This window comes from Marmota monax, unplaced genomic scaffold, assembly GCF_021218885.2.
Source record: "Marmota monax isolate L192 unplaced genomic scaffold, Marmota_monax_Labrador192_F-V1.1 WCK01_AAM20220418_F8-fsc00217, whole genome shotgun sequence".
Classification (NCBI taxonomy): domain Eukaryota; kingdom Metazoa; phylum Chordata; class Mammalia; order Rodentia; family Sciuridae; genus Marmota; species Marmota monax.
In genome coordinates, this window is record NW_026692031.1 from 1 (window position 1) to 136,011 (window position 136,011).

The 136,011-nt window shown below is 39.0% G+C and overlaps 1 protein-coding gene, 2 long non-coding RNA genes and 1 pseudogene across 4 annotated transcripts; 2 read left to right on the plus strand and 2 right to left on the minus strand.

The window, feature by feature from the left end:
* Nucleotides 1–14,354: 14,354 nt before the first annotated feature.
* LOC124099133 (small nucleolar RNA U13) lies at nt 14,355–14,465 on the minus strand (annotated as a pseudogene).
* A 714-nt stretch (nt 14,466–15,179) lies between these two features.
* Sptlc1 (serine palmitoyltransferase long chain base subunit 1) lies at nt 15,180–75,958 on the plus strand. 2 transcript variants are annotated; one of them, XM_046453896.2, is made up of 15 exons: nt 15,180–15,297; nt 18,380–18,487; nt 19,382–19,476; nt 34,822–34,915; nt 35,870–35,942; nt 42,618–42,750; nt 49,209–49,338; nt 52,630–52,719; nt 57,677–57,784; nt 59,215–59,310; nt 59,599–59,695; nt 60,962–61,016; nt 69,161–69,278; nt 72,515–72,588; nt 74,590–75,958. In XM_046453896.2, exons 1-15 carry the CDS (start codon nt 15,241–15,243, stop codon nt 74,681–74,683), a joined length of 1,422 nt encoding a protein of 473 aa, XP_046309852.1. In that variant the 5' UTR covers nt 15,180–15,240; the 3' UTR covers nt 74,684–75,958. The 2 variants fall into 2 exon arrangements, with proteins under 2 accessions (XP_046309852.1, XP_046309858.1); XM_046453902.2 differs by having other exon boundaries at nt 74,622–75,958.
* Nucleotides 61,360–86,894, minus strand: LOC131424557 (uncharacterized). Its single transcript, XR_009227816.1, has 2 exons — nt 86,286–86,894; nt 61,360–61,640 (listed from the first exon to the last, which is right to left on the minus strand). It is a non-coding gene; the product is annotated as an uncharacterized LOC131424557 (long non-coding RNA).
* Nucleotides 86,323–90,114, plus strand: LOC124098956 (uncharacterized). Its single transcript, XR_006853756.2, has 2 exons — nt 86,323–87,189; nt 87,799–90,114. It is a non-coding gene; the product is annotated as an uncharacterized LOC124098956 (long non-coding RNA).
* Nucleotides 90,115–136,011: the final 45,897 nt, after the last annotated feature.

Sequence of the window (136,011 nt, forward strand, 5' to 3'; positions counted from 1 at the left end):
CCTCTGGGCTGGGGATGTGGCTCAAGCGGTAGCGCGCTCGCCTGGCATGCATGCGGCCCGGGTTCGATCCTCAGCACCACATACAAACAAAGATGTTGTGTCTGCCAAAAACTGAAAAATAAATATCAAAAACTCTCTCTCTCTCTCTCTCTCTCTCTCTCTCTTAAAAAAATACTAAGAAATAAAAGCACCACCTCTGAGCCTTGTTGTGTTGGGGGAAGCCTTCAACACATGATCCCTCAGGGTCATTCCAGATCTAAACCGTAACAGTCCCTCTCTTTAATGTCTTTGAATTTATAAGGCCTTTTTAAAACTTTATCTCATAAGGCTTCTAGGAAATTCTTTCTTTTATTTCTGATAACATATTTAATTAAATAACACATTTAATTTTCATATTTCTGATACATTTTTAATTCCCAAGAGCTCTAGATGGTCCTTTATACAGCCCATGTCTCCACCCAGGGTACAATTATCTTCTTTTCCCCCCTGAAACTATAAGTTGTATGCATATATATATATATATATTCTTCTGCTCTCAGGATAAAACTGGTTTGCCAAGTTCCCTTTTTAATGAGCTTTATATTTCAATATAAATTTGTCAATGTATATTAAATTTTATATTTACCAAAAACCATGAGAAAATATCGAGGAGAGTGCCCATATGCCTTACCCCAGTTTCTCCTAGAATTAACATCTTACATTACTACACCATATTTCTTACAGTTGAGGAGCCAATACTTCCACATTTTTTTATTTTTTATTTTGATGTTGGTCTTTCATTCTAGATGCTTTCCTCAACTCTATGGTGACTCTTAGATGACTATTTGTACTTAAGAGCTAAGAAAATACGGATATATAAAGGAGTTGAATTGTAATACAATCTTTGTAGAGACTAAAGTAAATTGTCACACTAATTCGTAGATGACTCAATCTACATATTCAGTCTTTCTTAGCAGTCAAGAGTACAAGATGAGAAAAAAAATTAAAATTTAGAATTTTAGAACTTCTTTTTTCCCAAATATCTAACCAGAAAGTTATATCTAATGTGATCAACTAGAAATGATACCTGAGAAGTGTAATTAATAGACAAAGCAGAAGACAAGTTTAAAGCAAACGTAAAGAACATACCTAGAAAATAGTACTCTGAGGGAGAACTTCATAGCTCTTCTCTCCTGCACTTAGAGTCAGTCCTCTGTACACTACCAACCTTGTATCTCTGTTCCTAATCTCTTCTCTGAACTTCAGATGCAAACATCCAGCTGCCTTTGGGGTTTCTCCACTGGGGTGTCTGACACTCACTCCTAAACTTGCTCCTCATTTGGACTTCCCGTGATACTAGATTTTCATGCCAGCCACTCAGGGGTGCAACCCAAAGAAGTTCTTGATCTATTTGTTGTCTGACTACCCACTAGAATGTAAGTTTCCGGGAGGACAAGCACTTTGGGGGTAATTTTTGTATCTCCAGTGCCTGTATGAAGTAGGAGCTCTATAAATAATCATTGAATGAATGAATGTAGTGACGTTAAATACTAACTCAATGGTCGGAGAGGGTGAATAGGCACCACTAGAAATAAATTAGTGAGCCAGAATATTGACATTAGGAATTCTGCCAAGATGAAATGCAGAAGGTTAAAAAAGGAAAAATTTGAAAAGAATTTATATAAAAGATAAATATAACATATATATATATATATATATATATTCAGAAAATGGACTTTTTATTGTAATAAAAGATATACATATACATATTATAAAATTCACCATTTCAGCCTCTTTAAGTGTATAACCTGGTGGAATCAAGTATATTTTCATTTGCCTTTTTGACCATTTTTAGTACTTCAGGAAATGTCTGCTCAAGTCCTTGCTCACTTTTCAGCTGAATGGCTTGTTGTGGTGATGATTGTTACTTTATAGAATTTCTGTATACACAGTGGATGTCTATCTCCATGCACTCTCCATACACTCTGGATATTTATCTTCATTTACTCCTCTATCTGATTTAAGGCTTTGCAAATGATTTCTCTCAGAAATAGTTTTTAAAAGAGACAACAAAAATAATGAGGAAATATTCAGAGAAGCACTTGACAACACTGTTCTAGAGCTGAAGAAAGATACAGCCCTTCAGTTGGAAAGACCCTAACTAGTACTCAAGAAGAATAAACTTAAAATGTTTAACTTTGTTACACATAATGCCTATGTACATAAGGTATATTCATAGGTACATGTCATAATGCTTTATACGGTTATATGCACTTAACATTTTTCCATAAATACACTTCATAAACATATCATGAATATATTTATATAATATGTTTTTTCCATAAACACAGTGTCTCTGAAATTTATCCATGTTGATACATGTAAATAGTGGCTAAAATAAATTTGACGTATACTTTTTCATATTATTGTAAAGTTTCAAAGGAACACATCATTCCAACAAAAGGAAGTATAGAGCTATGAACATCAAATAAACTCGAATCCAAGATCAGCACGTGAAATAGTATGAGAGTGTTACTTAATTCTAACAGAAAAAGGAATCATCTGGGGGGATGTCTGAGATAAAATATACAGCATTTGAAGAAAAATAAATAGGGAAACTCAAACCTGATTAAGAACACCGTTCCTCCAAAGGCAGCCTGAAGTGATCCATGAAAATGGTTGGCTATCTACTTGATTCAGAAAAACTCCACTAAAGTATGCCCATCAGGAGTCCAGTGGGGCTGTCCACAAAGGGTTCTGAGCTTTTACTGTACATGTTGATCTTAAGGGGTTTTTAAAAAGTTAGAATGATTTTAATTGTACTTACTTAGATACAGTGAGGTGATGTGATAGATGTACACGATGTGTAATGCCCTGATACAAGGGGCTAGGTGTAGATTCTCTGGTCATTGAGAACACCCAGGTGGACAAAGCACCTGAGACATCCTGGTGATTACAGAATTCATGGTCAGATTAACCCATGCATAAGTTCCCCCACTACCTACAGATGGTCCTCACTGAAGAGGGTAAATCGCCCCTAAACCAGAACAGGAGGCTGCACAGAAGAAAAAGTTATCCACAAAAAACAAACAACAACAAAAAAAAAACACTGAAGGAACAAGATTCATGGCATGGAATGAATTCAGCACGAAACAAATGCACATGAAAGTTTTTAAAAGAAGAGCACATAACCCAAAATCATCAAGCATGTGAAGAAAACCAACACCAACAAGGAATCTATTGCTTCTGTGAACAGTTAATAAGTCAAATACTTATAAACACTGACCTTAGTATAGTTGGTCCTCTGTATCTGTGCATTCAGCCAATCTCAGATCACAAATAACTGGAAAAAAAATTTGCAAAAAAGTGTTTCCTGTTGCTGTTCTCTAAGCAATACAGTATAACAACTATTTATATAGTGTGTTAATCAGTTTTCTGTCACTGTGACAAATATGACAACTAACAAAGAGGAAAGACTTGTTTCAGCCCATGGTCAGTTGGTCCCATTGCCATGGACCTGTGGTGAGGCAGAACATCGTGGTGGGCAGAATCTGGTAGAGAAGAGTTGTTCAGCTCATGGTGGCCAGGAAGCAAAAGAGCGGGGGCGGTCAAGGACCAGGTATCCCCTTCGAGGACACACCCCCAGGAACCTACTTTCTCCAACTAGGTTCCCCTCCTGAAGTTTCCATCAGTTCATTAGCACCAGCAGCCGGGAGCCAAGCCTTCAACATGGGAAGTTTGGGGTATTCTAGATCCAAACTATAACACATAGCAGTTCCATCATGTTAGACATAAATATAACTAGAGCTAATTTAATGCATGGGGAGGATTGCATAGTTTAAATGCAAAGACCACACCATTTTATATAACAGATTTGAGCCTCTATGGGGGACCTGGAACTAATGTCCCTGTGACACCAAGGGACAATGCATGATTGTATCCTCAAAGGAACAGTGAAGTTGTTCAGATTTCCTACGTCCCACTTTTCTGCAATCAACTCTCATCAACTTGTGGCCCACCCCGACTGCACTGGTCAAGGTCACCAGCGATAGCTATGTTGGACAAGCCTTAGTCACCTTGGGCCTCTCGGCAGCATCCCCTCAGACAGACACTCTGACATTGGAAGCACTCTGGTTTTCCTCTGACCTTCCTGAGGTTCCAATTTTGTCCCTTTTGCCAGCCTTGCCCTGGGTCTTGGGCCTCTAGCTTCTTCCTTCCTTCCTTCCTTCCTTCCTTCCTTCCCTAGATGATGTCAGGAACCTGTTTACCCAGCTGGGTCCTCAACATCTCTCCCTGCAGTCTATGTGTGGCAAGTTAACATTCAACACTCAGCACCTGATGTGTCCCCCCAAACCTCCTCCTCCTGCTACCTTCCTCATTGGGTCACTGGCAAAACTGTTCTTCGAGTTCTCAGGACACAACCTTGACACCTCTGTCTTCTTCTTCATAAGGTTCAGAGAACTCATCAGAAAATCAGTGTAAGTGCTTCAGGACGCCACCAGTTCTCTATCGTCCCCTCTGCCTGTGCCCTGATTCAGAACTCTCAGATTACTCAGATGGCATGAGTGCGGTGCTTCAGGGTCTGCTGGCCATGAAGACAGCCCTCACACTCTGGACACACAGGGCTGGTCCTTGCAAGTCTCATTTCTCCTCCTCCCTCCTCTCTTGGCTGGTTCTCAGGCACCCACCCACAGGAGACTGAAAGAGACAGAGGGTGACTGGGAGGCTCATACTCACCACTGCCTTAAGCAAGATCACCAGCAGCAGTTTACTTAATTCAGGGCTGCTCTCCCTCCAGACTGTCCACCATCTGCAAGGCAGTTCAGGAAAATCCCTCCTCTCTGTGTCCTTCAGGTGGAAGACCAGCAAAGGCCTCCTGCTGATGTCAGGTTGCCACATTATTCCTGTATCCCCTGTTGCTCCTGCCATGGCCTTTACAAAAATCTCTCTGCCACCAGTTCTCTGTAGTGCCCACCAATGGATGAATGGATTAAAGAAAATGTAGTACATATGCAAATGGGAATATGATTCAGCCCTAAAGAAGAATAAAATCCTACCATTTGCCGCAACATGAGCGAACCTGGAAAACATAGGCTAAGTGAAATAAGCCAGATACATTAAGACAAGTACTGCATGATCTCTTTGGTATGTGCAATTTATAATAACTGATCTCATGGATGTTGAAAGTAAATAATGGTTACCATAGGCTGGAATTGAGGGGAGAAGGGATTTGGGAGGGGTTGGATAATGGGTACAAAGTTAGAGTTAGGAGGAATAAGTTCTCTATACCATAGAGGTGTGATTACTTAACACCAACATATTGTATATTTCATAATAACTAGAAGAGAGGATTTTGAAACTTCTCACCACAAAGAAATGACAAATGATGGATGTGTTAATTTCCCTGATTTGTTCATTATATAACACTTATGGGAAGGAAAATGTCACATTGCACCATCCCCCAAAAAAGATCACTCTGAAATACCATTAGTAAAAATGCTGCAATTGCTACAGTGTAGAGTCCAGAACTGGCTCTCAGGATAAAAGAGACTGCATCATATATTTCAGAAAATCAATGAAAAGGTTATAGTCAATTCATTCATCAATATCTTTGGTGGATAAAATAGTTTATTCATATGATGATTATATCTGTGATGCTCATTAACTTAGACATAAAGCTGGTTTCCTGGGGAGCACCCAGGAGGGGCCCAGTGACAACCTGAGGTGTAGCAGGGATAGGCTCAGAGAAAAGAGCCAGTTTTGCTTTCTCAACACTCAGATGGTCGATATTTTCCTGGTTGGACCCTGGCTCATCCACGTTTAGAATTGTTCTCATCAGGGAATTTTCAACACAGCAGGCAGAGCAATCCTACCTAGCGAAGTGCACGTCAGATGGCTTCATGAAAGAACAATGTCACTCGTCTGTTCAGAAACCCCAAGAGCCCTCACACCATTTGGAGAAAAGCAGGATCCTCAGGGTGACCCACAAGCCTGACAAAATGTGGTTTCCTACTCATTCCCACCCTGTCTCCTATTCCCTCCCTCTGGCCCACTCCCATCCAGCACTGCTGAGCCTTCTCAGTCTGATTTCCCCATTCGGGGAATGCACCAACTTCAGGATCTTTGCATCACTCTTTCTTCTACCCTATAAAGCCCACAGCAGATGAGAAATTCTTGTAGAAAGCAATATAAAAAGGACAAAGATACTCACTAGATTTCTGCAGAGCTAACTCAACCATTTCTGTCCAGTCTTCAAGTAAAGATTCAGCTTCTCAGAAAGACTCCCCTGGTTGTTCCATCCAAAATTCCACACCCCTGCAATTCCACCTCACTGCTTTATATTCTCTGTTATCTAGCATTTGTCATGATCTAGGATACCCTATATTTTACTTCTTTGTTTTGTTTCTATCCAGTTCCTCTAGTAGATCCATGAAGAAATATGTTTTGGATGGTTTTGTTCATTTCTTTGTCCTGTAGACAAACTCATTCAGGAAATATTGGTTGGATGATTGAAAAGAGAAGTGGTCTATGAAAGAAGTGACTCTTATAAATAAGCAACACCAAGACATTTGAATAACAAAAATACTGTACTCCATTTAAAAAAAACAACACTAAATGGTTGAATAATAGATTAAACATGACTAAAAAGTAAACTATGGACATTCTTAGAGAATTATGAATAATGTTGTTATGAACATTCTTGCAAGGTGTGGTGCAGAACAAAAAAAGGGAAATGAGAACTATGTAAGAGAGACTTGGAAGATCTTAAATCCACTGAGTAACAGCTTCAAAACAGTAACAGAAAGAAGCTAGGAGAGGAAATATTCAAAGATAGCACTCAGAGTAATTCAATGGAGCTGAAGAAAATTACATAACAACTCACACTGAAAGTACAAATCAGACCTATTACAATAAAAAAATAAATAACATAATTTAAAACTGAGGAAAGGATCTGAATACATGTTTCTTCAGAGAAAATATCCAAATGGCCCACAAACACATGAAAAGATGCTCAATATCATTAGTCATCAGGGAAATGCAAATCAAAACCACAAGATGCCACCTCACACTCACCAGGATGGCTATAACTAATAAGACAGATGATAAAAGATGTTGAGATGTACTTGTGAACACATGTGGGTGTGTGTTGCACACATATACTGCAAAGATTATTCTAGGAATTTACTTAAGAGTTTGTTAACTGTGATAACTGGATAAAGTTAAATGTTCAACAAACTTTCAACTATTTATTAAAGCATTCAACTTATTGTTCATCTAAGATGTTTCATACCATGGAGGTTGAAGGCTTTTTTGTGAACAGCATTATTTCAGTGAACGGCCCTAATGTATTCACTGAGGTGAACACATAACATGTCCAACATGTGTCCACCTCATACATGCTGGTGGGAATGTAAAATGGTCCAGCAGCTTTGAAAAATAGTTTGGCATTCCTCAAAATGCTAAATATAGAGTTACCATATAACCCAGAAATTCCACACTTAGGTATATATATCCAAGAGAAATAAAAACAGATGTCCACACAAAAACTTGTACATGAATGTTCATAACAACATTATTCATAATACTCTGAAAGTGGAAAAAAAGCCAAATGCTTCAATAAATCATGGCTATAATTACTTCTGGAAGATGGCCAACAGATCTAAATATTTAGCTTTCCTTCTTTTGTCATAAAGGAAGACAAAGGGAATGGTGATTGAGAATGTGTTGGGTGAGCCAAATGAATTGTTGAACTGCTCTATCCACAAAGCTAAAATGTATTAAAACAATATGGTCCATCATAGCCAAGGGGAGGAAGTAACCTCCATGTCCATCAACAGATAAACGAATAAAGAAAACGCAGTATATGCATCTTATGGAATTCAGCCTTAAAAAAGAAGGAAATCCTGTCATATGCTATGACATATTTGAGACTTGAGGACATTATGGTAAATGAAATAAGCCAATTGCAAAAGATATATAAACATGATTCCACTTATATGAGGTGAGAAATAACCAAACTTCTAAAGTCATAAGGTAGAAAGGTAGATGCCAGAGACTGGAAGAAGGCAGAAAAGGGGATGTGCTCAATAATTTGAGAGTTTAGTTCTCCAAGATCAAAATATTCTAGAGATCTGTTGCATGATAAATGAGTATATAGTTAATATTGCTGAACTTTTCACTCAAAAAATGATTAAGATGTTGAATATTATCTCATGCATTTTTTAACCATTGTGGTAAAAAAAATATAACCATAAGCCAGTATGTTGAAAACTACTTGTCTTAGTTTGCTCAAAAAAAAAAATACCATATACTGGGCTGGGGTTGTGGCTCAGTGGCAGAGCGCTTGCCTCGCACATGTGAGGCACTGGGTTCAATCCTCAGCACCACATAGAAATAAATAAGCAAGGGGCTGGGGTTGTGGCTCAGTGGTTGAGCACTGGCCTTGCATGCGTGAGGCACTGGGTTCTATCCTCAGCACCACATAACCAACCAATCAAACAAGCAAACAACTAAAATAAAGATATTGTGTCCATCTACAACTAAAAAATATTTTTTTTAAAAAATTAAATAAATAAATAAGCAAAATAAAGATTTTTTAAAATACCATATACTGGTAGCTTATAAACAATAAAAATTTATTTCTCATAGTTCTGGAGACCGGGCAGTCCAACATCAAAGCACTGGCAGATTTGGTGCCTGGGGAGAGTCCACTTCCAGGTTCACAGCACCTTCTCACTGGTCATTGCGTGGTGGAAGAGGTGTGGGAGAGCACTGGGACTTCTTTTGACCCGTTCCTAAGGGCTCCACTCTCATGATCTCATGATCTGCCAAGGAGTCTGCCTCCTAATAACACCTGCCAGTCCATTTTATGCTGATACAGCAGAATGCCACGAACTGGGTAATTTATGAAAGAAAGAAAGGAAGAAAGAAATGAATGAATGAATTTATTTCTTATAGTTCTGAAGGATGGGAAGTCCAGTAACAAGGTGCTAGGAAATGGTGACGGCTCTCTTAGTGCATCTTAACATGGTGAGAGAGTGCACAGGAGAGAGCTGGCCCCTCCATGATAACTAACCCACTCCCATGATAATCCATCCATGAGGTGAAGCCCTCATGCCTAATTGTTTCTTAAATGTCCCACCTCTTAATGTTATTACAACAGCAATTAAACTTCAGCTTGAGCTTTGGAGGGGATACTCAAACCATAGTGCCATCACATTCAAACCAAAGCAGATCATGTTTTTAACACATGAATTTTGGAGGACACAAACATTTAATCCATGGCACCTTTTATCCCACAAAGAAAGCATATCTAGAATGTGGAAGGAAATTCCAAAAGTGAAAAGTAAAACACAAATAATCCAATTGGAAAGTGGGCAAAAAGCCACAAATAGACAACTTACCAAAGGGGATACACAGACATGTATCATGTTTATTTGGTGACAAGTAAGCATATGGAAAGGCGTTAGCATTCCTAACCAAAAAAAAAATAAGATAAAAATTCCAATGAGATAAAATTACACACCTATCAGAATAGCCAAAGTAAAAAAAAAAAAAAAAAAACAACTTTGATAAATCCTGGTGAGGATGCAGAGAAACTCGATCACTTCTGTTGCTGGTGTGGATGAAAAATGGTACAGCCACTCCGGAAAACAGTTTGGTCATTTTGTAGTAAAACTGCCACAAGACCATGGACAAGAATCTCAAATAAATGAAAACTCATGGCCACACAAAAATCTGTACACAAATGTTCATAGCAGCTTTATTCATAATACCTTAAAAGTGTCCCTCAGTCTGTGAATAGCTAAATAAACTGTGGTATATCCATGCTACAGAACACCACTCATCAATAAAAAGGCACAAACTACTGACACATGCAACCTCCTGATGAATCTCCAGGGAGTTCATCTGAATTGAAAAGTCAATCCCCAAATGTACCCTACTGTATGATTCCATTTTATAATATTCTAGAAACACAACATTATGGAAATGAGTAACACATTAATAGGTGTCAAGGAAAAGACTAGGGAGTGGGACAGGAAGATAAGTGAGTATAACTATTTTAAAAAGCAATATGAGAGATCACTGAGGGAATAGATCTGTATCTTGACTGTATCTCTATCCTCATTTTGATATTGTCTGTAGTTTTCCAAGATGTTAACATTGGGGGAAACTGGATACTGACGATATTGATGGCAAAGGGTATATGTGGTATTTCTTTATTCTTTTATTGGTATAGGTAGAAACAAACGGATTAATGGAATCACACAGCAACTCCAGATATAAACCCTAAGGTTTGTTTTCCCAGAAGCAGACCATGAAATGAGAATTTCTATGAAAGGGATTTATTAGTGAACACTGTCAGAAAACTAATAGAAGAGTGAGGAAGTGGAATCAGGAAAGGAAGTAGATTATAGGGGGCTGAGTGATAGACTCCATGTGTACATCCTAATTCCTGTGTGGTGATTAATTTTATATGTAAACTTGATTGGGAAAAGTGATGTCCAGACAGCTGGTAAGACATTAGATGTAAGTGTGTCTGTGAGGATGTTTCCAGAAGAAATTAGTATTTGAATTGAAAGACTGAATAAAGCAGATAATCCTCAACAATGTAGGTGGGTATCGTCTAATCTGTTGAAGGATTTTCAAGTTCTCCATCTTCCAGATGGTAATCATGGAATTTCTTGGCCTATATAAGCATGTGAGACAAATCTGGCAATGATTTTTCTATGTCTCAACTATGTACCATCTGTCTATCTATCGATTCCTCCATCCTGTTAAGTCTGTTTCTCTGAAGAACCCTGACCAACACACCCCAGAAATTGTGAATGTAACCTTATTTAGAAAAAAGGTTATGACCCATGTCATTAATGATGTCAAGATGAAATAATTCTGGATTATCAAGGCGAGCCCTAAATCCAATGAGAAATGTCCTTATAAGAGACAAAGAAGACACAAAGAAAGAAAAGACCATGTAAAGATTAAGGTGGATGTTGGCATAATGTAGCCAAAATCTCAGGAAAGCGTGGAGCCACCAATACCTGAAAGAGCCCAGGAAAGATTCTCCCCTAGAGCCTTCATAGGGAGTATGACCTTGCCAACACTGTGAAGGTAGACTTCTGATCACCAGAGCTATGAGAAAATACATTTTGCTTATTTTAAGCTACCCAATTTGTGATCATTTGGTATAGCATCTCTAGAAAGCGATCTAAGGAAGTAGCTTTGGAATTGGGTAATGGGTAGAGATTTGGAAGAATCCTGAAGGGCTGGGGAGAAAATTGGTAGACTTTTGTGAAGAGATTATGGGTACAAATATGGACTTTAAAGATGATTCTGGGAGCTGAGCATGTGGTTCAGTGGTACAGCTCTTGCCTAGCATGTGCAAGGCCCTGGGTTCAACCCTGGGTTCATCCCCCTAAACCATAGGCACCAAGTAAAAGCAGTGATTCTGGTGAGGGCACAGAAGGAAGTGTAGGTGACGGTAGAGAAAGTGTCTTCCATCTTAGAGAATGTGTATCGCATTGTAGGTAAAACGTTAGAAGACATATGGAGCCTATAGTGTTTATGTTGAACATTCAGAAGTAAATGTGGAGCAGTTATGGGAAGAAGATTCTTGAGATACAGTGGCAAAGAATATGTGACTGTAGCTAAGTGGGAAGCAGAACTTTGAAGCAGTGAACTTGATATTTAGCTGAGGAGATTTCTAAGCAAAGTATTGAAGGTGTGGCCTGGTTTCTTCTTACTGCAAGGAGATGTTAAACACAAGAGAGCAGCACTTGATGATTGGGGAATCACGTGGCCTCGCCAGATTATAAAGAGCGCTAAAATCGGTAAAACTGCTGCTGGAAAAGTGTGGTGAGGAGAAAGAGCCAAGGTGTCCTTAGTCAGTTTTTATTGCTGGTATGTGACAGATGGATCCACTGAACCTTCTTAGAAGAGTCAGAAAAATATACATGATTATCAGGAAAATATGTGTCGGGAACTCTTTTACCTAATAACACGAGTTTTCTGACATACATGGAAGACCTACAAGGTTTTGGGGATGGTTGAATCGGTAGAAACTGTTAGCTTGACCTGAAGGGACAGAGAAGGACAAAGAGAAAGGGGGGGCCGTCAGATGCCTAAAATTCTATAAGCAGGAAGTGAACTAATAGAACTACTCAGTTATAAATACTTGATGCCCTTCAAAGGAAAGGAAGAATGACTATCGGTGAAGTCATGAGCACAAAGGTAAATGCTGGAGGTGGAAGAGTAGAGATCTACTGAACTGCCATGGGTACATTGGCCAACTGAACCATTGGCCCATGTGCTGCTTTAAGACACAGAGGATTGTTCTCAGGCTTTCAACACAAAAGAAATTTGCCTTGCTGTATTTATAACTTGCATGGCACCAATAATCTATTCTTTCCATCTTCTCCCTTTTGGAACTGGAATGTCTATCATATACCTATTCCATCATTGTATTTGGGAAACAGATAAATTGTTCTCTAGTTTCACAGGTTAAAAGATGGAGAAAAATTTTGCCCTGTAGGGATCACACCCAGAAATTCAGCTATATCTGATTTAGATTATGGGATCTGGGACTTTTTAACTGGTTATATAGATGAGAGTTGAGATTTGGGGGGATTTTAGGATATCCTATATATAAGATAGACATGAATTTGGAAGGCCATGGGTTGAATGGTGGCCTCCCAAAAGACAGGTCTATGTCCTGATCCTAGGAACCTGCAATAGTGGCTCTATTGAGAAAAAGGTTCTTTGCAGAGGTAATTAAAGTAACATTCTGACTAGAAGAGTCTAATAAAATTCTTCCCCAGAACTTTGGCAGAACAGCAGCCTTGTTCATACCTTGGTTTTGGATATCTGGCCTCCAGAAATGTGATCGAATAAATAGAATAAAGGCTCCCAGTTTATGATCATTTGTTATGGAAACGCTAAGAAAACTAATACAGAGGCCAAGAAAGAGCAAAAAATCAAGCAAAGTCCTGGGGTATCTGTTCCAGTTATCTACCGTAGCAAAACAACCCCGAAACAATGGCTGAAGACCATAGCAATGATCTATTTGGCTCACAGATTTGGGTGACTTAGCCAGACAGACTTCACTCCGGCTCTCTCTTGTAGTTGTAATCAAGTACCTGCCTGGCGCCAGGACTGGTAAGACCCCACAGCTAAGGACTAGAACAGCTGGACCCCTTGGTCATATTTCTCCCTCTATGTGTACCCACATAATCTCCTTACATGGCAGGTGAATTCTGTTTTAGAAATCTTACCAAAGAGAGGCCCAGCCACAAGGGATGGGCAGCACAGAGATTCCACCTCTTAATGGCAAGTATGAATGAACTTGAAGACAGTACCATTGTCTCAGAACTTTGGGAGATGATAATGTTTGCCCTAGATCATGACATTTATATCACAGAAACCCTCTGTCCTCCTTATTGTCAAGTACTGCCCAAGGAAGATAAGATCTCAGATACTTTCAATTCTTCGAGGAAACTTGGGTATGGCGGCCTGAATGTAGCCTTTTGGGAAATGCAAGCGAGGCCTGTTCGAATAAAAAAAAACTTGGGGGGGGGGGCAGGAATGGATATCAGGGGATGTGGGCAGAGCACTCACATTATGGGCTGCATAGTGTCAAGTCTGTGTGGAAGTGTAATTCACTGTACTGGTGCTACGTCAAAGTATTGGGGAAAGTCGGGATTACACAAATAAGAGGCACTGGGAAAATCTATTATTACTTGGGGGGGGGTAACTAAGATCCATACCTCTCATCACACAGAAATATATTTTATTTTCAGAATAAAGAGCTAACTTTAAAAAACATCAAACTGGGACAAGCACAGCTGTGATAATTAAGTCCTTTCCAAGCAAAATACAAACCCAGAGGCAATAAGGGAACAAACTGACACATTACATAAGGATTTAAATGTAGCTATAACAAAAGACAATAAGAACAACTAGATAGAAATAAGGCAGGGCTGGGGTTGTAGCTCAAGAGCACTTGCCTAGCACAGTTTGAGACTGGGTTCAATTCTCCTACCAAGTAAACAATAAATAAATAGAATAAATGTATTGTGTCCATCTACAACAACAACAACAAAAACCCCCCCAAAATAGAGCAAAACTAATTTTTATAGGAAACTGAAAAATACGATATTCAGAACTTTTCTTCCTTCAAACCCACAAGAAAATGAAAAATAACCAAATAGAAAAATGCACAAAGAATATGAAATATTGGTTTACAGAAGGTCTACCAATTCCAATAAACATAGAGTTGCTCAACCTCAAGAGTAATGATTAATGGAAAATAAAGCTCATGGAAGTATTATTTAAGCTCCATTAAATTGGCCAAAAAATATTTTTCTTTTCAAAGTTCACGTCAGACGGGTACTGTGCCAATGTCGTAACAAGGTTTAGAAGGTGGCACATCTCACACAATAGTGTGAACACCCAATCATCACGCTTATGAACGAAGGCGCCAAAAATATATTTTTATAGATAGATAATATCCATCATGAACTCGAGCAAGGATACATTTTCAAACATTATAAACTGAGAAATTTTGGAGAGAATATGGCAGCACTTACCAAAATCAGTAGCATTTTCTGGCTAAATATTCACCTAAAGGAAGGTAGTCAGAAATACTCTGCAATGCACAGAAAGGTAAATGCACCTGGAACATTGATATTCACGGCAGCATTGTTTGCAATAAGGGAAAACTAGAAAAGTTCCGCATCAAACTTCTCTACGAATTAATACCGCAAAGCCTTAGACCACGCCTGAAACATAATGAGCGCTATTATGCAAGAGTTGAATGTTTTTGTATAGATTTCTGGGGTTTCTCAAAAATGAGGATGTATTCCCGAAAGACTTATGTAGTTTAAGAGTAAAGAATTATGCTGCGATCTCTCTCTCTCTCTGTGCTCAAGGGTGATTCATTATTGCACTCTCTGCAGCAAATGCACAGCTGCACCCATTCCAGGCTCCAACTACGGCAGAAACCGGTCGGCCGCTCCGTCCGCCCTGGCTCAGCCAAACTCCTCCCCCAGGCAAACTCCTCCCCCCTCCAGGCCCCTCCCCTCCAGCCGGAGGCCCTTCTCCCTCCGCCCCCGCCCCCACCCCTCCCTTTCGCTCCCGCCGGCCTCCTTCGGCTCAGTGCGCAAGCGCCAAGAGGTGCTGGGCGCGAAGACGTCACTAGGCCACGCCGCGCACTATTTGACGTACTGGTGACCCGCCTTCCGGAAGGAAGCTCAGCGGCCGACCATGGCGACCGCCGCCGAGCAGTGGGTCCTGGTGGAGATGGTACAGGCTCTCTACGAGGTGGGCTCCGAGGACCGGGAGGCCCACGCACCCCCGGCCCTGGGGAGGGTGACACGGCGCGTGTGGACTTGCGGTCGGCGGCCTCAGCTGGGCTGACCCGGTGCCGGCCGACTCGGCGTTCCTGTGAGAGGACTCCTGGAGTCGCTGTCCCGGCGGCCGAGCGTGGGCTGTGGGCAGGGACCCGCCGGCCCGGACCGGAGCTTTTGACTTGAGCCGCAGTGGGCCGAGGGAAACGGGGGCCTGGGAAAGCAGAGTGGGACTAAGGGGAGAACGGAGTTGGCGCAGGCTCCGGGGAAGCGCGGTCGGAGGGGCCTGCGAGAGGAGGCTCCAGAGAAGGGGCAGCGCCCGCTCGGAAAAGCCTGGAGGACCGTGTAGCCCGTTTTCGTCGGGACGGGGAGGCTGGGTTGGAAAAGCAGCTGACGATTCAGGACTAGGCATGTTAGGTCGTTGTCATCCCATTGTCTGTCTCGAAAGCTTATGTCTCTTTTAATAGACTTCAGGTAGAGAATAAGTTCTTTTTTTATTTTTTAATTTTTATTATTTTTTTATTTTTTATTAATTTTTTTATTGTTGGTTGTTCACAGCATTACATAGTTCTTGACATATCATATTTCACACTTTGATTCCAGTGGGTTATGAACTCCCATTTTACCCCGTATACAGATTGCAGAATAAGTTCTTAAAGGGCTGGCGTTTGAGATGCGTGAGAGCGTATGAAATACCAGAAGAGCAGCTTTTAGAGAATGTTCGTCTAACAACTGAACTTTCTGCTGCGTCTCTCTCGGGTCTGTTCAGGGCAGTAGTCACTAAGCACATGTAGCTGTAAACATTTCTTGAGGAGGAAAAGAAGTGGCATTTGTGAATTTTATTAATTCACTAGACTAACAGTTTCTCATTTAGAGTGATTTCTTTATGGGATGGAGTCTCTACCTGCTAAATTCTAGTCATTGAGAAAACTAAAGGGATATTTAGATTTGTTACTGAATAAATTACGTTTAAGGGAGAATCAGCAACTTTTTAAAATTGTCTTGAAGAGACCAGTTCTTGTTGCCAGTTGCTTTGTCCTTTGTAATATTGGGGGAGGCTTGTATGGTATATCTAAAAAAGAGAAAGAACTGTGAGTGTGTATATAGAGTGTATGTAGTTTTAAAATTATTTGTGCATTGACTTCAAAGTTTATATGTGAATTTGCCAGCAGTTTCCCAGTCTCCAATTTCTGGTGTCTTCATTTTTAAATTTGTAAATTTTAGATCATTGTCACTCAGTCTAATGCTTGAAAGTAATTTAGCTTACGTTTCTAAATGTCTTTTTTGAAATGATTTTTCCAATAACAACCTGTTGGAGTACAGAACCCCATAACAAACTGACTGAGGATGTAATTAATATCTGGAATCTTCCACAGGAAAGTCAGCCTGGACTGAAAACATACAGTTAAGTAGAAGAACAGAGAGAGATTGTGGCAACTGGTTTCCACATCACTCTGTTAGCTTCTCTTGGAGTAGATAGATGGAGGTGATAGAAGGGTTATTAAACTGAAATATTTTGTTAGTCATTTCCTACCAGTAAAAATTTAAATTAACCTGAAGGATCTGATAGTTTATACTGCTGTAAATAGTGGGATTCTGTGTCAGATTTTTAAAATTTCATTTTCATCCCTAAAGAGATTTGAAAAGCTGAAGCATTAGAGGTTTTTCATGGGAAGGAGAAATTGTCTACTGTTAGAAATTGGAAAAGGAAATTGATAAGACATTAAGAGAGCTTTGAAAGTAAGTTGTTGTTGATGATGATGTTTTTACCAGAATATCACATAAGTTTTTTTCAGATGTAACAGCAATGTTAAAATTGACAAGTTTAATTCTTAACGGCACCAAGTAAACTTAATCATTTAAGTAATTTTAAATTTTTTCCCTCCAAAAACTGAGGGAGCTTTTCTTTTCCACCAACACACACACGTTTCCCAATAGATCTCTTTTTGAAAGATTTTCAGTTGATGAGTAAACTTTGAAGATATTTCAGAACTCCTTTCTCCAACTGAAAACTAATCTGGACTATTATATTCTGCATAGATTTCTCTGCAGATTCTTTTCTTTAGAACCTAAATGCAAATTTCATGCAGTATAATTTTAACCTACTTACCCCACTGTAAAAACTATCTGTCCTGAAAAATAGGAAGGATGTATCCCGTGATCTTCCAGTTAAAAGAATTACTATTTTACCTCAAAGATTATTTTTATCATTTATCAAAGTAATCAACTCATTGTGGGGTATTACTTTTGTCTTTCTGACTCGGAGGCATATGAACTCTAGTGTTCAACTTCTACTTCCAAATTTATAAGTGGATGGAATTATTTGACACAAGTTTGATGTAGGACGATTAACCCTTTACAAACACTTAGAATTTAGGTTAAATCTTTAATGTAGAAAAAGAAACTAAATGATAGGAAGCCTATATACTCAATCCAAACTTTAATATTTTTCCCTCTTTAAATAACAAGTACGTAATTGTTGTGAGGCAGCTATTTGGTTTTTGATAACCACATTTACGGATACATTCATAGGACTGTTAAAAAGTCCAGGTAAAATGGTTATAGAACTTGAGGTGGTGTCATCTCAGAAAACTCAGTTATATATCAAAATCTATTTTGATATCTGGATGTTTATAAAAAGGCTGAATTTTTAACACTAGTTATACTTTCTGTAACTCAAGCACTCTTCTCTTGCCAAGAACAAGCTGAAGCTTATCCACAAAGGTAATAGTGCTTAATGCTAAACTTTGCTTCTAAGCCCACATTTGGATTGTTTAAGGAACTGATAATGAAGAAACCAGTGTGGTCTTTCTACATTTTTACTAGCTTTAGATTAGAACGCTATAAACTCATTCATCAGCCATCTTCCTTTTATATATTTTTCTTGGCACTCAGTTAAGACTGTAGAAGTCTATTTTATGAAAGTAAATTTTAAGAAGAAGTAGATTTAAAGTTCAGGAGAGGCAGTACATTCAGGAATGCTAAATGTTATGTGCAGGCTGTGGAAGTGTATATTTTATTTATTTATTTATTTCACTTTTATGTTTTTCTTCTAGGCCCCTGCTTATCATCTTATTTTGGAAGGAATTCTGATACTCTGGATAATCAGACTTCTTTTCTCTAAAACTTACAAATTACAAGAACGATCTGATCTTACAGTCAAGGTAAGAAATTAAACATGTTTTGTTTTGTGTATGATTGTAATTGCTACATCTCTCTCAAAAGGAATTGTGGTGCCTCAGCTCTACAGGATATGTTAAAATATCTTCTGAAATGTAAGGAAATTAAGACGAATGAAATGTCACCATAGGCAAAATATTGGGAAAGTTTGGGATAAAGTCAGTATTCAAAGTTATATTCCTGTATTTGCTGGGAGAAAGCAGTAGTCTGAAAAACTATATAATAGTTTATATAAAGATTATGAGTTCCTTGAGAAAAGCTAAACTATTTCTGAACCCTGGAAAAAGTTCTCCCTGAGGACTTTACAAAGGACATTTGGAGTTAGAATCCTACCTACCCCCATCTAAAATGGAATCTTGACGTGTTGTGTATGGTAAGGGAGAAAAAAAAAATCCTCATCATAGAAATGAAATTTTCTTAAATATCAGTCATCCATAGAACCTTTAGCTTGTGATAAGGAAGGAGTTAAGGACAAAGTACATAAAACTCAGAAATGATTCTGTTTTCATTCTAGCCACAATAGCTATGTAGGTTATCTCTAATAATGAATTCATTATGAATTTCCATTACAACCTGTAGTTTGGTAGGGGAGGGTTTGTTTGTTTTTTGATATTGGTGATTGTACCCAGGGGTATTTAACCATTGAGCCACATCTCTAGCCCTTTTCACTGTTTTATTTGAGGCAGAATCTCACTAAGTTACTAAGGGCCTCACTAAGTTGCTAAGGCTGGTCTTGGACTTACAGTTCTTCTGCCTCAGCCTCCAGAGTCACTAGAATTACAGGTGTGCACCACTGTGCCTGGCTACACCCGTAGTTTAGAGATTGCTGAAGACTGTGTGAAATGACAGTGCTGAGTTGTAACCCTTTTCTCCTGTAGGAAAAGGAAGAATTGATCGAAGAATGGCAACCGGAACCTCTTGTTTCTCCTGTTTCAAAAGACCATCCTGCTCTCAACTATAACATTGTTTCAGGGTAAATTGGTTTTGCTATTTGAAGAACTTGAATTTGGTTTTCTCTGGTTATGTTTGCCAAAGTGCGTACTTTTTCAATAGATTCATCTCTAGGTTCCCATAGTTTTCCTTTGTATCATGAGTAGCATCTTTTTCCTATTCCTTTTCTTTTTTTTTAATTATTTTTTGTTCTGATTTGTTATATATGACAGCAGAATCCATTACAATTTATATTATACATATAGAGCACAAATTTTCATATCTCTGGTTGTATACAAACTATATTCACACCATTCATGTCTTCATACGTGTACTTAGGGTAATGATATCCATCTCATTCCACCATCTTTTCTACTCCCATGCCCCCCCCCCCTTTGCTCTATCTAGAATTTGTCTGCTCCTCCCATGCTCCCTTGCCTCCAACCCCATTATGAATCAGCATCTTTATATCAGAGAAAACATTCAGCATTTGGTTTTTGGGGATTGGCTAACCTCACTTAGCATTATATTCTGCAGTTCTATCCATTTACCTGCAAATGCTGTGATTTTATTTTCTATTAATGCTTAGTAGTATTCCATTGTATATATATACCACATTTTCTTTATCCATTCATCTACTGAAGGGCATCTAGGTTTCACAGTTTAGCTATTGTAAATTGTGCTGCTATAAACATTGATATGGCTATGTCCCTATAATATGCTGTTTTTAATATTCAGTGCCATTCTGACTGGAGTGAGATGAAATCTTAAGATAGTTTTGATTTTCTTAATGCATTAGCTAACACTTAATATTCAGAGCTGAAAGAGTGGTGACAATAGCCTTTGTGTCCTGTACCTCTATTCAAATGTGAGCATGACTTCTCATAACTAGTCATTCATGTCCATAATTAAAATTTTTTTTAATGAGGAAAACTGCAATCTACCATCCTACCTCACTCCAGATTTCTACTTTCTAGAAGGAATCACTTTCTATTTAGCTTTTTTCCCTTGTATTTACCTCTTTTTCCAAGGAACTTGCTTATGCTGTTATTTCATGTTTTGTTTTTTTCTTTTATTCCCATGTTGTTATAGCCACTAATTGTGAGAGAGAGAGAATGGCTTTATAAAAACAGATTGCTCCCCAAGCCTGTAGGAGCTCTTTTCCAGCCTTTGTGTGGATGAGAAAAAGGCAGCCTTCCTCTAGCAGGTGCGATAGTCGGCTGTGGGCTTTGGCTGTGGTGCGGTTCTCTGGGCGCCCTTAGCAGGACATCTGCTGCTCAGCTAACAGCAGCCACACTCCCCACCTCTCCCTGGCAGAGTTCAGTTATAAGGTGTCCTTCAATTTTTTAATGTTTACAATCTTATGACTACAGTAATATCATTCATTAATTAGGCCAGTGTTATGTGACTGCGTTTTCTTTTTGTACACTCTGTTTTCCCTGGTGTCAGTCATTTTTCTTGCTCATTTGTTTGGTTCTTTGTATTGTCTCTTCAGTTTCCTGTAGGTGTATAGATCTCTGTTCGGAATTTTCACACACATTAGTTATCTCTTGGGTTCATTTCTTTTTTTCTTCCCAGAGTACTCTTACTCTGCTCCAGTCCTGCTTGGTTGTTAAATGCAGCTGCTGCACACAGTGGCCCTGGAATCTCAGGTCACCATTCTCTCAGGACTTACTTTCTTTCTCCTGCATTGTCTATTTGCTCTGTCTTGGTTTTCTCTCTTATATTACTAGAATATAAATAGATTCCTGGGAAAGATCTATGTAGTATGAACTTTATATATTTTTAAATTGCTTTTTATTTTGACTTTTCACATTGTACTGATTATTTTATCATTTTTTAGTGATTTGTTAAAACACCTCAATTTTTGTGATCCTTAGTATCCATTCTTTTTTAGTATGCAGAATATTATGTAAATTGTTTGCAAAAACTACAAGAAAAAAATGGAAGGATTTTTTTTGTTGTTGTTTATTGGTAAATTGTGTATTGCTTTTCAATTTTTTCAGTAACTATATTCAGTACTGACTTGACACAAAAATAAATAAATATTTTATCTTGATTTTATTCCTTTAAATAACAGCTTTATTTTGAAATAACTATGTAACATAAAATTCTTTATATTGAAGTACATAATTAAGTGGTTTGGGAGGATAGTTGGTCTCTTTTGTTTGTTGGTTGTTTTGGTACTGGGAATTGAACCCAGGGGTGCTCTACCATTGAGCTGTATCCTCAGCCCTTCTTCTTTTTTTTTTTTTTTTTTTTTTTTGCTTTGAGACAGAATCTTTCTAAGTTGCCCATGCTGACCTCAAACTTGTGATCCACCTACCTCAGCCTCCTGGGAGTAGCAGGGATTACCTGGCTCAATTAGGTGGTTTTTGTTTGTTTTTTTAACTTCATTCTTATTTATCTATGTGTGGTGATGAGGATGGGATCCAGGGCCTTGCACATGCAAGGCGAGCGCTCTACTGCTGAGCCATAACTCCAGCCTCTGAATTAGGTGTTTTTAATATATTAAAAGTTGTATAACTTTTAATTATATAATTAATATATTAAGAGTTTTATAACTCACCACTTTCTAATTCCAGAACATTTTCATCACTTCCAAAAAAATATCCCAAACCTATTAGCAGTCATGCTCCATTCCTTCCTATTCCTCCCCGTATACCCAATCCTGGCAATCATTAATCCACTTGTATTATTTACCTATTCTGGATATTTCATATAAAATAAATCATACAATATGTAACATTTGGTGTCTTGCTCATTTTACTTGTGTTTTCAAGGATCATCCTATTGTAGCATATATTAGTACTTCATTCATTTTTATGACTAATTACTGTTCTTCATATGAATATATCACTTTATATATTCACCAGTATCGTGCTTTTAGTAGTGTGGCATTTTGACAATGTTAATTCCGCCTATCCAAGAACATGAGATATATCTTTCCATCTTTTAAGGTCTTCAGTTTCTTTAGTGATCTGTAGCTTTCGTTGTAGAGGTCTTTCACCTCTTTTGTTAGAATGATTCCCAAGTATTTTTTTTTTAATGAGGCTATTGTGAATAAGATTGTTTATTCCTAATTTCCCTTTCAGTTGATTCATCTCTGGTGTATAGGAACGCAACTGATTTATGGGTGTTAATTTTGTATCATGTTGTTTGCTGAATTTGTTTAGGAGTTGTCAAAGTTTTCGGGTGGAGTTTTTTGGGTCTTCTAAATATAGGATCTTCTTGTCTGCAAGTAAGGATAGTTTGAGCTCTTGTTTTCGTACTCATATCCCTTTTATTTCATTCTTTTACCTAATTGCTCTGACTAGAGATTTGAAGACTGTTGAATAGAAGTGGTGAAAGAGAACATCCTTGTCTTGTTTCTGTTTTAGAGGGAATGCTTTCCGTTTTCTCTATTTAGAATGATGTTGGCCTTGAGTTTGTCATATATAGTTCTTGCAGTGTTGAGGTATGATCCTTTCATTCCTTTTTTTTCTAGTGTTTTAATCATGAATAGATGCTGTGTTTTCTTAAATACTTTTTCTGCATCTATTGAGATAATTGTGTGACTCTTGTCTTTTGAGTCTGTTGATGTGATGAATTTTATTTATTGATTTCTGTATGTTGAACCAACCTTGCATCCAGGGGATGAACCCCACCTGGTCATGGTGCATTATTGTTTTAGTATATTTTTGTATGTGAGTTGCAGCTTTTTATTAAGAATTTTTATTTCTGCATTTATCAGGAATATTGGTCTGAAGTTTTCTTTCCATGATGTGTCTTTGTCTGATTTTGGTATCAAGGGTGATACACCTTCATAGAATGAGTTTGGAAGGATTCCCTCTTTTTCAATTTCATGGAGTAATTTGTAGGATTGGTGTTAGTTCTTCTTTTAAAGGTCTGGTAGAACTTGGCTGAGAATCTGTTTGGTCCTGGTCCTTTCTTTGTTGGTAGGCTTTTGATGGTGTCTTCAGTTTCATTACTTGAAATTGATCTGTTTATATGTTCTATGTCCTCCTGATTTAATTTGGGTAGGACATATATCTCTAGGAGTTTATTGATGACTTCAAGATTTTCTATTTTATTGGAATGTAAATTTTCGAAGTAGTGTTGAATTGTTTGTATTTCAGTAGTGTCTGTCGTGATATTTCTTTTTCATCGCGAATTTTAGTAATTTGAGTTTTTTCTCTCTTTCTCTTCATTAGCTTGGCTAAGGGTTTATCAATTTTATTTATTTTTTTCAAAGAACGAACTTTTTGTTTCATTGATTATTTAAATTGTTTTTTGTTTATTTCTATTTCATTGATTTCTGCTCTGATTTTAATTATTTCCTGTCTTTGACTGCTTTTGGTGTTGATTTGTTGTTCTTCTAGGGCTTCGGGGTGTAATATTAGATTATTTATTTGATGACTTTCTGTTCTTTTAATAAATAAGCTCAATGCAATGAACTTTCCTCTTAGAACTAATTTTATAGTATCTTAGAGATTTCGATGTTATGTTGCTATTCTTATTTACCTCTAAGAATTTTTTTATTTAATCCTTGATTTTAGTCTCCAGGTGTTGAAGTAGCTTCTATTTTTTATTGTATTATTGATTTCTAATTTCTTTCTATTATGATCTGATAGAATGCAAGGTATTAAGAGTTTCTTTGTGGCCTAAGATATGGTCTGTTTTAGAGAAGGATATTTGTTGCTGTTGAGAAGAAAGTATATTCAGGCATTGATGGATGAAATATTCAGTGTCTTTTAAGTCTAAATGATTAATTGTATTTTTTTAGTTCCTATCCTTCTTTAGTTTTTGTATGGAGATTCTATCTGGTGATGAGAGAAGCATGTTAAAATCACCCAGTATTATTCTGTTGTGGTCTGTTTGATTCTTGAAATTGAGAAGGGTTTGTTTGATGTATGTAGGTGCTCCACTGTTTGGGGCAAAAATATGTACAGTTGTTATGTCTTGATATATAATTCCTTAAACAGTATGAAATGATGTTCTTGGTCCATTCTGATTAACTTCTGTTTAAAGATCACTTTCCTGATAATTAGGATAAAAAGCCTTGCTTATTTACATGATGCATGTGTATGATGTTTATCTTAAATTTGTGGATGTCTTTGCCTATGAGCTGAGTCTCTTTGAGACAGCATGTGGTTAGGTCTTGTTTTTAATTCAGTCTGCAAGTCTATCTTTTGATTGATGCGTTTAGACCATTTACAGTCAACATTATTATTAAGAAATGATTTTTACGCCTGTCATTTTTGTTTATTATCTGTTTTTTTTTTTTTTATTTTGTAGTTCCTCCCTTTGCTGGTTTTCACTTTTATTTTTCATTTCTTCTGCATGAACTGTTATATTGAATATATTTTGTGCAGGCTTCTAGTTGTGAATTCTTTTGTTTATCATGGAAGGTTTTTATTTCATCATCAATTTTGAAACAGTTTTGCTGGGTGTAGTTTTCTTGGTTGACATTCATTTTCTTTTAGAGCTTGGTGTATATTATTCCAAAACTCCTAACTTTGAAGGTCCTGGTGGAGAAATCAGCTAAAATCTGGATTGCTTTTCCTCCAAATTTGTCCTGTCATTTTTCTCAGGCACCCTTTACAATTCTATCCTTGTTCTATATGCTAGGTATTTTCATAATATGTGCATCGGTGAGGGTCTATTGTAATTTTGTGTATTTGTAGTTCTGTTAGTCCTGTAAGTATTTGATTTTCCATTTCATTCTTAAGGTTTGGGAAATTTTCTGATATTATTTCAGTGAAAAGATTGTGCATTCCTTTAGTTTGTATCTCTGAGCCTTCATCTATCCTGATAAATCTGAAATTTGGTCTTTTCATGCTTTTCCATATTTTTTGGAAGTTCTGTTCATAGTTTCTTAACATAATTTTCCAGTCAACTTTATTTTCAAGATTTTTTATTTTGTCTTAATTGCCTGAAATTCTTGTCTTCCAAGTGGTCTAGTTTGCTTGTGATGCTTTCCACTGAATTTTTAATTTGGTTTATTGATTCCTGTATTTCAAGAATTTCTGGTTGATTTTTTTCTTTAGAATTTCTATTTCCTTATTGAAATGATCTTTCACTTCTTATATCTTGCTAATTTCACTCCTTTCATTGTCCTTTACCTGGAGGACCAGTTTGATTGTGTACATTCTAAACTCCTCTCTGACTTTTTTTTTTTTTTTTTTTAACTCTGGTGTTGATAGATTCTATTATTGAAGTATCTTGGTTTGTTTGGAGTGATTTGTTCCCTTGCTTTTTCATTTAGTTTATGTGTCTACCCATCTAACAGTATGAGTCTGAGGCTGTAGAGTTTCTACCCTTTGGACTTATAGTGTACTTGAAGGTTTCCAGTATTTCACCATTTAGAGGGAGACAAATAATAACAACAACCAATGCAAACAATATACAGTATTAAACCAAATAATTCCTGCTAGACATCTACAATGCTAATTGTCACAATTAACAAAAGTGATGTGATCAGTTATTGCAGACAATAGTGATAATAAGTTTGCAAAAGGGTTTACAATTTTGAATGGTAGACAAGGAGAGAACAGAAGTTATGTAGGATGTGATGATTATGAGGGAAAAAGAAAAAAATATAAGTAAAAAACTAAAGAAGGAGTGAAAGAGAACAATAGAGATTTGCTGTTAGACAAAGAGAAGAAAGAGAATCGAGGGAAACAGGTGAAAAAAATATAAAGTAAAAATTTTTTAAAATTAAAAATAAAACTGAAATATACTAATGAAACATCTAAATACTGATCAATGAAAAATAACTGGCTTCCAAAATGCTAGAAGTGAGGGGAAAAAAATGAATATGTATAGGTCTCCATGAGCCATTCAGGTCACAATTAAACAGAAAAGAAAAAATTTTAAAAATCTTGATCAAAAGTTAAAGAATTGCTTCCTTTGGAGTTCATATATTTCTCACCTTCCCTTCTCAGCAGTGTTAGAGTCTGGAGTGTGATGCCTGCTTCACCCTCAGGGTGGGGTTGCTAGTATGTAAGAGGAAATCCCGTAGATAGAATCCTGGAGGGGGAGTTTAGGCTTAGGAAGTCTCTAGGTTCTTGTTGAGTGGTGATTGATATGAAGATTTTAAATCTGTGTACCACTAGGGCGCTGCAGTTGCTGGTCCACACTGGAAGACTAGACCCGGGGGAATCTCCCCTGGGTTCTCCTGGTGCAGTGGAGAAACTAATTCTTAAGTGCACTCCATCACCTGCAGACTCCACATTTCCTGGTGTCTTCTGTCCCCAAACTCAGTCTCTCACATCCCACCCATACCCTTTCGGATTCCTGGCCAGGTGCTAGTTTCCACTATCAGTATTCTCCACTGTAAACCCCTCTCCACATTTGATTTTCTTCTGGTCAATTAGGCACACTCTGTGTTGTGCAGTGGGTTTACCAGGCTTGTATTTCGGGCTAAACTCAGGTTTGCCAGGAATCAGCTTTCCCAGCTGCTAAGCTCCGCAACTTCAAAATGGTTCCTTTCCTATCTTCCACAGGCTGCTGGGAGAGAGGTGGTTTCTTTACTGCACAATGATGTTGTTCAGCAGCCTTTTGGTTTAGTCAGACAGTGTATTTGATCTCTGATCTCTCCATACTCAGACACACCTCAGGCATCCTAGAAACGTGGCTTCCTTTATTCCCTTTTCTTTCCATGTTGCTTATGGAGGGACCATTCTGTCTGGTGCCTCCAGCTGTTGCAGCTGTGGTGGCACTGGGGCTTTGTTCCTTATTTTATTATATCCAACCTCCTGGGTCCCCAGTCTACTTTGAGTGTCCAGAATTAAAGCCCAGTATAGTCTCCCTTTTTAAAATTCTTTGTCGCCCATCTTTCTGAGAAGTTGCCTATCTGTTTTCCTGGTTTCACACCATGGAGCAGCCAGGAAAGTGTCCTAGCAACTCTCTCTTCTGCCATCTTTTTTTTTTTTTTTAAAGAGAGAGAGAGAGAGAGAGAATTTCAATATTTATTTTTGTTTAGTTTTCGGCGGACACAACATCTTTGTATGTGGTGCTGAGGATCGAACCCGGGCCGCACGCATGCCAGGCGAGCGTGCTACTGCTTGAGCCACATCCCCAGCCCCTCTTCTGCCATCTTGAAAAGTGGATTAGCCTCATCATATCTTTTACCTATTTTTTTCTGCTAGATTCCCAGTCTTCTTTTAGGTAGCAGAAGTTATACATGCATTTTAGATTTTAATCATTAGTTTTTTGATGTAGTACTCTATTGCATTGATTCTAAGACGTTTTGGGTTTTTTCCCCTATTTTGAGATCTCTGAAGTAGGAATGAATCATCAGTTGCTGAGAGTCATTGATGAGTCATTGTTGGCTAGAGACATTGTGGTTGTCATTGCGTATGTACTGATGAACTTGGTCTTGGCTCTCCCTACTGTCAGTGCTACTATAAAGTCACATGCACTGCTGGTCAGTAAGGCAACATATGACTGGAGAAATAGCCTGACCACACTGAGCAGATGAAGAGAGGATGCTGTGACTAAAACATGGCTTGAATATCAGTTTGTCAGAGTACCTGTTGTCTTTGGACAGTGACAACTTACTTTATAGAAACATGTGATTTGATTGGGGGAAAGATAAAACTGTGAGATTGTTCCAGTAGGAAAATTTTAGCATCAAAACTTGAGAATGAAAGACAATAACAATAATAGGTAGTCCAGGGGTGCTTTAAAAATGCTAAAATACACCTGACAGCACAAGGAGAATATTGCGTGAATACCCAGCATACTGATGATTCAGCAGAAGAGAAAGACAACTGGATAAAGAGGTTTAGGTATATTTTGATGTATCTATTATATTTTCCTTTCCATAAGTATAAAAGCAGTATGACAAAGATCTGTGTCTAAGAATGACTAGTAAACCTTTTTGTTAAATATAAACTAAATAGGTCTACATGACAAAAATATATTCTTTCATTTTAATCGACACTGTTTTTCTTCCATAGTGATAGATAAATTATAATTGATGACCTCTTAGATTCAGTGTAATATAATAAATCACCTGTTACTTTGACTTTGGTATCATGAAAACAAATTCCTAAATTTTGACTTGGTCAAATGCATCCAGTGTGGCATTGTTTTGTTATTTGGAGGCTTATGTACTTAAGAAGTCAATTCGAAAGTCACAAGATATTTTTAAAAAGCTGACAGGATCTTTTTAAAAATATTTTTCACGTTCTTGTACTGGTAGTTTAACTTTGCCCGTATAGAGAAATTTATGTGTAACCTAGTAATTTGTGGGGCACCTGCTCTCATTTTCAAGTATTTTTATGTGTGCAATTTCCTGCACTCCATGTTCTTATGTCTCTTTGCCTATCTGCACCAGTGCCAAATCTAGCACTACCAGGGTCTGAAATATTTACTGCTTCTTTGTGTAAAGTACTTTCTTCCCCTTTTCTTTTTGGGCATTACTGGTATTCTATCCAGGGCATTGTACATGCTAGACAAGTACTCTACCACTGAGCTGCAGTCTCAGCCGTTTTTAAATTTTATTTTGAGACAGAATTTCACTAAGGATCTTATGTTTTATTATAAGACAGCATCCTGCCTGGCCTCAAACTTGAAATCCTCCTGCCTCTGGTGGGATTACTGATATGTGCCACCTTCTTCCTTCTGAGTTTAGTTCACTTATCCTTCCATGTAATTTTGAAGTTTGTAGAGATAATAGTTTTTGCCTCATAGTGCAGTATGGCCTTTATTAATATGATGAACAATAAAAAAAATCAAGCATTCTTGTTTTGTTCCTGTTGTTGCAGAATATTTCTCCATTAATTTCCACTTAATATTTATAGATTTGGGGTATATATTATCTTCTCAGTTTGAGAACATACTTTTCTGATCTTAGTTTTCCAAGAATTTTAATTTATAAATAAATGTTGGATTTTATCAAATATCATTTCTGTCTCTATTAAGAGCATTCATAATTTTCTTTATTTCATTATATATCATGTATTTTTTTCAAATTGAATAATGCTTCCTGATATTTAACTTTCTTCTACATCTTTTAGATTCACACTGTTCTTTTTCTGATACAGTTGAACTCACAAAATACACATTTTTAACTTTTTCTAGTACTAATTCACAGTTTTCCAAAACCTTTAGAGTGGAGAATTCAGAATTATTTAGGTTTTGAAATATAATGAAGTACTTATTCCTTATTAGAGAACCACTTTTTTGTGAAGCCTGGGGCAGCATCCCATGTGAATATTCGCACTCAGTGGAATAAGTAAAAGCAATAAATAGTTCATCATCAGTTTAGGACAGGTTTTAGTGCCTAATGAATTTGTGGCAAACTTTAAAAACTCCTGTATCTGTGTTGAGGGCTATAAATTCCCTTCCAAATACTATTAACCTATACTTTTAATATGTGTTATTCAGATCTAAGTATTTTCTAATTTTCATTCTGATATTTTCCTTTAACCAAAGCATAAATGTTTTCCCTGAACTTTGTTCTTCTCAGTGATTTATAATTTATTGACTCTGATCGTAACATGTTGTGGATGGTATCCTTTCTGAATGAGACTAGTGCTCTTGTTGAGATTCACTTTTGTCTTTATTGAGAGTTTTTGCAAATGTTAAAGTTATATTGTGTGTTACATATACAGATCTTTATCTTGCAGGTTTGAAAGTATGTTGCTAGGTGTCTTAGGGCTCAGTATTTTTTAGTGGTTTTGAATGTTCCTTTTGTCATCTTGTAGCAGCTTTCCTCATTTTTCTAATAATACTTTTTATCTTAAAGTCTGTCTGATAGCACTGTAGCTATACCAGCTTAGTTTTAACAAGTAATTAATAATTTAGTTAATAAATAATTAATAATTATTATTCTCTCTTCTGTTTTCAACTTTACTCTTGTTTATTTTGTACATAATTGGGTTTTAAAAGCCCAATCAGTATCTTCGTCTTTTTTTCAACAATTTAGTTATAGATGGACACAATAACTTTATTTTGTTTATTTTTATGTGGTGCCAAGAATCAAACCCACTGCCTTACTTGTGCTAGGCAAGTGCTCTACCACTGAGATACAACCCCAGTCCAGTATCTTCATCTTTTAACTGAGGGGTTTGTACACATTTATTGTGATTACTAACTTATTTGTATAATAAATATTAATACTGCTGAAATATGAGATAATTCATAATTTTCCTAGTAAAATTTAAGGTATTTTTTGGCCACTTTGATATGTAAAATTAAATGGATATATAAGAAATAGCCAATCATACATATATTAAATTTCTTCGTACAAATAGTATTATTTGAAAATATTGTAATTCCCCTTACTTCATGCAGTAATCTTATTCTGATTCTTTACAGACACCTTGGATACCATATTTATCATTTTAATCACTTCAAAAATTAATTTTCAAGATGTCATTTTCACATCTTCATTAATACTTGAGATCCATAATTTCTTAAATCTGTGTATTTTGCAGTGTTTTACCCAAGTCTCAAATATTTATTCACTGTCACTTCTATACTTGACCCCTGTGGTAAAGTTTTTTGTTGTCTTTTTGTTTTAAAGGTTTATTTACTTGGTTGTGTAGTACTTTCATTATGAAGTCTTATTCCAAGGAATATATAATTTGGGTGGGAATTTATGCTATATTTATGTCAAATTATTTTACCTCTGTCTAAGAGAGAGGCAGAGAGAAGGAAAGAGGGAGGTAGAAAGAAGAAATTTGTTTCTTTTGACTACCTAAAAGTAGAATTGATAGAGATCATTTCTGGCAGTAGTTAGAATTCAGTTCTGCTCCTTATAATAGGAAATTCAAACTTTCCTGGTTTGAATAAAATAGTTGTTAATTTCCCTTTGCCTACAAATGAAGGGAGGGGACAGCTCCACACATACTCAGGGACCCAGGTTCCCATTCCGCTATTGTACTCTTGAGGTGTTATGTGACTTCTATTGATAAGTCACCTAAGACAGGATGGTAAGCAAATACAATGCATTGACTCCCTCTGGCATATATAATTATAAGTCACCAATGAAATTTTTTAAAAAATAAAAGTAGTTTTGGACTAGAAACAAGTTAGAGAACAGCTAATCTTGTTATTCTAGTTTAATTTAAAATCCTAAAAAAAAAAAAAAAAAAAATCAAAAAACGGAAAAGAAAAGAGGTCCTTTCTGCTTTGTCAGGTTGGTTAAGGCAGCACTGGCCACACCTAGTTGCAGGAACAACTGGAAAATGCCTCTGCTGTTCCAGGTGGCAGGGTAGACACAAGAGAATACTTGTTAGATTGGCAGCTCTTGATCTCTGCTGCTCGTGTTGCCCAAATAGCTGATGTAATTGCAGGAGTGCCAGGTAATGTTGAGAGACTGAGGGCTCACCTGTGTGGCTCTCTGTTACTGCAGGGATAAAAACTGGAGCAGATGACTTGTAGATTCTGCTTTGAGCATCATCTTTCTTAAATACCATGCTTTTACTGGTTTCATTTCTTTTTCCCCCTTGCATTCTGTCTTCCTGATCTCATTTTCTCAACTTAGTTTTCTTCATTTCTTTCTTAACCCTCATGTTTAACATAATCATTTTCTGTCTAACTTTTAATCAGAATTTCTCATCTTACTGAGCAGGACTGGTTCTTTCTCCACTCTCTACCTCAGTTATTCCCCACTCTCACCTGCTTCAGTTCCCCCAGTTTACACCCTCCTGGATTATTATTTTTGTGAATTACCACTTCTTACCTTTACCTGTTACAGTTTCTTTGCTAATCTATGAGTATTTATTGCTTTATCTATCCAACTTCTTTGGACTTAAAATGTTTTTTTCCTAAAATATATTCTCTGTTAGATCCTCAGTAGGGGTTTGTAGAAGATAATCTCATCTCTTACTGAAAAATGTTTTCATTTTACCTTTTTGAGTGACAGAGAGAAATAAGTTCTAGATGGGTATTTTCCCTACAGCCCTTGGAAAATTTCACCATCACATTCTTGTCACTATTTTGGTGAGGCTAATGTCAGTCTAATTGGTGCCCATCTTTTGTTTTTCCTAGTGGCTTTTACAATTGTTCTCTTTATTGGTAGAATCCTGCAGTTTGACTATATGTGTCTTTCTGTAATTTATTCTTACCCTGTTAAGGTTTTTCCTTTTCAGTCTGATTCCAGTCCTAAATGAATTCTGAAAACTTTTTAGCTGTTATCTATTTGAATGTCATCTCTTCCCTTTTCCTTTTCTTCTCCATTGTTTTATTTGGAACATCTGCTAATGTTCTTCTTCTTTCTTTTTTTTTTTTTTAGTTGCAGGTGGACTTTGTTGATTTATTTATATGTAAAACAAACCCAGTTCCTCACGCATGTGAGGCAAATGCTGTACCACTGAGCCACAACCCAGCCTCGTGCCTAATGTTCTTTTAACCTTTTCTTGGTATCCTTCATGTCCAGTATGTGCAGATTCCTGTTTTTTCATTTCTTTATATTTCTCAGCTCTTTCATTTTCCACAGTGTCTGGGTATTTAATCTGTATCTTAGATTTCTAATTTTATGGACACTTAATTTTTATTTCTGGAAGGTACATATGGTTGTTTTACACATCTATCTGCCTGTCCTTTTGTTCACAGTGCCTCAATCTTTCCTTGTGTTTATGCTTTTGATCCTTAACGCCTCCTTGTTCTGGCACCTCAAGTTCTCAGGTGCTCGTCCCTCTGTACTCTTTTGTCTGCTGACTCTTGCTCATGGGAGGGTTGTGATTGTGATTGGGAAGAGTTTTCTCTTCCTTCCTTTTAAGTCCTCTGAAACCTTGATTGTGAAGGTATCTTTGGTCTGACTTGCTTCTGCAAGGTACCGTGTAGGGTTTTAGCTCCAAGATTCCTGTATCTAGTACCTTGTATGACTTATTCCAGCTAGCCTGCATGGAGGACGGGTAGGAGACTTTAGTTTGCACTGGATGCTGATTTCCTTTCCTTTCGTTCTCCAAGCGCTAGACCAAAATACCAGCCCTACATCATGTCATGCTGCCCCCTGGCAGCTTAGGGGGCTATATAGTCTGGAGCTGTGGATGTACTTACTCTTGATATTTTATATTCTTTTTGTGTTACAGTTTTTATGGAATGGATTAAATTCACAGAGCCAACAACCTCTAGTAAGGGTTTGTCTACTCAGGTGTTTTTGTTTGTCTTTTTGTGATGGCCAGCACCTCCACAATCAGGAAAGAGTTGGGGACACTCAGAGAAGGCCCTGATAAGTAGGAAAGTAAATAACACTGGATTTGAAAGAAGCCCTCAAAGGCCCATGGAACAAGGGAGATGTTTAGAGAGTATCTTTTATGGAGCATGCACTTCTATAATCACAGTTACCCTAAGAGAGAGATTCTCCCCCTACTTTAAAGGTGATGACCCTGATCATAGAGTCCAGGTGACATCCTAAGCATCCAGTGCTGTCAGCAGTCATAATGCAGATGGTGTCTATCTACAGTCCATTTTATTTTCACTGAGTCTTCTTGCCTTTGTATGGGTCAGTTTGCTTTTGTGAATTTACTTCAGACTGACTTTTCCTTCTCTGGTTTTCCAGTATTTTGTGTTATTTTTCTCATGAAATTACCAATTCTATTTGAGACTATCCACAGGAGCCACATTTCTCAGTCTTTTCTAGCTTCAGTGCATTTTATAGAGTGACCCAGTTCACGGGCTAATACAGAAACAAAACTGAAATTAGAGTTTGCCGGCACGGTCCTTTCCCTCACCCTGTGCAATGGCTGTGTCTCCTTTGTTCCATTATATTCTTATTGTTTCCTTTAGTCAAAGTAGGCTGGTTGTAATGAACATGTCTCACAGTCCTTGAATAAATGGTTCATGACCTGTAGTTTGACCCCATATTTTTTGAAGCATGGCTTATACTTCAGTGTATTCAGGAGAGGGCTTACCAGGGGGTCCTCAAGTACCCATTCTCCCATCTTAGCCATGCTCGGATCAGTTTCCTAATCTGGGGGGAGATGGTAGGGTAAGGATGGGGAATCCCTATTATTTTTTTCATGATTTCTTATAGATAATGTTTATTTTTAAACATTAATCATAGCTTACTCTGCCTATTCTTGCTTTTGATCTTGATCATTTTATGTTTCCTGCCTATTTGTATAATTCCAGATATTTCTGAGATACTTTATTTAGCTACTTCTTTCTTAAGCAAAGTTTAAAACAAAGCAAAGATTTGCCATTTGTCCATCTTGGAATTCTAGCTCATTTTTCTTTTTTATTTAAGTAGTACATGGTAAGTTACTCAGAATAGAATTTATGGAAAGGTGTCTAGTTTTTACTTTCCTTTCACTCCTTTAAAAATAAAAGAGAAGATTGGTATGCAAGTAGGGCCGAATGGCTGTGCTACTCTGTTGTGCCTACCACTAGGGTAATATGTGACATGAATGTGTATTGAAGCATATCACTTTTTGTCTCTTTTTCCTAGCCCTCCAAGCCACAACATTGTGGTGAATGGGAAAGAATGTGTGAACTTTGCATCCTTTAATTTTCTTGGATTGCTGGATAATCCTAGAGTTAAGGTGAGTAGCACATAATGCTGAAGTGTGCAGAGCTGTGGGTGCCTTAGAACATGCCATATCAGGCTCCTGTTCCCAGATGCCCCAAGACACATATAACATTACTGACTTAAGAAACAGAACATAAAGTAAAAGGTAAGTGTGGATTATCAGAAGGGATGTGTAAGCATTTTCCATTACGCTTTGTCTGACAGACCCATAACCTGGACTTAGACAAAGGGAAGCAAGAATGTCTAATAGTGCCAGGTGCAGGGCACATGCCTGTATTCCCAGTGGCTTGGAGGCTGAGGCAGGAGGATCACAAGTTCAAAGTCAGCCTCAACAATAGTGAGGCTCTGAGCAACTCAAGTGAGACCCTGTCTCTAAATAAAATATAAAATAAGGTTTGGTATGTGGCTCAGTGGTTGAGTGCCCCTTTGTTCAATCAGCAGTACCAAAAAAAACAAAAAAAAAGAATGTCTCATAGAGCTTAGTGTGGGTGACAGCGAAGTACCAAGTAAACCAGACTTGAGTTAGTCAGAAAGGTGCTAGGGATTTATTCCCGATATTGGGATTGTGAAGTAGCAAATATTTTTCAGGAAAGACTTAGGTCCACAATGTAAAAAATATAAAGGCATTTGGTTAACCAGGTTTTGAGAGTCAAGCTAATATAACTGTTCCATGTTTTAAGTCATACACCTGTCGTTTTCTTACATCCTATTAGAATTGTCTTAGTCCTGGGCTGGGGTTGTGGCTCAGTGGTAGAGCACTTGCCTAGCATGTATGAGGCACTGGTTTCAATTCTCAGTGTTGCATATAAATAAAAAAAAAATAAAAAGAATTATCTTAGTTCTAAGAAAGGAAGAGAAGTAGAGGAAGGATAAGGAACTACGTGGGTTAAAGAATAAAAAACATGAAAATGTTGATTTTTATACTTTTAGATAAATTATTAAAATATAAATTTTTCCTAAAATATAGGCAGCAGCTTTAGCATCTCTTAAGAAGTATGGAGTGGGAACCTGTGGCCCTAGAGGATTTTATGGCACTTTTGGTAAGTTGTTGTGATACTCTTGTTTTTAACACTTCTACTTTTAAGATTGATTTCAGAGCTCATTGAAATATATGATCAGTTTGCGTGTTAAGCTGACATGCTCAAATCTTACCTAACTTTCATTTTGTGGTTTGGAAGCATTGTTGGGAAGTGCACTGATCTGGGATTGAAAGTAACCTGTGGAAAAGAGCTGTGGGTGCCTTAGAACATGCCATATCCGGCTGCTGTTCCCAGATGCCCCAAGACACAGCAGTGTAGAGAATACTGTTTGCATTGTGCGTGCCAGCTGTTAGGAGAAGACCCATTTGCAGGTGGTGCTGTTCTCATAGTTGTGCAAGAACCCAGGTCTTCCCCATCTCATTGCTCTAGTGTCTGAGGATATTGGCCTGGTCTTTGTGGTGGACAAAAGTCACAGCATGGGGGAATAGAAGTGCAGGGTAGCTCTGAAGGAGAGGTGGCCTTGCACATCATTTCTACCCACTGTCCTCTGGTGACCACTAACTCCAGGCCATACCCAGCCACAAAGGGGGCTGGGAAAGAGCCCGAACTGGAAAAGAGCCCTAGCTGGGCACCATGTTCCAGGAAGAAAGGCAACAACAGATTTGCTGGTGGAGTTAAAAGCTTTTTTCTTTCTGGAATGAAGGTTCTTTGACTTCTTTGTGGGATTATGATCCAGGGCAGGCTAACTAAATATTTGGGTAAGTGTATAACAAATGTCATGAGCTCCCTAACTCAGTCTTTAAGAAAGATCTTGGCATTTTGTGGCTGTTTTTATTAAGTGTATGTTGGTCTTTTCTTCTGAAAATGTCGTTAAATAACTGTTCAAATGACTGTATTACTGAAAATAGCATTCTGGTTTACCCAGTATCCAAGTGTGGGGTAAGTAGATCAAGGGAGACATCGTCTGTCTCCTACCCTTATTTGCATTTCTGGATCTTTCTGTTTATTTTGTTTTTAGTTTTAACAGTTAACTTGATTTTATGTAAGGGAACATCTTTCTTTATTCCTTGTTTGGTGGTTACATTATTTATTTCGGAAACAGAGTAATGTCCAAGAATATTGCATCTTAATGGATCTTGAAAATCTTGCTTTTATCATCCCTCCCAACTACTCAGAAGAAGAAGAGAAATCCCAGAGAAGTTAAGCATCTTCCTCTCAGTCACACAGCTCATTAATTCAATCCTAAATATAGACCCAGTGTCCTGACTCCCAGTCTTAATGGCAACATCAAAGGACTGAGTTTAGATCAGAGCCTCCCACTTTCTTCTAGTCTTAAGACAAACACGGGTTGTTTGCTTGGTTTTTATTGGTAGGGAATTATTTCCTTAACAAAGTACTAGAAAACTAGAAAAAGCAATTTTTTATGAGGTTGTTGGTTGTCGTCTGATTAATGAGGCTTTCTTTCTGTGACTATTTGCTGGGATAAAGAAATTGCTTTCTTAAAAGCCTCTCTTTATAGTGGATTTTATTTGCATGTGTAGCCTTGACCTCTGCTTAGAAGATAATCTGGGTAGACAAATTTATTGCCAAATCAAATTGTGAAGGGAAAAAAAGTTTAAAATCTTCAGAACGAGTTTCTCAAAGCTATCAAATACATTGTTAAAATAGCCTAGTTAACTTTCCATTTGGATCACTTGCATAAGAGTATGCTGGGGGCTTTTAAACATTGAGTCCTTAGATTAATAGCTGTTAAATTAATTTTCTTGACCGGGTAATTCAGTACAGGATGTAAACATCAAAACAGAAGACAGATAGACAAGAGAAGCCTTTTAACCTCTGCCCTGTCCTCCCTATCACCATTCCATCCCCTGGAAAAAACAAGCTTCCATTACTAGTTTTTTAATTTTGCCAGAGATTTTGTTTTTCAGAATGTTTTGCAGAATATGAAAACTTCTTTTATACATATGTGTTTCCCCCATTTTTGGAAAAATTGTTGTACACAGTATTTATTGTTCTCTTCCTTGGTATTGAAATTAATATATTTTTTCTCATTTTGTTTTTTGTGGTGCTAGAAATGGAACTAAGGACCTTGCACAGGCTATACAAACACTCTACCACTGGAATCCAGTCCCCAAATTAATGGGTTTTAAATTTAAATTGGATTTGATCTTTCAGGTATCTGAATGAGCCACCCCAGGCAACTGTGAATACAGTTGCTTATTGAGTCCTCTGTAAGCTATTTTATTGGTCACTGATTCATCCTAATTCTAAAATTATAGTTGAAGGTTCGAACAGACTTTGGGATCTGGACCAAAGTTGCAAGTTAATTTGCAGTGGGACAGTTTTATAATGAGACAGGTGGTAGTAATCTGTCGTGTTTTCTGAGTGTGTTGTCCTTCAGACAACTTATTTCATTTCTTCTTAATAGTTGCACAGTTCTCTTGTTATCTTTTTTTCCTTTCTATATATAAAATGCCCATATTTGTACTTTTTTGTTTCCAGCATGACTTTTTCTGTTTTTCCTTATTCTGGAAGTAATCATTTAAATGTTTCTAGTTTTATTAAAGCACCTTAAATTTTTAACATTTAGCAATATCACAAACTATTTCTGGTCATCTCAATCTAAGTTTTAAATCTCTGAAATGCACTGTATAATTTAGTTATTCTAAATATTTAGGGCACATTTGCTCTTTGCACTGAGCACAGAAGCAGTTATGAGGACCCCTTTCCCTCTTGTAGTCTTATGTGTATCCCTAAAGAGATTAGTTCAAGGCTTAGGATCTCTTTTTCCCAGGGCCCCCAAAAGATAGCTTTTAACTTTGTCGTCTTTGTGTTCTTCTCTAGAGTTATCATATTCAGGCATCTGTTCTCCAAATCCATTCCCTCTTTTAGTTCTCTTTCTCTCTCTCTCTCTTTTTTTTATCCAATTTTTCAGATCGTGAACATAAGTCATTTGTGGTACAATTAAATTTCCTTAATATTCCCTTTTTACTATTTTACATTAGCATATAAGCCAGCTGGTTAATACCAAAAAAAAAAAAAAAAGGAAATATAGCAATGATTGAGTTAAAATTTCATGTCATTTTTTTAGGTTAAATCTTCTCCTGCCTCCCAGGTGCATGGCAGGTAGAGCTAAACAAGTTCTCACAATGGTGACCAGAATGTCTCCTCACCGACTTCTGAGGAAGTTAAGGAGTCTTCTCTTCCTCCAAGACTATCTAGTCTCTGTGCACCCACGAGGGAGTCTTCTGATGAACACTTTTTTTCTTTGTTTTGCTTTTAATATACTTAAACCTATATTTATCTGTGATTTTTCTCCCTGGTACCCTGGGATCTGTTTTACATATGTAATTCCTGCATGGCTCTTTGGCTTCACCAAATGGAAAGACAGTTGTGTGGTAAGGGTTTCTTGGTGAGAGATGATGGCATTTAATTCTGTTTGGAGCCATTAGTAAACAGTTGTTCATTTGGGTGTTTTTTAAAAACATCTTCTTTCTTTGTGTTAGTCTACTGAACTTTCATTTCATATTTTAGTGGGAAGAACATTAGACATAAAATTCCTAGATGTGCCACTTTTCTCCTGCCAGTCCTGGGGTGTGGTTGGCTCAGGTGGGAATATCTCTTCTTGCATAGCTTTTAAAAGTTTGGTAGGATTCTCATGTGAAAACATTTTGAAAAACATTCTGCGCTAGAGTTATGTTCTAATGAATATATAAGTCTTATTATTTTTTCCTTTTAGAAAAACTTGTGTATCTATGACTTTTTCAAAAGAGTAGTATAAATGCAAAAATATGAAGCTCTTAGAGAAAAACATAGTAGGTGAAATGTTTCTAAAATGTGACAAAGTTGACTATTTTTTGGTCTTTCCTCCAGAAAACAGTGCAGAAGGCTATCACATGATCTCATTTTAAGTAAGAAGCTAAACAAGTAGTTCTTAGAAGAAGAGTCTGTAATTATTAGAAATTCAGATAATTAAGATAGCAAACTGTAACCGGGTTTTCCCTTTTAAAAGAAAACCTTTTCTTCTCCAGGTACCGGTTTAATTGAGCAAAGTCTTACATAGCATCCTGCTTGTTCCATTCCAGGCACTGTTCTTTATTGGCATTAACCCATGTGAATCTAACATCCCTTTGAGGAAGGGCTAGCTATTATCCCATATGGCTGAGGCACTGAGAGGCAAAGTGCAGTTTTGGTTTTCCCAGATGCACACCAGGTGACGGGGGACCCCAAGGCCTGTCTGTAATCTGAACTTCATGGTGGCCTTGGTTGCCAGGGCCTCTGATCTGGGAGCTAGACATGAAGATAAGCAAGTGTGAGAAAGTGGGCCCAGTGCTCTGAGTCTTGTAGAGACTCTCTGGAGCACCTTCTGCAGTGGCATCTGCTGCTGTGACTTTGAGAATGAAGTGCTTGAGTTTTGTTCCATCCAGAGCTGCAGTATCAATTGCTGAAATGCATTTGTTCACAGAAGACATGAACATCAGAAGTCAAAGAACAGCTCCCTGACGGTTTTCCTCCTTGCTGTCTCCCCTCCCTTGGGTTGAGAGTTTCTTCATTGCACAAAGTAGCATCAAGAGAAACTAGTTCTGCAGTCACCCTGTCACAGAACCTGCTCTGCAAGGCCAATATCTGCCAAACCCAGGATCTTTAGATAAAAGGAAAGCCCAGTCTTTCTGAAACTTGTGTACTTAGGTGTTGATTTATAGTTTGAAGGTTTTTCTTGCTACCTTACAGCACCTGTATATAAACAGTTATGAGTGCAGGTAATGATGGGGTAGTCCTAAAATGCCAGTTTTCATCCACTCACTCACTCACTCTGAAGCCCTGAAACAAAATGATGTTCAGCTTTACAGTCTCATCACTCATCAGTCAGGATCATTTAGAGCTAAGAAGTCTATAGAATGATGTAAAATCCCTTTTATAGTTAGCAAAAACAAGGTGTCTGTGTCCATAGCATGATTTTCTTTTTTGAAATTGGGATGTCAAATGAAAGCAGTTCACCATGTCCTGGGCAGTCCATCTGCTGACTACTTGGGGAGGTTTGTGGTAGATTCTCCCCATCAGAGGCAATATAATTGAAGGAGGCCTCTTCCTTGGGGCCTGCTTGGTGGCAAAGTGAGAAGTGGCTGGGAGATAACACTGGGATGTGAGGGATGACCTCCCTGAAACTAACCCTTACTCAGCTGCTTGAACTCTTCAGTCCTCAACTACTCTTCGCTCTGCAGCCAGGTTTTGCCTGAAACCTTTCGCTAATAACATCTCTCTTAGAAGGTGCTTGATCGGGTGCCTTGGACTTGGTGTAATGTTACAATATCCCCTACTTGGCTCAACTGGGATCTAGTCCACTAAACTTAATGTTATTGTAAAATCCCACGTTTGTTTAATGTTGACATAAGAAAAAGTATCCAGTCTGAAGATAACTCTATTGGTAATGGAAATTGAATATTTCATGTGTTTCTTTCATGACTCTAGATTCCATTTGTATAAGTTGAAATGAAATGAAGAGAAGCATGCTTTATGTTTAATCATGACTTGACTGGAATGTGACTTCATTTTTACAATTCTGTAACATCCTTTTAAGAAGTCTATTACTAGAATGGGCCCTGCCAGCTATCTGCACTCTCTACCACTTGGAAACGTCCCTCACGTGGAAATGTCTTGGCCCCTGCTGTTGCCCCTAGTTCAGACTTCCCCTCAGTGAACATACCACAGCTTCCTCTTCCACCATCTCAAAAATCTGTCTCTGCGATCTCTTATCACCCCCTCCTTTCTCCCTCAGAGCTGGCAGGACCCAGCTTCTTCCTTCCTGTGTCAGAAGTGCTTCTTGCACAGAGCAAATGGGAAAACTGTGATCTAGTCCTCCAGATGTGGGTCCTGCTGCAGTTAAAAGAGCAAAAGGAATGTTTAAAAATTCATTTCTCTCCTTGATAATGTCTCATTGTAAAACTACTTTGAAGTTCTAAGGATCAAAGGCAGTTGGTAGACTGTTCACTCTAAGCATTGCTGTCCTTCATCCCAGGACATGAAGCCTCATGGCACAGCTGTAAGGAACCCTGATTTAAGAGGGAAATAAAAACAGGTCAGTTTAATAATTATAAATTATCTCATCATTACATCAACATTCTTCATAAGCTACTTCTGTGGAGGTATCCTGTTTCTTTTGTTATTATAAACTTGTATTTCCCGGTATACTCTTAAGAAATTCAGACAGAAGCCCAATCCTACAAAGAGGTGGCAGATGCCACAAAGAATACTAACACAGATTGTGAAAGACATCGTCACTGAATTGCTAATACATGTTACCATCTCCTGCAGAGTTTACAGGTCCTTTCTCTAAAATGCAAAAAGACGGAATATTAACATCTCTCTTAGAAGGTGCTTGATCGGGTGCCTTGGACTTGGTGTAATGTTACAGTGTTTTTGCTCCAGGAAGTTAAAGTAGATAGTCAGTGGATCTGGAATCCCTACAGTAGAGTGAAATAAAAGCAAAATTGCCTCTGTCACACATTTATAGATAGGAAGGTAGTTGATGTTAATTTCGTGTTTTTCAGAAGTGCTTCTGGCCTAGAATTATTTTAATATATCTTTTATGGTTTATTATTTAAAAAATAGATTTTATCCATAAGGTGAAAGTGTTAATAATTAAGCTATTATGTTCCTTTCTTTATTTTTTAGTGTAAAGGAAGGATCAATCATTATAAGACAGTTTTAACTTATCCAACTTTTTTGTTGAAATAGATGTTCATTTGGATTTGGAAGAGCGCCTGGCAAAATTTATGAAGACTGAAGAAGCCATTATATATTCATATGGATTTTCTACCATAGCCAGTGCGATTCCTGCTTACTCTAAGAGAGGAGACATTGTATTTGTGTAAGTCAGCTTTACTTGTACTTCTAGTCAGAATTTGAAATGTTGACCGTCTCAGAGAATTCTTCCATTGGAAGTTTTCTACATACTGTAATAGGAAGTTTCTTTTTATTTGTAAAGAAATATACAAAGGGTATGAGACATTTACTCAAGGATGCTTGAAGGTTTTAGTTGTCATCTGCTATTGAGATTTTATTTATTTACATTTAGATGAAGCATACCACCTGCCCTCCCTGTTCAGTTCTGTGGCCTTGTGGTACCCTCCTGAGTCCATGTCACGGTCTCACACTGCTCATTCTGCCTGGCAGTCACTTCTCATCACCCATCCATCCCAAACTCAGATCTCTGCTAATCTTGCTTTAGAGTTTATTTAAGGACATAGGAGCCATAAATTGAAAATGTCCTTACTGCCCACAGCAGATCCTGGGTGCATGATACTGCTGTCACTAGAAATGCAAAGGCTGGCAAGGAGAAGATGTGAACTACCTTTTCAGGCTTTTTTTTTTTTTTTTTTTTTTTCCTTTTAACCATTTCCCCCCAGATATTTGAGCTGTAGCCTCCTCATTAGTCTTACACACTGGTTTCCTCTCCCCTCAAGTTCTTTGTACCTGCAGTCCCCATGCCTGGAATACTGTTCCCTCCTCTTGTCATCTATTTATTTCCTGCTCATTATATTCATAATATCTGCTCTGCTGGGAAGCTTTGCTCAACTTCTCAGAGCAGGTCAAAACCCCTGCCAGAAAGAATTTGATATCCTTATGAATTGATGCACTGACATTCCCACTGCCTGTCCTTCATTCCCCTCAAGCATGAAGAGACATTCTCTCTCCACTCTTCTTTTCTCGTTCTTATAACAGTTAATAATTTTATATCTTTGCTTATTTTCTTCTGTTTCTTGCTGAAAGCCCATTGCTTAGGATCACATTTATCATTTAATAGTATTCATTAAATATAAGTTCAATAAATAAATGAACAAAAAAAAGAGGGGTCTGAGTACTTGAATGCTGGAGCCTGGCCTGCCTGGACCCTGCACTGTCCTGTTACCTGCCACTCACCACTGGAGGTGCTGCTTGTGCAGTGGCAGAACCTTCCACTGCACCCGCTACAGAGATGAGGCTCCCTAGGGATTTTGAAGGCATATGTGACCCAATCCTCACCAGAACCCTTCAGTAACCTGGAGCACCGAGGAAGGCTTAGTTGGGCATTTTAATTAAAATTAAATACTATGAAGGACTCACCACTAACTAGAAAGCCATTGATTTAAACAGTGTTTCTTTGTTTTCCATAAAAGCAGAGTTAGAGATAACTGCAATGTCATCTATTTACCACTTAATCAAGGACCCACTATTAATTCGTTTTTGAGTTTAAGTCCAGAAGAAGTGAACTTGTAGCTTCCTTTATCAGATTCAATAAATTCTATGTTTTGAGTTTTAACTGGTGGGAAACCTAAGCTACATATCCTTCCATGCACTATACCTAGTGTCTTTTTTGCTTCCAGGGAATCATTAGACAGTTTATTTTCTTCTACATGATCTATTTTTGACTGATTCATAAAAATATAAATTGTCCATATTGATTGGGGGTAGTGTGGTGTCTCAGTATGTGTAAACTTCATGTACTGTGTGAAGCAATTTAAACTTCTATCCCCTCAAGCACTTATGGTTTCTTTATGGTAAAGACTTAACGTGCTTTCTTCTAGCTACTGTTTTGAAATATACTGTGCATAATTACTGTCTATAATCACACCAGAACTTCTTGCTCCTCTCTACCTGTAACTTAGCATCCATTGACCAAACTTTCCCCTTCTCTCCCTCCTTGCTGCTCTTTCTGTCATCTTGCAGTTGCCATTCTACTCTGAGTTTCCCATTCCCAGTGTTTTTAGATTCCACAGAAGAGTGAAATCATACAGTATTTGTCTTTCTCTGCCTGGTTCATTTGGCGTAGTTATCTTCATTTCCATCCAGATTGCCACAAATGACAGAATTTCATATTTTTATGGCTGAATAGTACTTCATTTTCTATGTGGCACATTTCTTTTCTTTCTTTTTCTTTCCTTTTATAGTACTAAGGATCAAACCCATACTAGGCAAGTACTTTGCTGCTGAACTGCACACAAGCCCTTTTTAATTTTTATTTTCAGATAGTTGCCCAGACTTATCTATACTTTCAATCTTCCTGCCTCAGCCTACCAAGAAGGTAGATTCACAAGCATGTGCCACCATACCCAACTGTACCACATTTTAAAAATCCATTTATCAGCTGATGGATATTTAGGTTGTTTCTATCTCTTAGCTATTGTAAATTATGCTGCAGTAGACATGGGAGTGCATGGTGTCTCTTCAACAGACTGATTTCATTTCCCTTGGTTAAATAACCAGGAGTGGGATTTGCTGGATCAGGTCTGTTTTTAGTTATTGGTGGGGGGTGGCGGTGGGGGGGTGGGGATTGAACTCAGGGGCACTTGACCACAGCCACATCCCCAGCCCTATTTTGTATTTTAGTGAGAGACAGGGTCTTGCTGAGTTGCTTAGCACCTTGCGGTTGCTGAAGCTGGATTTGAACTCAAGAACCTTCAGCCTCCTGAGCTGCTGGGATTACAGGCATGTACCGCCATGCCCAGCTGTTTTTAGGTTTTTGAGGAAACACATGTGTTTTCTCCCATTCTGTAGGTTGTCTCTTTCCTTTTCTTGTTTTCCTTTGCTGTACAGAAGCTTCTAGTTTGATGTGATCCTGTTTGTCTATTGCGTATGTTTTCTGTGCTTTTGAGGCCTCATCTAAAAAATTGTTTAACCATTCAGATATCCTAAAGCATATTCCCTGTTTTGTTCTAATAGTTTCACAGTCTCTGGTCTTTAAATCCTTAATCCATTATAAGTTGGTTTTTGTAACTGGTGAGAGATGGAGTTTCACTTTATTCTTCTGCATGAGGATATCCACTTTTTCCTAGCACCATTCATTGAAAAGACTATCCTTTCTCTAATGTGTGTTTGTCCAAAATCATTTGACCCTAGAAACATGGGTTTACTTTTAGCCTCTCCGTTGTGTTCCACTGGTCTAGTATATCTGCTTATACACCAGATACAATGCTATTTTAGTTACTGTAGGTTTGTAGTACATTTTGAAGTTAAATAGTATGGTTCTTCCTGCTTTGTTCTTTTGCTCAAGATGGCTTTGTCCATTTGGGGATTTTTGTGGTTCCATATAAATATTTTTTTTTCTTGTCTTTGAAGAATGTCTTTGTATTTTTTAGGGATTGCAATGAATCTATAGATGATTTTAGATTGCATATACATCTTAATAATATTGATTTTTTTTTTTCAGTCCTTGAAAATAGGATGTCTTTCTACTTTGTGGTATCCTCTTTAATTTCATTCACCACTGTTTTATAGTTTTCCTTGTAAAGATCTTTTACCTCTTTGGTTGTTTTGTCTGTGATTTTTGAGTCTTATCCTTTTTTTAGCTAAGGGTTTGTCTTATCTTTTCAAAGAGCCACCTATGTGTTTAATTGATTTTGTGTGTGTGTGTGTGTGTGTGTGTGTTTTCTTCACATGTGTGTTTTTCTAGTTTCTTGAGCCATAAGGACCTGCACAGTCTAAAGGACATACCAAGACTTCACTGTGTCTTTTCATTTGCACAAGTCTATATCACCAATCAGCATGTCCTTCTCTACCTGGTCCTTAGGCAAATCTGGAGTGCCATCTGTGAGCACTGGCCCAGCAGTAGCTGTACTACCCAAGATTGAGGAAGGGGTGGTAAAGACAGTTCTTCAGACACCAAGGCTGACACTTGAACTGGATCACACCAAAGTCTCAAAGCTTCAGGGACATATACAATCTGGGAGCATGGGGAATGTGCCTCAGGCCTACTTCAATACTGGCAGTGATGCAGGCTAAAACTTTAGCCTATCCCACTGGCACATGGGTCTGCACCTGAGGCAGAGGTGTGTCTCAGTCACTCATCTTCGAGCTCTGGCCTGTGAATGAGGTCTTTGGTTTCTACCCAGCATTGAGTCTTAACATAGCAGGCCTGGCACTCCCACTTCAGAACATTTCTATGCCAGCTTTCATGCCCTACTCCTCAAGGGGCAGAGTCTTGCTCTAAGCCTGCCACCCCAGCTTGGAGGAGGGGTGGCAGAGGCAGTCTCTTTGCAGCCTGGCTAATGCAGGTCCATAGGTTCAGTTCAGAGGTTTTCCCTGGTGGTAAGGGTAATGGGACTCTTTCTGGTACCGGGTTTCATCATGGTGGGCCTGGTAACTGTGTTTCAAGTCTAAGGCCTAAACTTAATTCCCTGTCTCTCCCCCACGCAGGAAGTTTCTCTCTGCTTGGAGTTAGGGAAGGGGTGATTCTCTAGTGACTCCTTCCTTCCTGCTTTCTTCAGTGTCTTCTCATTTTGTTGCACTAAAAGTAAGCCCTGTAGTCTCTCGCCTTACCTTGCTTCCGTAGTTCTTGGTGATAATAGTTTAGTTTATGAATAACTGGTAAATTCAGAATCTGGGGAGACAACTGCTGGAAGATCTTACTCAGAGGATCTTGCCATGTTGCTCAGCCTCCAATTCTGCATAATTTTAAATATAATACTTTTGCCTGAAATTCAGTTGAATGTAGGGATGCTAAAGGTAAAAATGGTGTTTGATAAATTGGTCTTGACAAATCCATCAGGCACAGTGCTTCATTTCCTTTCATTCAGTGAATGGTGATGATGTTTCTCACACAGAAAATTTCAGCACAAAGGTTATTCACCAACTTAAGTCTATTCCTTCAGTCTGTTGTCTGTGTTCACTTATTTATTTCATATTCCGGTTTTTAGATTAACTAAAATATTGAGGTCATTGCAGGTTTATAAGCACTGAAAAGAAATCAGACTGAGATTTGTGCACTCTACCAAGTCTGTTTTCTCTGGCTGCTTTCAGATATTTTTCTTGATCATTTGTTTTCAGGAATTGGACTATGGTGTGTTTGGGCATCTATTTATTTGGGTTTACTGTTCCGGGCTTTGCTCAGCTTCTTTAGTCTATAGGTTTAAGCCATTTGTCCAGTTTGGGAAGTTTTGAGACATTATTTCTTTGAGAACCTTTTTATTAGTCCCACCTTTTTTCCCTTTTCCCTCTACAACTCCAGTGACACAAATATTCCATCATTTATTATACTCCCACCGATCCCTGAATCTCTGCTCATTTCTTCCTAGCCTATTTTCTTTCTGTTGTGCACCGTGATTCATTTCTATTGGTACATCTTTCCATTCGCTGATTCTTTCCTATCCGTTCAATAAAGTCTTGTTTTGTTTTTCAGTACTAATATCTTCTCAGGATTCTTCTTTATGACTTCTCTTTCTCTACTGAGGCTTCCAATTTTTTCACTTTTTGCAGGCATGTTAATAATTGCTCATTGAAACATTTTTGTGTTGGATATTCTGAGATAATTGTCAGATGATCTTGTTTTCTCTTTCACCTCAGTATTAACATTTGTTTTCCTTCATTCTATATAAGTTCTTCTGATTCTTGGTATAAGTAATATTTAATTGGAATCTGAGCATGTCATATTATGCCTCTATAGTGTATACCTTCTTTAAATCAACTCTTTCAGTTGGCTTTCTCTGACACTATTCTAACAAGGGAAGGAGTGGGGGACTGCCTCCTTATTACTGCTGGTAGGGTGTCCCATCCCAGGTTCCTACTTGGCCTCCATTAACATCTGAGGTGGAAGTTTCTTCATTACTGCTGGGTGATGAAGACAGTACTGATTTTTCCCTAAATGACGTCTGGCACCACCCAAGCAAAAACCAGGAGGGTGCCCCAATACCGAGATGGAATTTTATGCACCCCATGTGGTCTCTGCCAACACCACAGTGGGGAGGACAGGGTCCTCTTGTTACCAGCTAACAATGAAAGTCCCAGCTCAATTCTTAGCCTTTTCTGATGGCCCCCTGGGAGGGTTTGGGATACTTTGTTATAGCCCCTCAAGGGTCAAGTCGAGGTTCCCTTCTCAGTCTCTGCTGGTTTGAGTGAGGTTGGAGCTATAGTTTTTTTCTATAATGTTTGGTCATAGTTAAGTGGTTATTGTTCAGAATCCTTCTGTCCAGCTGGGCTACCACTGTTGCTTCTCATGAGAAAATACAGCAGAATAACAGTCACATCAGAGATGACACTGATGGTGAGTTGCACCAATATGTTGTGTATTTCTTAGAAAGAGCAAGCTTGTGAGTCATTTGATATGTGCATCCTGATCTCAGGTTAGAATTTGGCAAGTATGCGCTTCTTAGAATAGATTAAATGTGATAATTGTGTGACAAGGACTTGCAGAGTGAAGAGCAAACAGTGACATATGAATGCTCAAACATGTTTTATTTGCTGTGTTCCAGTTAACAATTGGAGATTGGTTAACTCACAAAAGCAAGCATTCCTTTCCTGAGAATGTTGACAAGGCCCTTTAACCCCAATTTGGTGAACCTCTCTCCCTTGCAGAGATAGAGCTGCTTGCTTTGCTATTCAGAAAGGATTACAAGCATCACGTAGTGACATTAAGTTATTTAAGCATAATGATGTAGCTGACCTGGAGCGACTACTAAAAGAACAAGAGATCGAAGATCAAAAGGTATGATTCTTTTGAAGAAAATTATACAGTTCTTTTGTACTTTCTAACCAGCTAAATTATATATGAAATGGTAATTTGTCATTGAAAACTTGCCTGCGGATCACATTTGGATATTAAGTTAAATGTGTTCCTGCTTATTAAATATATTTCGTGTTGGAGAGCCAAGACTGATTGTAATTGCTTTGTCAATGCCATAATAATATACAGCAAATTAAGGGGGTTGAGGGACAGTTTGCACTTAGTGAATGGGGGAGATACACACTCTCAACTCTGTATAGTACCACCAAAACTCATTAGGGCATGTATCTAGTGGATTCAAAATAGGCTTATTATATCAGAATAAATCAGGTACCAATTACATGGAGGAAAGAATGCCAGCAGATGTAAATTTATTTATGAACCAAGTAAGACCCTTTCTCCCCACCCCATCCTTACCCTGGAGCGGTAAGCAGCTGCTGCCTGTGGGAAAGGACTGCCCTGTAGTTGGACTGCCTACAACCTGCAGCCCTGTTTTCAGTCCTTTGTCCCAGGAACTTGAATAGCCCCTGGTGGTGGTGGTTTGTATTTGCCTCATTGGTTTCTAATTAGAGAATGGCACAGAGGAAGTATGTTCAAAGCATCACTATTAGGATTATAATTTATTTTTCCCATGATGACAAGAATGGAAAGAGTAGTTCTGGTCTGTGGCTCTGTAGCAGGACATAGTGATAGGTGGACTGTTCTGGGAGCCTGAATGTTGTGTCCTTTATCTCAACTATTTCAAGAGGACTTTGCAGATGTGACTTGACTCATTCATAACTAGAATAACAGATGAAAATGCACATCACATTCTTCAATTTTGTGTTAATTTCCATTTTCCCAAATATTTGCTTTGTTTATTTAGGATTCTGTCATCTTTGTTTAGGATCAGTTTAGAAAAATCTGCAGGGAAGCTGGGCCCAATGTCGCACACCTATAATCCCAGACACTCAGGAGGCAGAGGCAGAAGAATCATAAGTTCAAGGCCAGCCTCAGTAGTTTAGTGAGATTCTGTCTCAAAAAATAGACTTTTTTTTTTTTAAAGGGCAGTGGGTGTAACTCAGTGGTAAAGTCTCTCTTGGTTCAGTCTCTAGTACTGTAAAACAAACAAAAACGCTACAGAGAAATTTCTAAAATTTCTAAACTTGAAGCCATTTCATTGAATTTCTTTCTATAGATTGTAAAAAGATCTCTATTATTCTTATTTAGTAATAACATGCTGGCCACCAGATTGAAAAATACTGCCTTGGAAAGTATGACCAAGAATTCAGTGTATTGTAGATTATTTTGTTTAGCTAATATTGTACAGATTTGGAAGATGTCAGATTTTATAAGATTTCTAATCCATGGAAGTTTTTATGAATAATAAAAAATAAAATTTCATAGAAGGATTACTTACACATACTGTGCAAGTGAAAAATACCCTTACTGCAGTATGATTAAGGAAATAGCCTAAAGGATTTAGTTTTTCAAATTATGGCACATTTTTTTAAGCAGTGCCCACATAGGTGTACTGAAACAAAGGATGCTCCTATAACAGTGGGAAGAGTTTAAATTGGCACCTACCTCCTAGAAGGTAAGTGGGCAAATATATTCCACTTAGATATCCTCTTAGATTCCCCTTTGACCCATATGTGGGGTATCACATTTAGAAAATAATCAGAAATGGTGTTAAAGATAGGTGGGGTTTGTTTTGTTTTGTTTTGTTTTTTCCAATCAAAAAGCAAAATGAGGGAAACTACTTAAATCCAACATTAGAATAGTTAGATTATTTGTGTTATTCCCACAAAGTAGAATATCTCCATTAAAATCATATTTTAAGTAATACTAAATAATCTAGAAATGGTCATAACATATTTTTAAAATCAGTTTCTGAAATTATTGCAATATAATTCTAACTTTGAACAAAGTAGTAGACATAATACAAAGAAATAAAAATTATCATTAAGTGATGTAAATAGCTAATTTTTAAATTCTTTTTTTTCTTTATATTTTTTCATTTCTTATGACTCTTACATGAATATTTTAAAATCCTAAGAAAATACTTGGGCTGGAGGTATGGCTCAGTAGAATAACACTTACCTATCATGTACAAGACCCTGTGTTTAATTCCTAGTCCAGCCCCAAAAAAAGGTAAAAAAGAACATTTTTTTAAGGCAGAATGCCTGCCACCATGGTGAAATAAAGGTGACCTCTTTTCATCAGTGACTCCTGGTAGATCCATTTTGCTATCTGAGAAGCATTCTGTTTTGAGTTGACTGAATGACAAGATTGAACAACCTTAGTGATGTATAATTTGCTGGACCTCAACTGCCTAAACTGCCCCCTTAAAGCATTGCTGATACTTGAGTTTCTAACTGTCCAAGGGAGCAAATGTCTAGAGGCAAGAAACCTTTTGAGTAGGAAGTGAGTTCTAAGTCTTATCTGTGGCCACCAGTATTTTTTCATTCAAACACACCTGAAGCATCTACAGATTCTTACCATGTGAAGGATTCATAGTGACCTGCTGTGAGCAGGGTGTTGGGAGATATATATTATTTGAATAGGCTCTCCATCACCACCCAACCTTCAACATCATTGGACCAAGGTCATAATTGAGTTTACTTGACCCAGTGACAGGTCAGTGGGAGAGTGAGGAAGGACAAGGGTTTTGCTATATTTTGATATGTGAGGGAGATCAGAGTTTGTGGTTTTTGTTATAACTTTTGATTGTGGAAAAATTGCCATGCACACAAAAGGAAACAGTTGCATGGCTCTTGGGAGCTGCAGTTTCTCCCATTCCTTTTCCCAACATTGTTACCAGCATCCTGCCATTCTTGTACCATCTGTACCTCTCCCTGCTTGATGATGATGATGCTGTTCATCATCATCATCATCTTCATTATGGTTCTTTTTCTTTTAGGCAAAAATTAAAGATATGGAAATGCACAAATCCTAGCCATCTGATCTGATCAGTAGTCTTTACCCATGTAGCCCAGGAATCAGTGCTTCATCATGATATAAAACATTCTCAAGTCTCTCCAGTTTCCTTGGGTCCCATCCCAGTCACTCTGGAGTCAGAGGGTTTCCTTGTGCTTTTTAGCACAGTTCAAGTGCTGTAAGTATGTGTGAGGTCCCCTAGTCAGTGCTGTGAGTGGAAAACACGTCTGAGGAAAAAAAAAAAAAAAACAGGATCTCAAACATTGAGCTTTGAGGTGAACTTTGTAGGGAGTATGTAACAGATTTTTTTATTTGGAATTACTGAAATTTAAGATGCCTGGTTCTCTTTTTAAGAATCCTCGCAAGGCTCGTGTAACTCGACGTTTCATTGTAGTAGAAGGATTGTATATGAATACTGGAACTATTTGTCCTCTTCCAGAATTGGTAAGCAATGTGTTTATTCATTTTTTTGTATTTATTCATTTATTCATTATTTAGAATTATTTTAGTATTGGATAGTTTGGCAGATATGCCTTTTGCTTATGACCACATTCAATGTGTAACATCTACACTGCTTTGTACAGTAGGTATCTAGGATATTTTGATCATTCAAGGGAGGCAGATTACTTAAATACTAACATTGGGCTTTAAAACTTAATCAAAACTTAACTTTTTATAAAGCAACTTTATTGCTGGTTGCAGCGTTGCACACCTGTAATTCCAGCTATTCATGTGACTGAGGCAGGAGAATCACAAGTTCCAGGCCAGCCTAGGAAACTTAGGCCCAGTCCCAAAATAAAATTTTAAAAGGGCTGGGGATATAACCTAGTGGTATAGAGCACTTGTCTAGCATGCACAAGGCACCAGGTTCAATCCATAACACCACAGCAACAATTGTTTTAAAAAGTTCTTTTTTTAAACATGTTATTGAGGCACAATTGATGTGTGTGAAATGCACCAACTCTTAGTATACAGTTTGATAATTTTAATGATTTATATACCTCATCATCACCACCACCACAGCCAAGGTACAGAACATTTCCATCATTCCAGAAAGTTCTCTCATGCTTCTTTGTAGTCAGTATCTGTTTCTAGTCCCATGCAACCATTGGTATGCTTTTCATTTCTTTAAATTAGTTTGATCTTTATTGAATTTCATGCAAATTAAATAATATGTATGTTGTAAAATTCAACTTTATAACCTTGAAAGCAATGTACTGTTTTTAGAAACCATGATCATTGAGATTTTCCATATCAAAGTAAAATTCACATAACATAAAACTGGCATTTTAAAGTATACAGGTCAGGCTAGGAATGCGGCTCAGTGGTAGAGCTCTTGCCGGACATGCATTAGGCCCTGGGTTTGACCCTCCCCCAACACCACCAAAAAAAAAAAATTAAGTCTGCAGGTTAATGGCATTTAGTATACTCACCATGTTGTACAACCATCAACTCCATCAAATTTCAAAACAATCCATACCTATTAAGCAGTCTACATTCTTTTCTCTCTAACTCCTAGCAACCACCAATCTGCTTTCTGTCTCTATGGATTTACCTAGTCAGAATTCTTTCTATAAATGGCATTATACAACATGAGACCTTTTAAATATGGCTGACTTCATTCACTACTATGTTTTCAAAGTTCACATACATTTTACTGCTATGTGTCATATACTTGATTCCTTTTTAATGCTAATCTTTCATTGTGTGAATATATACCACATTGTATCTGTTCATCTTTTAATGACTGTGGGTTTTTTCCTATCTTTTGTCTATTATGAGTAGGGCTGCCATAAGCAGGATCTTAGGATAAACTGTTTGATTTCCTGAGGAACTGTCACACTGTTTTCCACAGTGACTGCACCATTTTATGTTCCCATCAGCAGTGTTCTGATTCTCCACATTTTTACCACCACTTATTTTCTAGGTTGATTTGTTTCTTTTCTTAGCCATCGTAGTATGAAGTAGTACCTCATGTGGTTTTGATTTGCATTTTCCAAAAGACTAATGTGTTGAGCCTGTTGTCAGGTACTTATGGGCCATTTTTGTTTATCTTCTTTGGAGAAATATCTGTTCAAATGCTTTGCCCATTTTTTGTTTGGGTTGTCTTTTTGTTATTAAATTATAAGAGCTCTTTTTTATGTTCTGGGTACTAGCCCTTATCATATATATTATTTACAAATATCTTCTCCCATTATATGAAGTTTTGCTTTACTTTTTGATATTGTCTTTTGATGCACAAAATTTTTAATTTTAATGTGGTACAAGTTAGCTGTTTTGTGTCATATCTAAAAATCTTTTGTCTAATCAAAAGCCGTGTAGGTGTACTCCTTTTTTCCTTTGAAGAATTTATAGTTTTCACTCATTTTTAGGCCTGTGGTTTATTTTGAGTTAATTTTTTATATGCTATGCTGTAGTGATTCAACTTTATTCCTTTGCATATGGTTATCTAGTTATTTGCATTGTTCGTTGAAGACTAGTTGTTTCCCATGAAATGGTTTTGGCATTATTGTGAAAAATCAATTGATCAAAGATTCATAAGTTTATTTCTAGACTCTCAATTTTATTACATTCATCTATATGTCCATTCTTATACCAGTACCACACTGTCTCAACTTTTGTAGCTTTAAAATAAGTTTTGAAAGATTGTTTTAGCTATTTCGGGCCTCTTGAAAGTCCATTTGAATTTTAGGATAAGTTTTTCCATTTCTGTAAAATGATGCCGTGGGATTTTGATAGGATTGCATGAATATGTAGATTACTTTGGAACATGTTGCCATCTTAAGGATATTAAGTCTTTTCATCTGTGGGATATATTTCCATTTATTTATCTCTTTTATGATTTATTTGATTAATGTTTTGTAGTTTTCAGTGAGTAAGCCTTGCTCCTCTTTCATTATTTACCACTGAGTGTTTGATTCTTTTTGATTCTATTATAAATGTGATTTTTTTTTGGATTATTTACTGCATGCTTGTGGAATTACAACTGATTGTACATATTAATGGAGTAACATGATATTTCTATACATGTATGCACTGTATAATGTTTTTGTTTTGTGGATCTAATTCAGTATGTAATATGTCATGTTTGGAGAGAGAGAGTTTTATTTCTTCCTTCAATTTGGATTCCCCTGCCCTTTTTTCCCCTTGCTGATTCTGGCTAGAATTTCCACCATGATATTGACTGGTAGTGTTGAAAGTGGACACCCTTGTTTTGTTCCTAATCTGGGAGGAGAAGCTTTCACTCTTTCACTATTGAGAATGATGTTAACTATTTTTCATAAGTACCTTTTATCAAGTTGAGGAAGTTCCTTCCTATTCCTAATTTGTTGAGTGTGTTTATCATGAGAAGTTGTTAGATTTTGTCAAATGCATTTTCTGCATTAACTTGTCACGTGTTTTTTTTTTCCTTTATTCTGTTAATGTGGTGTTTTACTTGCATTTGAATTCAAAATAAAGGCTTTACATATTACTTATATATTATTATTATTACTATGTAAGTTTTCATTACTTCTTAGAATATAGCTCACTTCTGTGTTGTAGAGCACAAGAAATGTATTTTTCTTCTCCCTATTTCTTGAGAGTATCAAAGACCTGATAGGATAATGTGGAGGAGGTGATGGGCCAAAAGGTACTAAAACTGTATGTTACATGGGTACGATCAAAAGGTATTGCTGATGAACAAATATACAGTGAAACAAAAATATGAGAACAGACCAAATATGTGTAAGTATTGATCATGTAAAGATTACATGATGCAACTAATGTTTGATCCTGAGTTTCCTGCTAGTAAGTTTAGCTGATTTCTCTGTTTCTGTGCTAGCACTGTGATATTATTAAATGTTTTCTAAAATATGATTTTTAGAAACTATAAAATATCTCATTCATATTAAAGAATGGGAAAGAGCAGTGTTGAGAAGATATAATTCTCCCCAAATTAGTTTATTCATAGTTGATGGACATCCAGCCCCTTCAACTCCCCCTCCCGTGTTTAACATTGGTTAGCAAGAATAGCCAGTAAAATTTCAACAATGAAAAACAAATTATCAAAAACTTGTCATATGGGGCACCAAAACAGCTTATATATTTTATGTATTATTTCTGTAGCTTCAGCAGAAAAATGGTCTTAGTAATTAAACTTATAATTAGAAGTGTGATTCTGACCCAAGAACAGATACATAAGTCAGAGGAAGACTTTAGAACTATTGTTCCCGTCATGTACATAAAAATGTAGTAGCTGATTGCTATATTTAATTCAGTCATGAAACTGATTATATTCAAATTATATGGGTAAATTAATTGTACATTAGAGAAAAAATATCTGTAGACAAACATGCATATATCAGCTTCTAATGGATTATTAGATTGTGTTCTTTTAAACCAGTGAAATAATTAGAAAAGATACAGATTAATACCCACCTAAGCCTGAAAATAAAGAGAAAAACATTTTTGACTAATGAACCATATTAATGAAAACAAGATTACAAATTAAAGCCACCAAGGGAAGAATATCTACATTTCCCCAGGAGTTTGTATGTACAGTCAGACCAGTGTATAACAGATGGATTACATGCCTGTACATATAACTGTTTTAACATTTACTTTTTAAAAATTTCGTATTGTGCTGTCTTTTTTATTGAGTTAAATTGGATCATTTTAGAGATCTAAAGTATACTCAATTCTCATTCACCATAGTTATGTTCTACCAAGTATTGCTACAAATGCTGACATGGGAATGCTAAGCTATGCTACTGAGGCAAATAAGGGTTAAGATTAGGTTTCTGTGAGCCTCTAGTCACAACATTTTTGTCACACTTAAAACACCTTGTTTTAAGTGTGTTTCTGTGTAAAGCCACCTTGTTTAATACATAATACATATTGTTTACTCATTCATCCTGAACCTATAGCCAGCAGCCCTTAAAATTCATGCCTGAAAGAAGCTTCTCTGACACAGGGTTTCTCAAGGTACTTCATAGTCTTCTTGCACTTCAACCCTACAACTGGGAGCCATTTTAAATATCAGAATCGCCAAGAGAATCACCAAAACAAGAAAAGTGTGGCAATAAGTAACGTCCATGAAAAGGGTACTTGTTAACAGTATCTGAGCTGAAACAGTGACTTATTCAACTTTAGCTAAGAACACGAGTGTCAGATAACTTGAATTCTTCACCACAACACTACACATGCCCATCTTCTGACACTGTATATGTAAAGAGAGTTGTTGGTTTGGAGATTCCAAGTAAATTTTAACAGGTGAATTTGCAAATATAGGATTCACAAATATTGAGTCAACTGTGCTTACATTTTCAGGTTTAACTTTTTTCATTGAAATATACTCTATTTGCTGCTAATCATTAGTATTTTAAAGTTGGATTTTTTTATTTTTTTATTTAACACCTAGGTTAAATTAAAATATAAATACAAAGCAAGAATCTTTTTGGAAGAAAGTCTTTCATTTGGAGTCCTTGGGGAGCATGGCCGAGGAGTCACTGAGCACTATGGAATCAGTGTAAGTTCTCCATTTGGGGGAAATTCCCCTCCTATAGGAAACATATGGCTCTATTGTGCTGGGTTTTCATAGATATAAGACAGTGCTTCTCATCCCTGTGGAGGGATGAAACTATGGTCTCTGTCTTCTCACTGAGCCCACAGTGGGTTTGGTCATTCTGGCCAGGGGAACCCATCTTCCCTCTGGAAGTGGGAGTGTGTGATCTTGACTTTTCATGTCTCTTTCTAGAATCAGTTAAAGTTTGCAATGCATTTACTAAAATCATTAAAAATTGCCTTAGAAGTCCTTTTAAAAGTTTATGATAGTAGTAAAAGGATCTGTCTGGATTTGTTGCAAACAGGTGATGAGGGCAGGTAATATGGGGCCATAGACAAAACCGGGTTGTTCTTGAGTTGGTGATGATTATATCTGGGTGATGGGCTTTCTTCATTCTATTATATTTTTATATATGCTTGAAACTTTTCATAATAAAAGGTTAACAATCTTTTTTTTTTAAGAGCAAGATTATAGAAGTTTAGCAGGAATGTAGATCTTTGTTGCATCTGTGAATCACTTAAAAACACACCAGATGTGAACTAACTATCAAATTCATTATCACAGTCCTCAAGATGTAGTTACTGAAGATGCCATGTACATACCTATAATCCCAGCTTCTCAGGGGACTGAGGCAAGAGTCTCGAGTTCAAGACCACCTTCAACAACCTAACAAAAGCCCTTAACTCAAGGACCAGGAATGCAACTCAGCAGTAGAGTGCCCCTGGGTTCAATTCCAAGTACCACATAAAATAAATTTTTAAAAAAGGAAGAACTTAATTGAACTCCTGCTATGTACCCAAAATGGAACTTGATGCTAGGGGATGGAGCAAAAGAAGAGAGCAAAAGTACAAGATCAGAAGATGTAGGAACTTAGAGGCCCGTAGGGTAGCTAGTTAGGTTTATCACTGCCCAGTTGGTCTGCTTTGGTCAGAAATTCTATTGCCATGATATTTGGAGTTTTGGAGTAATTTCTTAAAAAAAAAAAAAAAAAAAAAAAAGGTAGATTTAGTTTTTTCTGGGGTAAAGGCTAGTTAGCCCACTGTTTTAGCAGTGGAAAAAGCTTATTTTGTAAACTGTATTTTTAACATTAAACTGCTTCAGATTTCATCTTTTAATTTACTTTTCCGCTTTGAGTGTGAATGCATGATGAAATAGCAGAAAAGTGTAAAATGAGACACTTCAGAGAAGACCATAAAACTGTGATTCTTATAGCAATAGATTTAATGATTTTTTTTTAATCTTTTTTTACTCTTTTATTTTCATGTAGGTAGCTTGTTTGAGTCCATATATTTACAGACATAATTAACACTGAAGTTTTATCTCTAGAATTGATGTCCATCCATGTTGTCTCCCCCCATGGAGGAATAACTATCACTTTCTCCTGATTTTCTCAGATTGATGATATTGATCTTATTAGTGCCAACATGGAGAATTCACTTGCTTCCATTGGAGGTTTCTGCTGTGGCAGGTCGTTTGTAATTGACCATCAGGTAAGCCTTTCTTAAAAACAAACAAAATCTGACACTGGTTGCTTCATTGTCACCTCAGAATGATACAGAATTTTACTCTCAATTTATCAGTTTTTAATTTTTTAAGACTCTCTCAGTATCTTTAGGAATTATCTCCATTTTAACAAGTCTTTGTATGGATTACTCGTGGCTGAATCTTACCCCTTCACCACATGTGGAGACACTGTTCAGTAGATAGTGTCAAGACCCAGGCCTTCCAAATATTTACCCCAAGAAGTATGTGTGATGCTTCTGACTGTTCCTTCCTAGCGACTCTCCGGCCAGGGGTACTGCTTTTCGGCTTCACTACCTCCTTTGTTGGCTGCTGCTGCCATTGAAGCCCTCAACATCATGGAAGAGAATCCAGGTACAATCTTTTAAACTCAGGTTGTTTTAACTATGTTACTGTCTTGCTTTTTGGAGGAATTAGCTAAAGGAAATTATTTACCAAAATAAAATTTAGGCTCCGAATCACATTTCAGGTTGAACATTGCTATTCTGAAAATCTGAAATCCAGAATTCAATATTTTTTGAGGATAGACACGCACATTTCAGGTTTTCAAATTAGGGAATCTCAATCAGTAAGTTTTATGTAAATATTACAAAATTCAAAAAACTCTTGAAATCTGAAATGTTCCAAGCATTTTGAATGAGGAGTTCTCATCCTGTATCTGGCAATTATAGGAAGAATGACAGTGAAGAAGTTGTCCCTGCCTCAAAGGCATGGACCAGAGCTTCTGTCCTAGGCTTGGAGATGGAGACAAAGCATGGCTGGCTGCTGTAGCTGGAGAAGATGCCCAGAGGAGGGGGGTTACATTAGTGCTGGCCTAGATGTGGTCATTCATGTAAATTTTCCAGTCACTGTTTGGTTTATAGTTTTTTAAGAAATTAACCAGAATGTGCTGCTCTTTGGTATTTCTGAATTTATAACTATTTTAGTTTTTTCTTAAAGCCTTTGAATCATCAGCTAGTACTGAGGCCAAGCCTGGTTTACCAATAGCTTACTTAGCAGAATAAAAGTCAACGGATAATTTAAAATGTGGTCTTTGGCTGTAATAGTACCACCTTACCAAAACTAAAACGAAGGGAGAAGCAGGCCTGATACCTGGCATGCCTGAATCTTCAGTGTTGACATTAATTCAGAGAATCAGAAGATATGAGTCAAATTTGTGCATACATTCAGAAGCTTACTTATGAGGTGGCCTGACTCCTCTGCTTCCTGGTCAGATACTTTTGTTTTTGAATTTTCCTTAAATTAAAAAAAATTTTATGACATTAAAATTTTTTTTAATGTTATAGTTGACTTTTTTTTACCAAATAATTTAGAATAAAGAAATAAGTAGTAGATTTGTACACTTTTATTTTTTGCCATGTTATCTGTAGAATCTTGGAATAACAAGAGTAGTTGTTTTACTCAGAAATCATCATTCCAGATTTTGCTGAAAGTGGAGTGTCCAGGTGAGAAGAGGCCAGGTAATAGGTGCCAAAGACAAAGTTCAAGCTTTCAGAGGAGTGCTGATACTGGCTCAGTGATACTAATTAAAAAGACCTGCAGCATTTTAAATTGATGCACTTGAATTGGGCCTTTAAAAATATTTTTAGGTTATACTACCAAATTTTTTTTTCCATTTAGGTATTTTTGCAGTGCTGAAGAAAAAGTGCCAGCAAATTCATAAATCTTTACAAGGGTAAGTGATATAATTTTCAACCAACATAATTATCTGTACCATACTTAAACAACAAATGAAAAGTTTAAAATTTGACCACATTGCAGCCGAGAAACCAAAAACAGCTCACTCAACTGTTTATTTAGGTATAAAACTGGGGCAACTTTTCTGCCATTGTTTTAAAGAATCGTGCCTTTGTTTTTATAAACAACATATTATAGCAATACAGAAGATAAAAGTAATAGTCCAGCATCTTCCCACAAGAAATCACCAAGGTAAACACTGTAGTATTGCTCTTAATCTGCACAGATAAAGAGTGTTAAGTGTTATGTCACTGGATGGCACCTAGTTCCTCCTGCCCATGTTACTTTTTAGTAAACTAAGTTTTATTTTAAATTAAGACATGAAAAAGAAATGAAATTGCAGTGAATGTTACATGTGTTTGTTTTCTTTTTATAAAAAGTAAAAATTGCAGAGGAGCAGTTCTTTAAGATTCCTCTTGAGAAAAAAAATAAGGTTGGTGTGACATCTTCACGCTGATTTCTGGTCTCATAGGAAATGATCTCACACTGCCTGAGGGTTTCCTTGTTGCCTTTTCAGTTGTGGAAGTCTTTCTCTGTTGCACCATATGGAAACCAGGGACTGCTGAAAGAAAAGGGGAGTAGGTAAAGGAGTAGATTGCAGCTGTTCCAGATAAAGTAGGGCAGAGACAATTAGAATTCTGGGTGTGTCTGTGATAGTAGCAGAAGTTAGTCTTGCATGATTCATGCTGGAGGGATATTACTTGTTGATTCCAGTTGCATTGGTTCCTGAAATATTAATATGCCAGCACACTGCAGGATGCTGGGAGCCCTGCACATTCATCAACCACAGCCTCAGATGTCCTTCACTGTGTTCCTTTCCAGAGTCCAGGCCTCCATCTACCCCAGCTCTGTCCCGCCTTTTATTCTCTCTGAAGTTCCTTTTTGTGGGCAACCTAACCACATTGCTGTCACTTAATCTTCCCCATTTTCCAGCCCCTGCTCTATTATATACAAGTCATTGCAGGCCCTTTATCTTTCTTAAGGACTGAGCACCACTGGTTGTCCACTCTGCCTTATCATCAGTCCCTCCCCTTTGCTGAGTTATTTCAGTAACATTCAAGTCCTCTCAACCCTCTTATCCTTAAACTCCCCGTACTCATGGCCCCACATTTCCCTCTAGCATATCTACCCCATTTCTCGGTTTCTCTTTGTAACTAATCTTCTCAAGATTTGTGTGTGCTTTCTCTGCATTCTCATTTCTCACTTGTACTAGAAACCTACTGCTGAGACCTGGCTTTTACTCTTTACCAATCCTGTGGAGGTCCTGTCCCCACTGGTCGTTACTGTGATACAAAATCCACCAGGCTTGTCTTATGTCGCCATGGTTTTCACACAGGTGACCACTCTTTCTTTCCTTCTTGAGATTCTGCTACACCACATTTGTGGGTTTCCTTCTACAGCTTTGAATTGTATTATCTTTGTCTCCTTTAAAGGCTTTCTTCAAAACCCTGCTCTTTAGGACTTCGTTGCTGGCCCTCTTTTCTTTCATTGCCGTCTTAGGGTTTTTGCCTTCTTCCTTACCTGAAGTTTTAAATTGTTTCATGACCCCCGTGTGTGGACAAATCACAGTTTTGTTTCTCTCTGCCACACTTTGGGACTCCAGGCCTTACATCTACTCACCTACTCAGTAGCAACACTTGGAGACTCTCCCAAGTACCTCATACTAAACACATGCTGAAGGAGAGGTAGAAGGGACGACAGATGAAACAGAAGTCTGAGGCCAGTGTGACAAGAGGGGAGAAGTAGGGGAAGCCATGGAAGGTGAGGGCCAGGTGATGCCCTTGTTGGCCATGGCTCAGGCACGACGGGACGGCATGATTTTGCATGAAAGAGTGGTATAGCACAACTAGATTTAAGTCATGACATAATTACTCTTGTGTAGTGTGAAATAATATATTGTTCTGTAATAAGAACAGAAGCAAGGAGACTAGTTAAGAGATTGATGCAGGCAGAAGGTGGTGTTGAGTTTCACCTCCATAGTAGCAGTTAAAAGTGTTTGAGTTCTGGATATATTTGAAGAGGAATCCACTCTTGTCTGCCAGAAGTTCAAATGCAGGGTGAGTGAGAAAGAAGATTCGAGGTTGATCTTAAGGTTTTTGGACTGAGCAACAAAATGGAGTAGCTGATAAGTGAATGCATAGAACTGGAAGAAATATTTGGTGGGGAAATTCAGTGTTGAATGTATTAAGCTTAGCATGCTCATCAGACATCCAGTAGAGAATGGCATTTGGATACACAAGTTTGAGAATAAGTCCTGAGCTTGAAGCCATTAGCATAGAGATACTATTTAAGACATTTCAGTGTGAAGAAGTCAAAAAAAACAGCGAAGGAAATCAAGTAAGGAAAAGGCAGAGCAGAAGAGTCCAGGGTCCCAGAAGCCAACTGAAGAAGGTGGTTTTGTAGGTCAGCATGCAGCGTGCTGCTTCTGACAGTCCTGGCAGGTCACCAAACATTGATAAGTCTTTGATTTCATAATATGGAGTTTATTGTGACAGTGAGCACTTCAGTAGGGGTGGAATGCCTGGTAGCAGGAGGCTCCTCAGAAACTGGGAAGAAAGGGATTGAACATAAAGTAGATGACAATTTTTATCAGTTTTCTATAAAAAGCAACAGAAACTGGACAGTGGCCACAGGAAGAAACTGGAGTCGAGAGAAGATGAGTAAGGACAGCTTCAGAAACATCCAAATGACACATCCTTTCTTCTAATGATTTATAGGGCAGCCACCATCATATACATTTCCCATTTGTACATAGGTCTGCTTTTGATCCATCTCTTCCATTTATTGGTTTATTTGCTCAATTCTGTTTTTGTTACTATATTTGCTTTTATTACTATCTTAGTTTTGGAATACAGTTTTCTCCAAAATTATTACTAGCATTTTGATTGGAATTGTATTACTTTTTTCAAGTACTGTGGAGGGAATTGTCACCCATGAACATCATCTATTTATTTAAATCTTCCTTTGTGTTCTTTAATGGAATTTAAATATTTGCCTCCAGAAAGGCCCTTGTATCTTTATGAGACCTTTAAAGAAAATGTCTAGGGGGCTGGGGTTGTGGCTCAGTGGTGGAGTACTCAAATAGCATGTGTGAGGCCCTGGGTTCGATCCTCAGCACCACATAAAAATAAATAAATAAAATAAAGGTACTGTGTCCAACTATAACTAAAAAAAGTATTTAAAAAAAAAAGAAAATGTCTAGACTATCTGTAGATTTTGTTGCTATTGTGAATGGGGTTGTGCTTTATATTTGCTACTTGGCTATTGCTAATATGTAAGAATATGATTTTTTAAATTGATATTATGTCCTGTAGTTTGTTTCATTGTGTTGTGATGATGTACATAGAAGTCCTGTTATCTGCAATAATGGTTTTCTGTCTTTCTTTCCCAGTTCTTATACATCTTCTTTTATTGGATTGGTCTGGTCTGTGATACTGTATTGAGCAGTGCAGTAAGAGCAGGCATCCTCCTCTTATTCCCTGTGTAGAAGCATTGTCATTCTTGCTCAACAAGAGCTTCATGGAGCCACAGAGAAGAAAAGGCTCCGTGGTTTGTTTCTTTAGAGTCGGGTAGCCCCCATCCTTAAAGGATATCTAGGCCTGGGACCTCTTGTTGTTTGGGATAGTCTGTGATTATCTCTCCTGTGTCTCTGTTATTTCCCCTTTTTATTTTATGTTTCCCTCTTGTCCATTTTCATTTTCAGAATGATCTTTCCACAATCTTCCCTATAGCAAGTTATTTTGGGGCTCTATATATTTTTATTGTACTTTTTTTTTTCATTAATTTCTTTCGTTTTATCACTCTTGTTTCATTACATTGTCTTTTGTTTTCTTTTTAATTTCTCCACTTGACTCACTCTTGTCATCTCTGAGATAGAGTTGGGGAGAATTCAGCAGCCTGTGCTGGTTTGCCTTTGTTTCAGAAACTTATAGGTTCCTCATCCCTTGTGAAAGACAGTGATTGGCGTCTAGCTTTCTCCCTAGCTTGTGAGCATGGCAAGAGGCTGTAACTGCTTTGTTGATTGCCCTGAGCTCAAACCTAGCCCAGGGCATGGGATTTACCTATTTGGATAAAATGAAACATTTGCCAAACTTGTTTTTTAAAGCCTGTATATTAGGCTCTTAAAAAATTCTGGGTTTCGGGGTTTGAGCAACACTCTGTCCATTTGGGTTTCCCCATCCCCTTTTTATTGGCACATTATAATTATACATAACAGTGGGATTTTTTATAATATGTTCATGCATGCATACAATAAAACAGTATAATTAGATCAGTTTCATTCCCCAGTACCTCCCCTCCCTCCCCTATCCCCTTCTTCTATTCTACTGGCCTCCCTTCTGTTTTTTTTTAATTTGTTCTAATTAGTTATACATAACAGTAGAATACATTTTGACACATCGAATACAAATGGAGCGCAGCTTTTCATTCCTCTGGCAGATGGTGCAGAGTCACTGCAGTAGTGTAATCATATAGGTAATAATGTCTATCTAATTCTACTGTCCTTCACAGCCACACAGTCCCACCCAGTGCCCTCACTCCCCTCTGCACAATCCAAAGTTCCTTCATTCTTCTCTATCTCTCCCCCCACTGTGAATCAGCATCCACTTATCAGAGAAAACATTTGGCCTTTGGTTTTTTGGGATCAGCTTATTTTACTTAGCATGATGTTCTCTGGTTCCATGCATTTACCTATAAATGCTATAATTTCTTCTTTAAGACTGAGTAATATTTCATTGTGTATATATACCACATTTTCTTTATCCATTCATCTGTTGAAGGGCATCTGGGTTGGTTCCTAATTTAGCTATTGTGAATTGAGCTGCTATAAACATTGATGTGCTTGCATCACTGTTATGTGCTGATTTTTAAGTCCTTTAGGTATAAGATGAGGAGTGGGATAGCCGGGTCAATTCTAGGTTTTCTGAGGAATCTCCATACTGCTTTCCAGAGTGGCTGTACCAATTTGCAGTCCCACCAGCAATGTATGAGTGTGCCTTTTTCCCCCCACATCCTCACCAGCACTTGCCATTCTGACTAGAGTAAGATGAAATCTTTAAGTAGTTTTGATTTGCATTTCTCTAATTGCTAGAAATAATTAACATTTTTCCATATGTTTATCAGTTGTATTTCTTCTTCTGTGAAGTATCTATGCAGTTCCTTAGCCCATTTATTGAATGGGTTATTTGGGGTTTTTTGGTGTTAAGTTTTTTGAGTTCTTTATATATCCTAGAGATGAGTGCTCTATCAGAGGTGCATGTGGTAAAGTTTTTTTTTCCCATTCTAAGACTCTCTCTTCGTGTTACTGATTGTTTCCTGTGCTGAGAAGAAGCTTTTTAGTTTGAATCCATTGCGTTTATTGGTTCTTAATTTTACTTCTTACACTTTAGGAATCTTGTTAAAGAATCAAGTCCTAATCCAACATGATGACGATTTGGACCTATATTTTCTTCTATTAGGCATAAGGTGTCTGTTCTAGGACCTATGTCTTTGATCCACTTTGAGTTGATTTTTGTGCAGGGTGAGAGAGAGAGGTTTAATTTCATTTTGCTACATATGGATTTCCAGTTTTCCCAGCACCATTTGTTGAAGAAGCTACCTTTTCTCCAATGTAGGTTTTTGGCGCCTTTGTCTAGTATTTATATGTGTTTGTCTCTGTCTTCTGTTTTGTCCCGTTGGTCTACATGTCTATTTTGGTGCCAAAACAATGCCAATTTCGTTACTATTGCTCTGTAATATAGTTTGGCTTCTGGTATTGTGATACCTCCTGCTTCACTCTTCTTGCTAAGGATTGCTTTGTTTATTCTGGGTCTCTTATTTTTCCAAATGAATTTCATGATTGCTTTTGTCTATTTGATTTTAGTTAAACTCACTTGATTTTTCTCTTCTAGTGACAGAGATAGGCCATGCTATTTCATTTCTTCTCCCACCAATCTCTGCCCTACGCACCACAGAAGCTGAGCACATTTGGTCAAAGTACAAACTAGATTTGGGCTTCAGGTGCCTTGTATATGTTGAGCAAAGGCCAGGCTATTTGATTTATGTGAAATATTTTAAAAAGTAATTTTTAAAGTTCTCCTCTGAGAAAATATGATCAAGAAAATTGATACTTTCTGGTATACCTGTTAAAAATTCACATAGGAAGTAGATTGAAAGCACATTGCTAAATTTCTACATTAGTATAAGAACTAATCTTGAAGGTTTCCCCACACTTCAGATCCTTAGATTCTAAAATTCCATGAATCAGACCTGCAGCCTGTTTTAAAGAGAGGTTCTGGTATGATGTATTACATTTAAGGAAAGGAGACACAAGTTAGTAATGTTCAAGGGTAGATTGAAAGCCAGATGAAATTAGCTTCCAGCATCTCACATGATTCCTACCACCTGTTAGCTGTACTATAGCTAACTACAATAAAATACATCACTACAATAAAATACCTGAGATTAATTAGAAAAGGAAGAGGTTTATTATGGCCCACAATTTTAGAATTCCAGCCAGTGATCAATAGCCCCATTCTTTGGGCCTTTGGAGAAGCGGTTTGCATGGCAGAACAAACCACTCACCTCATGAGCCAAGAAACAAGAGGAAGAGGAAGAGACTTGGATCCCCTCCAGTGGTGGGGAAGTCCTTCTCTCCAGGCCCCATCTCCTAAAGGTCCACATATCTCCCATCAGTGCTCCCCTGGGCCCCAGGCCATTAACTCGGTGCTCCCCCCTCTCTTTGGGGGAGTCTTTATCCATACAATAGCAGTAGTCCCAAACCAAGAAAATTCAAGTGTACCACTGAATGCTTTTTAAGATCTTTTCAAAGAGAAAAAATAAATCTAAGCAAAACAAACTAAATTAAAGCAATCTCAAATATTTGGCCAAATTTCAGATAGACATATGTCACCAAAACTCAAACAATGTTTTTTATTATAGGATAAAATGGACTTTTAAGGGCTGGGATTGTGGCTTAGTGGTAGAGTGCTCGCCTAGTGCAGGTGAGGCATTGGGTTTGATCCTCAGCACCACATAAAAATAAATAAAAATAAAGGCTCTGTGTCCACCTACAACTAAAAAAATATTTTTTAAAAAATGGACTTTAAGTGAACCTGACTAAATAATATGGCATGGGGTTCTCATGATAATCAAGGGTAGATTGAAAGCTACCCTTGAAAGTCATAATCATTTTAAAATATAGAATTTTAATCCCAAAAAAGTTGTCTCTGCTGTTAATACCAAGAAAGAAGAAAATCTTAATCCAAGTAAATTTTTTAAACAAATCATGCACATAAGAAGGAAATTTTTAGGGCTGGGGATATGGCTCAAGCGGTAACGCGCTCACCTGACATGCACGGGGCACCGGGTTCGATCCTCAGCACCACATAAAATAAAATAAAGATGTTGTGTCCACCGAAAACTGAAAAATAAATTTTAAAAAATTCTCTCTCTCTCTCTTTTAAAAAGAAGGAAATTTTTAATTTTTAATCTTACTGACTGTTTAATGTCAGGAGTCATTCCTATAGTTTATAATAGAGAAGATACATGCCTCTCTATTATAAATAAGCAAGGAAGCATCACATTATAAGTTGTCATAAGTAAGAAGTAGTCAAACAGGGTAAATAGAAAATGGTAGAATGGACCTTCCCTGACGTGGGTGCTGAGGAAACAGACCCCCCAGAGACAACACGGGAGTGGGCCCAGGCATGCGCAGTGCTGTAGTGGGAGCAGAGAGCAGATCAGAGCAGGTAAGGTGATGATGGACCACGCCCAGGGAACCTGGGAGGAGGTTTCTGTCAGGAAGGGAGCACATGAGCCTCCCACCGGGAGGCTAGAAACAGGACAGACAGGAGGCCACTGCGTCGTCCTGGGGCCAGGGAGCCTTTCTCACAGTCCCGCACTCACAGAACTGCTTTGTGAGCATTTTCCTATCCTGGGAAGCACTGCCCAAAGCGCAGGTTCACACCACACAGTGCTTCCATCAGAATCATAAATTCTGTTCTGTTCATTCGGCCTTGACAGTGGACTTTTAAAATTATTTATGTATGAGAAAGCTTTGAGCCTAGAAGGGATTAATGGGGGTATGTGTGTTTCCTTCTTCAGCATTTCTGGATTAAAAGTGGTGGGGGAGTCCTTCTCTCCAGCATTTCACCTACAACTGGAAGAGAGCACTGGGTCTCGAGAGAAAGATGTGAAACTACTTCAGGAAATCGTAAATCAGGTCAGTTTTCACTTACTCAAGTGAACCTCCCCACCTCTTCCACCCTCACTTCTAGCAGTTTTTTATGTCATTTTTCAGAAAGATCTCCTTGCCCCAAGAAACAGGGTATAGCAGAAGCTGCTGGTCACCACACTCAGCATGTGGATAGTCCCCAGCTGACTCTGCTGGGTCATAGTGTGCCTCTAGGGACAGGCCACAGGCCCTCACTCCCATTGGGTCAATTCACCTCCCACTGAAGTTGGGCATTCAGGCCACATTTTATTTAAATACACTCAACTTATCCCCTGAATAATTAGCTTTGCAGGAAGCTCTCACAGGCTGGCAGACATTCTGGTTGGGAGGCATTATATGCAATTCCCAAACATTCTGGGACAGCTGCGGACACGGGGCAAACACCCCACCCCCAACACACACACACACACACACACACACACACACACCTCTGCACCTCACCTTTCTGGTAGCTGGAAGACAGCCCATCATTGTCATCCTGAAATCATAATTCTTCCCTAATCAGAAAGGAAGAAGGAAGTCCTCTGTAATATTTCTAATTTGGGAGATGCATTTAAATTTATTTCCTGAAAATCATTTTTCTTCTGATTACGACTTAGACATTGAGAGTAAGCAACCACTTAGGAAAGCTGCAGTACTGCCTCCTGAGCCCTCCTCCTCGCTGTCCTCTGAGCTGTCCTCCTCCTCTGTAAGACCCATCCCTTGGTCCTGCAGCACTGTGAGCATGTGCCCCTGGGCAACACTGGCTATCAGTTTTACCTTTAAGAATGAAAATGGGCTTCACTCCACTTCTTGGCCCTGTTGACAGTTCTTTTCAGAGGCTCCTGCCCTAAGATGGTACCACCAGGCATCTTGTGTTGCTAATGATGGTTGCCTTCTGACCTCTGTGTTTTCCAGGCCAGCCCCCCATACCAGTCCTCTGTCCATGTGGCGTCTCAGGCAGGTGTTTTTTAGTCACAGTGACTGGTCAGTATGCAGCCCAGGTGTGAAGGCCACCTCTGGCTGCACAGAGTATCTCAGCTGCCTCCGTCCTGTAATGTTTGAACTGTGTCCATGGAGGACTACATGCAGTATATAGCCTTTTAGGATCAGTTGACAAAACCCAGAATCTGAGACTCCTAATTAAGGAAACGTGTCAGAGTGTGAAGGATTGGGCTGGAGTGACTAATGGTTGAGGAAATGTCACCTGTGTTCCCTCAGGCACTGTTAAATATGTACAGATGCAAAAGTGAGTTTGTGATTAGAGTTCTTAGACAAAAGCAAGACCAAAACAAATTTATGAATTCACTACAAACGACACGGTAAGCCTGGACAGTTAAAATGTATTACATTACCTTCATGTGTCAGGTGAGTCGGGGTTTTCAGCAGAGCCACCCTCAGTGGTGTCTGAGGCTGATGGCGATGGAGCAGCCCCTTGTAAGCTGCATGTGACTGTGCTGAATCCTGTGGGAGGACTCTTTTTTCTCCTTCATTCAGTCTCCTCTTGAACTAGCTCAGGACAGTGGTCTACACACATTTGCGTGGGGGGGGATGCTGGCAGTTAGATGCCAGTGTATCTGCTTCATACTAAATCCTCTCTGTTCTTTTTGTTTGTTTGTTTGTTTTATTTTTTAGGTTTTTTGTTGTTGTTGTTGTTTGTTTTTTTTTCAGGTGGACACAATATCTTTTATTTTATTTCTATGTGGTGCTGAGAATCAAACCCAGTGCCTCACGCATGCTTGGCAAGCGCGCTACCACTGAGCCACATCTCCAGCCCCTCTGTTCTTTTTTTCATTAGATAGCAATAGTTAAACTGCTTTCTTCCCGAGAGGGACCAGGCACTCATGTACCTGAAATGACCAAACTATGCTTCCATAGACTATCCTCATAACAAAACGAGAAGGTGAAATTCTCTGGAAGCTCACAGACCCCAGACGTCTCTCTGTGGACTCCTGTTGGATGCTGGGTCTCTCAGGACACCATCTTGGGAGCAGAGTGAGGAGAGAGCATCCTGGGACAGGGAACAAAGTACTATCTGGAAACTTCATTTATACTAAGAAAACAGAAAGTGCTTATAGCTTCTTCACATAATCACAATCCCCATCTGAAAAATCCTCACAATCTTTGTCCCACCCCCCTTTTCTTTTCATATTTGAAGAGAGAAAAGAACTGTGATACAGTGACTCTCATTACAATTTGTAGAACCGAGAAGAACTCTTGCCGAGTTTATGTTGAGTGGCTCACCAGGACTCTGTTCACACACTGAGCTGTGCTTTATAGTGCCTTTTACCCGGCCAGGACCAGAGTTAGCAGATGTTTCCAAGGGGCCTCATGCTTCCAAGTATACTTCCTGGCTCTGGAATCGGTGAGAGGCTGATTTTCCCACCCAGTCCTTGAGGCTCACAACATGATCCCTTTGGACTGATACAGCCAGGCATTGTTCTTTCCTTTATGTCACCCTCTTGCTCTGTTGATTTTATTTTTATGTGATTTTATATATATTTATATTTGTTTACACATGTAATTCACATAGTTCAGTGGTTTTTAATATATTCACAAGGTTCTACAACCATTCCTATCTTTAATCCTGAAATGTTTTCATCACCTATAATCTTGTTTCCAGTTTTTTATGTTTGCTTTATTTTAGTAGAGATTGTTTTAATTTAAAAGAAAAAAATGTTGACAGGTGACTGATACACAGGAAAAATGTACAAGAAACTCAACACCAGACTTTCTGGTGGCACCTTGCCCAAATGGAACACATACAAATTATCGTTACTGCTCACAGATGAATTGAAGCAATTTCTCTCTGATTTGGCCTGCTAATGTTGTTCTTAAGTCCAGCTCTGGGTTGGCCCAGAAGGCTTTGCTCATACTACTTCCCTGTGTTTTAGCTCTGCTTTATCTGAAATGTCAGGCACCGTGGCTGAATAAATTCAAACCAAGTAAAAATAAAGTAAAATGCAGTCTCTTTGTGGCGCAGCCATTTCTCTGGATACTTAGGAGTCACATGGGCTCGTGGCGACTGTCCCAGACACTGCAGCATGAACATACCCATTATTGCAGAAAATTCTGTGGAGTGAGTGCTGCTCAAGATTATATTGTGGTATTTTAGTTTTGTCTGTTAGCAGTTATAACTGGAAGAGTAAATTAAATCTACTGTAGAGGTTTTCAGTGTACCTTCCTGTTTTAATTACCAGTGTCTGAAGTCCAGGCTGCTAATGTATTCCTTTTTCTTCCTTCAGTGCATGAACAGAAGTATTGCATTAACTCAGGCCCGCTACTTGGAGAAAGAAGAGAAGTGCCTCCCTCCTCCAAGGTTGGTTGATATTAAAATATGACCTCACTTTTTTTTCCTATTTAAACTCCACATGAAATATATGTTTTGAAAATTTTTGGAAGAGTATCACAGGATATGGAAGAATATCTGTCTATAAATACAATATGACACCAGTTTTTTCCTTAAACTAGAAGTTTTTGAATTTTAACTGAAAAGCACCTCAGGACTGAGTATCCTCTCAGTTAATTCAAATAAATGCCTGGGATCCCAGAAATGAACTGGGGCAAACAGGTTGTGATCAGCTGCCATCTACCACGTTCCAAGGGCAGCAATTTCTGTAGCAGCAGTTTCTGCCATGAGGAGCATCCTATAGGGAAGGGATATGTCTCAGCTACAGTTGTCCTGCTGCCCGTGCTGGCCAGAGTGCTGAGTGCTTCATCAGCAAACACTGAAGCAAAGGCGGAAGCATACAAACAGTTGAAGGAAGGTGAGAAAAGAGACTGAGTACTATAGTCAGAGGAGGTGGACACCCAAACCATAGCCCTCTTCAGGAGGTCACAGAAGAAAGCAGGTGACCATTCTAAGCCAGGAGAACTGAGCACAGACTGTCCCCAGCTTCTAGTGGTTTGGCTGAACATTTGCAACTTCACACAGCATGAAGGTGTATCCACAGTTCTGTTTCACTTTCAGTATGATATTCAGTAAATTGTGTGAGATATTCTATACCTTTTTTAAAAAATAGACTTGGTGTGGGTTGAATTTTCCAACTGTTGGCTAACATAAGTATTCAAAGCATATTTAAAGTGGCTAAGCTCAGTGAGGAGGTTCAGCAGGTTCGGTATATTGCTGTGTTGTCGGAGTACAATGGGTTTATCAGGATGTGATCCCATCAGAGTCAAGGAGCATTTGTGTGAGTTCCTCAAGCAGCTGCTGGGCATTGTGTCCTTGCTGCAGATAAGGAGGCATGATTACTCCAGGTTCAGTGTGGCTTGGAAACCTTTCAAGTATATCTTCAGGCCCCGAGGATAGCTGCAGAAGGGCCAGAGGTGTACAGGAGAAAACCTGAGGAGTTGGAATGTTCTGTACATGCGAAGCCACGCTGGGACTTGTGGAGATCATTTAGGCAGCAACTGAAAAGAAGTGCCATTAAGCTCTGATCTTGTTAATGTTGTGCGTATCCAAGTATGGAGTCTACTTGCTCATTAGTGAGAACACCAACACGGGGGACTAGAGTCATGCTTGTTTTGTGCCCTTGATGCTCCATACACAAACAGCACAGCTCAATAAGTAACTACACAGTGGATGAAGCAAGTGTTTTCAAAGGAAAGTGGAGGGTACAAAGGTGGTCTGCTAGTCTTGTCCCATGAAGTTCATATTTCCAGTGTTTTTTTGTTGTTGTTTGTTTGTTTGTTTGTTTGTTTGTTTGTTTGTTTTTTGTATGGTTCTGGGGAATGGACCCAAGGCCTTGCACATGCTAGGCAAGCAAGCATTCTACCACTCAGCTATAAGCCCCGAGGTCATATTTCTTTAATTTCCTGAGAACTTGAAAATTTCTGCCTTGCCTGCAAGTATTATAAAGTGTCCACATTGTTTTGAATTATAAATACAAACAAACAATGCTAAAATTGATGTGAGAAGTGTTGAATTCCTGCTGTGTGCCTGAGTTGTCGTCGTCCTGCCACCAGCATGGAGTAGCAGATCATGGAGAGGACAGTTTTTCAGCCTCCATAGCAGGCCTCACAGCACGATCACTCTGCCCAGGAACACACCATGGTATAGGCTGGGAGGTAAAGCTTTTGCCAGTGGCCAGATAGTAAATTCGTTAGGCTTGCAGGCCATAGAGTGCCCTCACAGTCTCACCTCTGCTGTAGTAGTAGGGAAGCATCCAGAGACAGTATGTGAATTATAAGCAAGTGAAGTTCCAGCAAAACTTGGTGGACCAAAAAGGTAGCAGCTAGATTTGGCTCTCTGGCCTCAGGTGGCTGGCCCACGGTGTAGACTTTGACTCAGTGATTTCTAATATCCTTTATTATTTCTCAGCATCAGGGTGGTGGTTACAGTCGAACAAACAGAGGAGGAACTGGAGAGAGCTGCATCCACCATCAAGGAGGTAGCCCAGACTGTCCTGCTCTAGGTGGAGTCCAGCACCCAGTGGCTCGCAGACAAAACTGAGACCTCTTGGTGGCCAGGGGGGACCTAAAGAGAACTCGAGGATATCTGACAGGAGTGCTTCCAAACAACTTGGATATGGACCAAATGTGTGACCTTGAGAAGAATGAATGCTTGTGATTTTTAAAGAGAAAACACATCTAAAGCCCAGGAACTGGTTTTCTAAGAGAAAGACTAATGATGATGTGTAACTAGTATTTAAATTGTGCTATTTAGTGCTGTTTAAATGTTTTATTATACTAATATTTTATATTCTTCACTGTTGTTGTCGTCGTCATATTTCTCGTCTCCCTTCTGTCCTATTGATTCTGTAAGCACTCCTAATAATATTTCATTGAAAAATGACTTGGCAACTTAATTAAAGCTGAGAGGAATACTTCATATGTGAACTTACTACTGAAGAGTTAATTCAACCATATCTTTTCTAGTCTTCATGTAAAGCTAAATGGTGGCTGATATACAAAGGAACACTTTTGGGATTATCATAAATTTCACTATAATATATTTGAATCGTAGAGTTTTATATATACTAGATATTGATGTTATACCATTTCTAATTTGAGTATCCCTAACCAGAGAATAATTATTTTGCTTCATAAGTGAGCAATAATTTAAATAAAACACTATTTTATTTTAATATAATTTACCTTTTAGTTTATTATGTGTTGATTCTAATCTTTAGGAAGAAGGTTGTTTTGTTGATCCCCAAATTCAGTTCATATTCTTGATATTTTAAACTATCTCAAGTGTTTTTTATGATACAGTGGGTTTGCCTAGGGACATAAAATGACAGGCTTTTTCTAAGGTAAGAAAAGTGAAAACTTTTTCTTTTCATCTGATGAATTTCAGATCTCTAAGAAAAATGTGAAAGCAGTAAAAATGAAATGGTAAGCTATACTTCAGCTGCTTTCTCTTTAGCAAATGAAGTTAAATGGTATAGAGGTTTCTGATATGTCCTACGGGATTAGCACATAGGCATTACACCATTATTCCTTCTTTTATTAAAAAATAAAGGAATAAAATTGTAAAAGATGATGTCATTTTTATAAGCTATGTTCATGTTAACAGATAATCTTCAACATCTTTTTAAAATGACACATATTTTTTAATGTTCAGTTTCTGTTTTGCTTGAGGTATTTCGTACATATGTGCCTTGTAATTGCTGCTGCTTTAAAGGAAACAGTACTGTCCAGGGGATGAATCTTGTTTTTTTAATGAAATAAATGCACATTCCTCCTAATCAGTCTATTTGCATATATAATGTATTCAAAAGAATAGTCTCAGTTTTACCTTTTTGCAAATTTAAAGCAGTGTTCTTTTTGCCTGTGGTTTTTTGTTTTGTTTCAGAAAATAATAATTTCTTATTCCCTTTCTTTAATACCCAACCAAAGAGTATACAGTATCTCAAATTTCCTAGTTTCTTGCAGACTTAAAGCATTGGCAACTAAGGACCACAAAAAATACCAGTGACATTATGACACTTTCTAAATCAAAATAGCATCTAGGTGTTTCATATTATTTACTAAATATGCATGGTGAAAGTTTCTGGGAAAGATGGTGGAACAATACACATTAATCAGCTTCAGTCTTTGAAATGCACTAACCTGCAGAACCACAGAGTACTAATAGAGAACCAAAGATAGTGTTTTTATAGTAAACTGTAGAGTGACCACAGTTCATTAATATTACCACAACAAATGTATAACTGATTGAAACAGTAAAATTTGTATCAAACTGAGGCAAAATGAAAATTTTGTATCAAACTGAAGCAAGTTACAAATTTCTTTGTAAAAGAGTGAGGTGACTCCAGAGTTCTCTGTCAGTGATCCTGCATTTCATAAGGCGGAGACTTGCCAGGTGCCTTGGCGCACACTGGTAATCCCAGCAGCTCGGCGGGGCTGAGGCAGGAGGATCGTGAGTTCAAAGCCATCCTCAGCAACTTAGTGAGAAACTAAGAAACTCAGTGAGACTCTGTCTCTAAATAAAATACAAAATAGGGATGGATATGGCTCAGGGGTCAAGTGCCCCTAAATTCAATCCCTGGTTAAAAAAAAAAAAAAACAGGCTTGGTTGAACAGCACGGAAACCATTGGGAACCTGTTTCTACCCAATATAGTTGCCCACTAGGGAGGAGGAAACAGCACAACTGCTCCCTTCTCATCAGCTACGACTAGATTCTGACTCAGGAGAAGTAGGGCTTTGAGGAAATTTGGGACAAAAAATAGATAGCAATATTTCATCAAGTTCAGAACTCAACTAATGTACCATGTGTGTTTATTTTATGTTCCACTAAAAAGAAACCACTTTATGTAACATGCCACCAGTTGTGAGATATATTCAAAAATCAGATACTATCGATATAGCTCAGTAGTAGAGCACTTGCCTAATGCAAGGCCCTGTGTTCCATCAATCTTGATGCCACCAAAAACAAAAAAGCCATCTCCATTGTCACCAGGTATTAGATTTAGCAGACAGTTTCAAAACAACTATTATAGATAAGTTAAACAACTACAGGAAACCATATTAATAAATTTGAAGAAAATCAATAAAAGTAACAATCTCAGCAAAAAAGAGATGAGTCAAATGGAAAATCAGGGGTTAAAAAGTAAAATAACTACTAAGAAAAACAAAATGGTAAGACATCAGGAAACTTGAAGATAGGTCATTAGTAAATAACCCATCTAAAGAAGAATGCATGGAGTTGGAAGAAACATGAATAGAGCATCTGAGACCTGTCAACCAGTTCCAGGCATGGGAAGGGCAGACGAGAAGAAATGACAGAGAGAGGGATAGACAATATTTTTGAAGAAATAATAACCAAAATCTTCCCAATTTTGAGTTTTTCTTTGTCTTTTGTCACCGGGGATTGAACCCAGGGGTGCTTACTCTGAGCAACATCCCCAGCCCTTTTTCTCATTTTGAGACAGGAGGTTGCTGAGGTTGGCCTCAAACTTGCAATCCTCTGTCTCAGCCTCCTGAGTCAGGTGTAAAATATACACCTGTAATCCCAGTGACTCAGGAGCCTGAGACAGAGGATTGCAAGTTTGAGTCTTTTAAATCAACCTATACTTTTTGAGTCTTTTAAACCAACTAAATTTGAGTCTTTTAAATCAACCTATTCTTAAAAACTCAGCCAACAAACTAGAATAAATGCAAAAAAAAAAAAAAAAGATTTATACCTAGACACATCATAGTCAAAATGTTGAAAGTTAAAGATGGAAAATCTTGAACCAGCAAGAGGAAAATGACTCATCACATATAAATGAACAACATAAGAAATTAATAGGGCAGTCATAACAGTAGACTGTCATAAAAATTACGTGACTGTAACTTCTCTTAAAATATCTTCACTCTATTGTGATGCTGATGTGCAGTGATAAATACTTCCATGATGAGATGAAGTCAGGTGAAGGTAGAGTTGCTACTACGTAAGAGCTGCCTGAATACAAGCACTGTGAAACTTGGTTACTGAGACGGCAACTAAGGGCAGCTAGAACACGATGCTGATAGATTAGACAAGGGGATGATTTACATCCCAGAGGGACAGCAGGATGGTGTGAGATTTCATCACACTATTCAGAACACACAATTTAAAACTTAAAAATTGTTCCAACATTTTTTTGGAATTTTCCACTTAATGTCTTTCTAACTGTTGTGAGTTAGTGAGTTAATGCAGTTGTGAGTGTATGATGAAAGAAATACACGTGTTGCTTTAAAACTGACACACTGTGAGTTTGGGAGGTGATTTCATCATTATGCAAACATCATAAAGTGTACTACACAGTCCAAGATGGCTGTGATGTCACTAGGTGACATCATCTTGTGGGCCCACTGTCATATGAGTGGTCTGTTGTTGACCAAAATGTCATGCCTCAAGTGACTACATTCATAACATGTCAGTTTTCATTAACTGGTTAACCCATTCCACAGCCCTGAAAGGAAGCCATGTTCAGTTTTATAGTCTCGTCATTCAATCAGGATCATTTTAGAACTGAAAAGTCTATGGAATGATTTAAAAACCCATTTGGAGTTTGCAAAAGTAATTTCTGTCCCTATCGTGTTTGTAAGGGGGAACTACTACCCTGAAGGAATTTCTTCAGCCTGGAAGGAATTGACCTCATCTGTAGGAAGAACAGAAGTGGTAAATATGGAAGTAAATTTTTTTTCTGTAGTTCTGGGAATTGAAGCCAAGGACTTGTGCATGTTAGATAAGTACTTTGCCACTGAACCCGAGTAAACTTATTTTTAAAACTATATGTTTTGCATTTTGCATTTTTACTCTTTTAAAAGATATAAGAGTGTACAGAGCATAAATTATAGCTATTGGGGAGGGGTCATAACATACATGGCAATAGCACAAAACGTAAATATCATAAACTTGTTTACTCTATATTATGAGAACTGTTACTCTAATATATATTACTATAAATTAAAATGTAAATTGTAATCCCTAGAGCAAACAGTAACTCAAAAAGGAATAACAAAAAATTTAACAAAGGAAATTGGTGAGAAAAATGTTAGCTTTTATTAGTGAATCTTTTGATAATATATATATATATAAATCAAGACATCACATTGTACACTATAAAATAACAAGATTTTTGTATCAAAAGAATAGCAAAAATAAGATGAATTAAAATAGTAAATTTTTTTAAAAAGTGTTTAACACAAAAGAAAACAATCAAGGGGGAACAGAAGTACAAAAATGATAGAAAACAGGAAAATTTCAGCCTGTGTTGTCAGGTTTTCCTCTCTTTGACAAACACCTGGGGAAAACACCTTTGAGGAGAAAAGATTTATTTTGGCTCATAGTTTTGGAGGTTATAGTTAATTCATGGTCAGCATGCTCCAAGGCAGAAATATCATGGCAGAAGGGCCTGGTGGAGGAAAATTGATGAGCTCATGGCAGCCCAGAATCAGAGAGCAAGAAAGGGGCCCGGGAGCTAGGGTTGTAGAGTTGATACAGTGATACAGCACTTGCCTAGCATGTGTGAGGCACTGGGTTTGATTCTTAGCACCACATGTAAATAAATAAATAAAGGTCTATCAACTAAAAAAATATTTTAAAAAAATAGAGGCCAGGGGCAGGGTATAATACCCAAGGTCACACCCTCAGTGACCTTCCTCCAACCATACACACCCCAGCTGCCTAGTTTCTGCCACCACCCAGTAGTCCAAATTAGTAATCTATCAAATTGGTTAACTCACAGATGAGGAGAAAAGATTTATTTTGGCTGTAACATTTACATGTACATAAATAAGTAAATAAATAAATTTAGAGCCCTCATAATCAAATCAGTTCCCAAAAGTTCCATCTCTGCATATTTCTGTGTTGGGGACCAAGTCTTTAACACATGACTCTTCTGGAACACTAGCATAATTATATTGAAAATTCCACGAAGTATGAATGGACTAAACCTTCAAAAGGCTGAAATTGACTAAATAAAAGAAGAAAGACCCAACTATGATCTATAAGAGACATACTTTAGATTAAAACATAAATCAGAAAAAAATGGAAAAATGATATGTTATGCAAATAGTAGTCATAGAAAGCTGAAGAATTGTATATTGATATTAGAAAAGTCATGTTAAGAAACATTGCTACAGTGGGCTGGCGGGGTGGCTCAGTAGTGGAGCACTGGCCTAGCATGTATGAGGCACTGGGTTCGATTCTCAGCACCTCATATAAATAAATAAAGGTCCATCAACAATTAATAAAAAAAACTTTTAAAAGAAACATTACTACATTATACTCCATGTATGTATAATACATCAAAATACACTCTACTGTCATATATATATCTAAAAAGAACAAAATTTAGAAATTAAAAAAAAAACATTATTACAAACACAAGCCTGTACATACTTCTATAAATAGACTCCTCAAATATCTAAAATAAAACTGACATAATTGAAAATAGATAGTTTAACAATAATAGCTGGAGATTTGAATAGCTCATTAATAAAGAGACCAACCAGAAAAAAAAAAATTACTAAGGATATGGAAGACCTGAATCCCATCAACCAACTTGAACAAATTTACCCAGAGATTCCAGAATACATAGTCTTTTCAAGTGCACATGAAACAGTCTCCAAGATATTACGCATACTTCCAAATGACCCATGGATCAAAGAAGGTACCCAAGGGAAGATTTTTAATATTATGAACTGAATGAAATGAAATACGATATAGCAAAATTTACATGAGACAGCTAAAGCAATCGTTAAGAGGAAATTTATACAAATCAATACCTTTGTCAGGGAAGAAGAAGGGTTCTAATCAATAACCTAAGCTTCCACTTTAAGAAACCAGAAAAAGGAAAACAAATTAAACCTAAAGCGAGCAGCAGGAAGGAAAAAAGCTAGAGAGGAAATCAGAAAAATAGAGAAAATTCATGAAACCAAAGTCTGTCTGCAAAAATGTCAACAAAATTGCCCAATCCTTAGCTAAATGGCCAAAACCAGAGAAGACACCAGTTACCCAAATCGAGACCTGAAGAAGCGACATCACTACCAATCTTACAGATTATAAGAATATTATATATGTCTGTATGTATTTATACCAACAAATAAGACAAATGACATGAACATATTTCAAGAAAGAAACCAATTGTCAAAGCAATATAATTTTCTAGAAGAAATAGAAAATCTTTGTAGACCTATAACAAGAATTAGTAATTTAAAAATCTTCCCACAAAAAAAAGTATGAGTCCAGACAGCTTCACTATTGAATTCTATCAAATGTTTAAAGAGATAATACCAATAGCTCATAAACTTCTTTCAGAAAAAGAGGTGGGAACATCTTCCAATTCCATCATAGTGAGAACCTGACTCAACAGAGCTGGAGGTGTCTCTCAGTGCCAGAGCACTTACCTAGCATGGATGAGATCTAGGTTCAATCCCCAGCACTGCACAAAGCAAGCAAGAAAGAAATGTGGAGGAAGAAAGAAAACAAAAAGGCCCTGCAGTAGCCAAAATAATGTTTAAAAAGAACAAAATTGGAGGATTTATGATTCATAACTTCCTATGGTTAGCAAGTCTACATGAATGGAACAAAATTGAGAGTCCAGAAGTGAACTCTTATGTTTTAACAAAGTGCCAAGACAGTTCAATGGGGAAAAGATTATATATTTGGTACATCCCCAAGTTCTTTTTATTTTTTGAGACAAGGTCTCACTTCATTGCTGAATTTGGGATCTTCCTGACCTTACCTCCCAAGTTACAGGCATGTGCCAATATGTCCAGCAAGATAAATCTTTGCAACAAGTGTTGCTGGGAAAATTGGTTATTTTGGGAGATTCAATCATAGCCACCCAAGGTATCAAATCCCAATCCTTGGAATTTGCAATTGTTACCTTGTTTGCAATAAGGGATCTGTGCAGATGTGATTAGTTTAAGACTGAGATGAGATTAGCCTGGATTAGCCTAGTGGACATGGAATTCCACAAGTGTCCCTCTAAGGCAGAGCCAGTTGAGGAAATTTATACAGGGTATCAATGCCTTTGTCAGGGAAGACTGAGGCTGCGATCCATGGGAGTGGTACAACTGAAGCTAAGGATGACCAGCTGCCACCAGAGGCAGGGAGCGTCCTCAGAGCCTTCAGCAGGAGAGCAGTGGTTCCAGCCCCCTTGATTTCAGATTCAGAACGGTGAGAAAATGAAGTTCTGCTGTTGTAAGCCATTGATATATGCTGATTTGTCATAGAAACCTAACACAGGATCCAACAAACCCACTTAGACCCTGCTCTATAGATCACACTATATACAAAAATTAACTTGAAGTTGACTGTAGCCCTAAAACTAATAAAACTTCCAGGAGGAAACCTTTTAAGTCTTGGGTTTGGGAAAGAATTCTCATAACACCAAAGGCATGAGACATAAAAGAAAAGACATTATGAAGGAAATGAGAACAAGCCACAGACTGCAGAATTATATGCAGATCATGTATCTAATAAAGGATGTGTATCCAGACACATAAAAAAATATTTAATGCTAAGATAACAAAAAACCCAGTTTACAAATGAGTGAAATAAAAAAAAATATTTAATGCTAAGATAACAAAAAACCCAGTTTACAAATGAGTGAAAGTCTTAACATTTCAACAAAAGAGCCATATGAATGGTAAATAATCACATGAAAGAATATTCAACATCAGTATGAGAAAAATGCCAACTAAAGCTACAAAGAGATACCACCGCACACCCAACAGAACAGCTATCCCCAAAAAGATAGATAATACTAATATTGGCAAGGTATGGAAAAACTAAAGGTCTCATACTCTGCTGGTGGAAATGTAAAATGGTACGATCACTTTGTAAAATAATTCAGCAATTTCTTAAAAAGTTAACATAGATTGAGCATATGCACTATAGTCTATATGTTTGTGTACCCCACTCCCAAATTTGTGTGTAGAAATCTATTCCTAGTGTGGTAGCCTTAGCAAGTGGGGCCTTTCAGAGCTGATTGGATCTTGAGGGCAAAACTCTCATGAATGGGATTAGTGCCCTTATAAAAGAGGCCCGGGGGAGCTCACTGGCACCTGTCACCATATCAGGACAGAGAAGGTGCCATCCATGAGGCCCCAGACACTAAGTCCCTGGGCACTTTGATTGTGGAATTCCCAGGCTCTAGATGAGTGAGAAATAAATTTCAGTTTTTCACAAGTCTATGATGTAGCAAGGGGAGGCGGGGGAAAAAACAGGAAAATATAGCTCAGTAATTTTACTCCCAAGAAAAATAAAAACATGTTCATGCAAAACCAAAACATGCATACAAATGTTTATAGCAACATTATTTGTAATGGTCCCAAACTGAAATCAATCACAATGCCTACTAACTTGTGAATGAACAAGTAAAATGTGGTGTATCTATACAATGGACTAGAACTCAGCAATACAAAGTAATGATGCTCAACCTGTATTAAGTCATTTCTGTGTTAAGTCATTAAGGACACAGTAATGATCAGGGCTGAGGTTGTGGCTTACAGTGGCAGAGGGCTTGCCTCCCACGTATGAGGCACTGAGTTCGATCCTCAGCACCACATCTAAATAAATAAATTAAATAAAGGTATTATGTCCATCCACAACTAAAAAAAATAGTTTTTAAAAAATTAATGATCTACTCTCAAAATGTTAAAATGGATGAATCTCAAAAACATTTTAAGTTAAAGAAACCAGACAGAATACATGGCAGAGTACAGGAATCCACAGGGAGTCCATGTCCAGCGAAAGCAAAGTGAGCAAGAAACAAAAGATTACCTGTGATGCGGAGGTACCATGGACTGAGAACCAGCATTGGGGATGTTTTGGGGGTGATGATCTAAAACTGGATCATGGCGATGGACACACAACTCTGTGAATACAGGCCGAGCACCATGGCGTAAAAATTCAAAATACAAAGTGCTCTAAAATGCAAGACTTTGGAGCACTGACACGATTCCACAATTGGAAAATTACACAGCTTGAAGCTTTCTTTCATAAGCAAAATTATTTAAAATACTATAATAAAATTACCTTCAGCTATGTGCATAAGGTACATGTGAAACATAAATGAATTTCATGTTCAGACTGGGGTGGCCTCCCAAGAGAGCTCATTATGTATGCAAATATTCTAAAATCCAAAATAATCAAAGGCCAAAACATTTGTGGTCTCAAGCATTTTGAATAAGGGATGCTCAATCTGAATCGAGTACAAGTTCAATCCTTGGAATAAATGCAGGTTAAAACTGATTTTCAGTCCTGACAGCAAATATTTCCCTATCTGTATAGCCCATAATAAGCAATCAGGGAGCAGCGTGGTGCAGAACAGAGCAGTGCCTCTAAGCACCAAAAGGTAGTGTTCCAGAACAGAGAACGCGGCGGGAGGCATCCAAAGGCAAGCTTTGAATCAGGAAACCCCAGAGGCCCAAGTCTCCTTAATAGCCTGGTGTGCTTGGAGCAACCCTCTCCTTAGTGAACAGGTCCTTCCTAGGAAAGAGGGGTTGGGCTAAAGGTTTGTCCTTTTTTTCATTTGATTCTAAATTTGTAAATTTATCATGAACATTTATTCATAAATCCCAAGTTAATATTTTTTAAAATATTTATTTACTTGTCGATAGACACAATATCTTTATTTATTCAGTTTTATGTGGTGCTGAGGATCGAACCCAGTGCCTCACACATGCAAGGCAGGCGCTCTACCACTGAGCTGTAGCCCTAGCCCACAAGTTAATATTTATTACTAACTTTTTATTGTATATGACAGCAGAATGCATTACAATTCATATTACAAATACATAATATAGAGCACAATTTTTTCATATCTCTGGTTGTATACAAAGTATGTTGACACCAATTCATGTCTTCATACACGTACTTTGGATAATGATGTCCATCACATTCCACCATCATTTCTAACCCCCTGCCCCCTTCCTTCCCCTCCAGTTCATCTGTCCCTATCTAGAGTTCATCTATTCCTCCCATGCTCCCCCTCCCTATCCTACTATGAGTCAGCCTCCTTTATATCAGAGAAAACATTCAGCATTCAGTTTTTTGGTATTGGCTAATGGTAGCTATTATGAATACAAACAACAATAAGTGTTGGCAAGGATGTGGGGGAAAAGGCACACTCATACATTGCTGGTGGGACTGCAAATTGGTGCAGCCAATATGGAAAGCAGTGTGGAGATTCCTTGGAAAACTGGGAATGGAACCACCATTTGACCCAGCTATCCTTCTCCTCGGTCTATACCCAAAGGACTTAAAAACAGCATACTACAGGGACACAGCCACATCAATGTTTATAGCAGCACAATTCACAATAGCTAAACTGTGGGGCCAACCTCAAGGCCCTTTAGTACATGAATGGATAAAAAAAAATGTGGCATATATACACAATGGAATATTACTCAGCCTTATAAGAGAATAAAATCATGGCATTTGCAGGTAAATGGATGGAGTTAGAGAAGATAATGCTAAGTGAAGTTAGCCAATCCAAGGTTTGTATTTTTCAGATCTCAAATCCTCAGAGTGTTTGCCCCAGGCATCCAAAACTGTGAGCCAAATAAAACTCTTTTCTTTATAAGGTTAGCCTGCCTCAGGCATTTCATTTTAGCCACTAAAAATGGATGAATAAGATCTTTTCCCCCTAGAAACTTAATACTTTCCCCTCCTTGAACTAATGGCTGAGAACCAACTTATTCACAGCAATGTTCATTTTTGTGCATACCCTAGAGGAATCTTTCTTTTCCCACATTTTTTATTGGTGTATTGTAGATGTTCAGGATGATGAGATTTGTTGTTACATATTCACATACACACATGATGTAACAATATAATTTGGCCAGTATCACTTCCCCCCTCCCTCCATACCCTGGTTTCTTTCTAGAGGAACCTTTTGTTCCTTCCTGTCCTGCTGTTTATTTCCACAGATCCTGGGAAGTCTCAGGAGACAGACGAGCTTACTGCACAGTGGAGAGGGAGATCAAGAGCCAGGCTCAAGCGGGATCTAGACCTGGACGCCAGCATCTCCTCCCACCATCTGTCCAAGCCTGGACAGTTGCTTCTGTTCTCTGTGCCTCAGTTTCCTTACCTGAAAAATGGTAATAAAAGTGCCCAAGCCCGCAGGATTGTTGTAAGGGTTAGATGAGGTGATACAGGAAGTATTTAAAAGTGCACCTTCCAGGTAGTAAGTACTGAACCAGTGTTACTTATTAATGATGATCACATGACTAACAGACACCAGTGGTAACAGCTCCGTTCAGAAGCACCAGTCTCTTCCTTCTGGCTTGATCCACACGGCACCTCTCCAAGGGGGGCTTGAACCTGATGTGAAGTCCAAGGCCTGGACCCGACTGCAAGTTGCTTGGCAGAAACCCCTCCAAATGCTGAAGTCGTCCCAGGAGAGGGGGCGGGGTTTTCTACATCAAGGTCCTTCAAGCAGCTTCCAGGACGGTCCGCTCGGAAACCCCAAGGTCCTGGCAGTCAATTCTCAATGCACCCGCCTGCTCCCCGTGTGACTGACTGACTCAAAACCCAGGGACCCAGTGGTTCCCCTGAGCGCTCAGGGGGAAGGAAGCCAACCCCTGGTTCAGGTTGCCCCCGCCCCAGAGCATGGGTGTTTTCTTCTGCCGCCCCACGGGCACCCTGCGGACACCCCTGCGAGTGCAGGAGGTGAGCAGGACCGGGGCGTGTCGCTGCAGCTCCCAAGCGTCTTCCGGTGGCCAAGATTTGCCTTGGCACCTTATGGCCCCTTTTCAGCCCGAGTTCAGGGCAATTCGAGGGAGGTCTGAGGCCAGGCCTTGGGACCCTCCTGCGAGCTCCCTGCACGCTGATCCCTGGGGTCCCTCGGGCACGGAAGGAGCCCCGCCCGGATCTACGTGCCCTTCCCTACATGGCAGTCCGGGCAGTGCCACCCGGTGGTTTTGAGTTAGAACAGGACCGAGCAGCTTACGTGCCTCTCTGCCAGCAGCTGAAATGCGGTCACTTCTGCCTTTGTAAGTTTTGGTTCTTTGGTTCCAGCAAAAAATGAACCCTTAGCCCTGGTGCCCAATACCTGTGCTCTCGGGTTGCAGCTGAGCTGTGCACTTTGTCCCCTGTTCCCACATGGTGCGCGTGTGGCCCTGACTGGCTCTGGACCGTGCTTCTTCTGCCTCTGCCTTAAAGCACACGTCCTGCGAGGTCCTGCGAGGTCCCTTAGTTGTCATTCCTAGAGATGAGGAGTCATGGTTTTCTCTTGTTCACATCTTTAAATTACACAAGTGCCACGCATTCATATTAAACATCCAAACATGGAGGAGACGTGAGGAACAGAACTTGAACATCCGGTTTCACGCCCTCCCCCACACTGGGTGGGCTATCCCAAGAATGGGTGGGCTAGCCTAAGAATGGGTTCCAGACACTTCTATATCCACTTACCTTCAAACGGTTTTCAAACATTGTAAAAAGAGCAATTTCATTGTTTTGACACGAAGTAGGAGTCTGTTCCCACCAGTACTTTATTCTTTTTAATCATGCAGTGTGTCCTGTAGTACAATTTTCGTGACCAATTTTCTCTTTGTAAACCTTTCAGTTTCTTTCTTTCTTTCTTTTTCTCTTACAAACAGGTCTGACATGAACATCCTTGAACTTTATGTGCATCTTCAAGAATTTCTGTGGTGTAGATTCCCAGAACTGAAATCACTCTGTCTACAGATTTGCAAAATCTTTGATAGACACCAGCGAATATCTGATCTGTTATCCCTACCACAGATAGATATATTTTTTTCTTTCTGTTGTTGAGTTTGTGCTGTTTGTTGTCTCTCTCCATACAACTGTGTGAGTTTACCTTGACAAATGTACCAGTGTGTTCCGTTTTGTCCTGCAAGTCTTTCCTTGCTTGGATAAGTGTCCCTCCCCTAGAATTATGAAAACACCGTCCTCTCCCCACTCCATAATTTCACAGGTTCCTCGAGTATTCGCAGCTGCTCGGTGAGTGATCCACCCCTGGGTCAAGGCCAGAACTTTCCAAGTACACTACTACAGGTTTCTGATACGCTTTTGCATCTGGTAGGACGAACTTTCCCTCTTTCTCAAAATATTCTCAGCTACTCTTTTCTTCCTCTTCTTCTTCTTTCTTCTTTCTTCTTTTTTTAAGCTGGGGGTTGCACCCAGGGGCACTTTACCACTGAGCTACATCCCCAGCCATTTTTAATTTTCTTTTATTTTGAAGGAGGGTCTCACTAAGTTGTTTAAGGTCTCACTAAGTTGCTGAGGCTGCCCTTGAACTTGTGATCCTCCTGCCTCAGTCTCCCGTGCTGCTGGGATTGCAGATGTGCGTCCGCTGCTCCAACCAGCTGTGCTGGAGTAATAAAATCCTCAGAAAGGGACAGTATAATACTCATCTTTGTCCCCGCGCCCCCAGCACCAGTCCCAAACATACTTGATAACCATTTATTCAACACATAGACAAAAGCAAGAAGCTCTCGGTACAGACTCAGACTTCGCTGTTCCTCGTAACAGCTGTAGGATCTTGAGCAAGGGCTTCACTTCTGCGACAGCTGGCTTTCTCGTTGGGAACACACCCACAGTCACGCCAGCCCGCCTAGCTACGGTTCACTCCAGCACCAGACGACGCAGTCCGTGCGCTGGGGCAGCAGAGTTTGGGGGAAATGTACCAGAGTGAAGCCCATGCCTAATGGGATGAAGAGGAGCACCTGGAAATAGGAACAAAAGCCAGCAAAGAAATTACAGCGTCCTCCCCACTGTCTGCCTACATTCCCAACCACCCACAGGAGGCGAGAGACCTCCTGTTCACAGGACACCTGGAAGTCTCTGGAAGCAGCCCTGGAGCCCTGGAAAAAGTACATCTTCCCCTGCCTCCCCCCCCCAAAAAAAAAACCCAACAAAAACAAACAAATAAATGAAACCTCAATAGGTAAACCTCTGCTTAGACCATCTGACATCCCCAAAGAGGGTGCCCAGCCCAAACCCAGAACAGGCTCCCCCCACCCCCGGGTCCTCCGGGTGCCTCCTGGCTACCAGAACTTGGCCAGAAGACAGTGTTTCTAGAAGGCTCACCATGTGCCAGACTCTGTTCTGAGCACTTGTGCGTTAGCTCACTCCATCTTCAAGAAAACCTTGGGAAGCAGGTGTCGTTGACATCGGATTTTTTGGCTGAGGACTTGGAGGTACAGAGAGCTAAGGTGACTCACCTGAGGTCACATAGCGAGTGAGAGATGGAACCTGAATAGAGCCCAGGCCAATTTGCTCCAGTGTCTGTGCCAAATCACACTGTGTTACTATGCAAGATCACGAATCCATGACGTTCTTTCTGTTGGTTGAGCGCACACACACACACACACACACACACACCCCACAGTGGGTCCTCCATATCCAGGGGTTTTGTGGATTTGTACTGAACATGTACTGGGCTTTTATTGGTGGTGGGTTCATTATTCCCTGAACAATACAACTGTTTAAAAAAATTATTGACAGACCCTTACATCATATGAGGTATTGCAGGTGATCTAGACAGGATTTAAAGTACTCAGGAGGATGAGAGTAGTTACATATAAACACTACACCATTGTATATAAGGAATTTGAGCATCTGCAGATTTTGGTATCCACATGGGGGTCCTGAAACTGATCCCCTCCAGATACCGAGGGACACCTGGACAGGCAAGAATCCTGAGACTGTTAGATGTCTGTCTGTCTGTGGTAGTGATGTACGCATCCAGAGTAACGTGTCTGTGTGACTCTGAGCTAATGCCAGTGGTTCTTGTTTCTACATGTTGTAATGCTGAGAAATGTTAGCTTCTTTGTAATTATCTGGCTTTGTGTGAAAAATTCAACAATATACTTCATTTTTAGAAAAGAAATCCATATTAGAAAAAGGAAAACATAAAGTACTTGAGAAATAAAAATTCCTGGCTTATCTAATTTACTCTCAAGCCAATTTTTTTTCTGTTTAATTTTATATTCTTGAAATCTACTAAAAAATGTTGTGCAGAGTAAAATTGAGGCATATTTAATCATTATAAAAGATTTTCTTTATTTTTTTATTTGCCAGATAAAAACATATCTACTTGAATCCTTCTATTTTGTGAATAATATATTGGCACCATTTTTGGATTGTTTAAATTTTTCAATTATCAAGCAACCTAAGTGAAATTGTTATTATCTAGGTGAATCTTAAGTGAGATATTACCTTTAACTTTTGAAAGATATAGATAAGGTTAGTTGACATTAACACTTTTTTCTTTAACAATGACAGCAGAATAATATGTGCATGTGGTTAAAAAAAATCAAAACTATGTTGAAGAATTTCCACCCACTGTTACCCCCTTGTTATTGTTGGGTGTGAGGTGTCCTCCAAAAGCTCATGTGAGAGACAATCCAAGAGGAGAAATGATTGGGTTATGAGAGCCTTAACCCAATCAGTGAATTAATACCCTGATGGGATTGAGTGGTAACTGAAGTGGGTGGGGTACTGGAGGAGGTGGGCACTGGGGGCATGGTTTCGAGGTATATGTATTTTTAGCTGATGAGTGGAGTCTCTCTCTTTGCTTCCGGATCATCATGTGAACCTCTTCCCTCTGTCACTCTCTTCCGCCATGATGTTCAGCCTCACCTCTATGGACTGAGACCTCTGAAGCCATGAGCCCTAAAATAAATTTTTCCTCCTTAAAATTGTCCTTGTCAGGTCTTTTGGTCACAGCAGGAAAATAGCTGACTAAACACACTTTCATTCATGTTCTCAAGACACAGCCCCTTAAACCCTGTTCCTTATTCTTCTGGAGAACCAAACATGGGCCTATATTATGCCCCATTTTTCTTTTATTAAAAAAAAAATATGCTATTTAGCTTTGTTTAGCCATTCCGAAATGTGTACATATATCAAATCTCATTTTGCACACCATAAGTATACACATTTTTTATTTGTGAATTAAAACATTAATAATTTGGTTATGCCCAATGGTACATGCCTGTAATCCCAATACTTGAGAGGCTGAGACAGGAGGATTGAAAGTTTGAGGCCAGTCTGATGACCCTATTTTCTGATTTTCAACCTAGAGTAGTAATTAGGATCTTCTGCTTTGTGACTCTTTTGTACATATCCTTTCCCTGTTTTTAAATTCTAATTACTGCCCTTTATTTGTTCATTCTTATAGGAGTTCCTGTTCATGCAAATGTACTGTCAAATATCTATCACCTATTTATTATCTGTGCCATTGAACAAAATCCTGAATTTTGAGGTAATGACAGCCATCCATTATTTTCATTTCAGTTTGTGCTTTTATAGTTGTAGGGACTTTCTCAGCCCCCTTAGCTCTTCATTAATGCCTTCTCTTTTGTCTTTCACACTTAGCTCCTTAATCAGTCTATAATCTACCCCTGTAGGTGGTATTAGAAAGTTATCCAATTTTACTTTTATTCTTCTTCAGATAGGGAGATTGTTTCCCCAGATCATTCACTACGTGATCTCTTGTTTACCCATTAATTGATTTTTATACTTTTTTATTACGTCTCATACAAACAGGGTGAGTCACTCAGGGATCAAGTTCCCTTAATCCATTCATCTGTTCTTGTGCCAAATGAACTAAGTCTTTATTAACTCATGGCTTTTAGATTGTCTTAATATCTGGCAGACGACATCCACACTTTTGATTTCTCTTAAGATTTGCTAGATATTGACAGATTTCTATTCCTTCATGTATATATTTGAATAAATAGAGTGCAGCTCCTCAAAAAACATCCAACCAAGGAAGGAAATAATTAAGATTGGCGCTGAAGTCAAGGAAATAGAGAATGAAAAACAATACAAAGCATCAATGAAGTGAAGGTTTGGTTCTTTTTGTTTGTTTGTTTGTTTGTTTGTTTGTTTTTAAGAGTTGGTTCTTTGAAAATATGAACAAATTTGAAAAACCCTTAGCCAAACTAACCAAAAGAAAAAGAAAGAAGATCAAAATTAATAAAATTAGAGATTAAAGGGGAGAAGTCACCACAGACTCACTGAAATCCAGAGAACTATTAGGGACTCTTTTGAAAACCTGTACTCCACTATATTAAAAGACCTAGAAGAAACACATTTCTTGACACATGTGACCTGTCAAAATTGAGCCAAGAGAATACAGAAAACCTAAACAGACCAATAACTAGCAATGAGATAGGAACAGAAATACAAAGTCTTCCAACAAGGGAAAGTCCAGGACCCAATGGACTTTCAGCTGATTGTACTAGATCATTAAAGAAGAATGAATGCCAGCACTCTCAAACTATTCCCTAAAACAGAATGGGATGGAATACTCCCAAATTCATTCTATGAAGCCAGTGTCACACTCACAACAAGACTAGATAAGGACATGTCAAGGTAAGAAACTACAGACAAATATCCCTGATGAATTTAGATGCAAAAGTCCTCAATAAAATATTACAAATCATATTCAAAAGTACATCAAGATTAAGTTGGAGTCATTCCAAGGATGTGAGGATGGTTCGACATATGCAGATCAATAAGTGTAATTCACCACCCAAATAATTAAGAACAAAAAATCACATAGTCATCTCAATAGATGCAGAGAAAGTCTTTGACAAAAATCATCAACAATTTATGATAAGAACACAGAAGAAACTAGGGATAGAAGAACTTACCTCAATAATATAAAGGATCTCTATGACAAACCCAAAGACAAATTCATAGTGAACAGTGAAAAACTCTAAAACCAGGAACAAAATAAGGACATCTACTCTCACCATTCCTTTTAAATATAATTCTTGATGTACTTTATCCAAAGTACATGTATGAAGACACAAATTGGTGTGAATATATTTTGCATACAACCAGAGAAATATGAAAATTGTGCTCTATATGTGTAATATAAATTGTAATGCATTCCACTGTCATATATAAATTTTAAAAAATTAATAAACTAAAATAAATAAATAGAATTATTGAAACACTAGCCAGAGTAATCAAGCTAGAAAAGGAAATAAAAAGGAAAGAAGGTCAAATTATGCTGTTTCTACATGATATGATCCTATACTTAGAAGATCCACGAGCTCCACCACAAGACTTCTAGAATTTATAAAGTCACCAAAATAGAAGGATGAAAAAATCAACATACGAAATCCAGTAGCTTTCCTATATACCAAGGATGAATTGGCTGAAAAAGAAATCAGGAAAATTCCAGTCAGAAAACAAATACCTAGGAATAAATCTAACCAACGAGATGAAAGACCTCTACAATGAAAAATAAAAAAGCACTGAAGAAAAGAATTGAGGAAGACTCTAGAAGACGGCAAGACTTCCCATGTTTCATGCTTATACAGAATTAATATTATTAAATGTCCACATTTTCAAAAGTCATATACAGGTTCAAGCCAATCCCATTAAAAAACCAAAGTCATTCTTCACAGAACTAGAAAAAAATAGTCCTAAAATTCATTTGGAAGAATAAAAGATCCAGAATTGTTAAAGCAATTCTAAGTCATAAAAACAATGCTAGGGACATCACAATATTGGATCTCAAATCATTCTGCAGAGCAATAGTAACAAAAGCTGCACGGCATTGGCATAAAAACAGACACATAGACTAATGGATCAGAATAGAATCAAGTTCACATAGATGCAGTCATCTGATCCTTGAGAAAAGATCCCAAAACATATATTAGAGAAAAAAATAGCCTCTTTAACAAATGATGCTGGGGAGACTGGATATCAATATATAGAAGAATTAAACTAGATCCTTATCTCTCAACCTGAAATGGTTCAAAGACCAAGGACAAAGACTAGAAATGAAACTTTTCAACAGCTAGAAGAAAAAATAGGGTCAACACTCCAACATATAGGCACAGGCTATGATTTTCTTAATAGGACTCCTAAAGCTCAGGAAATTATACCAAGAGTTAATAAGTGAGATGGTATCAGATTAAAAAGTTTCTGCATAGGAAAGGAATCACGCATGTGAAGAGATAACCTACAGAATGGGAGAAAATCTTTGCTAGCTACTCTTCTGTCAGAATACGTAAAAAATTCAAAATACTTAATACCCAAAATCAAATAACCCCATTAATAAATGAGCAAATGAATGAAATAGATACTTCTCAAAAGAAGAAATACAAATTACCAACAAATATATGAAAAAATGTTCCATATCTTTAGCAAATTAGGTAAATGCAAATCAAAACTATATGGAGATTTCATCTCACTCCAGTTGAAATGGCAGCCATCAAGAATACAAATAACAACAGAAGTTGAAGATATGGGGGGAAAGGAACACTTTCGCACTGTTGGTGGAATCGTAAATTAGTACATCCACTATGGGAATCAATATGGAGGTTCCTCAAAAGACTGAGAATAGAACCACCATATGACCCAGCTATATCACTCCTTGGTATTTATCCTAAAGAATCAAAGTCAATGTACTGTAGAGATATATGCATATGCATGTTTCTAGGAACACAATTCACTAAATAAATAAATAAATAAGGAACCAGCCTTATCAATAAATGAATGGATAAAGCCAATGTGGCATTTATATACCTTGGAGTTTTATTCAGTCTTAAAGAAGAATGAAAAATCATGTCATTTGCTAATAAATGGATAGAACTGGAGAACATAATGCTAAGTTAAATAACCCAAAGTCAGAAAGTAAAGGGTTGCATGTTTTCTCTCATATGTAGAAGCTATTGAAAAACAAAAAGAGAAAAAAAATGTGTGTAGAGTGGGATCTCATAAAAATAGAGGGAGACAGTAGAGTAAGAGGAAGGGGGAGGGGAGGGGATGGGAAGGGACTGCAGAATGAAATTGACCAAATTTATAATGCACCTATAAAACAGAAAAAAAAGTCCAGCTGAAATTTTGACTATAATTGTATTTCATTCATAGATTAATTTCTGTAATAAGTGGTTTTATCTGAACATGTGGGCTTCTTTGGGTTTATTCAGATAGTCTATCTGCTGTATTAGAATTTTAAAGTTTTTCCAAGGAGAAAAATTTGTACTCTTGGATAACTCCTAGATATTTTATATTTTTGGTTATTGTGATTTGTATCTTATTTTTACATTTGTATCTTATTTTTATATTTACTAGTCAATCATTGCTGGTTTACAGAAAGTCCACGGAGTTTTTTAAGTTGATCTAGAAATTTGATGAACCCTTATATGTGTTCAAATAGTTTGTTGGTCTTTTTGGTTTTTCTTGGTAGATGTTCATTATGCTTCTTATTTCTTTTTCTTTTGTCACAGCATTGTTTAGAATCCCCAGAACAATGTTAAAAGGTGGCAGTGGTCATGGACGTTTTTAACTTGTAATTAATCATAGAGAAAATTCATCTAAAGTGATTCCATTAACTTTCTCTAATTAAGGTACTATAGAGTTTATAGACTATAACACTTACCAAAGTAATGAAGCTCAGATCCTCTGGAAACCAAATGCTAGACAAACATAGACGTGCAAAGGATGCAGCCAATCAATATGTTTCATGACATTAATTGAGTTTTGAACCAGCCTGGCGTCTCTGGAATAAACCCCACTTGGTCATAATAGGTTATTCTTTGAATACATTTTTGAATTCAGTTTCCTAACATTTGCTGAGGATTTTTGCGTGTAAATTCATGAGAGATATTTGTCTATAGTTTTCTTTTCATGTACTGTCTTTTTCTGCTTTTGATATCAAGGTAATAGTGACCTCATTTAATGAGTTAGGAAGTATTCTCTGCTCTTCTCTAGTGACTTTGTAAAATCAGTGTTAATTCTTCTTTGAATGTTTGTGGAAATTTTCTATTTGAAAACATCTGGAGCCCCGAGGGTTCTTTTTAAAGAAATTTTAAATTACAAATTCTATTTATTCAGTGATTATAGAACTATTTATTATATTATTTATCTCCTCTGGTATTTTGTCAGTTTTGAGGAATGGACCAATTTTTTCTTAAGTTGTCATGGTCACCAGCATAGAGTTGTCTATTATTTTAATAGCTGCAGGATTTGTGTCTTCTTTCTTTTTTATTAATTATTAATGTTACTAAAGTCTTATTGATTTTATTAGTTTTTTTTTTTGGACAAAGGAGTTTCTATCTCATTAATGTTGTCTCTCATTTTCATGTTTTCAATTTCATTGATTTCTGCTCCTTGTTTTTTTTTTTTTTTTTTTATTCTTTTGGGTTGCTTTGTTTTGTTTCACTTTTCTTCTTTTTCCAGTCTCTTGAGCTAGGAACTTTGCTTAATGATTGATATACTTTTGCTTTTCTAATACAAGCATTTAGTGCTATAAATTTCCTTCTCAATCCTACCTTAGCTGAAACCCACAGATTTTCATATGTTGTGTTTTTAATTTAAAATTGGGTCAATTTTATTTTTATTTTTTAATTTTCTTTGGTTTGTCCTCTTGGATCTCTGGATACTTAGATTGTTTTCTGTTTGTCTCCTTTTTATCTCCTTTTTCTGATTACCTCTCCCTTGTTTTTGGTGGGTCACTTGAACATTTTTAAGAATTAGATTTTTCTTATAGTATTTCTTGGTTTACTACTTACTGTCATTTTATTAGTGGTTGCTCTAGGTATTGCCACCTATGCATGTGGCTTACACAGCCTGTTGGTGCCAGATATTTACCTCTTTGAGTCAAGTATGGAAAACTTACCTCCACATGAATCCCGTTACACCCCCCTACTTTAAAAAGAGAATTGTCTTGTTTCCCTCTAGATTGCATTGAGCATCACATCAAATAGTGTCATGATTTTATTTCAAACACAAAGTAAAATTAAAGAAACTCAGGGGGACAAGGAGAATCTATTGTGCTTACCTCAGTATTTACCCATTCCGTCACTCTCTGTTTTCTGAAGGTTAAGTCATTTGTCTATTACCATTTTCTGTATTCGTCTGCTGGGGCTGTTGTAACAAAGTACCACAGGCTGGAAAGCATTTCTGAAATGCAGAAATGTGTTTTCCACAGTTCCAGAGACGGGAAGGCCAAGATCAAGGTGTCTGCAGGGTGGTTTCTTTCTGGCTTGCAGACGGCCTTTTCTCTGTGTGCTCCTCGGGGTCTTTTACTGTTTAGGACCCAGTTCTGTCGAATCAGAGCTCCTCCTATGACCTCATTTAACCTTAACTACCTCTTTAAAGGTTCTGTCTCCAAACACAGTCACATCAGGGGTGAGAGCTTCAACATATGGATTTGAGGGGGACACAGCTCAGTCCACAACATTTTCCTGGTTTGGGACCTTCCTTTGGCGGTCTTTAAGGGTACTTCTACAAACAACAACTCTTAATTTTGCCCCTTTCGTTTCCTAGAAGCACCATCTAGCTCAGGGAAGCACCTGCCACTCCCCAGGCAGCACCAGCAGAGGCTGCGTGAGAGCCCCAGAAATGCCCGAAGAATGTGCCACACCAGGGCAGGACTGCAAGGGCTCTGCAAACTGTCCTTGCAACTAGAGCCCACAAAAGTGGCCCAGAATCTATACTGAACTTAAAAAGGGTGACAGTCTGGTAACATAGAAGTTTTAAGTGGCACCAGGAGTCTCCTAACATAATAATTAAAATGTCCAGGATACAATAAAAATGTACTTGTCAGACTAAGAACCATGAAAACCACACATTTAAAGAGAGAAAAAAATCTGCTGATGCCAATATTGAAATGAATAAGATGTTGAAGTTATTTGACAAGGGTTTACCAACAGTTGCGGTAAGAATGCTTCAACAAGCAAGTGCACAGTTTCTTGAAACAAATGAGAAAATAGAAAATCTCAGCAAAGAAATAGAAGTTATAAAAAAAGAACTGTAAACCATACAACTGAAATACACAATTGAAATTAAAAAAAAAAAAAAAAACAGTGAATAGGCAATAATAGGGTGGAGATGACAGGATATAGATCCTGTGAATTTAATGACCGATTGATAGAATTTATTCAATCTGAAAAACAGAGAATAATAGGTCAGAAAAAGATGGACATAGTGTCAGGGATTGGTGCATCAGATACCCACCTAAATATCTAAAATTCTGACTTTCATTCATCAGAGTTCCAGAAGGAAAAGAGAGAGGGTAGGACTTGGGCTGAAAAGTATAATAATGCCTGACGACTTCCCCATTTTCCCAGAGACAACAAACTTCAGTATCCACAAGCTGAGTGGCCCCCAGATATGATAAACTCAAAGAAATCCACACAAATACACACCATAATTAAACTTCTAAAGAAGTTAAGACAAAAAAAAAAGAAAATCTTAAGAGCCCAAGATAAATGATGCATTTCCTATAAAGAAAGATGGATTTGAATGACAGCAGGTTTCTTCTGTGAAACGTCAAAGGCAGCAGTTAGGAGCGTAACATTTTTTAAATGATGAAAAAGAAAAAAAAGAACTGTCAGCGTCGAGTCCTATATGTGAAAAAAATATAAATTATTCAAAAATGAAGGGAAAATAAGACATTCTGAGACGAAGGGAAATTAAAAGTTTGTTGTTTGTAGAAGTACCCTTAAAGACCGCCAAAGGAAGGTCCCAAACAAGGGAAATGTTGTGGTCTGAGCTGTGTCCCCCTCAAGTTCATATGTTGACACTCTGACCCCTGATGTGACTGTGTTTGGAGATAGAGCCTTTAAAGAGGTAGTTAAGGTTAAATGAGGTCATAGGGTAGAGAGCTAATTCAACACAACTGGTTCCTAAAGAGTGAAGGACATAAGTGGAGCACATACAGAGAAAAGACCATGTGAGGACAGAGAGAGAAAAGAAGGTCATCTGCAAGACAGCGAGAGGCCTCAAGAGAAACCACCCTGCAGACACCGTGATCTTGGCCTTCCCTTCTCTGCAACTATGGAAAACACATTTCTGCGTTTCAGCCTGTGGTATTTTGTTACAGCAGCCTAGACCTCCTTGTGCAGTTGGATGTGAAGCAAGGTGATGTCAGGTTTGCTGAGGTTTCCCTCACAGATGATCAGCTCACCCACCAGTCATCCAGGTGTGGAGCCAGGGTTGGGTCAACCCAACCAGGTTTTGAAGGCAAATCGGGCCACCTTCTTTTGCCCACTTGCGAAGCAAAGCACCCCGTTTGGTTTCTTTGGGCCTCCCCCTTTCCCTGTTCTGTGTCCAGGCTCTTCTTGACTTTGTCTGATGTTGTTGGAGGACTCTGGCATCCAGTCTGGGGTCCCCTAGGAAATAAAAGGAAAACTCAAGAGATTTTCCACATTGTCACCCCTGAAGTCCTGAGGTCTCTGACCTGTCTATCTTCTTCTTTCAACCACTCAGAATCCTTTCATCATTGTTTTGAATTATGTCCAGGGTATTTGTTTAGCTATTTTTAGAAGTAAGGGAGAGAGGAAAAACGTGTCCACACTTCCTTGTTCCATAACTAGAAGTGCCATTTAAAATTTTGGAAATGGAAACAGGAATGAAGCACTTAGATCCTTGAAGGCAGAGTCGCAGCTGGGCCTTGGTACAAAGTAGACACTATCATTATTGGTTCAATGAATGAATGAATGGAGTTCGTAATTCAATATCAGTACTCTTGAAGTCTGATAAGTCTATAATGCTGAGTCCCATTTCTCTAAATTCATGGACAAATATCTCTCAGGACTGAACTGGTGACCTGAAAGCAGGAGGTTACTATATTCCAAGAATGGATGACACTGCTATAAACTTATGTCTACCCCTCCATCCACCCATCCCTCCATCCTCCCATCAACCCAGCCACCCATCCGTCTGCCCATTTATCTTCTTGTCTGAATGTGGGCCTGGACCTATCCAATCATTTTAAGGATAATTCTTCTTTTCTATTCTCCAAAATGAAGAGCGCTTGCTATTCAATATCCAGACACACTTTGCAAAATGGAGTAGGGCTGGGAAATACCCTCTGAGCAGGAATTTTCCTTTAAGGAAGAGGCCAGTATTTAACATATAGAAGGGAGAAAACTGTTACAATTTCACCCCCAATGGGGCTGGATTAACGTGATGGAACTTCAGTGATTTTTCAAAGACTTAAATGTCAAGGTTTCCATGAAATTTCCTTGAGTGCACCCTCCCTTTTCTCTGTAAATATTATGATGACTCCCAGACGTGGCTTTTTAAATGAAAACATCTTAATGAAGCAGTAAATAACTCTCTGGTGAGAGACCAACTGCACGGGAGTGGGTTTCACAAAGGATCACACCCACTAGGTTTTGTTTTCTTTAGACTGAATTGTACTCCCCAGTGGATACCCCACTTTTTGTGTGCAAGACATGAAATGCATAAGGAATTCATTAAGAAATCAGGCTTTGGTGGGACAGCTTTGATTTGACACTTTTGAAATACGATCCAGGTCATAGCGGTGAATGGTGCAGACCTCTCTTTGGGCAGCAGCATCTGGACTTGATTATTTTAAATCAGGTTGTGGGGTGCTGGCATCCCCCACCCCATGAAACTGCTACTGCAGGCAGACCTGTGTCTTGAGATGATTTGGGAAATGAATGTGGGTTTGAAATATTTAGAAATAAATTTTTTATTGATTCTTGGTCGTTTCACGACCTCATTTGTATACACTTTCAGGGTGTCTGTCACCCTTTGTGTTTTATCTATAATGATGGTCGTCTAGCCAGAGATAAACTAAACCTCCAGCATTTTAGCAGTATGTAATTTCTCCTCCCAAACCATAAATGACACTAAACAGATTATTCGATGAATATTTGTTAAATGAATGAAAAATTATTCCAAAAAAAACCCAAAACCTGCCACTAAAGATATGCACAGGTGGCACGGGGGGGGGGGATACCTGAATGTTTTGTATGGAGGGGCTGCCCTCCCCTTCATTTGACTCTTCCAGTGGTCAAGAGTTTAAGACAGAACTTTCCTTTTTATCCCGCTCCTAACTGGAGTCAAGCAAGAGGGTGAAAAATTAGGTTCCACCCCAGTTTTCAACAGCTAATATGGACTGTTTTCTGACTTCAGGAATGTTTATTTTTCAGGATCATGGTCTGGTTAGAAAAAATAGATTCACAGCTAAGGAGTTTACATACTGCCTGAACCCTTTCTTTTATGTTGTTTCCAGAAATAATGTCACATGGTCGTGTCCCAAGTAATTTCATAGAAATGAAATTCTAAGTGCATTTATGTTTCAAAGATGCATGGAGTAGTTTGGTGTGTTTTCATGCTTGTAAAGGGACTTTGTGAGACACATTTTGGGAAGATTCTGCACTAAGCAGGAATTTGTTGCCAGCTCCGTAGATCTGGAGTGCAGATTTCCCCTTTGTGCACACACATCAGGATACCCCGATTGAATCACCCCTCACTCTTCTCCCCAAAACTTATCTTAAAATTACTCAAGGGTGTAGAATATTTGTATCTGCAATACTACGTCTCAAAGCCCTCTGTTAGATTGCATCTCACTTAAATCCCCCAAAACCCACTTAGATGTAAGAAACGAGAGATTTAAAAAACTAATTCATTTGCCTCACGTTGCACAGACAGGATATAACCCAGATGCACCTCTGGATTCTTTTTTGCTCCATTTCCTGTTCTTTTCTCTCAACCACACAGCAATCCAAAATGGGCAAAAAAATAGCACTGGAAGATAAAATCCTGGAAAAACAACAATTTTCAGAAATCTCTTGCCTTCTAATCAATGCTATGGCACTAAGTGCTGACCGATTTGAACAGGCACCAATCAGAAAGGAAGTCCAGCAGCACATTGGAGCTCAGTCTGACCAAGGGAATATGCACCAGGACATACCTAGTTGGATCTCTTCTTACTGGGGATTGAGCTCAGGGGCACTTAACCACTGAGCCACATCCCCAGCCCCTTTTATCTTTTGTCTAGACAGGGCCTTGCTAAATTCTGAGGCTGGCTTTGAACTGTTGATCCTCCTGTCTCAGCTTCCCAAACCCTGGGATTCCAGGTGTGTGCCACCGTGCTGTCTTCTAATTGGATCTCCACTGCTTGATTTGTGTCTCGCTTGAGCTCCCTCAGAAACAGAGCCTGAGACAAGGATTATAGGCCAAGTAAATGCATGGGAACTGATTCCAGGAAGCTCCTATGGTCGGGGGAGGAGGAGTCAGAAAGAGAGACACTGAAGTCATTCCAGGGAGCATGATTAGTGAAAAACTTCTTGCTGTGGGCCACCGCAGTCCGACCTTGTTGAGACCTTCAGGTTCATTGCTGGGTGCATAGGAGGCTGGTCAGTTCCCCATGGCTCCTGCCCTCCACGACAGAGGACTGCTCCGGGCACATCATCTCCAGGCACTGTTCACTCACCTTGAACATGTGCCTCTGCCCAAAGGCCCCTGCAATTTGGAGTTGTAGATGTGGAAAGGCAAGCCATGCAGGAGTGCAGGCACCAAGTGTCTGCTACAGCGTGGGTCCCAAAATTTGCAAAGAACTCAGCATTGTCTTGTCTCCAAAGTGATACTGTTCACATTAAGCCGAGAATTGAACCAAGGAATGTGGAGGGCCTCCAAGTTCTGGGCTGCATTGCCTCTCCCTGTTTTCTGCACAATAAATGTGCAACTCAAGTGCAGGGCTAGATACGGACACCAGGTTGTCGCCTCCATGGAGCATTAGAAGGGGCTTCCCAGGAAGACTACAAGGGGGCTCCCGACAACCCATGCCAACTCAGAGGAACTGACAGCTGCAGGCTGCCTGTGGATATCTGGGGACAAGAAAGTCTTCCCAGAGGGAGCATAGGATGATGCATGTCTGAATGGCACACTCGCCTTTCTTCTGAAATTCTGGCAAACCAGTTCTTACTGCAGGGCCACCCCTTCAGAGGAGCCCTCTTTGGAGAAGAGACCTCCAGGTGCTAATATGGGGGGTGAAAAAGTTGGCTCCTTGCTAAGGACACACTGGTTGGGAGCCACAGTTCCCCATCCCCTCCCCCATGCAGAATCAACTTCTTAGTGCTTCAAAACTTAGATTTGGAGCTCTGCTATATGGCCCCTCCCAAGGGAGGAACCATGGCGGGGCCGTCACCATCATTGGCGTCATTTGGGTTGTTGTTGGACTGGATGTTGTATGGCATGGTCCTGACCAAAGAAATTCAAGGAGATGTTTGCTAGAGGTGGTTATATTTTATTACTATTCTCCTTGTGATTCAAGTTGTGATGTTTTAGCTGGGGCAGCCACCCAATTCAACAAGGAGTGACATCACCAACTCACCGAGGATGGAGGAGACAGCAGGAGGGTGCCTAGGCCTTGGTGAGCATGATGAGGTACCAGTTCAGCCTTAGGGATGCTTGCTTCCAGATCTCTCATTCAGGAAATAATCAAGGTTCTCAAGCAATTCTTAGATATTATGTTCCCAAATGGATCAGAATATGCCACCTCAATATATGCAACTTGACAAAGACTGAAGTTTATGGTAAGTGAGAAGCAACAGACTCAGGAAGAAAACACTTACCGTCTCCTATCTGCTGAAAAATAAGGCCTACATTTTTTGAAGGTGTTCACCACTCTTGTATCAGGAAAGGAAGAGAGACTTTTACTGCTGAGCACTGAATCAGTTTGCATGAACAAAACCTTCCTGAACAATCCTTACCATCCATCAGTTCTCACCATATTTTTGCCTTCCCACAATATTCTGCTTCTAGAAGTACAAACCCTTTTCCTTCATCAAGTCTCCAATTTATCACTCATTGTTAAAATGGTATATAAGCCTCTAAGGCCTAACTTCCTCTTTGGTTCTTCACTTCTACACTCTGAAGACTTGAAAAAATTAACATCAAATAAAATTTGCATGGCTTTCTTCCTGTTGATCTGTCTTTTGTCAGTTTAATTCATATAACCCAACCATAAAGTCTAAGAAAGTAGAGGAAAAGTTTTTTCCTCCTCTATAATCCTTGTTGCCAAAAGCATCTTATTTAGTATGTACACAAAGAATCAGAAATAAGCCTAGCATAATACATCTCTGCAGAAGTATGGGAAGTTAGAAGGAATCTGAAGAAAGCTCAGAATGGCTTCCAATCACCAGCAGAGGATGAGTCCCCATTTCCCTCTGTCCTTACCCACATTCTGATTGAATATGTGAAGACATTCATAGCTTTAATTGGCATTTCCTGATACCAATGAGACTGAGCACTTCATCACACATGCATTAGCCTCTGGGCTCTTCTAAGCAGTATTCATCCACTTGAGATTTTGAATTCCTGCTTTGTTTTGTGGTGGGGGGCGGATCAAACCAGGTCTCTCCTGTGATAGGCAAGAGCTCTACCTCTGAGCTATCCCTCCTTCTCTCTTTTCTTCTGATATGGGACTTTTTTGGGGTATTCTGATACTAATATTTTGTTCTCTGTGTTGCAAATAACTCTTCTCCTTGTTGTGATTTGGACAGTTGAGGGTCTGTGTTCTGGCTATGTTCTCTTTAAGATTAAACCCACCACTGTGATCTTAATGCAAAGTACTCCATCCTTGTCTCCTCTGCGGCTAACTGAGTGATATCCCAACTCATGGAATAATTCAGAGCATGAAATAAAGCATCTTAATTATCCATTAGCATCTGGGACATGGTGGTTTATTTGTATTTTTATTTATGGATTCTTAGAGCAAGAAGGAATCTAAGAAGTCATTGAGTCTATTGATCATTGAATGAATGATATTTAGACCATGATTACCATGTACCAGGGGTTGAATTGAGAGTTTTAAACACATTAGCCCATCCAGTCCTCACAATATGCTGAGTTATACATAGAACTATTATTCCATTTTACAGATGAGAAAACTGAGAAAGAGAGTCTGGGGGCACTTGTCCCAATATCCTGGAATGTGCACGCAAGATAAAGCTACAATTTTTGCTGATTAATGTACTGGTTAAATCATTCACCAATATTCAGTTTAAAAGGAAAAGAAAGAAAGGAGAAAACATGTTGTTCAGACTGTGGTTAGCCTGTCTTGCAAGATATCATTTGAAAAGGGTAATCACCATTCTCCATTATTTTCAGGGTATTCCAAGGGAGCTGATTGCAAGGAGGTCTCCAGTTCCAAAGAGTCACTTCTGTGGCCTCCCCTGGGGGGAGACCAGTCACACATCTAGACCTGAGGAATCAGCTGCAGTTCTGCCAACCCCACGATGCCCGAGGCAGTGTTCCCTGATGGCATCCTCTATTGGGGTTCTCTGGAAAAACAGAATCAAGGGGATGTTGTCATCCAAGGAGGATCAGATGATGTGTGAAGGAAAAAGGCATTTGTTTGGCATCTTGAGATTACAATTTGGGGTACAAGTCTAATTGATGTCCAAGGGCAGGAGAGTAACCAAACACCATAGGTTCTCCTCTTGATGGGTGCAAAATCAAAGAATAAGCAGGAGATGAAAGAATGGAGAAAGATTTATCACTGGAAGCAGGTAAAGAGAGGCCTGGGGTGGTTTACAAAAAATCCTGTCCTGGGGAAACAGAGGAACGGAAGCGCAGGGATCTTATGTGGGGAGTCTATACCTATGCAAACGGGAAAGCGCTTTAGGGGCTGACACATTCCTGAGCATCTCTGTTTAAGGTCATAGTTCAAGAAGGAAAGATGCCTCATTCAAGGGTCCTAATGATGGCAGAGGTGAACCCTTCTGGGCATGCTCAGTACCATGGCTAACTTGGCTAAGTTCACTCTAGGTTACATAAAGAATGAGTCAGAGTGGCTTGGTGACCTTGGCTGGTATTCTATAAGTTCTTTCAAAGAGTCTTAGTTGAAACAAAAAGAAAAGGCATGTCTGAAAATGTGGTAAGTCAGAAGTGTATCCCCACAGGTGCCTGCCTTGCTCAGCAGCTCACAGGAGCAGAAGGGGGTCCAGCTTTATAAGAAAGAACAACGCATCTTTCCTCTGCCTTTTGTTCTGTTAGTCCCTCAACTGATTGGATGGTGCCTGCCAATCAGATCTTCCTCATTCAGCTGCGGATTCAAATGTCAGTCTCTTCTAGAAGCACCCTATGGCTCACTGTGAGGATGGCCTTAGGCCTGAGCCTAAGCAACTCCATTTTAAAACTCTAGTTTGAAACCTGCAGTCTCACCAGGCACTCCTAACGGAGCCCTCCAGTATGGCCCTCAGGCACAAACAAGTCACTTCTCCCCACCCTGGTAAACTCAGACTGAATCCTCTGGCAGGTTGTCCTCCCCCTGATAAGGGGGAAAGGCGGGAAACTCAGGGTGGGACCACCAGACCAGATGCCTTAACCCCACGGTAAATAACATCACTGAGATACCCGGTGGCAGCTGATAGGGATTGAAGAGGGGGGGGGTCAAAAGCCCCAAAATTTAGTACAAATGAAGTTGCAAATGAACAGACACTCAGCCAGCTGACACTGATGCACACAAGCCTGATGAGGACCTGGTCAGACATCCCAACTCCTCTCACCTGCCTGATCCTCTGCGTTGTTCTCACGGCTCTCAAACTCTGCAGCAGCCTCTTGACTCCGGTGAGAAAAGGACTTCTCCCTAGGACCGCCTCCTCAGCCAGCCGTCAGCTCCAGCCCAGGAGAAGCCTGCCTTGGTTCCTGACCTGATCACCACGGTCTGAGTGAGTGTCCATCTGCTGGACTTAGAGCCTAAGGCCTGAGACTAGATCTGGCACTTGAACTTAGCATGCAGGGGAATGTCTCTTGTGAGCTGTCATAATTAGGTGTGTTTGCAGTGCTTAGGTTAATCTAGAATTGTTTGCTGTGAATTGATTATGTCTATTGCAGTGCCTAGCATTCAGGATTGTCATTTTCTTGATTAGGAACCTATAGAGTGAAATTGTATTGAGTGATTTGAGTGAATAAAGCATTCACAAAGGCAGAAGAGTGTGGACATTCTTTATTTCTTCCCCTCGATTATGTAAGTTACACCTATTGCCATCGAGACACATACCCAGAAATATGCTTCACTAGCCATTTAGGTTTCTCTCAACCTAGTCAAGCAGACACTTATAATTATCCTTCACACTTCCCAAAGGGTAGCAAGAAACATTTTTGAAGACTGTAAGGAAGGACCGTCCATCCAATATCAGATCCTCAAAGGGGTTTGTCATTCCAGGCAAGGTTAGTTTACCAAACAGCCTGTCTAAATCTTAAACTCTCTTTTGTTTAGTTGTCAATGGACACTTACTTTATTTAGTCATATGCAATGCTGAGGATTGCACCCAGGGCCTCACACATGCTAGGCAAGCGCTCTCCCACTGAGCCACAACCCCAGCCCTGAGGTGTAACATTTTTATTTTCACTTTTGCTGAACTGAAGGAGTTCCTTAAGTGGGTTTTGCAGTCAGGAGTTGGGGAGGGTCTCTACAACCCATCCCTCATCCTCCACCATCCCACCAATCACCTTCCAGGATGGAGACATTCACTCCCATTAACAAGTATAAGGCTGGGGTTGGGGCTCAGCAGTAGAGTGTTCGCCTAGCACGTGCAAGAGGCTGGGTTCAATCCTCAGCACCATATAAAAATAAATAAAATAAAGGTGTTGTGTCCAATTACAACTTAAAAACAACAACAATAACAAGTAACCAGCTTGGTGATTTTAACTAAAATGGGTGGCATTCTCTACAAATAAGTGCTCTGTTCATCAATGAACCCTGTGAATCACCAATTTGTGAGGGCCTAAAATTCAGGCCTTGCTGGCAATCTTCTCTGTCAGCACCTGCACACACACACCCACCCCCCCCACCCCCACCCGCCACCTGCACCCCCGAGGGAGCTTTGCCTAAACCTCCCTGAGGTCTGGAGATTTCCCCAAAACAGTTGACAACCATTCAGTTCACTTCATCTCAACCAGAATTAAGGCCGGGTGGCTTCATTCCAAATGTTTTCTTAAATAACAATGTTTTTCAGATTTACTCCTATAGGAAGAGTTTTCTGCATTAATCTGACTTAAGTTAAAACTCCATTCAAGGTTTTAACAAAGCTCAGTGAACAAATGCTGTTTTAATACAGCTCTAATAGTCCCATACAGTTTCACGTAGGTGAGGGAATGTGACTTATTTAATTTAATCCAGTACTTGAGGAAGTTTGTTTAAGCAATCGTGTTTCTCAAAGTCAAAACATAAGTTAATTAACATTCTTCACTGTATTGGGGAAATTATAACAGATCGCATGTTCCTAGTCGTACTATTTTCAAAAGGAAAACTATGGATAAAATTCGTATATTTTACAAGCTAACAAAGTGATTTACCTAACGCCTTTCTAATGTATAAACAAAGTTTGATGCCCAAGGGAAAACCACTTTGCATTTTAACAAGAAGAATGGAGAAGAAGTATCATATCTCTTCAGGAAGATGAGATTTTTCACTCCAATTTGAGTAACAAAATATTTAACATAAGATTTTATTGTAATAAAAGAAATAGATGTTTCTGGTATTAAAACTTCAAGAATTCAGGAAAATTTCACATACCCAAATCTCCCCTAATCCCACCTCACAGAGATAACCAATATGCTATTTTTTTGGTCCTGGGGATTGAACCCAGGGGTGCTGAACCACTGAGCCATGTCCCCAAATACGTCCCCAAAATAGTTTATTTTGAGACAGGGTCTTGCTAAGTTGCTTAGGCCCTTGATAAGTTGCTAAGACTGGCATTGAACCTGCAATCCTCCTGCCTTGTCCTCCCCAGAAGCTGGGATTACAGACGTGTACCACAAGGCTGGACACCAACATGTTATTATTACAACTTGCAAAAAATAATAGTGTCAGAGATCAGCAGGTATGGGGGGAAATTTAAGGAAATGTTTGAAAAGGGCACATTTAACACTTAAAATTAATAATAATAAACATATGTTATTATATCTTGAAAAATTGTGTAGAATAGGAATTATTTCCATTTCATGAATAAGGAATAGTTTCTGAATGAATTTCTGCTGGCCTCTTCATGAATGATCTTATTTAAATTATATCCCATAAAGAGTGCTAAGAATAATAACAACAATGATCAACATTTAATGAGTCCCTACAATTTGTCAAAGAACTTATTGTAACTCCAAAACCAGCCAAAAATTCCAATGAGAAGAACAGTGGAATAAATACAATTGAACTATCCTATGTAAATATATGAATGTACCACCGTGAATTTTTACCTTTATGTATACCCATAATGCACAAATTTTTTAAAAACTATAAATAAACAATAAAAGGATCACTAGGGTAGGAAGGAGTAGAGGGAAAGTGCATGTGGGGTTCTGGGGACTGAATTGGAGCAAAATATATCCCACGCTGGCACAATTATGTCAAAATGAACCCTAATATGTGTGTCTGAAACAAACTAATTTAAAAAAAAAAAACTCCCATGAACAACAAATATTTTTATGACTTACAAGCACAATTATTAAATTGAGACAAATTAGTAGGATATTAAGATCCCAGAAAAACACTGCAGTGACTTTTCCATGGAACAGTGACAAAGACTCTGAATGAAGCCAGCATCTGAGCTGAGGTCTGATTGGCACCCAATTGCCTGCACCAGCAGAAGCATCAGTCTCAGTGGATGCCAACCCGGGCAACAGAATAAATTGCCGCAGTCCGGCTGCAGCAAAATAACCAGGGGGTGACAAGCAACTTGTGTAGATTGATAACAGCAGGAGTGGGAGCCCTTTATTGTAGGACCAGAGGGGTATATATACCTTCCACACAGCTTATCTTAATTAACATAAACTAGATACAGCAGTCAACCAATAAGGAATCTCCACACTTAATGGCCAATGGCTCGCTGGCATCACTTCACAAACCACTCCCTCTGGCAAAATGCCAGGTGCCATCCTGACTTGTTTACAGACCCTAACAATAAGTAACAAGAGCAGTGAGTTAGCACCCTGAGAATAAAATGAAGAGGCATGCGTTCATACTGGGCTAAATAAAAATTGGAATACGTGAATAAACAAAAGGGAGAAGTGATGACTCTCTCAAATAAATCAATTCCCATTAACAAAGGTAGGAGAAATGAGGGGGAGAGAAATCTCTCTGGGCAAATACCACAGTAAAAACTGCTATAAGCAAAACCCACTGGTGGATACTAAAATTGGTGAGGAAAAGTTTGAGGAGACACAGGACATTTTCATTGACTTAAAGTAGCTTCCCTTCTTGATCGTCAATGATGTCGCACTGTGGGAAAACTCAGCAGACCCAACCACCAAGCTGTCAAGCTTAACGTCTCCAAGAATAAGATGAACTGGTTGCTCTCCTGGGGGATGCATAGTGCCCAGGGGGACACACCCCAGTGTGTGTAATGCCATCTGCCTGTTGGCTTAGTAGCTCGCCATCGATGCTAATTTCCTGGGTTTGATCCTGTTGCTCTGATTTTGAAAGATATTAACTCCGGAGAGCCTGGGTGGAGGTGCACATCTTGGTCCCACCTGAACCGCATTTTTATACATCTAAATTATTTCAACATAAAAAAATCAAAGGGCAGCTGAGAGCTCAGTGGTACAGCAGAGGCTTAGCATGTGTGAGGTCCTGGGTTCCAGCCCCAGAAAACAAACAAAAAAAAATTTTTAAATAAAGGAGGGAAACAATGGCCCCATGGATGATGGATCCTTCCCACTCGAGCTCCAAACCCAAAGTCCCACAGGTAGTTGCTCTCCAACTGCTACGTCTGGTCTGTAATCTGGCTGCTTCCAAGAGGGAAACATAGCAGCCCCTGGGAGAATGGAGGTGGAGATTGATTTATTCCATTCTGTGTAAAATGGAAGATGTTGGTTATTCCTAACAAGAGAACCAGCTCTTGCTCACCAAGTGCTGGTATATGGAATAAAAGCATGACTTAGATTAAGGGATCTTCAAAGAGATGTGAGAGGACGGACTGAAATGTGTTTGAAGGAGTTCAGGAAATGCCACCCCAAATGTGCGGCTTTGAACTTCAATCTGAGGGTATTTGGGGAGCAGCAAATGCAAGCAGGGGCTTTCTCTGGGCTTCCCTGATCTGCCTACAGAGGACCCTTTCTAGGGAACTCCACTATCATGAATTCCCTGCCCCAGAAATCTCATCAACCCGGGATGCAGAGAATAGGCTGAATAGAGGCGGACATCACACTCAGACTGTCTGTCTCCTGTTCTTCTGAGGGCACTTTTACATTTCCCCAAACCATTTACCCTCCCCTGCATGGCCCACTCCCTTGAAGAAGGCATCTGATCTTCTAGCTCTCACGGGGAATTGGATTATGCACTCTGCCTTCATGCAATGCACATTATAAATTTGCAAACCTTTTCTCCTGCTAATCTGTCTACTGTCCATCTACAGATTCAATTATCAAACCATCAAAGGGTAAAGGAAAAGTTTTCCCTTCCTGTGCAGTTCCACACTTACAATTTAAGGCATCCCAAGCCTCCCGAGCTTGTGTTTACATCAGCACAGGACACCTCTTCTTTTCCTGAGTTTGGAAATTGACTAATGAGACAGATTGCAATCAAATGTCAATTTCATTTGTGTTACTGCTAATTTTCTACTTTCTAATGTTTTTATTCCCTTTCTCATTCCCCTGCCCCACCCCCAAGATCCTCTCAAGATCCTCTGAAGCAGATCTGAACAAACTCAGACCCTAGGAATGGCAGGAGAACTCGAAGATTATGTCTTGGAGAGCCCATCACTTCAGAAAATTGTGGAGGAGCCAGAGTCCCTCCGCTTCTCCTCCCCAAACCCATTAAAATAATTTTCTCTTCCCTTACATAGGCTGGAACGAGGGAACAGAAATCCACCATTCGGAAGTGAAGGATGGCAGAACAATCCTCCCCAGAATATGCCACTTTGACATAAAGATTATTTTGAGCTATAGACAGGTAAGAGGAAGCACCTACAGGAGAGCAGAGCTCTCCTCTAGGAAGGACTGAAATTAATCAGCAGAGACAACTCTGCACAGCCCAGAGAAGATACCAGAAGGATCTTCAAAGTAACTTTGCTAACTAGCCTTACCTTCCACTTGCCCCATATATGTACCTTTCCACAGTTTGCAGCCCCTCGAAACTCTGTCCTTTTTGATGGTCTTGTCACTTATCTACAAATTTGTTGATCTTTATTAAAATGCTAAAAAAGGGGACTGGGTTGTGGCTCAACAGTAGGGTGCTCACCTAGCACATGCAAGCACTGGGTTCGATCCTCAGTACCACATAAAATAAATAAGTAAAATAAAGGTATTGTGTCCAACAACAACTTAAAAAATATGCAATGCACGTGTTAGTTAATAAACATTTTTTTCCTCTTGTTAATCTGTTTTTTTTTTTTGTCTAATTCACAGGACCCCAAACAATGGATCCAGGAATGATAAAGGAAAACGAAAACATTTCTTCTTTACATGGGCTGAGTTCAGAATGCTAAGAAATGACGTAAAATTCTGAGTAGCATATAAAAAAAGAAGTCTAGCAAGAGTACATAAATAAAGACCACCAGGTCTGTGAGCTGGGTGTGGTTGTAAATGAGGAGTCAATGTTTGACGGGAACAGAGTTTTGGTTTTGCAAGATTAAAAGAATTCTGTGCCTAGGCACCATGGTGCATGCCTGTAATTCCAGCAGATCGAGAGGCTGAGGCAGGAGGATCTCGAGTTCAAAGCCAGCTTCAGCAAAAGACTGAGTTGTTAAGCAACTCAGTGAGACCCTGTCTATAAAAAAACAAAAAAACAAAATAGTGCTGGAGATGTGACCCAGTGATTGAGTACCCCTGAGTTCAATCCCCAGTCCCCACCCCCGCAAAAAAAAAAAAAGAGTTCTATGGATGGAAGGTAGTGACAGCCACACAATATGAACGTGCTTCATGCCACCAAAATTGCATTCCTAAAACTGCATTTATTTACAGGCTCATTTCTACTATCGTATTATAAACTTTCTGGAGACATGGGACATTTCTATTCAATTTTGTCACCTGGGTTTTTGGTCCAGTGCCTGGTGTGTAGTTCTGTAATCAACAACATGTTAGATGTTTATAGAAGGAATTTAATATTTTATATTAAAGTCAATTATTTTCTCCTCCTCCTCCTCCTCCTCCTCCTCCTCCTCCTTCTTTTTGTACTGAAAATTGAACTCAAGAGCACTTACCGGCTAGGTCCAAAACTGCATTCCTAAAAATGGTCAAGATGATAAACCTCTAATGATGCGTATTTTTTCCTAGTTAATTTTTTAAATTAAAAAATGAAAGGAATCCAGGTGCAGTGGCATATGCCTATAATCCCAGTACTTGGGAGGCTGAGGCAGGGGGATTGCAAATTTAGAGCCAGGCTCAGCAATGCCCTAAGCAACTCAGTGAGACCCTGCCTGTAAATAAAATTTTTAAAAGGCTGGGGATGTGGCTCAGTGGTTAAGCGCCCCTGGGTTCAATCCTTGGTACCAAAAAAAAAAAGATAAAAAAGAAGTACATGAATTACTGGTGTGTGCTTAAAGCCATGATGGCCTCATTATATCAATGTATTCAGAAGCCAGGTCAGATGGCATCCCTGGGTCTAGATTCATGTCCATTCTGCTGAGAAGAAGAGAAAAGTCCCAGAAACTTCTCACTGTATAGGGGTGACCAGAAAATATAAAAGTTTGTATCCGCATCAGGAGTGAGTCAATGAGAAGACAGTCTAGGTTTCCCAATAATAAGCAAGGAAAAGAGCTAATTCAAGAACCTTCACACACACACACACAAAAACAAAATTAAAGCTGATGGAGACAGAAGATGGAGGGGAAATAATTCATGACACTGTTTTGTTCTGAGTTAAAGCAATGCCTCCTGAGGCAGATGCAGGGATGGGCAGGGATGGAGATCTCAGCCGTGGGCCTGGGAAAGGCTCTTCCCTGCAGGTGGCCTGCGTCTTCTGCCCACAGCCCGGCTTTCCTCCTTAGATATGAAGTGGCTGAGACCATTCCAGCTGGAACCTGAACCCATGACCCCTCCTCATAAAGACATCCGTGACACCCACCACACCATCTGGGGCTCATAAAACCACATTCTGTCTTTTCTTGGCTCTCGGGCTGTTCAAAAGCTGCAGGGCAATATTTGGGGCTGCTCTGGTTGATTCGTGGACTCTAATTCAGAACACATTTCCACACGGAGAGGCAGAACAAAGCGCAATACACGAAAGTTCAATTTACATTCTCAGTCAGTGAAACAAAATGGAAATAAAAAACAGTTGTGGCAGAGTCATTTATAACTGAACTACAGCTCCAAGAGTGCCTTTCCTATAATGTCATGGAAGAAAAGACATTGTTAAAGCCACCAGCAAAAAGTTTAAGTGACCAAAAAAGGAGAGGTGAAGGTTTCTTTCTTTCTTTTCTTTTTCTTTAATTTGTTTTGAATGAAAGTGCTGATGACATGGTGTGACCCTCCCTCCCCCACTCTCCCCCAACTTGGCAGATGCCAGGTTCTTGCAATCTTTCGTGATTGAGAGTCTTTTCCTTCTGTTAATGGCTTGTTTTGATGCTGCCTGTCAATGGGAACTGGCGCAGTCCCGGGAAATCCCCACACACTAAATCTAGAGTTTTCCTTCACAGTTTGGCAAGACCTTGTAGACGGCAGCAGAACTTGTATGCCACCATAGTGGCAAGACTCTCAGGTACAAATCTGCCATAGTAAGTTGTGTCTGGCTGGTTCAGCAAAAAAAAAAAAAAAAAAAAATCAAATGCTAGCAGCTGAGGGTCCTTCCAGCCACTATGTTGACTCTGCAGTTAAGGAACAGTGCCCAGAGCACGTGCTATGTTTATGTGATTTGAGATGTCTAAGGTTGTAGTGATACATAAAGGGGCTCCCTGAGTCAAGTTTCCAGCCGCATCGCACACAGTTCATCAGCAGCAGTACCCAGAAGACACTTGACTTCAAGTCTTGCACATTTTCTGCAAAGCCAAAAAAAAAAAAAAATGGAAATTCTTCTAGGAACACATACAACTCCACACCAGCTATGGCAGGAGATGCGGATCTGTAGCTCCCTGGGGCGCCAACTTCCTTCTTCATCGGGTCTATTTCCTTGTGCTGTTTCTTCTCTTTTAACTGGTGCGCTGAACATGTCTCAAGAACAATTCGGAATCCCCAGGCTAGGGATCGCTTCTTTTGTAGGATCTTTCCTACATGAAATTTATTTACAGGCTCATTTCTACTATCGTATTATAAACTTTCTGGAGACATGGGACATTTCTATTCAATTTTGTCACCTGGGTTTTTGGTCCAGTGCCTGGTGTGTAGTTCTGTAATCAACAACATGTTAGATGTTTATAGAAGGAATTTAATATTTTATATTAAAGTCAATTATTTTCTCCTCCTCCTCCTCCTCCTCCTCCTCCTCCTCCTTCTTTTTGTACTGAAAATTGAACTCAAGAGCACTTACTGGCTAGGTCACACCCCCAGCCCTTTAAGATTTTTAATTTTGAGACAGGGTCTTGCTAAGTTATGGAGACTGGCCTCCAACTTGTGATCCTCCTGCCTCAGCCTCTGAAGTTGTTGGCATTACAGGCATGTGTCACCACACCCAGGAAAGTCAAATTTTTAAATCAATTTTTTTTTTCAATTTTCTGTTTTACTGTCATTTTCATTGAGATCCCCGCGGAAGTAGTCTGCTTAGACCACATTTAGATATTGTAGGAAATGGAGGGAGGTAAATTCTGTTAACTTCTTTAGAACCCAATTCATAGCCCCCGTGAGAAATAGAAAGTCTGGGGGTTCGTTTTCAAAATCTAGTATTCAACCTGAATTGGATCCAATTGTAGTCTTCCCTTCTGCCCACCCTAATTCTATCAGCCAATCGCATAGACTGTCACCCTAACCCTGCATTCAGGGTGAAGGGCAGCGCTCCCCTGGGGGGGCAGGGAGAGCGCCCACGGGGCGCACTAGGGACCTGGCTCCCGGGCCCTCCCTTCTGCCCAGAGCGGGGGCTTTGCTTTAGCTTTCAAGCAGGTGTCTGCTTGCTCGCAGCGCCCCTCATTTCTAACACCCGACCCCCTTGCTTGCTCCTGGGAGGAGGCAGAAGAGCTACCCTGGTTTCCCGGGCTCCCGGGCAGCTCCGTTTGGCATATGATCCCGTCGTGCCCGCAGATGCATCCGTGGAAGTCCCTGAAAAGAGAGAGGAGCTGCCTGTTCCCTTTCGTCTTCTAGCGAAGGCTGCTGTAGTCACCTGGAACCAAAAGGAGCCGAACGTGAGTCTGAAATCCGTCGCAGCAGGGAGGCAGAGGGATCCTGTTCCTGAAGGCGCCGCTGACCCTGCCCTGACGACGAGGCCCTCTGGACTTGCAACCAAGGCAGCCCTCCCTGTGGAGGTCACTTTGGGTCCCAGGGAAGCCCGGCGTCGCTGAACACTTTCCATTCATCAAGAAATGATGGAGAAATCGCTCTGAGGGCACACCGCGCTAGCATGAGGGGGATGCACGCATTGACTGAGCGGGAGAGGCCACTTTTCGCATTTTCAGCAAGCCTATTGACAGCAGTGTCATGTTCCCAAGTCTTGTTATGTGTTCTCTGCTATGTCTCCCCAACAGAGACTGTGTTAGTATCGTTTGAACCATTGTAAAATGATTCACAGCTTTCATGACACTTCACCCCTGAATATTTTATTGTTTCCAAAATATGAGGTACAGTCCTTCCTCAGTCACCACAGTGGAGTGGCTACAGGATCTCCCTGCAGATAACCCTGACACAAAACGAGCCTACTCACATCCTCCCGTAACTTTAAATCATCTCTAGATCACTTGAAATATGTGATACAGTAAAAATGCTATATAGTTATCATATTCTATTGTTCGGAGAATAATGACAAGAGAAGCAGTCTGTGTGTCTTCAGAGCAGATGCAGCCATCTACGCCTGACTAGGGCGTATACAGAGGAGATGCCCAGGGCAGGTGCTCACCCAAGTGCTGGGGGAGATGAGGATCTGTGAAGTGGCAGAAGACCACAGCTCATTGCTGCATTTCTGAGGACTCCCTGCAGTATCTGATGCATGATAAATTTTACTTTTGCTTTTTAGAACTTCCAGAACGGGTTAGTTTTTCTTTTCTCCCCCACATATTTTTTCCCACCCGAGGATAGTTGTATCCTTAGACATGGAAACTCTGAATGCTGTATTTCCCCTGTATAACCATGACACCATCATCATACCTAATATATTTACTGTTTCCAAAATATGGTTTAATGCCCAATCCATATTTAGTTTCCCACTTGTTCACTCCAAATATCTTCTTTTTAAAAGCCAAGATCCTAGGCACACATGGTGGTGCACACCTGTAATCCCAGCAGCTCGGGAAGCTGAGGCAGGAGGACCCCAAGTTCAAAGCAGCCTCAGCAACTTAGCGAGACCCTGTCTCAAAATAAAACATAAAAAGGGTTGGGGATGGGGCTTGGTGGCTAAGTTCCCTAGGTTCGGTCCCCAGTACACACATACATACCAATCAGGATTCGAATCATTTTGTGTGGTGAGTGGGTTTCCACGCCATATGTGACATGTGCCTCCCTCAAACCTCTTTTGATGTGAAAGAATAATAATGGTAAAAACAGGATCCAATCATTGCATTATGCCTTCAGAGAGGTTAAAGACCTTCAGAGGTCAAAGATGTCCCCATCCCAGCCCCCACCCCCTTATTTCCTCAGGATATGTGCTTGTTGAAGAGATCAGACCAGTTGTCATGAAAAGTGCCTGGCTTTGAGGATCTTTGTGTGATTGTCTCCTTCTGGGGTGATTTCACACCCATGCCACACCCATGGTTAAGTTAGTAAGTCAGTGACTTGCATCTCTCTAGCGGGTTCTCTCTCTTCCCAGCAGATTCTCTCACTTAATGGCTTTGGACAAAAATCCTTTGGTGATGCCAAGGACCAAACCCAGGACCTTGTGCAAACTAAGCACACACTATCACTGAGCTGTCGCCCCAGCCCTCCTGTGGCTTCGAAGAAGCAAGGAATGGAGCTTGTGACCAGGCCCTGAGTGTGACCACCACCTAAGAGCAAGATATACAGCTTTCAGTACCTCAAACTTTGAGGATCTAAAACCCATCAAGAACCACATACTCGAGCCTGGAAATGGATGAGACCCCAGCCCTGGCTGACACCTTGACTGCAGCCTCATGACAGAGCCTGAACCAGATACTCAGCCAAGCTGCACCTGATTCTCAATCCACTGGTTTTAAGCCAATAAGTCTTAGAATCGTTTTTTACACAGCAATAGGTAACTAATCCATCCCTCACATCCCAATTCCATATTTTAAACAAAATTGATCTTTAAGGGCCAGGCTAAATGCATTTGTAGGCTTAGTAACCCAAAGCTCTGAGCCTGATTGTTGCACAATTTATCACAATCTGTGTCAGGACCATTAGTATACTCTCTCCAACTAGACCATACACTCTCCGCATGCAGGAAACACATTTAAATGTTGTAAACCCTGTATCCTGAAACATATTGCATGTATGGGAGGTACCCACTTGGTATTAACAATTGTAATTATTATATTCAAAAACCCATCATAGTATATAGTAATAGCAGTAGTATGCAGTCATGATTCTGGTTTGCTCAATGATATATATATATATATATATATATATATATACATACATATACAATAAAATATCATATATCATAAAATACATATGTTTTATATATATATATTATATAATATATATATATGGTTAAATATGTCTATAATAGGGAGAGATATTCAGCCCCACAAAGGAAAACATTGTTATTTAGTATTTTCTTATTCTCTTTTATTTCCTAGGAAAATAGTACAAATGGAGTGAGTTAGTAACGACAATGCTTTCCAGATGTTCCCAGATAAGACAATAAAACAAGAGCCTTTTCTTGTTTTTTCCTGAGAAAATCCTGATAACAACTTCATCCCTGAGCAAATTAACTCATATATACGCCATAATATGTCATGTCATATAATACCATTATGCCATTTTTATGTTCAATTAATAATTCAAACTTTCAAGTGAAATCTTCAGTTCTAACAATCAAACATATACATAATGTGTGTGTGTATACACACACACACACACACACAGACACACATTACTCATATTTCTTTGTTTTTCCCTAGGTTGATATAATAAGTAGAAGGGCTTGAAGAAATAGACGTATTTGTAAATGTACTTTAGGGTCCTGTTTTAGAGTTTTCTGGAATAACGTCTATGTAAACCCCCTCCCCTCCACACACAGGAATTTATTATAAGGTATTGACTCTTGCAGTCATGGAGGATTATCTGTTGTCTATAGTGGAAGCCTCAGGAAAGCCAGGAGGTAGTTCAAAGGCCTAGAACTGGGGAACCCATGGTCTAGGTTCCAGTTCAAGTCTGGACGCCTCAGAACCAGAAGCACAGAGCAGGACAGCCATGTCCCAGCTCAGGCACAAAATGAAATCAACTTCCCTCCATATATATTTTCTTCCTATTCTGGCCCTGAATGAATTGGATGATGCCCACCAACATGGGAAGGGGGGGGATCCACTTTACTTAGTCCACCAATTCAAGTATAAATCTCTTTTGAAAACGTCTGAACAGATGCTCCCAGAAATCATGTCTGACCAGCTAGCTGGTCACCATGTGGCTCAGACAGTGGACACATAAAATTAACTGTCACAGGTCCCCACTTCAAGATGGTGTCCTGAAGCATAGTATGCCTTCCCTTACAACATTCCACTGAAACGAGAGAAAACCTATTTATTTATTTATTTGTATTAGTGTATTATAGTCATACATAATTGGAGTTCATTTTGGCACAATTATGTAAGCATGGAATATAATCTGCTTTGGTTGAGTTCCCAGTGCTTTCCTTTTCCTTCCCTCCTCCCTTCCCGGGTTTCCTTTCCTCTACTGGTCTTCTTTCTACTTACTTACAGTTTTTTTTGTTTTGTTTTGTTTTCAATTAGTGCTTTATAGGTATACATAAAGGCAGTTCATCTATGTACACAGGAGAGCTTGGTCAGTTTCACTTCTCTGAGCCTCCCTCTTCCCATTCCTCCTCTCTGCCCCTCTACTCCCTTTCTCTACTCCACTGGTCTCTCTTTGATTTTCGTGGGATTCTCACCCCTTCTTTTTGCCTTATTTTGGTCTAGCATATGAGAGAAAACATTGGACCCTGAACTTTCTGAGTCTGGCTTATTTCACTTAGCATGATGGTCTCCACTTCCATCCATTTATTTACCAGCCAATGCCATATTCCATTCTTCCTTTTGGCTGAGTAAAATTCCATTGTGTATATAGGCCATATTTTCTCTACCCATTCATCTTTGATGGGCATGTGGGCTGGTTCCATAACTTGGCTATTGTGAATTATGCTGCTGTAAACATTGATGGAACTGTGTCACTGTAGTATGCTGATTTTAATTCTTTGGGGAAAAAAATTACTGAGAAGTGGGATAACAAGGCCATATGGAAGTTTCATTTCTAGTTTTTGAGGAATCTCTATACTGATCTCCAGAGTGGTTGAACTAATTTGCAGTCCCACCAACAATGTATGAGTGTACATACATTCCCCACCACACACATCCTCACCAGCATTTATTTTTATTATTTGTATTCTTGATAACTTCTAATCTGACTAGAGTGAAATGAATTCTCAGTGTAATTTTGACTTGCATTTTCCTGATTGCTAGAGATGTTGAACATTTTTTCATATATTTGTATTTCTTCTTTTGAGAAGTGTCTGTTTAGTTCCTTTGCCCATTTAATTAATTGGTTAATTTTGATTTTCTTTTCTCTTTCTTGGTGTTAAGTTTTTTTTAAGTTCTTTATTTATTCTGGATATTAATCCCCTGTAAAAGAGCAGAAAATTCTTTTAAATTAACATTTAAAGTCTTTTAAATGAACATGTAATTGAAAGCATTTTTAAATTAACAAGTCCATTTTAAATTAAGAAGCCCATTGACTTGCTAAAAAACAGCAAATGGCCTTATCAAAGAATCAACAATTTGCCTAATCTTAAACAAGAAGGTGGCAGGGACCACATCTTTCTAAAGGCTAAACTGAAGAGCACTCCTAATAGTATGCGTGTTTTTTTCTTGGAGAGGCAAGGGAGAGAATGAGGTAATTTTGAACTGACAGAAAAAAAAAAAAGAGAGAGAGAGAAAAGGTAACTCACCTCATTCTATTAGGAGAAAAGTACAGTTGACCTTCTGTATCCATGGATTCAACCAACGGCACACGGAGAATATTTGGGAAAGGGCCAGGGTTGTGGCTCAGTGGTAGAGTGCCTGCCTAACATGTGTGAGGCACTGGGTTTAATCCTTGGCACCACATGAAAAAAAAATAAATAAAATAAAGGTATTGTATCCATCTACAACTAAAAACATATATATATTTTTTTCTTAAAAAAAGGAAAAATTTGGGAAAAAGAATAGTATCTATACTGAACATGTATGAACTTTTCCCTTGTCTTTATTCCCTAAACAATACAGCACAACAACTAGTTGCATAGCATTTACACTGTGTTCTATGTAACCTAGAGATGATTTGAAGTATACAGGAGGATGTGCGTGTATCATTTATATCAGGACTTGAGCACCCATGAATTCTGGTTTTCTGGGGAGTCCTGGAAATGATTCCCTTCAGCTGCCTCTGATACCTAGGGACAACTCTGTGTGCACTTGGGGCACCTGATGCCAACTGAATGAGGCTCTCCATCACCAACCATGTGGCTCCCTGTCATGCTGACGCCTGTTGTTACCCAATCATACCTTCAGGAAAGAGGATTGACGGGGAAATCTGCTAAGAAACACACAAGAAGTCTCCCGAGGTCATCTTGTGTCTTCAGAACACACTGAAAATTCATGAAAGAGAAAGATCAGGAGGAACGCGCGCACACACAGAGACTTGGAAGGAAGCAGAGATGACAAAGGGAGGCCGGCCAGGGCCAGGCTCTCTTTTATCTGCCAGGCTCCACCAACACTCCCATCTGTGGCTCTGGTGTTGCCTGAGAGCCAGGAACCTCAGTTCCCAGACATTTCTTCCCTGAATAGTTCTGGAATAGTGGCAACTTGAGAATTGAGGCAACTTTCTGGGAAGCTCTTGAGTATCACTCCCTTTGGGAGATCAGTAAAATTTTCAGTGGATTGATACTTCACCCACCTACCCACCTTTATTCCCTACTTTTCATTAGCTCTGTGAGCACCTGATCCAGCATATCAAAGCCCTTAATATGAACAATGGAAACTTGAAAAAAATTTTTAAATATATAAAAACCCTAATAATGATCCTTAAAGTGCATACTGTTTCAACATAACTAGGAGCTCCTAATGCAAAAAAAAAAGCTGAAATCAGAGCAAATTTGCTAGAAATATCTGAAGTTGTATAATTTGCATGTAAATTATACATATGTGTGATTATTAAAGTTGAAGATTTCACTGGAAAGTTTGAATTATCGACTTAACAATGAATAAAAATGGTGGTCAATAATGCAAAAGCTAGGAAATTCGAAGGCTGAGAGACAGAAGGATGACGAGTTCAAAGCTCATCAGTTAGGAGCCCTTCTAACCAGTGAAATTGCCTGCAAATGCACGAAAATTCAAAACCTACCACTAAAATGACTGAGAAGAGGATACCCGTTCACAGTCTGCAAGTTGAAACAAGGAGGTACAGTGTCTCCTTGCTCTACCTCAGCGAGACATATGCATATCAGGGGTCTCACATTTTTTGCAACTGTGTGAGTGTCCACAAAAGCACCATGAACTATTGTTTTGGGGGTTGCAAATAAATATTAGTGAACAGGTAGACTCACAAAATCCGAATCCACAAATAATGAGAATGGATTATCTATGATTATAACTGAGAGGAAGAAACTTTAGATGACAACACGAGAAACAAAGATTTTACTTAGGAAAGAAAAGCAAATTGGGGGACCTGGGGAGGACATATTTTATATTTTATCATCATCAGTTCTATAGGGTTTTCATTTTTTCATGAATACTTATTACTTTTGTGATATTCAAAACAGTCTAAAGATTTTTTAAGGTAATTGGGAACTTGGCTTACTGGTTAAAATACTTAGAAGGCAGCCAGTAATTTATTTTATTTCATTATAATAATTTTTATTTATACATGACAATGGAATGCATTACAATTCATATTAACACATATAAAGCACAATTTTTCATATCTCTGGTTGTATACATAGTATATTCACACCAGTTCATACCTTCATACATGTACTTCAGATAATGATATCATCACATTCCACCATCCTTGCTAACTCCATGCCTCCTTCCTTCTCCTCCCACCCCTCTGCCCTACCTAGAGTTCGTCTATTCCTCCCATGCTCCCCCTCTCTACCCCACTATGAATCAGCCTCCTTATATCAGAGAAAATATTCAGCATTTGGTTTTTTGGGATTGGCTAACTTCTCTTAGCATTATCTTCTCTAACTCCATCTATTTACCTGCAAATGCCATGATTTTATTCTTTTATTGATGAGTAACAGTCCATTGTGTATAAATGCCACATTTTTTATCCATTCTTCTACTGAAGGGCATCTAGGTTGGCTCCACAGTTTAGCTATTGTGAACTGTGCTGCTATAAACATTGATGTGGCTGTGTCCCTGTAGTAGGCTGTTTTTAAGTCTTGGGTATAGACAGAGGAATGCGATTGCTGGGTCAAATGGTGGTTCCATTCCCATATTTCCAAGGAATCTCCATACTGCTTTCCCTATCAGCTGCACCAATTTGCAGTCCCACCAGCAATGTATGAGTGTGCCTTTTCCCCCACATCCTTGGCAACACTTATTGTTGTTTTTACCCCTCAAACATCAGAGAGAGCACTAGTTTCTAGGATATATAAAGAACTCAAAAAGCGAAACACCAAAAAACCAAATAACCCAATCAATAAATGGACCAAGGAACTGACAGACACTTTTCAGAAGAGAATATACAATCAATCAGCAAATATATGAAAAAATGTCCATCATCTCTAGCCATTAGAGAAATGCAAATCAGAACCACTCTAAGATGTCATCTCACTCCAGTCAGAATGGCAGCTATTAGGAAGACAAACAACGGTTTTCATTTTCTACGTGAAGCCTTTCCTTTGGAGGAGTCAGGTTTTCTGTAAGGAGCCTTTTGTTTCTTGCTTCAAGTACTCTCGTTTTATTCATTTATAAAGGAGAAAACCTTCTGAGCATTGCTTCTACTTTTCAGCTCTCTCACGATTTCTGCCTTGCTTACCCACGTAGGGGAGAGGAAAATTCCTTCTAGCTGCTTGGGTTTTGCAGCTGGCCCAAGAATTAAACTGACGTAGGTTCAAGGAGAGAAGCACGCACACTCCTCATCTTTCCATCTACGAGGGCATCTTCAGACAGAGCACAAAGATCCAAAGAAGCCATTAGACGCCACACCTCATACACCCTTGTACCCAAGGCAAAGAGCTGGGATCAGGGCAGCCAGTTGTGAGGCAGTGATGACGAATTAAATGTGGGAAACTCATGTGAGATGAGAAGGATTTTCTTAAGCTTTTTTGTACATTCAGCATCAACCACCAGTGTCCTTTGAGAATGCTCTCTCTTCCTGGAATGGCGAGGGAACCTTTCTCATGGGAAATTTTATGACTTGATTCCAGGTAGAAAGGAGGAGGCAGAACCCTTCTCTGAGGTTCCTTCAGTTCAAAGAAATCCATATACCAAAGCCACACATTTTGGGGTGGCATTTCCTGAACCTTTTACCTAACATTCCCACATCATGGTGATGGAGGAACTTTCCTTCATCGTGGGTTTTTGCGACACATACCCACATGCAATGGTCACTTGATTTGCTTTGTGAACCAACAGTGAGTTTTCTGTAAAAATAAGGTGTCTTAGTCTGCCTTCTGTCACTGGTCAAAACACCTGAGAGAATCAACTTAAAAGGAGAAGAAATAATTTAATTTGGGTCACAATTTTGATCCACAGTTGGTTGGCTGTGTTGCTTTGTTTATTTACTTATTTATTTGGTGGTGCTGAGGATTGAACCCAGGGCCTTAAACATGCAAGGCAAGCCCTCTACCAACTGAGCTATATCCCCAGTGTTGCTTTATTGCTTTTTGACCTGTGGCAAGGCAGCACCTCCAGGCAGGAGCCCATGGTGGAACAAAGCTGTTTACTTTATGGTGATCAGGAAGCAATAGAGAGAGAGAGGAAGGGAATGGATACTACAATATCCACTTCAAGGGCACAACCCCAATGACTAAACTTCCTCCCACTCTGCCTTCTCTTCTAAAGGTTCTACCACCTCCCAATAGCCCACAGGCTGGGAACCAAACCTTCAGTGCATGGAAGTGTGGGGGAACTTTCCAGATCCAAACCATAATAATATCCATTAGAATACCTTCAGCTACAAGAAGCAGGCATCATAGCTCAACTAGTTAAATGATGAAGATACCTGACATTGGGAGTCAGTTAGGCTCTGGGTCTGGCTGATCCCTGGCTCAGCTGTCACCACAGACTGGGGACCTTTCTCTCCTTTTGCTTTGGCAGTGTGGCATTCTGGCAAGCAAGGTAACACGTTTAGGAAAAGGCTTCACATCCAGGCATGACATCAACCAAAAGATGTTCCAGAATGCCTCTCTCTCCAGCAGACTTTCCTTCACAAGTTAAGACTCAAAGTGGGCCAGTCTTGTCTGACTGCAGTGTGTAGGGGAGGAGATCAGGAAAACAAAAACCAAAGCAAACCAGTTTAATGGTAGAAAGGTGGAACGTGAGAGGCGTGGAGGGCAGGGGACCAGCTGTGTTCAGCATCACCTCCGGTGCACTAATGCTAGGACTGGTGTCTGCCATGTGTGAGATTTCCCTAACTTCTCTGCCTCCCACACCCTCAGCCCTCCCTTGTGAGCTACACCTGTTCATATAGGTCTGTAATCCTGAGAGAGTTGATTGGCTGACAAAATCCATCTCCATTCTGTACTTTCAAGCTCAAAGAGGCCATCGTGCTGCCGCTAGATTCTGAGTGAACCAGTCCAAGGCTCGCGTCCTGAACACACCTATGAGATGTGATAAGATTGGGCGCCGTAGTTCTCTTTTCCAATTTGATTATGGTGTGAAAATATACATAGCACACAAACTTTCACTTTAGCCACTGTAAAAGAAAAATTGGAGGCAGAGTGCAATATTAAAGAGTTTATTTGAATAAGAAGCAACCCATGAATTGGGAACCGGAGAACACCAGACCAAAAGAGAATCAGTGTCACCATGGCAAAATGTCAGAAGGAAAATCACAAGAAAATCAACCACATCCCCCCCACTCCCTGCAACAATGTGCACAGCTGGAGTCCCCATGTCCTTTTTGGCAAATTGCTAGATCTCTCTAAGTCTCCAAGGTCACACTTGTTGTGAGGCCACTCCAGGTATGTATTTGTGAACATTGATGTGAATTCTTGGGTCACCACCTTGTTAATGGCAGAAGGACTCTTCTTCTTTCACCTCCCTTCTTTGCAGGAACCATTCTGCCAGGTCTGAGTTGGAAAGGAAGGTGTACATGGTGTTTTAAAGATGGCACAGAATCGCTGCCGTTTCTCCTTTGGATATGGTATCCTCTTCCTTCACCTCAGATCTGAGCAGGTCTTTGGTGGCCTTTACCAAGACAGTGTGAGAAGTGTGAGGTCATTTAGTTCCCAGCTTAACCTTGAAGACCAGCGGCTGTGGGCTTGCTCCTTGGAGCTGAATGTAAGGGGTGTGACATCCTAAAACCCAAGCTATGTGAGGACACCTTGGAGAGAGAGGCAGCTCCTTGTCAAGAGCAGGAAAGGGCCAACAACTATCCGTACATGTGAGTAAAGAGGCCATCTGGGAGGGAAAGGTTTGGCCCCAGCCATCCTTGTTGACACTGTACAGCTCAGAAATAAACTACCCAGTTAAGCTCCCCCCCCCCCAAATTCCTGACCCACAAAACTGAGCAAACCAAAAAACTGCCTTAAAATAAATTATTAAGTCAAATGGATGTTCTGAGCCATGAATCTGTGGGTAATTGGAAGGAAGTAACGGATCCTCAGGAGAAGATGAGGGTATGGTATGTCATAGTCATGACACCCTGACACATGCAGATACGGGAACAGAAGAGCCAATGACGTTCTCTGGCAAAACTCACACTCCTGGGGCAAACACTCCTTGGTCTAGTTGTGTTATCCTTTTTATATTTATAGAATTTGATGAACAAAATTATTATTATATATTCAGAGTAGACTGCATGTAGTTCATTAAGGTGTTTATAATTTTTCTTGTAATGTCTCTGTCTTGTTTTAGCCTTTAGAGACTGTTCAGCTCCACCTTTAGCAGGACTTCCACTGCCACTTTTGTCCCTGTGAGGAGACAGTGGGCTAGTTTCACCTGGTCGTAGCCACCCTGCCTGATGTCCCTCAGGACCTCATAGTGGTCCATGAAGGTGGTCTCATAGCAGAAACTGGGACCCTGCAGCCCTATACTGCTGTGACAACTTTCAATATACATCCTAAGCAGGAATACCAACCAAGGATGCTAGCTAAGAATACCATAAAATAAAAAGAACAAACCCAAACAAAAAACCAAGACCAAAAAACAAACAAACAAACCCACATCAGTAAAACAAAACAATACAAGAAAAAATAGAACCAAAAGACCACAATTGTTGCATGCATCAGGCCCTGGGTTCAACTCCCAGCACAACAACAACAACAAAGACCACAATTGGGCCTGGAGTTGTTGCTCAGTGGTAGAGTGCTCACCTGGCATGCGTGAGGACCTAGGTTGGATCCTCAGCACAATGTGAAAATAAAATAAAGTTATTGTGTTCATCTACAACTAAAATAAGAAAGAAAAACAGACTACAACCAACAACCACCAAATGCACTAACTATCTGGTAGTCCAAGAGGTCACCACCAAGAGCTTCCTGTACTTGTGGACAGAAGCCCAGATGCGGCCACCCTCTCATATACCCACTGTTTGAAATTCCCTCACAACGGCTCTTTGTGAGGTCAGATCAAGAAATGTCCCAGTCACGCTTGGGCTTAACCCCTAGAGGTCATCTCATCATTTGGCCTTAGAACCTTTTCAACTTTTATAATAAGAATAAGAAAGGATTCCAGAAACTTGTGGCTTCAGTGGGTTATGGAGACTGATATTCACTTGTTTGAAAATTAAAAGTTGTAAGATAACTCAAAAAGAATTGACAGAGTTACAGAGTGATGTTACTATACACTATTTTTTTCATGGGAAAAATAAAATACATAATGCAACACATAGCTTTGTGTTTAAGAATTCATAAGTGCTTACACATATGGTACTTTACTAGGAACCATTCTATGTGCTGTACAGATACTAATTTATTGACTATCACTTCATTAAAAAGCCATCGATTTACCACAGGGCAGTGAGAATTACTATATATGGCAAGTCAGGAAATGTTAAAGTTCAGCGTATAATCAATTTTGAGGATGGCACTCATTTTGTTACATTATTTCACTACATGGGTTAGATGAGAACTTACCGGAGAATGATTTAGTTTCCATCCCATGTGAATACTAAATTTCTTTTTATCCTTAAGAAGAAAAACACTTTGTGTTTTATTATTTCAACAAGTTATCAATCTCATTTTTCAACCAACCCCCATAAATTTTAGTTGTTACCATTCATATTATTTTTATGATATGGCATCCGACCCTCAGATGAATACTGACAGGAGCGGGGTTGGAATTCATGGCATAATACATCACTTGTATAATCTACACCCCCTAAGAGATGTGTAAATCATGCATTTTTGTGCAGCAGGACAGAAGGAGTTACCATGTGAGCCAGCAAAGGAACTCTGAGCACATCTGTGGAATGTCAGAGCCCTGGCTCAAGAGTAAAAGACCACTTGAGATGGTCACCCCATGGCTGGGGATACAGACTCCAAGGAAGGTGGTTGTGCATCACTTCAAGAGGCCAGATAGGTCTCCATTTCTGAGGCTGCCATGCTATCAGGGAGGATGCTGCTCTCTCTGCATGGATCTTATGACTCTTCAGACCATTAGATTCCTCCTAGGGGGAGTTGACTGTTGAATTAACACTCAATAAAAATAAGTAGACTGTGGTTCTGCAGACAGTGATGCATGCTCAGGAGAAAATACAGCAGCAAAGGGGGATAAGATTGTTAGGTTTGGGACTAAGGTGGTGAGGAAAGGATCCACTAAGGAGGTGACATTGAACAGGACCTGAAGGGGTAAAGCAGCATGCCACATGGCCTGTCAGAGAAGTGAGTCCCAGACAGTGGGGGACAGTGTTCATCCTGTGGGAAGACCAAAATAGCCCACAGGGACAGGGTGAGTGATTGAAGGACAGGGAGTCTCATGGGGAGCAGGGTACAGGAGAGCACAGGGCCAGACTGCATACATAGTTGGCCGCCAATGAGAGGGAGTTGGCTTTTCCTATAGATGGGAACAATTGTAGGGAAAATTAGTGGGAGAGGAGAAAAGTTGTAAATTGGATTTCAAATGCATCTTCCCAGATGATGTGTGAGATTAAATTTAGCACAGCAAAGACAGAAGCAGTTAGGAGGCTATTCATCTAAGAGATCATGGAGGCTTGGATTATGGTCCAGGTGATAAAAATTGGATGCTTTAGGGTTATAGTCAGAAGGTAGAGCCAACACATTTGCTACAGGATTTGATGTGCTAAGTGAGAGAAGTCAAGTCAAGGATGACTCAAAGTTTCTGCCCCCATTGATATCTACACTGAAATGAGAGAGATTGTCTGTAGCCTACGCACATTTAGATATTTCAGAATTTCACATGCCTCTCAAAACACAAGTGGAAATGTTGGGTATGTCATTCCTCACTTGATATTGGAGTTCAGGGTAGGGCTCCAGGATGAAGATTTTTGTTTGGTAGTATCAGCATATAGTTGGCGTGAGATGGCATATGATCGCCAGGGAATGAGCCATTCCAACATTTAGAAGTTATGTTGGGTAAAGGAAATAAATAAAAAAGGAGATGGAAAAAGAATGACCAACATGGTCAAAAGAAAACCAGGGGAACAAAATACGTAAGAAGCCAACCTTGGAAGTGCTTCAAGGGTGAGGGTTGATTCCTGCTAATGGATCAAATAAGATGAGGACTTATAGTTAATCTTTTTTTTTTCTTTTTTAAATTTATTTATATTTATTCTTTTAAGTTATCTACAATACCAGGATATTGTGACGTTGTCACAAAGGTAAGGAACTTGACCTGCTCTGATTTAATTCCCAACACTTCATTCCTGATGCCTTCTCAGAAACACTCTCTTCAATCCATTTGGGATTAAGAAAAAGGGAAAGTCACTGAAGACCTTGTCAGGAGTAGCTTTTGCAGAGAGGTGGAGATGAAATCCTGCCAGAAATGAGTTCAAGGTCAGTGGGAATTGTGAAGTAATGGCCCCTGAGAATTCTCTGCCTCATGAAAGTCAGGGAAAAACTAACAAAATTTCCAGAATCAAAGTCCCATTCCCAGAGAACGGTAATGATCTGACCTGTCTGGTGGCTCCCTGGAAGACATCACTGGAAATGCTGGTGGTAGTTGGTTTTTGTTTTGTTTTGTTTTTTATTGTTTTCAGAGCAAGAACAGTTTTCTTCCAGAGGCGTTTGTTGAACAAACAAAACAAAACAAAAACAATCAAAAAAAAACACAAACAATAACAACTCAATCAATAGAAAATGTCCCCGAGGAAGGCAGACTTTGGACCTACCAGACCAAACACTTTAAATCATCGACTTTAAGCATGTGCAAAGATCTAGGGAAGCTTCTACATTTAAAGAAATAAGAGAAAGTGTAAGAATGATATCTTAATAGAAAATACAAATTAAGCCACGTCAGTTATCCAAAAGACGCAGGCTCCCAAGAGCGCATCAAAAAGTTCAGCTGGAACAGAAGGGGCAGCTCTGATGTTGTCGTCTCTAACTCGGATCAGAAAGGTGCAGCAGGAGCTATGGGGATGGAGGGTCAAACAGGATATTTTTTAATATGGAAGAAATAGCAGCATTGATATAGAAAAGTGATCCAGAATAGCAGCAAATTGTTATTGCAGGAGATAGCCAGGGGGGAATGTTGGTGGTCCCCAGTGGATCTGCTTTGGAAACTTCTGCCTTGGTCAAGTGAGAGGGCAGTGCAATCATCTTCAGAGGAAGCAGAAAGATGATTCAGAAACAGCTGCACAGGGTGAGCACTCGGGTTTTATTTTTTGTTGTTGTTGTTATTGTTTTCCTCCATGAAATAAGGGTAAAAGTTTCAGCTAAAAGCAAAAAGACAGAATCCATGTTGGGGATCCGTGGAGACAGCAGAGGCAGGCCAGCAAACGGTCAGCAGAGCCAGGTGATTTCAAGCCTATTTTAATCTAATGGTACCTGTGTGGGGAGCAGGTCAACCGTGGCTTGGACCAGGATCCCTTCCCATGCAGTCATTTGGGAAACCCTCCTTCCACTGGGTCTGGAGGTGTCCCTTGCTTTGCTGCTTCCACTATAGTCAGTGTCCAAAGACTCCAGCCTTGGATCCCCTGCCATAAGTCACCTCAAGTCACCGTCAAGCCCTACTTCCAAGTCACCTCCCTTTTGTCCTTGAAGATCTTCACCCCTGGCTTACTGTCACTTGCTCTAACACGACTCCTATTTCACTTCTCCATGATTTTGATAAACATGCAGAAAATCCTGAAAGATCTTTGTATCTCGTTGACCTCTTGTGCAGTGATCTTGTCCTGCACCCAACCTGAGCGGCCCCCTTCCATGGTACACCAGCTTCTTCACAGGTGCCCGACAATATAAAAACAAGAGGAGGATATAAAATCAGTATGTCAGAAATGTTCAGAAGTACAGAAAAAGAAATGATTCTCCAAAACAAAAGCATGACCCTTATGAACTGCCCCCCCAAAAAAAAACCCAGATACAAAAAAATACAGGATCTTGGAACTGATAAATACGGCCATAAAAATAGCAGCTTATACACATTTAATAATAAGGTTTACAGAGTTGAAAAAATAAAGACTTTGCAGGTAGAGTGGAGAAAATCCTTTAGAAGGCGGAACTCAGAAGACACATCTGAAGATAGGGACAACATGAAAGGTAAGTTGGGAGGAATGGAGGCAGATGTGCACAGAGGTCTCTGCAGAAGCGTTCTAGGAATAGAGATGACGGGTGAGATCCAAAGGTGCTGCCTAGGAAATCTCCAGAAACTAAGATAAGAATCTTCAACTGAAAAGGTCTGCCAAGTCTCCGAGAGAATAAATGAAGGCAAATTCATATTAAGAAATATTAGAGCAAAGCTGTAGGTTAAAGAGAAAAATCCTAAAGACCACCAGAGAGGAAAGACCAATCAGCTGTGAAAGGCTGACCATCAGGTTTACAGCCAATTTTTCAAAAATGCCACTGAAGGACTGGATCACATGTTTATGGTGTTAGAGCACATGAGCGAGGACTTCAAATCCCATACCTAGCTAAGCCGTACTTCTGAAATAAGGGGGTGCTTCTAAGATGATGTTTCAATACAGACTAAGGAGGTTCTTTTTGTTAGATTGTTAGCTCTTCACAGAAAGTCCTACCAAGGATGTATTTTAGGAGGAAGAAAAGAAATGAGAAGCAACCATGAAAGTAATAAAACATGTCTGTAAGTCTCAAGAATTTCTTATGAAGTGCTTATTTTCTAACAACCTCGTTAAAGAAATGGCGTTGGCCTTGCACAGACACTTTGCCAAACAGAAGAGGAGGTAGAAGATAAACACATGCAAAGACACAGTGCAGTTGACAGAGGAATGCAAACGAGAGCCACAAGGAGGAATAACTGCACACCTATTAGAATGGCTCCAATAAAAAGACCAGGTGGGACTGAGGTGAGGAGCAACTGCTTCTGTCCCAGGCTGCTGGTGGAGATGTACAATGGTTACAGCTGCTCTGGGAAACAGTTTGGCCATTTCTCATAAATTTAAATATAATATAATTTAAATGTAATATATGATATACTTGTCAAACAACTGAGCAATTCCACTTCTAGGTATTTATGCAGATGAACCGAAGACTCATGTCCTTACAAAAACCTCTACATAGATACTTATAGCACCCTGTACACGGTCTCCAAACGTGGAAACACCAAATTGTCTTTCAACAGGTGAATGAATAAATGGAGAGACTGGAATACTATTCAGCCATAAAAAGGGAGAAACAATGGATACATGTTATAAACAGAATGAATTTCAAAGGCATTATGCTGAGTGAAGGGAATCAGTCTCCAAAGACTACATGCTGAATGATTCTATCTATGTGACATTCTCAACAGGATGAACTTTGGTGATGGGACTGGTCAATGGTTGTCAGGGATTGAGGGTAGGTGGTTCTCTGACAATCAAAGAACAGCGCAAGGGGGTTGATTGAGGTTATACCATTCATTGTTCTGAATCCTGATTAGGATGGGAATGACTGGAATCTACACATGAATTAAACTTCCTAGAACTATACCTCAAAATAATCAGTCAATTTCATTATATAATTATTTTTAAAAAATTTAAAGAACATCTTAATAAGTACTGGTTATAAAATAAATAAAAAGAAAAAAATATTTATTTCATGAAAGCTAGAAATAAAATACCAGCCAATGCCATGTGAAATAGAATAGTTTGGAGGAAAGTTAAAATGTAGTAAATTCTTAATCTTATTCAGAAGAACAGACTACTTACCCAGTGTGTCTCAGACTTAAGTTTAACTATGTATATTTGTTAAGAATATCCAATGAAATAGAAATATGATGTATATCTTTCAAACAAAATAGTAAGTAAAACTTTAGCTCAACAAAAGTCAAAAAGGAAAATATAGAATTAAAGAGCAAAATCCTACCAACAAAAAAAAAGCCTAAGACCAGATGGATTCTCAGCTGAGTTTTACCAGACACTTATAGAAGGACGAACAATCCTCCTCAAATTATTCCAAGAAATGGAAAAGGAGGGAACCATTCTACACTCATTCTTTGAGGCTAATATCACCCTGATACCAAAACCAGACAGAGACACGTCAAGGAAAGAAAACTTCAGACCAATATCCCTCATGAACGTAGATGCAAAAATTCTTAATAAAACATTGGCAAACTGCATATGAAAACACATTAAAATAATAGTGCACCACGATCAAGTGGGGTCCATTCCAAGGATACAAGTTTGGTTCAACATAACGGAAATCAATAAACGTAATTCATCACATAAATATATTTAAAGACAAGAATGACTGATTACCTCAATAGATGCAGAAAAAGCATTTGGCAAAATACAGCATCCCATTCATGCTCGAAACACTAGAAAAACTAGGGACAGAAAGAACTCACCCAAACATTGTAAAAGTCATGTATGAGAAACCCAAGATTGACATCATTCTAAACAGAGAAAAACTGTAAGTAGTTGATCTAAAAACTGGACACAGATGTCCTCTTTCACCACTTTGATTCGACATAGTTCTGAAAACTCTAGCCAGAGAAATCAGACAGAAGAAAGAAATTAAAAAGATACTAATGGGAAAAGAAGAGGTAAAACTATCTTTCTTTGTAGATGACATGATTCTATATTTAGAAGTCCCCAAACCTCCCCAAGAAAACTGCTGGAACTCATAAATAAATTCAGCGAAATAGCAGGACATGAAATTAACACCCAGAAATCAATTGTGTTCCTATACTCCAGTGAAAAATCAGTTGAAAGAGAAATTAGGAAAAGTCATCCCATTCACAATAGCCTCAGGAAAAAAAAATCCAACAAACAAACTGGGAATCAATCTAACAAAAGAAGTCAAGGACCTTAACAATGAAAATTACGGAACAGAAAATAAAGACATTGAGGGAGACCGTAGAAGATGGAAAGTCCTTCTATCCCTGGATGGGCAGAATTGCTATTGTCAAAACTGGCCATACTACCAAAAGCACTATACAGATTTGATGCAATTCCCATAAAAATTCCAATGACAGTCTTCCTAGACAGAAAAAGCAGTCATGAAATTCATCTGGAAAAATAAGAGGCCCAGAACAGCCAAAGCAATCCTTAATGAGAGAATCGAAGCAGGAGGCATCACGATACCAGACCTCAAATTAAACTACAAAGCTATAGTAACAAAAATGGCATGTATCAGCACCAAAACAGATATGAAGACCAATGGAACAGAATAGGAGACACAAAGACAAGCCCATATAAATACAGTTATCTCATACTAGACAAAGGCACCATAAAAATACACTGGATAAAAAAAATAGCTTCTTCAACCAATGGTGCTGGGGAAACTGGAAATTCATACATAGCAAAAATGAAATTAGACTTATATCTCTCAACCTGCACAAAACTCACTCAAAGTGGAGCAAAGACCTAGAAATTAAACTAGAAACCTTGCATGTACTAGAAGAAAAAGAAGGCCCAACTCTCCTCCATGTCAGCTTAGGAACTAACTTCCACAACAAGACTCCCAAAGCACAAGAAGTAAAATCAATAATCAATAGATGGGATGGTCTCAAACTAAAAAGCTTCTTCACAGCAAAGGAAACAATCAAGAACATGTGAGAGAACCTACAAATGGGAGAAAATCTTTGCCACCTGCATCTCAGATAAAGCATTCATCTCCAGGATCTATAAAGAACTCAAAAAACTTAAACACCAAAAAGTCAAATAACCAATCAATACATGGGCAAAGGAACAAAACAGACATTTCTCAGAAAAGGTCAACAAATGTCTGAAAAAAATGCTCACCATCTCTAGCAATTAGAGAAATGCAAATTAAAACTACACTGTGATTCCACCTCACTCCAGTCAGAATGGCAATTATCAAACATAGAAGCAACAATAAATGTTGGCGAGGGTGTGGGCGCACTCATCCATTGCTGGTGGGACTGCAAACTGGTGCAACCACTCTGGAAAGCAGTATGGAAATTCCTCAGAAAACCTGGAATGGGACCACCATTTGACCCAGCTATCTCACTCTCCAGTTTATATCCAAAGGATTTAAAATCAGCAGGGCTGGGGCTGTGGCTCAGCAGTAGCACACTTGCCTGGCATGTGTTAGGCACTGGATTAAATTCTCAGCACCTCGTATAAATAGATAAGATAAAGGTCTATCA

Coding starts and splice junctions, on each gene's coding strand:
- Sptlc1 (XM_046453902.2), top strand. CDS start 15,241: ATGGCGACCGCCGCCGAGCAGTGGGTCCTGGTGGAGATGGTACAGGCT. Junction 15,298..18,379: donor TGGTACAGGCTCTCTACGAG/GTGGGCTCCGAG, acceptor TTTTTCTTCTAG/GCCCCTGCTTATCATCTTAT. Junction 72,589..74,621: donor AAGTGCCTCCCTCCTCCAAG/GTTGGTTGATAT, acceptor TCGAACAAACAG/AGGAGGAACTGGAGAGAGCT.